This window comes from Stylophora pistillata, chromosome 4 (assembly GCF_964205215.1).
Source record: "Stylophora pistillata chromosome 4, jaStyPist1.2, whole genome shotgun sequence".
Lineage (NCBI taxonomy): Eukaryota > Metazoa > Cnidaria > Anthozoa > Scleractinia > Pocilloporidae > Stylophora > Stylophora pistillata.
This window is the reverse complement of record NC_142522.1, coordinates 38,303,235-38,414,495: the sequence shown is the minus strand read 5'-3', so window position 1 is coordinate 38,414,495 and position 111,261 is coordinate 38,303,235. Positions and strand designations below refer to the sequence as shown.

At 38.6% G+C, this 111,261-nt stretch overlaps 8 protein-coding genes and 3 pseudogenes across 10 annotated transcripts; 3 read left to right on the top strand and 8 right to left on the bottom strand.

Moving 5' to 3' along the window:
* Positions 1–5,493: 5,493 nt before the first annotated feature.
* LOC111325384 (poly [ADP-ribose] polymerase tankyrase) lies at positions 5,494–43,630 on the bottom strand. The gene is made up of 49 exons (XM_022929197.2): positions 42,756–43,630; positions 41,585–41,753; positions 41,039–41,363; positions 40,433–40,538; positions 40,143–40,321; positions 39,942–40,026; positions 39,511–39,657; positions 39,146–39,262; positions 37,670–37,747; positions 37,148–37,311; positions 36,128–36,377; positions 35,834–35,990; positions 35,307–35,515; positions 34,962–35,189; positions 34,821–34,865; positions 34,440–34,592; positions 31,355–31,504; positions 30,217–30,384; positions 29,569–29,718; positions 28,787–28,891; positions 28,221–28,253; positions 26,813–26,878; positions 26,216–26,444; positions 25,824–25,850; positions 25,307–25,485; positions 24,421–24,503; positions 24,090–24,205; positions 23,636–23,873; positions 22,920–23,097; positions 22,128–22,204; positions 21,455–21,547; positions 21,099–21,258; positions 20,558–20,713; positions 19,899–20,016; positions 16,695–16,794; positions 16,332–16,509; positions 15,524–15,706; positions 14,879–15,049; positions 14,088–14,281; positions 12,629–12,734; positions 12,117–12,286; positions 10,962–11,118; positions 10,709–10,836; positions 9,974–10,034; positions 9,649–9,826; positions 8,940–9,047; positions 8,162–8,364; positions 7,134–7,220; positions 5,494–7,000 (listed from the first exon to the last, which is right to left on the bottom strand). The coding sequence occupies exons 1-49, from the start codon at positions 43,338–43,340 to the stop codon at positions 6,716–6,718; spliced, it is 7,632 nt and encodes a 2,543-aa protein (XP_022784932.1). The 5' UTR covers positions 43,341–43,630; the 3' UTR covers positions 5,494–6,715.
* A 301-nt stretch (positions 43,631–43,931) lies between these two features.
* Positions 43,932–48,452, top strand: LOC111325385 (adenosine 5'-monophosphoramidase HINT1). The gene is made up of 5 exons (XM_022929199.2): positions 43,932–44,029; positions 45,062–45,166; positions 45,409–45,578; positions 47,521–47,553; positions 48,289–48,452. The coding sequence occupies exons 1-3, from the start codon at positions 43,952–43,954 to the stop codon at positions 45,571–45,573; spliced, it is 348 nt and encodes a 115-aa protein (XP_022784934.1). The 5' UTR covers positions 43,932–43,951; the 3' UTR covers positions 45,574–45,578; positions 47,521–47,553; positions 48,289–48,452.
* LOC148733633 (uncharacterized) lies at positions 45,585–47,415 on the top strand (annotated as a pseudogene).
* A 1,478-nt stretch (positions 48,453–49,930) lies between the features above and the next one.
* Positions 49,931–53,136, bottom strand: LOC111325324 (uncharacterized). Its single transcript, XM_022929132.2, has one exon. The coding sequence runs from the start codon at positions 53,051–53,053 to the stop codon at positions 51,875–51,877; it is 1,179 nt and encodes a 392-aa protein (XP_022784867.1). The 5' UTR covers positions 53,054–53,136; the 3' UTR covers positions 49,931–51,874.
* A 5,308-nt stretch (positions 53,137–58,444) lies between these two features.
* Positions 58,445–60,349, bottom strand: LOC148733632 (uncharacterized). The gene has a single exon (XM_088756449.1). The coding sequence runs from the start codon at positions 60,302–60,304 to the stop codon at positions 59,474–59,476; it is 831 nt and encodes a 276-aa protein (XP_088612575.1). The 5' UTR covers positions 60,305–60,349; the 3' UTR covers positions 58,445–59,473.
* A 1,143-nt stretch (positions 60,350–61,492) lies between these two features.
* LOC148733631 (uncharacterized) lies at positions 61,493–65,505 on the bottom strand (annotated as a pseudogene). The gene is made up of 5 exons (XR_015999832.1): positions 65,208–65,505; positions 64,392–64,500; positions 62,756–63,247; positions 62,512–62,542; positions 61,493–62,028 (listed from the first exon to the last, which is right to left on the bottom strand). The product of XR_015999832.1 is annotated as an uncharacterized LOC148733631 (transcript).
* Positions 65,506–72,461: 6,956 nt separating this feature from the next.
* Positions 72,462–85,606, top strand: LOC148733630 (uncharacterized). The gene is made up of 19 exons (XM_088756445.1): positions 72,462–72,670; positions 73,239–73,404; positions 74,031–74,209; positions 74,537–74,730; positions 75,356–75,469; positions 76,449–76,566; positions 77,059–77,230; positions 77,697–77,878; positions 79,129–79,322; positions 79,420–79,663; positions 80,423–80,627; positions 81,750–81,961; positions 82,537–82,721; positions 82,913–83,011; positions 83,918–84,127; positions 84,288–84,499; positions 84,643–84,683; positions 84,805–84,901; positions 85,032–85,606. Exons 1-19 carry the CDS (start codon positions 72,598–72,600, stop codon positions 85,210–85,212), a joined length of 3,078 nt encoding a protein of 1,025 aa, XP_088612571.1. The 5' UTR covers positions 72,462–72,597; the 3' UTR covers positions 85,213–85,606.
* Positions 85,607–85,969: 363 nt separating this feature from the next.
* On the bottom strand, positions 85,970–91,841 carry LOC111325380 (uncharacterized). 2 transcript variants are annotated; one of them, XM_088756447.1, is made up of 5 exons: positions 91,725–91,841; positions 88,647–88,752; positions 88,068–88,574; positions 87,498–87,528; positions 85,970–86,957 (listed from the first exon to the last, which is right to left on the bottom strand). In XM_088756447.1, the coding sequence occupies exons 2-5, from the start codon at positions 88,736–88,738 to the stop codon at positions 86,445–86,447; spliced, it is 1,143 nt and encodes a 380-aa protein (XP_088612573.1). In that variant the 5' UTR covers positions 88,739–88,752; positions 91,725–91,841; the 3' UTR covers positions 85,970–86,444. The 2 variants fall into 2 exon arrangements, with proteins under 2 accessions (XP_088612573.1, XP_022784929.1); XM_022929194.2 differs by having other exon boundaries at positions 85,971–86,957; positions 91,729–91,841.
* A 6,318-nt stretch (positions 91,842–98,159) lies between these two features.
* LOC111325315 (uncharacterized) lies at positions 98,160–103,149 on the bottom strand. Its single transcript, XM_022929122.2, has 3 exons — positions 102,899–103,149; positions 102,180–102,244; positions 98,160–101,027 (listed from the first exon to the last, which is right to left on the bottom strand). Exons 1-3 carry the CDS (start codon positions 103,001–103,003, stop codon positions 100,085–100,087), a joined length of 1,113 nt encoding a protein of 370 aa, XP_022784857.1. The 5' UTR covers positions 103,004–103,149; the 3' UTR covers positions 98,160–100,084.
* A 1,527-nt stretch (positions 103,150–104,676) lies between these two features.
* Positions 104,677–107,413, bottom strand: LOC111325359 (uncharacterized). The gene is made up of 2 exons (XM_022929169.2): positions 107,284–107,413; positions 104,677–106,458 (listed from the first exon to the last, which is right to left on the bottom strand). The coding sequence occupies exon 2, from the start codon at positions 106,443–106,445 to the stop codon at positions 105,534–105,536; it is 912 nt and encodes a 303-aa protein (XP_022784904.1). The 5' UTR covers positions 106,446–106,458; positions 107,284–107,413; the 3' UTR covers positions 104,677–105,533.
* A 457-nt stretch (positions 107,414–107,870) lies between these two features.
* On the bottom strand, positions 107,871–108,731 carry LOC148733629 (uncharacterized; annotated as a pseudogene).
* Between the last annotated feature and the right edge of the window lie 2,530 nt (positions 108,732–111,261).

Below are 111,261 nucleotides of genomic sequence, written 5' to 3'. Positions count from 1 at the left end.
TGTTACCAACTTACTTGCGGAAAGAACCTTTTCACACAGCACGCGCTCGAAATAACACTGACGTGGTAAGGGTAAAGTTCACTACTCCATGCATTGTGATTGGCAGTGAGCCACACGTAGGTTAAAGTTGATCTTGCGTCACAGAGAGGGTTTTGAATATTTACCCCTCGAACTTTAGCTCGGCGAACCACAGAAGGTCCCGCTTGGCATGAAAGAGGAACCATGGCGATTTTCCTAAAGGACCTTTTGGTGGAACCTGTCTCTACAGATTGGCTGAAATTTGCTGTCATTTCAAATTCACTCTGTATGTTGTGAATTTGGTAGGACAAATCCCGGGAGCTAAGATTTTACAAGAAAATATACTCCTAAAAGAGGCATCAGAAGATTGAGGTTAGTCGCGAGATTAGCAAAGACGACCAAAGACAGATGTCCAAGGATTTTGTTTTTCAACAAACACGCATTTTAACTGACGATCTTCCTCTTTCAGGCTTGAACAGGAAAAGAAATGTCTTCGGTTCCAATCAGTACAGCCTACGTCGAGCGAATGCGTACAAGTGCAGCGAAGGATGGTAACAAAAGGGGATCTTTAAAACAAGGAAAAGTTGCCGCAACGGAAGATAGTCGTGGCGCGACGGAGCCTTACTTCAATCATTATCCTGTGGATGCGCAAATGAAGTGGGAAGCCACAAAGATATTGTTTTCGTTTATGTCATGAACAGGGCTTGGATGTGACTACGGATCGAAAGGTAGCTTTCATATAAAAACATTCTGACGATCTCTGAAGAGGACCGGACCACTTAAATATGAATGTGGCGAGAAAAAAACATCGGATCAATTACTTTATTTTTATTTCAAAAACTGAAAATATGGTGTCTTAGGCAATACAAGGGCGAAAGAATGAGGAACTAAATTTGTGAACTTAACTGTTACCACAAGGGACAACTCAAAATTTCGTTCGTCTTAATCCAATTTTATCGCGGCTTGTAAACATGTATTGGTCACGAAATGGGAAAGATTTGCATTCGTTAATTACCGCGATCTTCGGCTGGGAGTCTTCGGCAGTGATATTAACCCAAATTTCTCGCAGTTTGTAAACATTTATTGATCACAGAATGGGAAAGATTTGAATCCCCTGCTTAATTTGTGTCTGCGAAATATTGGTCAGGGTGTTCGTGTTGGGATCCTTAAGAATTTGAATAAAATTTCTCGGTCTGTGTAACAGAGTTTTCCGGTTTTTCTTTTACATATAATCATGTGGGAGAGGCGAGTCACGAACGCAATTTTTTGTCGAAAGGAGAGTCAAACAGAAATGAATGTTATCTTTGCAAAAACGTAATTGTCTTAAGAAGACTGCTTTGTACACATATTCAGATATCACGCATGGTTTTTTACTCTTCATCAAGGTTAGAATTTTTGTTGTATGGTAGAAAACGAAAAAAAAAGCGATGAACGAAAACGAAAAAAAAAGCGATTAAGAATACGTTCCGTTTTAAAGAGAGGCTCACCAGTAGCTAAGGAAAATTTGTTACACGCAGTTAGGTTTATATACGATAGGAACCGCATTTTCTCCCAAACTAGAAATGGGTGAATATTTTCGTCGAATGTTTTAACTGATCCACCATCCAAAACGAAATTTTATAAGCTGTAGTTATTGAATAAACCGTAGTTAATATATATCGTGTTTTTACATTTTGATTGCACATTTATTTCGTGTAATATTTGTGCGGTTATGACCTTTTTCTTTCGGAGTATTTTTTTTTTTTTGTAGGTAGCAATCTTTCTCTCTTAAAATAAACCAAGTTGCGTCAGGTTATGATGTTATTTTGTTTGAATCCGTGATCCCTCATTTATCCAGTGACCCATATGATACCATAAGAGGAAATCTGCTGGCAGTGGGGTTGCTTGTTTGGTGCGCTGAATGAAAGTTACTCGTTAAAACACGACCATAAAACAGAATTGCTAATTTGAATTAATAAAGCAAAGAATCTTTCAATCTTAGTGCAAAAAGTATTTGTCACTCCAGTTTCGTTACCTGTAGAATTTGACAGCAATTCACATGCAAATTTTTTAAGCAGTTTTCATTTACGTTTCTTGCAAGCATTCTGTTTCCCTGTGGTTTGTTTTTGAGACGCAAATCTTGATTACTAACGATCTATTTTTCTAATGGGTAAAGACAGTGTAGTTCTTGTGACAAAAACTATCCAAATGTTTCCAGTAACGTATATTGGAAGCGAAAGTCTTTTTTACAAAACTCAGTTTTGTGTACACAGGTTTAATTTCAAAGGAAACTACAAAGGAAACTGAACAAACAAGGAGGAGCCCAGCCGGACTCGTACCCAGGTGTATCTCTACTTAAACAATATAGTGTTTTTGTCGAGGAACTATCGGCTGATAGTTGCCCCGCGGAAATTTGATGTTCTTAAAACAAATATTTTCCCGAGAAGCGAAGCTTCGAGGGCAAATATGTTAGTTTTAAGAACATCAAATTTTCGCAGGGCAACTATCAGACCGATAGTTCCGAGACATAAATACTCTATTGTTTTAATTGTTCACCACTGAATTTTCTTCCGCGCCTACAGCTTGTCACAAATGTCAGTAATTCACAACCGTACATTGGCTAAATAATACGTTATACCTGTCAGAATTGAGAAGTCACTGTTTTTCCGATCTGCCTAACCTCGCGGCCGTCAAACTATTCAAAACTTTTCACGGATGAGTACTATCATAGTCGGGCACTATCCATCCGGGTATTTTCCGTGGGCGGGCACTATGGGCTGATAGTGTCTCTCCACGAATGAACACTATCGCGTCACGTGATCGATTTAAACCAATAAGAACCGGAGAAAATTTAATGGTGAACTATAATTATCAAATAGATCAGGTGCTTGTGATTCGCGTGATAGTTAATGAGCCCTCATAATCTATCACGCATAGAAATCGAGAGTGAATATAATCGTCCAACTGTTTAATGGTCATTCAAAACTCAACAACAGAACAAGCTCACGTTTTTAATCTATTTTTTATTTTTACCAGCATACAAGGTTAGGCTACTCATTGTCTATCGCGGAACTGACAACGAATAGCGTGGACCAACACTCAGGGTCTTAAAATAACTGAGGAGAATGTGCTACCTTTCTATAACATCAAGAAATGGATAGAAATTCTAGTCTTCTCGGATAAGGACGAATAAACTGGAGGTCCCGTCTCCTGCATCTCTTAATTAGTTGATTTGGTTAGGCAGGGGACGTTAAAGAACACACTCACGAGATTACTGTGATGTGGTCAGGCCTGTTTACTGGGAATTGGGGGGAGGGGGCGTCTGTTAGAATCGCCTTTATTTGATTGTAAACTGCTTAGCAGTCTGGTAAAGTCCCCCGCACAGTGTTGTAAAGCGCCACTGGAGCTCAGGATATGAGCGCTATATAATATAAAGTTATTATTATTATTATTATTATTATTATTATTATTGTCATTATTGCCTTAGTTTGCCTTCGAGGATCGCAGGTGAAGCGCCGCGCTGCGTATGACTATAATAATTGTGACGTTGAAATCGCAGCTGCCGAGGGAGCCATTGACATTGTTTAATGATTTTTAGCAGCCTTGTATATAGGGTTCTAGGTTTGCCATTCACCTTTCTCTTTTCTGTATAGTTTTAGATATGCTTTTACTTATCAGATTATTAGACTTTGAATCTGTTCAGATTTGACTCCGTTATTTACAGTTTTCCAGACGCTTTGACAAAAAAAAAGGAGTAGATGTGAGCCGAAAGTGAGTTATTTCGGATCGTTTTTGACGCTGTTAATATTTTGTATTGTAGAGGATTTTATGGAAATTATTGCTAAATAAAACTAGTAGTTAGCAGTAAAAAAAAATCGTTATTGTCATCATTATTAGTAGCAGTATTATTATTATCAGATTGCAGCATTTGGACGTTAGTTAATTGTGCTTATTTCAAATAATGACGAGGGGAAGCCCGCGAGAAGTGCGCGGGGGGGTTGGGGGGGGGGGAGATCGGAAGGGGGAAAAGCAAGAACTATCCCCTCTCACGTACGCTGGTCTGTCGATTGAGACACACGCCAGAGATTAAGGGTGCAGCACCAGTCTCCGGCCGATATGGGAAAAAAGGAAAAAGAATAAATAAAAAAAATAAACCGACAGTCTGAGGCACACCCAATTTGCTTATAGACAGGCGGGTAGTTGCACAAATGCCTTACTCGCTATCCAGCACTAGACATACAAGTATTTAGACAGAAGTGACTGTAGCGCAGAGCGAGTTTTTACCATGGACTTCAGAAAGGCTTTCGATTTTGTAAACCATGCTATTTTGTCTGCCAAACTGAAACAGCTACCTCTAAATCCGTACATTATCAATTGGTATCATAGTTTCCTCTATGCAAGACAACGACGTGTTGTTAGTTATAATTTTTTAGGACAGTGGAATTCTGTCAATAGAGGAACCACACAAGGTAGTGTAAGCGGACCGCATCTTTTTAATATCTGTTTTGAATGATTTGGAGATTTTTTTAATGGTTGCCCTGTGCTTTTTAAATATGCCGATGAATTCACTATTCTTTCGCCTATCACTAGGAATAGTGACCCGTCTGCCGACCTAGTAGGACAGTTCTTACCATGGTGTAAAGACAATAGAATGGTCTGCAACCCTTGCAATTGTAAAGAGCTGGTTGTTAGAAAGCAAAATCACAATGTACTCTACTCTCCAATTAATAATACTCCCCAACGTGATAGCTTCGTTTTACAAGGAGTAACTTTACAGAGTGACGGAAAATTTTATGAGGATGTAAGAACCGTAAGCTTGTCAAAGCAAACAAGTGTCTACACGTCCTACGAACATTGAGAAAGGAACAGTACTCTCAAGCAGAGATTGATCATCTTTTTATATCCATTGTTTTGCCTAATTTTAGCTATGCGCTTTCAGTCTATGGGGCATCTGAGTCCGATCTTTCGGTTGTACAAAATTTTTTAGACCGATGTCAGAAACATCGTTCTATCTCATTTCCAGTTTTTATCAAGAACCTTTTAAACAAACAAGACCGAAAAATTTTGACGAAATTAAAATCAACGGATTGCCACCCCCTGAAAGACATCATTCCTGTCCAGAAGACATATGTACACAATCTTAGGAAAAAAGGCTGCGCACGCCCGAAAACCAGTACACAGCGCTTTATGAACACCTTTGTAAACAGGTTGATATTTAAGCTCTATTTATTGTAATGACATACTTTTTAATTCATAATGTGTATGTAGATTTCTATTGTAGTTTATCCGGATTCATTGTAACATAAGATATGTAGTTTTATCTTCTGATGGAATAAAGGCTTTATTATTATTATTATTATTATTATTATTAGACCAAGGTTTAACAGGAATTGCGAGATCGAACTAACTTAGAAAAGCATAGCTTCTCGTTGCGAATTGCCATCAAACAAGACTAGGAATTAATAAGCACGTGTAACCCAACAGAATCAAAGAGCACAAGGTTAAAGCACTTTATTTTTCGTATTATCATTCCATCTTCCCTAAGATTTTGTTCCTTGGCTATGGTTGTATATGGATTTAAGACACATAATTATCCTATATGAATAAGTTTAAAAATAAGTGTAAAATATTCAAAGATTGAAAAAAAAAAAAAAAAATGATAATAATAATAGGGCCAAAACATAAAAGAGATTCTGACTCAAATAAATTGGCAAAATTACTACCCGGTTATAAATCTTATGGGCGGATTGATTAACTAAAAATGTCGTCCCCAAAGAGACAACATCGTGGGAAAACCAATATTACTTAATAATTATTGTGCTTTGCCTTAATGAACAATCAAAATCTTCTTAAATATTACTTTTAGATCACCTGCATTATTGATCACGGAGATCAAACGCTGATTTTGCTCAGCTTGTAAGTTTTCCAAAATTGTTCAGATTCAAATAACCCTAACTAAAACTTAACTACCACACTGTTGTGATTCACGACCACCAACTAAATTTAACAATTATTAATGAACAACCTAAGTATAAAGAGAAGTCATAAAAACTACGAGACTATACGTTGAGTTCTGTTTTCCTTAATGGGCTCGATGACTACTGACCAGAAATTAAAATTTTAAAAAGGGGATGCTTTGAATGACTGTTTAACTTCATCTCGAGGGGGCATAAATCGATCAAATATAAATCTGTGTCAAAGCACTGTTATAAAAGTAGCACAATGACACAAGAACTGCTTGGTTTAGGATAAAGTGTTGTTGAAACTTAACGATTAATTAGCAATGTAGAGATTATTTCCGGAAGAGCACTAACTTTAACAGTCGTTTCAACAAGCAAAGAGAGAAGACGGACTTTAAAATTGAAGCAAATAAATCGCCAAATACTTTATGAGATACTTGAAGAATGAAGCTAAAAGTGACCCTGAACCGAAAAAAAGAGCTTAAGTTATAACTTTCAGAGAGGAAAGCAACTTGCTCAACTTAAGAAACTCTTTACGGTGGCCAGTTTACTTTATCAACTCAGTTGATCAAACCAAATTACTGCGTAACTTGTAATGGCTCCTATTAAGGCAGTACCACAGGTTCTTGTGAAACTTATCCCCCCCCCCCCCCGCCACCCCTTTATTCATTTAAGGTTACCCCATTGCTCCTCTCGCCCTGGAAATATGTGTCATGTAACTAGGTGCGGTTTCGTCCAAGAAAAAGACACTCTTGGATTTAAAATCGATATGATTGATAACTCCGTCGTGTAGTCTTCAGCTGCACTATGTAACGAATCAAGACTTGGGACTCCTTGTACACGACATACTCGCTATGGCTATTGTAAACTTCACTGTTCTGCGTGATACGCACTCCTGCAGGGACAACAGCGCCGTATGGAGTGGTGACATCTTCACTTGGATCCGGGACCTCACTGCTGGTCAATAACACGCTGTCAAATCCCTCGGGAGCACTCTCGTAATAATCACGATCGTCTACGCTTTTCACGTTACCAAGAGCAACCTGATGAAACCGATGTAGATTCGGTTTGTAAGGAAAATGTCTCTTTTCAGTAAAAATTAATATCTAAATAATGTCATGATCTCTTGTTTCCATTTTTTAAATGCACGGTCCCTTCGAAGTCTGACAAACTCACCTCACAAAGAAAGACAAATGCAGCACCATCTCTTCTACGACTAACATAACCCATGCTCTTATCCAGACTGTCAGATGTGTAGATTCCCTGCAGCAAAAGGTAACACGATCAATATTAGTTTTGGCAAAAATAGCATCAAGTCAGTTAATCCGACTGCTTGGTTCTCGTTTACTTTGCTTGTAACTTGTCACCAAAGCTCGCACCATTCCCTCAACCAGTCTGATGCAAAACTGAATCTCACTGCGTCTTTCCTGCGCCTAACCCTTTAAATCAGATTCTTAATAGTCCATTTTACAATTGCAGTTTTGCTGACAAGCCTTTAAACAGGAGTAGGGGTTAGGGTGACCTTGTTATGATACACACGTTGCTATTTTTCAAATGTAAATTTATCTGTTAACATGTTAACTAGATACTGGTCTCTATCACAACAAGGTCACCTTTAGCCTCACCTCAAATCCAAGACTTGGAAACTAAGAACACATCTGTAAAATGACCTATTCTCTCCTTTAGCTGCTTTACAATTCCTTGCAAATTAGTGACAAGAATTTGGTGTTAAATCAAGATAACGACTTCTACCTGATAAATTTGAATATTCTCACTACCTGTCTGCTGGTTAATGTACGGATAATATCGGAAGAAGTTCCATGTTAGTCACTTTTGGGAAGCCCCTGTTTAGTTCACGTTCTTGTGATGCTTACGTCGTTCTGATTGATATTGCTTTGGTTCTGGTTTACGACTTAATTGAACAGCGCACTACCTCCCTTTTTATACTTTGTAATTCCGTCACACATAAAAGACAAGGAAATAACTTTTGAAGTCAAACGAGTTTCAAAGGTGTTTCTTTTAAGGGGTCACTCATTTCGGGATTTTCAGACAGTTGTGAAATTATACTGCAACCTTTGGAGGACCGAACTCAAAGTCAGTCCATGCAGTGCTTATTCAGCTGTAAAATGAGTGAATTAACATCGTCGTGCGTAACAACCCATTTTTTAAAGTATAACTCTTTTAAATGGTCCTCAATAACAAACCTTTCCTAAGGACCACCCTGAGCGGGAAGCCTCCGGTGGAGCAATTCTGAGGCCTTGTTTTAGGATCCCTATCATGTTGACTGTATTGGTTCCATGCCATAGTAGCCGGTGGTTACCAGGCACTCCACAGGATTCAAATCGCTCTGCCTCTCCAGAACGAGAGACCCTGAAAATACCGTCAACTTCAAAGCTTTGACATCCACCTGAATTCAAAACAAACTTTGTTTACTAATCAGGCATTTAGCCCCTCAGGAAGTCAACTTCGGTATGTTAGTCCGCAACTTTGTAAGTCCACCAATAGGTCCGCAACTCCGTTCGTCCGTCAGTCAGTTGGTTCAAGTCAGACGCTTAGGCAAGCAAACAGTCGTTCGGCGAGTCTGTCCGACAGTCAATGCACTTCGGCCAATAAAGTCATCGGGTCGTCAGATAGCCCCAACTGTCAGTCAGTCAGTCACAAGGAAAATTTCTGTTATAAACTGATTTGACAGTATAAATTGGCCACTACAAAGAGTTTATAAAGCGGACGTTTTGAGCGTTAGCCCTTCGTCAGGGCCAGTTTATATTATCAACTCAGTTGTGAAACCAAATTGTTATGTAATACCCCCCGCCCCAACACAGTTTCTTCAGAAACTTACCCCCCCCCCTTCATTCGTTAGTCAGTCAGTTAGTGTTAGTCATAAAACCAACTGGCCATTCAGCGAATTAGATGGTCCATCGATCTGAAAGTAAAGGAACCTGAAGGAAACCCACTTAAAAAATAATTAATACTGTAACTTACGTGAGTTATGTATGTACTCCAGTATCAGCTGACATTCATCAGAAGTTGGATCCAACAATTCTATGTGACATCCAAGGGATTTGTACACGTAATCCAACGGATTTATCTCTGAATGAATAAAGCGAAGCATTTCCATCTACTCAGTTCAATTTTATAGAAAAAAACCGTAACGCTCCTTCCAAATAGGAAGTCTTGCTACGAAACGAACTTAAAAAGTTGTTTAGCCTCATATAACACTCCTGTTATTTGGAAGGAAAGAGCAGCGACATAATTAAATATTCAGATACTTTACTTCCAAGTAATCGGCTACTTAAAGTGGCTAAGCTATTTCACTATGGCTAATTGACGACATTCAATTCGATACAACCAGTACGGTGACCTGGTGTAATATTAACTAGTAACATATAGTCTTGAAAATCTAGAAAAGTTAGAGAACGCACGAAACCGTGACCATTTTCATTAACTCGCTGGCCTCTTCGAGTGACTTGCATCTTATTTCTCTTTTCAATATCACCCCCGGAATCAAATATTAAAGTCAAGGGAAGAAAAGAAATGATGACCAACAAAAGACAGACGCTCTTGGTTGTTAAACAAATTCTCCTGGCCAGCACCTTAGGAAATGTATAGAGAACAGTATAGAGAATATGCATACTGATGTTAGGGTGGAAAGAGTTACGAATGCCAAAGTGCCTGCCAAACCCCGTCATACCTTTAGTCCTATATTGTGCACCTAACAAGATCTTACTGGCAAGAGCCAGTTCAGTCAAATTGTACAGGGCAGTCAGGTGTGTCTCGATGTCGGAAGCGTGATTCAACGGTTTTATCCTTTCATATGTATACCTTGCCATAGGCATCAACATGTAATATGTGCTACTGAGCTCGGCAACCTGAGAATAGAGAGGAAAAGTTTATGTTAAGGCATGGAGGAAGTGACTATCGAACAAAATGCCTATCCATTTCCCAACTGAATGATCCAGCTGTCCTGTACTGATGTATGGTAAACACTTTTAGAATTTAAGGTAAGGACAATGTACCTTTTCAAACTTCTCTTCTGTTCCTACCAGATTATATCTATCGATGGTGTCCACAATAGCTCTGTAAAGAGAAAAAGAGGAAAAACACGTTCTACACATAAGTCGCCGAGGAAGCAAGGAAGTCGTCACGAGTTTCATGTTATAGAACATAAAATAAATCCTCCTCGCTATCTTCTAGACATTTGTTATGATGTTCGTGGAGGGAAGTTGATTTTTAATCAGGATTTCGATAAAAGCCGGTCAGCGGTCTACCGCCGCCTATAAGACCTGTCACCGTCGTCTGTTGAGCCTGCGAGCAGTTTCACGTGTGTGGGTTTCACCTCACGGCCTATTTAACCGGGCACGGCCCCTTATAACACCATCAGCAGCCGCTTATGGAAAAAATAACTTAAACCTCTGGTTAAATCCAAACAACATTTGATCACAGATGTTATCTTCCAACTTTCCAAATTCCAATTCAATCTGGAAACAGTGGACAAGAGGAGCCAACCAGTAGAATGCCCATTGCTAAATTATTTATTTACTATTTATTATCTATTGTTTATTTATTTATTTATAACTTGTGTGCTTAACAAAGTGCCCTATTGTGGGGAGATAATACACACTGTTCACTTTTGTGACTAAAACGGTGTTAAGGTACCTTGCTTACACCAACGATTACAATTGCTTTCTATTTTTTCAATAAATTCTGCAATCTACATATTTATGCCCATGCACTGCTGTTTAGTTACTTACTTAATTTCTGTCAGTATTCCACGAGCCTTCTCGATAGTTTCGTTGGAGAGTCTTCCAAATGGCATGTAGTCAAGATCGAGTCGAAATGAACCGTAATCCACTGAGGACTTGAGCAATTCAAAATCGGTCTGAAAGAAAAGGAAAGTATTACTGAAAGTTAAATATTGCAGTTTATCATGATCTTCATGCGTTATTTGACATTTTTTAACATCTACACTGTAAGTGATTCAACAGAGGTATATCAGCAACTTACAATGTTCTTCAGCAACGACTGCAGCTCTTTACTCAGGCGCGATGCAGGACAACTGGTCAGCTCAAATGGCTTTAGAACCTCGCTTACTTGCTGTCGTTTGTTCTCTGGATTCTTTTCCGGCAACACCAGGGCATACTTCTTGGGTTTTTTCTGAAATCTGTGGAAAGAGTCACAAAACCCATAACCTTTTTTTTTTTTATTTTTTATTTTTTTATTTTTTTTTTATATTCACGCCTCAATTGAACTAAACACTGCCTTAAATTCAACCAAAAGGAAGGAAGGAAAAAGGAAGGAAGGAAAAAGAAAAGAAAAATTGAAACAAGGAAACAAAAAAAAAAAAACAGCAACACGAAATATAAAAGCCGGGGAAGTATCATGTATCTGCTTTTGAAAAGGGCACTTAACCATCCTTCATCCGCTCAGCTTTTCTGTCGGCACACAAATGAACAGAAAAATTAACGAAGGAGAATCATGGCGTATAAAATTTGTTGTCTTCCGAGACCAGCAAACATTGTTGACGACAATGATAGTTGTTTATGAGAAAGACTTAGTGGTCAATTGCAGTAACTTTCTCTGTAAAGCTAACTACTTGCAGCGAAAGAGAAGAGGACTGTAGAATACTAAGCCGGTGTCGCATTAAAGACAAGTACATCCGGGAGCTTGGAGAGTAAAGAGCAAGTATGTATGTATGTATGTATTTACAATATTTAGACAGGCCAGCCCGGTTCAGCTTAAAGCTGGTTTAAATGGGGGCCTGTACATCCCACTATCCCACCCCAGGGGAGGACATCCATCACACAGTAATCTCGTGTGTGGGAAATTAACGTCTCCTACCCCCAACCCTGCAGGAGACGGGACCTCCATTTATTCGTCCCTATCCGAGAGGACTAGAATATCTAACCATTTCTTGATGTTATAGAAAGGTAGCAACTTCTTCACAATTATTTTAAGACCTTGAGCGTTGGTCCGGTCGGGGCTTGAATCCTCGACCTCCCGCACAACAGTCCAGCGCACTATCCATTGGGCTAACTGGGCGGCGGGGAAGCAAGTGAGACTGTAGTGCGTGCGTTTGCATTGAAGCTCCTGTTTTTTTTGTTTTTTTTTTCATTGAAGCTCCTGTTTTTTCGTGACTTAAAATTCAACAAATCGCCTTACTCGTCTTTGTTTTCCCACTCATTTCCAGTCTTACTCTTGAAAATCTTCTTAAACTCGGCCGTAGCCATGCTCGCATCATTATAAGGGGTCCTCTGATGTTGACCATTGTCTCCAACACGGCCCCAGCGATTAAATAATACCCACAGCTCCTTGGCTTTGTGGTAGATGATCTGAAATCAGTAATGAACATTTCGTGATTAATATATATTAACTGACTGAGTAGGAGGACTGCACTAGAGAGGAAAATATTTGGCTCGATGTCATGACGTACGCACTGAGCGCAGCAACCGAAACCCAAATATCAACCTCTTCATATTTCTTCCTTCCCACGGGCATTTTACATACCCTGGGGCAATCTGCAAGGCCGTGTACCGGGTGTTATGCGCTCATGCATCTTGCAATTCGTCTTAGTCAATGAAGAAATAACTATTCATTTATGACGAAAATGCAAGCATCCAAGACTGGCGAAGAAACACCCATGCTTATTATAAAAATCGAAATGACTGCCTGACCTGCATCTTGTAGAAGTTATTTAATCCAAACATTCCGTACTTGACGTCTACTTTGGACATGAGGATGTCATAGGGAACATTTGTATCAGGGTCGACATAAACTTTCCTGAAAAACAAAATTATACTTAGCAAATGCATTCTCTGTCACATGTATGCCTTGGCTACCGACTACAAATTTTCTGTTTCTAATTACGAAGGGAAAAAGAATTTTGTGGGCAAGAAAGGTTTAACGCGTTCGACGCTGTTGAGTATCGAAAAATCTACGCGAGGACAAAGTTTAAAGTATTAGAATTCAACCTTACCAGATAGACAATTTTGTTTTACATTTTCTCGATTAAATCTTTAGCTTCGTTTGTTTTCAAGCTTTCTGCTAACCAGGTGTAACATTGCCGCTAAATCTCAGCATTATTTTGATCTAACTCTTTAACTCCCAGAAGTGACTCTATAGAGAATACTCAAACTTATCAGGTCGAAGTTGTTAACTTGATCTAACACCAATGTTCGTTACTAATGTACCAGGAAATGTGTAAGAGCTTGAGGGGACATTGCCCGCATCTGTACAGCCGGTGCCGTACACTTCTCCGCATCAGCCGGTGCTTAGCTTGAGGGGAGAATTAACAATCAGCCGATCTTGGGAGTTAAACGAACATTTTAACGTAACACCTGGGTTCTAAAGGGTACGATTGAGCTAACCGCCTCCCTGTTAGCTCAATGGATAGAGCGCTGGACTGTTGAGCGGGAGGTCGAGGGTTCGAGCCCCGGCCGGACCAACACTCAAGGTCTTAAAATAATTGAGAAGAATATGCTACCTTTCTATAACATCAAAGAAATGGTTAGATATTCTAGTCTTCTCGGATAGGAACGAATAAATGGAGGTCCCGTCTCCTGCAGGGTTAGGGGTAGGAGACGTTAATTTCCCACGCACGAGATTACTGTGTGGTGGATGTCCTCCCCTGGGGTGGGATAGAGGGGTTTAATGGGCCCGCGGTAATTGGCGTAAACTGTCGCGGTGTCCCTGCTGTCGGCGAAGTTAAATAAATAATGCAGTAAATGGTTTGAACCCAGGGGTAACATGTGAAGGTGTAGTCTGATCGTCCGGGTGAGTCTAGTCCTGAGAAGGACTGTTGTCGGTGGTAGTGACTGACGTTTCGACAACCTGTGCGGAAGTCATCATCAGAGTCAAGTGAATGATGATGACTTCCGCACAGGTTGTCGAAACGTCAGTCACTACCACCGACAACAGTCCTTCTCAGGACTAGACTCACCCGGACGATCAGACTACACCTCCACTTAAATAAATAAATTAAAATTCTCTCACTAAACGATATCGTGTTCCGAATCAAACCCAACTGGAGAAAGTGGGGAAGAAAAATTTTCACTTTGTTTTATCACTGGTCCCACAATTGGGTTCAAATTTGAGAAATAAGGGAGTTTTAAAATATCATCGTATATTTCTTACCCGGCGCCCTCCATTCTGAAAGCTGGGTCTACACCGACTTCATCGTCATCGTCAGCAGGTTTATCCTGTTTTTTGGCTTCTTGGAGCATTTTTGCTGCATCATCTTTCGGGTCCGGTGTTGGACCTTCCCACAAATCATCGCTGGAAGTGACAAAACTAAATCCCGAGTCAAGATCCATTGGCTCTTCTGTGTCCTGTTCATGTAAAGGAGACTGGTCATTCGTTAAAGCCGGGGGGGGGGGGGAAGGGGAATGAGTGATTTGGTTGTGTTACCATAAAATATTCCTGATCCCCCCATGGCTCTGTCTCCTATGACCCCCCTCATTGGCAGTTCATTGGAAGAAAATTACCCATAATCCCCCTTAATACTCTGTTGACGTCGACTGATTGTCTCTCCGTTTCCCCGACAAAATCATGATTGGTCCAGAAGTGAGGAGTTAAGTTAAAAATTTACGTGTTTTTGCCTGCCAGATAGTTACAGCCAGGTCTAGAACTTACAGAATAAAATATGTTGTTAAGAAAGCTTGTGTCAGCATTACGTGGCGCGCTCTGTAACCGTCACGTTTGATCCGGTGCTAGAGTGGACAGTGAGGAGGGGTGCGGGGTGGGGGGGGTGTCCTTTTGCTCACTCTAACTTCCTTGTTCTTACCAGTGTTATTAATAAGAGGACAGTTAAATTAAGCAAAATTAACCACAAAAAAAAAAAATAATAATAAAACAAAACAAAAAAAAAAAAGCAAAAACAAAACAAAACAAAAAAGAAAAAAAAAAGATATGGGGTGAAATCTTACTTTACACGCCTCCTCTTCTGGAAGAAGTTCTTCCAATACTTTTCTCATAACCCCAGACCTCTGTTGTTTAGCGTAATACAAAGGTGTATGACCCTCAGAGTCTCTGAGCGCAAGAGGTGCGTCAAAGCCGGCCAGAAATCTCACCAAATCAACATTTTCTGCCGATCCATACTACCAATAAAAAGAAAAGTCGCAAGTTAATATTCACTAGTGATTTTTGATAAAACCTCCCCTACTGCTCTGGCTTACCTGTTACAAACACAAAATTACCAAAACTACACTCACTGAAAAAATATGTTCTGAAGAAAAAAGTCAAACAAACACAAACCAACACACAGACCGACATACTGATGGACAGACACACACACAGATGGACAAGAAACAGACAGACGGACAGGCAGATGGACAAGACACAGACAGACACACCTACAGGCAGGCAGACAGACACAAACAGACAGATGGACAAGACGGATAGACAGACCTGCAGGCAGGCAGACAGACACAGAAAAACAGATAGATGGACAAGACACGGACAGACCTACAGGCAGGCGGCGAGCAGCTGGACAAATAGACCGGGAACTAAGGGATGAAGCGGGCAGGCAGTCAGGCTGCCAAAGAGAGGTTGGAAACAAGATTATGCATTACCTTTCTGTTGTTGACACAATGATGTAGAACTGACTTCCCGTCTTCATCTTGTAACGCGAGATCAACATCAGTTGTCTCTTTTGTCGCCCAAATAGACCTGTCATCTGTGCCAAAAATCAGCACTTTCACCATGTCAACTGTGTTGTTACGGATAGCTTCCATGACTGCTGTGCGACCATTGTGCTGAAGTAGAAACAATGGGGTGAATAAGTCTTGTCAGTCAATTAACTGTAAAACATGTAAAACGCTTTCAAAACCTATACGACCTTTCATGGCATCGTTTCTCGCTTTCATTTATGCTGCTTGGTGTTGACACACAATCAGTAAAACATAAGCTCTGAGAAAGAAATGAATTTTATTCCGGGGGAATGATTATTTCGCACGAAGACCAATCGAACTTTAGTTTCAGTACAAATAAATTTCAACAAGTTTCTCGAATTGTTGTTCAATCATCAACGAACTGTCGTTCTCAAAATGACAGGGGTGTGCATGAAGACGAATCGAACTTTTGTTTCAGTATAAACAAATTTCAACAATTTCCTCGAATTTTTGTTCAAACATCAATGGACTGTCGTTCTCAAAATGGCGAAATTCCGTGATAGTTAGAATTCACGCGCATCTTCACGAGGTTGGCTCGTAAATTCTAGGAGAAGTTCATCACGTTTCGCTTAAGTTAAATCCTGCATTGTTTTCTACACAACAGCGTCCTTTTCACATATTGTTCAACAATAGAAAAGTCGGTGTCCACAGTTGCTCACATTGTTCTGTATTTGTTAACGGAAAAGGAACAAAACATGAAAGACATTACCTTAGGAAAATTTACGGAAGCTCCATGTCTCAGCAGATCGACAACAACTTTCTCACTGAGTGACACTGCAGCCTCTATCAGAGGAGTTGTAGTGTCGCTGCTTTCTTCGCTGTTATCCCTCACTTTATAACACACATCCAAATTCGTTACGTGACACGTTGACGGGCTCACAAAGAACCTTGGAAAGATAATAAGATTCACAAAATTTTCTATAAAGCTGCTGACCATGCAAATTACAGAATTTTACTCCTCATTAAGCCAAGCCCATAGTTAAAAGTACTCGATCTCCTCTTGGTTGTTTTCTCAGTAAGTATACTTTCTTCCTGTGTTTAGACTGATATTCTATATTTTGAAAGAACTTACTCAATAAGTGTTATGATTCCAGTGTCTGTTTTGGAGAACACGGCAGCAAATGGAGTCACGCCATCTTTGTCCGCTACATCCACGGAAGAAGGAGATTGTTCTAAAGTATATTAAAGCAACAACGGAAACCGTTATGAACACAAGTATTGCAGAAGTTCTTTATTTGGAGGCGGAGTTTAAGGAACTATTTGAAAGGTAAAAGTTACAAGGGCTACACGCCAAAATTATCAACAATGTCAAATGCTGACATCTCTGTCAAACGTAATCTCGCTGCAACGGGTTGACAAAGATAGATAGTTGAAACGATCTAAGAAAAACTGAATTGAGTTGTTGCATTTTTAAGAAAAGAAGAGTGAGAGAAAAAAAATGGGTAATAGGTATGTCGAAAGCTTCGTTATCAAGCGAGAGCATGTGTAGAACAGACAGGTTTGGACAAAACACTCTCATCTAAGGATCGACTGATTTCTATTAAGTAAAGCTCATCAAATAATGCCCATTAGAGCAATTTTTGAATGAGCGTCGAAAGTAATCCAGGCTTGCTTTGATTCTGCTTATTTCGCCCTGTGATTGGTCCGGAAAACTAGCGACACTTTCTCAACCAATCAGAAGCAGGACTGGAACCAATGGTTTTCCCGCGCTATATACGTGGTTTGGTTATTCATACTTTGAGATGTCATTTGCTCTTGAAGGTATTTTCCTTTCCAGTCCGGGTCATAACAATTTCTGGATACTTGATGACGTCACCAATATGGGTGTCGTAGTGGGACCTCGAGAAAACCCATTCATTACTTTATTCGAGCCCTAGCGACTTTGCTCCCTAGCCATGTCCCATGAAACCTTGCAAAATTACAGAAGACAAGCAATTGCACACACTGAGCAAAGAAATGATGGCGCTCGCGATGACGAGACAGAAAAATTCAGATGAAAAGTCGAGTGGAGGTGCTTGTTGCGAAGCGTTCGATTGAGGAATAACCTCTCTTTAGTTGAGGTTTTCAGGTATATAACATTTTTTTGTTTTGATTCCTGAAAAAAATATTTTTAAAAACTAGAATAAATTTTCTTCCAATTTGTCAAAATTCCAATCGAGTGCACGAGGTTTTTGTTCGAGTGCACGGATGTTGAAAGTCTGTTAGTGTGCAAACTAAAAGGTGGATTCCCTTTGTTCAGATCCATCGGAGTATCGCGTAAACCATACATTTTAACCATACGTTGTAGCCGGGCAATTTAGAGTAAAAAGACAATTATTTATCGGATCTTGTGTCGACTGTTATTATACGTTATAAGAAGGAGGGAAGGTCTCCTTCTTATAACGTACAGTAACAGTCGACGCAAAACCCACCAAATCGCTCAAATTTGCCATTTAGAGCCACAGAAACGACAATACACAGCAAGTGCTCGAGGTAGGTTTACATTTATTTTGAGCTTTAACTCAGACATTTCATGATATAAGTTTAAGACTCTTCAATATTCTCCCATACGTTCCTTTATGTTTCGAATAAACAACTCGTCGCTTCTCTGGGCTCCCTGTGGATTGACAAGGACACATCGAAACCAGTCGCTAGACATTTTAATTTACCTAACCATTCTAAGCAACACATGGCAATCTGCGGTCTTTCCTTACACTTAGGTAGCACGGAAAGCCGGAAAACTCTTGAACAAGAGCTCATCTCTCAAACCGGCAATCTAAATCCCACAGGTATCAACGAACGCTTTTCATTCCACTAATTTATTCGTGTTTTTCTCGTTGCCATGTTCCCACCAATCACGTAGCTCCTTTTTCTGCCTTTAAAAACACACACAATTCGCTTCGACGAAGGGCTAACGCTGGAAACGTCAGCTTTTATAATCGTAACGGTGGCCAATTTGTTAGCTCAATTGGTAGAGCGCTGCACTAGTATCGCAGAGGTCAGTGGTTCGAATTCCGTACAGGCCTGATTTTTTTTCAGGTCTGATTTTCGCTATTGCTTAAATAGCGCTATCTACTGCGAGGATCGTGCATCATATGTATCTAATACCGCAGTACAAAATATATGAACTTCATATATTTCATTGTATCTCATTTATCACTTTCACGGGTTTATTACAAATCAACTCAACGGCCTGCTCCCAGTTGGCTTGTTAGCTCAATTGATAGAGCGCTGCACTAGTATCGCAGAGGTCAGTAGTTCGAATCCCGTACAGGCCTGATTTTTTTCAGGTCTGATTTTCGCTATTGCTTAAATAGCGCTATCTACTGCGAGGATCGTGCATCATATGTTACTATTTCAACTTTCTTGATATATTCAAATTATTTCGTTACCCCCACCGACGCAGCCCCAAACAATTTCTTTATAAGCTTTTATTCACAGAGTAAGTTACTGTTTTCTTGCCTTATTGTTACTGTTTTTTAAAGGCTTGTTGGAATGAAAATTGATACATACCTATTTAAAAATCGGAGAGAACCAGGATATTGTCTTTTCCTCGAACAATACTGCAGAGAAATGAAAATATCCCGAGTCCGCGATCTTACATCTCTCGCCCCTATTATTATCAGTGCGCGTTATTTCGTTCAATCTTATGTAATTGGTTTTCTTGTAACCTAAAATAGGGAAATCATTGGAGAACCCACAGTAACATCAAGGCTGGCGGAAGAGCTTTTATTCTTGCGACGCGCTGGGTGGAAGGACCACAGCGTTACAAAGAATTTGCGCTGGAAAGAATCCGCTGTGCTCTTCCAGAATGCGAGGATAAATGAATCGTTTTGATGATATCTTATGTCCAGTCCTTAATAGCGAGTTTTTTTTCCGGCTTGCTACCACATTGCAACATGGCCTCCTCAAAAAAAAAAGAAAACTTCAGCTTCTTCTTGTTTCTAGTACCTCTCGGCCAAATTTGCTTTGTTTTGGTTTTGATCTCACTCGAAACCGATATCCAGAAATTGTTATGGCCCGAACTGCTTTCTTCTGATTGGCCGTTGTGACAGCTTTGGTTTTGCTTTACGATACCCACTCGAAAAAGCACCCTTTCTAGTCAACGGGAGTTCAACACACACGCAAAGCTTAGCTTTTTTATTCATAGGAAACCGCTGTGTTCAAAATATATTTTCTATCCCTTTAACCTCGATTCCTGTTAATTTTAACAAAATTCAAACATCTTCTAGGGTTGTTGCCCTGGTTTCCTTGCAAAAACCACAACAGATATGCAAAACACACAAAACAACCATACCCCATAAAAACCTGCAGAAGGCCAAGTTGTGATTACATGCCGCGTAATGCAAAGGTGTAACGCCCTGAGAATCAACAGCTCCAGCAGGGACTCCCCTCTGAACAAGGTAATTGGCTATCTGGAGGAAAACAGAACACCGACTGTGTCAGCTGTTATCAGTCATTGAAGTTATACGATTGAAATTCAATAAATATCAAACACATTGACCAGAATGAAGTGTTTACAAAGAGCAATTTCTCCTAATACAGTAATCAAACGACTGTCATGCTTTCAGATTGCAATGAGACACTAGCGCTCGGCTTTCCCCAAAAATCAATATCTCATGAACTACCCCATCATGCATTGCTTCAAAAATTCTTATGACCACGGATCAGTGTAACAGTTACAAATTCTAATAGCTGTTCTCTCTCTCTTATCCAACTGGAAAAAGTTTTCTGTTAGCGAATAAAATAAAACAAAGTAGGTTGAAGGAAATGAATATGAAGAGATCATAAGAAAAATAAGATATGGGTGGCACTCTCTATCTGCCTTATGGGTCATGAGCTAGACAGATTGTAGGAACAAAATTAAAGTTTCTTGAATGTTCTATCTAAAACTAACCGCCAAGAACAATCATGTTCTTGAAAATTTAGACGACGTATACAATTTTGTCTAAATACCTCTTCCACCACCTGTGTCCACAGTTTTGCAGAATGAATAGCCAACAAATGCAGCAGGTTGCGACCCTTCTTGTCAAGTTTCTGTAGAGAGGCATCTTTTCTTTGCTTTCTAAGCAGTGTCCATGCAAGGTCCAGCTTGTTGGATTCCATTGTTGCCTGAAAAGAAAACCCACCACGATGCAACAATTAAACTAAGAATCAAACCAGAGTTTGCGAATAAGAGGTAAAAGGCTGCACTGAAGAGCGCCAAGCAGTCACGTGCTGGGCAGTAGATGCTTTTGACAGTGACTTTTTTTGTATACGTTTTCTCCTGCACATTGCATGAAACATTTGAAGCACATTAAGTACAATTGCCTCCATTTGGCGTTAAAGTATGCACGTTAGCCTCTAGAAACACAACTTTCGCGGACAAAAACTTTTTCGCGCTGAATAGGGGCTACCGCATATATAATACCAAAAAGTTATCCCAGTCTTCACAATTTTTTTTTTCCGAACAAAACTTTAAATTTCTCCGTAATGATTTGTTCATATGTGTTATCACCTGTATAGCTTCTACAAAGTCCAAACCAGCCACTTCCAGCATCAAGTAAGCGATTCCCTGCCAGTTGTTGTCTACGACAACACGAAAAGCTGTCCTTATGTCAGGTTTGGGTTCCTTTAGGTCAACAACATTTTCCCATACCCACTTACACTTTTCCTTTCTGAAAACAAAATCAAATCAACAAAAAATTGGAAAGGATTTCTTCTATGAAAAGTCAAGAGAATTATGCCGATTACATCATCGTGCACAATACCCTTGTTCTCAGGAAAGTAACTTGCATCGGAGAAGAAAAGAGATCTGTAGTATTAGCAGCGAAAGATCAACTGCAACTTCACCGGATCAGATAAATTACTCACTCCTTTTCATAGTCAGTCCAATCCTGAGGAGTAAGAGGCTTAATAACAGAACAGGAGGCTGGTGCGTTACTTTGCATAAACATCATGGCACAGCTAAAAGAGAGAAGAAGGTCTCGAAGGAATGAGCGTTCAAGCCATTAAGTACTGACAAATACAAAGTACAGCACATTCTTTGTTTTCTCTCATAACAAAGCGTTCGAGTCTTACAGCGATTATCGTTCAAGGCACTCACTCAGAGTGGCAGGGCCATCTTGTGTGTCACTGCATCATTACCCTGTACCAGCTCTTTAAAGTCTCATCTGTCATGCGTAACGTATTTTCTCAATTAAACGCCCTGGCGTTTATTAAAGTTGAGTCATTTTGACTCGGCTCTTTTCGAGGCTGGCGTTTTTTTTTTCGAGGGTGACGGCTTTTTTTTTTGAGGCCGGCGTTTAGCTGGAGTCCGGGTTCACTCAAGAAAACATGACTTCCTTCCCCACTCATTAGTTTCTCTAATTTTTACCATCTAGCCAACCATGTTCAAGTTGCTACTCATTTACAAAGTCAAAACGAAACTACAACATCCCGTACAGCACTACAAACAATGTCGCACCGAACTGAAAGAACAGATTCCGTTTACGCCAAACTTTACTCATCACAATCGATTACTCAGAAAGTTAAGCAGTTACATTACCCATCGTGACTCTCGCGCAAAGCTAGCGACAAAGGCGTGTTGCCGTCGTTGTCTTTGATCTCCAAAGATGCTCCTTTCTACGAAAAACAAATGGCAATCGATGATACAATACAACCCACCCTGTAATATTTTACAAAAAATAGATCTGAGTTAACAATCAGAAAGACTTTTCAGCTTTTCTTTTCTTTGCTCGGTCGGCCGGGAGCAAACGAAAGAAGAAAACCCACGAATCAGTGAAAAATGAGCGAGAAAACCAACCGGTCAAAGGGTCTTCTTATTGGAAGCTATAACGGGTTTATGCAATTTGAAAAATTTTCTCTGTAATTCGCGTCATTCTTCTTAGTTTTTGGCGCAATGTTCGTATTTTTTTTTATTTCTATCCAACTAAACTAATAATTCATAGTTTCCCTAGCACTGGAGGTATGTCTGCAAGTCGAAGAATAACGCAACAAAAAATTATGACGTTAGCTCTAAATTGTATTGCGTAGTTTGTTGTGTAATTTGAACTAATAATTATATTAATAAAACTGATAATAAACTAATAATTCATAGTTTTCCCTTGAACGTTTATTCAAAATGTATTCTCCGAACCTAGCTTCTACAGATTTATGTCAAAGGGATGTTATATTTCAGTATTACGTTCTAAAGGTTACAATTTGTGAACACAAACTAAACGGTCTTCTTGTCTCCAAATGCTCCCCCTCCCTCCCCCCCCAGCACATAATAATGTTACTTTCTTTTCGAAAAATACTTAATTGTAGTCCTTCCAAATTTCAAGGGGATTTTGTTTACCTGAATTAGATTTAATGAGCAAATCGTGGCACCCCTGAGTGCTGCCCTGTGCAGCGGAGTCTGTCCAAACTTGTCACGATGATTCACTTGCGCCTTGACATCCTTTCCCTGTTCAGCCATCGCTTCACACAGCAAGCTCACGATAGATATTGGATCAGACATACTATAATCAGTGTGCCTGTGAAAACAAAAAAACAGATAAAATTAATACTCTCATACAGAATGGTTTCATGTTTCAAAGCAGCTTTACTTCAATGGTTAACAAAGGGTATTACCAACGGCACACCATTTTGAAACTATGAAAAGTTTGGTGTTGGAAAGTGAACAATATTGAACTATTGGGGGATAGACTCATAGATGACTTAACGGTTAACAACATTTTGTTCTGTAACATAAAAAAAAACAAACAAACAAACATACAAACAAACAATAAACATAACATAAAAAACAAAAGACCCTTGGGTAGGTCTTGATAAAGTTTACCAATAAAACCAAACAATCATCCCGTCTTGGTAAAGTTAATAAAGTTCACAAAATTCAAGTCTGTTTTGGGGAGAAGGGGCAGGGAAAGAGGGGAGGGAAAGGGGAAGGGAAGAGGGGAAGGGGAGAGGGAAAGGGAGGTTCGATTTCAGTACTATCGTGTTAGTATCTCAGACTCTTGACCTCTATTGCAGGTTGGAACAAGCGTATAACCCTTTATTAACTGGCCAGCTGACCTCTTTCCCATTTTTACAAAACCATAATAAAGAGGAATCCTTTCGTGTAAATCCAGCGCTACTGTGTTTGCTCCGTGCTTGATCAGCAAATCCTCCACTTCGGTGAGTGTCTCAAAGCCTCCAGTGGTGCAGTTAACCGAGTAATGAAGAGGAGTGCGCTTCTTAGGGTCCGTGGTATTCACATCAGCGCCAGCTTCGAGCAAAGCTTCACAAAGCTTTAAAGGCGTGGAATTGGTGTCTGTGGCGAGAAATGAGATCGAACAACAAGACAATCGTTCGCAATAGCACGTTTTATAGAAGGATTCAATGTGACTGAAAATTCATATTTGGTTTCCTTTTCTAGTCTTTATGCCTAAATTTTTTAAATTCATTTTCATATTCATCATTGCAAAAATTATTGATTGATAGATTGATTAATTACCTGTCTAAAAGAAGCAAAAACAGATGTACTCACCAGGTTGGTTGGTGACTGCCCATGACAAAGCAGTACGTCCAGAATCATCAGCGATATTAGGATCTGCTTTAGCATCTAACAAGGCTTGAAGGATGACAAGAGAAACGTTTGCTGGCCTAAAAAATGGAAACGTCATCACACATCACGCAAACCAACACTAATCATGACTCCTATAATAAGCTGACATCTAGCTAGGCAACTTTTTCATGATTTTTTCGGATGCTTTAAATCGATGAATGTGTTAGGAGTCATTATTCTTGTTCATAAAGAAAAGGAATTTCTACACCAAGACCCATTTATAACACACATGACAGAACACCATTGTTTTTACCGTGCAGCCAGAATCAGAGCGGTTGAACGTCCATCTTCTTTTACATTCAGCGATTTTATGTTTACATCAGCACCATACTCGATCTGGATTAAAGATGGAAAAATATCATCATCAATGGGGCAACCTTCCTACGTGGACAAATACACGATACACTTAAATACACGTTAAGATGTAATAATAATAATAATAATAATAATAATAATAATAATAATAATAAATCTAATTGTTACACGACTCGGGCAGTCAGAGGGCCAATAACTAAAATCAACCAATCAAAATGCTCTATTGCCGGTCAATATTCTCTAAGTATTGGACCGGGCACTGTCCCGAATGACACCGCTATTGTGTCCCTTTGAACTTCAGTCATATAATAAATCTCTTATTAACCAAGCTTGCTCGGGACCGTACTCGGTCTTTTTTTGTACGGACCTCGCTGCGCTCGGTCCGTACTCTCAAGACCTCGGGCCGATATTCTCCCAGTACGGCCCTCGCGCTTGGTTAATAAGATATATATAAACTCTAAATTAAATCAATTCAAATGATGATGGTTTTTGAGGAGAGGGGAAAACCGGAGTACCCGGAGAAAAACCTCTCGGAGCAGAGTAGAGAACCAGCAAACTCAATCCACTTATGACGCGGGGTCCGGGAATCGAACCCGGGACACATTGGTGGAAGGCTAGCGCTCTCACCACTACGCCAACCCTGCTCCCTACATGACAGCTGTTTCCCCGCCTGAACATGTATCGTTGTTGTCATGCGTACTGGAGCCCGTCATATTTATGGAGCACAGAGGATATTCTATTTTGTTAACCAGTTACTAGTGGGACGCGAGACGGAAGAGAGAGGGAGAAAGTGGATAATTCAAGGTCTACATTCAAAAGTATACCATAAGTTTAGCAGCTCCAGTATTTCCCCACTTCACTGCTAAATGAAGAGGCGTGCGCCCATGACAGTCAAAGGAGTTGATGAGCGACTTGTCTTCTTTCACGTATCCAAGAATTAACTCCAGAAATGAATAGAAATTCCAGCTTTCATAAACGAGAAAGTGAAGGCACGAGAAGAGTCCTGAAAACAGAGAGATTATGTCACCTCATTACGTACGTGACCATTTTTTTAAAGAAGCTAGTTGCGGTTTCGACCTCTCCTAAAATACCCTAATAATTCCTCGAAATTCCTATCAGTTTTCTTCATCTATGAACACCCAGCTTTCATTTTGGTCTACCCTTCCCATCCAAGACTTTATTCCGTATTAATAGACTAACAGCGTCATTCAAGATGAAGGTAACTTTGCAATTGTCACACAAAAAAGACTTAAATACTTCTTTACTTAAATTCTTGTTGAAGTAATTTGAGTTTGAGGTCGTTCAATACAATACATTTTCATTGGGTGAAATATTACCAACCTGTTACACCGTAATCTTCAGCAGCGTCTTTTACCGTAAAAAAAAAAAAAATCGAAATTATGAATTAATGAAATCAAAATAAATAAAACTGAGATCTGAGAAAATCGAGATTGAAGAAGCTGGTAAAATTCGGCGCTTAATTTTGAGCCTACGGATTCATGTGCAAAGTGAAATATTTCAAACATTTTTGAAATATTCATTCGTTAGTAGGTCCTCTAGGTGCTGCAAAAAATAACTACATGTGAAGGAGATATGGTCTATCCCACCCCTGACAACCTTGAAACGAACAAAAAGAGTTTGTGATTAAAACATTTACTTTGACGCATCATAAAAATCTGTTAATACGCATATTGAAACCAATTTGAAGTGGCCAAAATCGTTATGTAATGTACCATTAGGACTGACGTCTTTTGCACCATCCGAAGCAATGTGATTTTCATCAATGTCATCTTCATCGTGATCAGTATCATCACTGGATTCAACACTGTTATCACTGTCGGTCATAATCGGCGTATTACAGTTGCTGACATCATCGCTCCACGAGCTAGGCTTTCTTTTCGAGCCCACTTTTTTACCTTCTTCCTTTTTCAAACCAAATGTTTCAGGATTCCTTAGCCGTACCTACGAAAAAAAAAAACAGCCCATAGTGACAGAGTGAGTTTCAAATGGGTGTCGTAGAACCAGAATGTGAGTGATAATTAGCAACAAATCATAACAAAAAAAAAATACCACAAGGATCCGACGAGAACTTGACTTAAATATACCGTTCACGTGATCAGTCGCAAGCGTTGCAAAAATAGAAGGGAGCAACTTGCCAGTCATGTACGGTACCTGTTCGTCTGAGAGCATGACGCGAGAATTCTTAGAGCAATCACAGACTGCAACAAGTTTTATAGGCATTTCTCTTAAGTCAAGCTAAGTCTCACACACGGTAAAATTACGTCAAAAAAAAAAAAAAAAAAAAAAGGTTAATGTCCATGTTCACTTACATCTAGGGCTTTGTTTATCTTCTCAACTCTTGCCTTAACGTTGCAGCCAAACTTGTCAATCAGAGTCTGTTTATCAAGATGAACAAAACAATTTCAGAGAAATATGTGCAATCCAACATACATCGCACACTCGTGGCTGTGGTGGTCGTCACCAGAGATACTTTGTATAGAAGGAAAAAAAAATTAAAATATTCTCATTATTCAGCAAGAGTGTTTTTCACCCGCGGGAAAAGACTGGGCCTTGAGAACTGAGAGTTCTGCAAGGGATCTGACACTGATTACTAGTACCAGACCTCGGCAAACCTCTCCTCCTACTCCTCTTAAATCTTCTCGCAGGCGGAGAAACCTGCGTCCTGCTGCGCTAACATAATGAGGGCCTGGTTTACGCCCACTGTACGAGAGCTCAGCAGACTTTGAAGTTTCGAAACGAGGCTAACGGGTCACACAGGTAAAACTTTCAAGTAAAATCGAAGCAAACGGCTACGTTTGGAGGCATTTTTATTCATTTTCTTAAGGATACAGCATGTTCTCGTCATGGTTAGACATTGTATTGCGTACGGGTGCAGTCTATTCAGTGAATCGGCAACTGACGAGATCCACAAGATTAGGATCGAAACCGCGGTCTTGCCAAACACGTTCAACTATCAAACTAGAGGCGAACAAAACGCACATAAAAAACCTCTCAAATAAAGAACTTACAAACGAGCAGATTAATTTACTGGCAAAAGGGCTTAAATTCATTCCAACACCCGCTACAAAACAAAAACAGATCAGACAACAACTATCGTGTGACTTTGATCAGTTCGCAAGGAGAATGCGTCCGATTTACGTATTCCGATGGGAGGACAAAAAAACCCATCCCTGCCACGTTAAATCTACATGGATACCACCAATACAAAAATCAGTAGCCCTTGAAAGCTATTTAGAGGAGGTTAAAAGTGACTTTTCAGAAATAGAAATTACAAAGCCAAAAGATAATTTTCTTCCGGCAGAACGCAAGGCGCTGAGGGCCTTGAAACGTGACTCTGAGTTAAACCTCAAAAAGGCCGACAAAGGAACAACAACCGTAGTCATGAACAAACACGAAAAAAATTTGCCGTTCCTTTCCGAAATGACAGCCATTCTTTCAATCTTCCTTTCGTGATGCTAGGACAATTACCACTAAGAAATTTAACCTTTTCCTCGGCAGAAAAAAACGCAGATTCCAGAGTTATATGGTCAGACATGGAGTGTTTCTGGTGTTTCTCGAGAAACGTTGACCCGATAGCCTCGTCCTGAAACTGTAACTCCGCGCACCCTTTGCATTGCAAACACAAATGCGATAAGGGCTATTGAAAAAGCAAACCAAATATAAACAACCCCAAGTAATGTTAATGAATTCTTGATAAGGACCAACAGTTACATGTACCTTGAGGAACTCCTTGACAAATTCAATTCCTTCCTGCGGGGAAAAAGGAATAAAAAGGTAAATAAAACAGTGCAAGGCTCGCTAAAAGTATACAATAATCTCATTTGTCCCTATAAAGCATCATTGTAAAAGTACCCCACGAACTAGTAAAATATACAATTTCTTTTAAATACCTCAAAATTTTTTTATTATATAATAAGCATAGTACGCATCGTCTGATTGGTCAATTCTATTTCTAAGCGGATACTTTATCAGGTTAGAGAGCCCACACATAACTAGTTTTTGTCATAAAAGTAAAAAAACGCATTTTTTTCCGGGCTCTATAACGTGACAAAGCCGGCCACTTGGGACGTTGTGAGAACACGAGAAAGCTTTCCTCGTGTTTTCCCAACATCCTGCGTGGCTTTATCACGAAATCGAGTCCGGAAAATGGTGTTATGTAGTGATAATATGCAACGTAATTGTTTTACTTTTTCCGTTTTATCGCAAGATAATTATATTAATCAAGAAAAGGGTTCCACGTAAATGTACGGCAGATCCCCTATAGGCATCGGTGTATTTATTACCTTGCTAGGGGGAGATGAAGCTACAGTCTCACAGGCTTGAAGGACAGGCGTGAAGCCATTGTTGTCAACTGCATTTGCCATCTGGTCAAGATTTTCTGGACGGGTCTGAGTACGAATTGATGATTAAGTCAAAATATTCACTGATGCAATTAGAGGCAACAAAAACTACCATAGTCTAAGGCACTAGATATAAAATTAGTAGACAATCGCATCATACTAGTTTTGGTACCTGTGAAAACCCTCTGCGTTGTTAATTTTTACTTTTTCCAAAATAGTAAAACTTCCCAGAATCCTCGGTCAAAACATTCTGAGTGATCTCATCTCATTTTTTCGTTGGTTAGGCTGACTCTACTTATTAGAAACTTTGACTCTCGGCACAAATAGCCAAGATCCGCTTAAACAGTCAAACCTCGATTGCCTGGACTAATAATTTGACCTCGACTTGCTTCTCTGGTCTCATTTTTCAACAGGAATATTAGTAAATTACGTTCGAGATCCGTGACGACTCTTTTTTTTTTTAATCAAACAAAGAAAACGTGATAAAACTCTCGTTGGAATTGAATTTGTTCGACTTTTCGAAGCTGTTGAATATCCTTGGAAGTGTTTAACATAGCTGGAAAGACAAAACAGTGTTGACGCTATTCAACTAATGCAGCTTCAAAGAATGGTGAAATTGGTGACGCGCACACGGTTCAGCATTTTAAGGTTATTTAATTCTTTGAATAACATTGATAGATCTTCTCCTTTTCTCGTGAAATAAACAACTTCTACAGTCTCAATACCTTTCTAAGGATTATCTTCATGTAAGTCCTCAGATCATTCTCGCTGCATATGGAGGCTAACATGTGCAGTATGTTTCTCCCAGTCCTCGTAAGTCCTATGCTGGGATCTGCCTCATGATCCAGAAGCATCGAAAACTGGTCCATATGTGACTGGAATAAATGGAGTGAACTAGCTAAAGACTTTTCATGTCTTGTCAGAGTAAAAAAAGGCATTAAAATGCACACTATACCCTTTCTGAAAAGGGTCACTGGAAATTCCAAGAAAAGGAAGAGGAGAGTAAGAAATTAGTTGAATCCAAATATGAAGTACCCAAAAGATGACGGCAGAGAGAAGGAAGAGGACTCAAACCAATGCGGACGAAAGTGAGGCATTCATTTCTTCTGAACAAACACAGTTAGATTCTCTCAGCGCAGAACAAACCCTCTTTATTCACAGAAAAGAACAAAAGAACAACAGGATTGGCTCGCCACACACAAAATGGTTGGCTGCCTTCATTGCACGTAAAAATGCTCCCATCACCAAGTTACGATTACGGAAATTAATTATTTTTTTAATTTTGGAAATATTCCTATGAACCCAAACCAAAAGACTAACAGAGCAAACAAGGAAAGTAAATGTTGTTTGGCACAACATAATGAAATATGTACCTTTGACAGTGCAACCATAAGGGGTGTCAGACCATCTGATCTGATGCAATTTACTTCTGCACCTCCAGCAATTAATTTCTCCATCATTTCATTGCTTGCTCTCATGACTAATGATTTAAAATGCTTCTGAAGCTGTTCTCGCTGTTCCCAATTGTTTCCAGATAAAGTCTAAGGAAGACAACAGAATAGAAAGAGATCAAAAACAGTTTTTTTCTTCGGTGGGGGGGGGGTTGGGGGCAGGGGCAGGGGCAGAGGGCATAGGCACTCAAGGATCCCAGTAGCTTTGCCCTTAAGCATGAGGCAACTAGGAGGATGACTACTCTCTCCCCCAGTCCATTGCAAGGTTACCTCCCCCATAATTCACCAGGGCCCTGGGATTTTGCCATGACCCATTTATACTCCTGGGTTGAGATAGCCTGGGTTGAGATAGGCACTATGAGTGAAGTTTTTTCCTGTAAGTGACACAAATCAAAACTAAAAAGTTTATACTTTTATATCACTAAATTAAACCTAGTATTTAGAAGTATATTAACTGCTACATGCAATTTGATAAGCTTATTTCTAAATGTTTAATTGAAGTAAGGTTAATAGGCCTTTTGCAGCTAAGCCATCACGTGACCTACTTTTCATGAAATTATGGGCTATAACTTAGCCAAATTCAGAAATGGAAAAAGCGATTCGAAAATAACAAAATGGCCAAGTTTGAGGCCTCCATTATTCAAAAATGGGATTTGATGACACTCTGAGTTTTTTAATAAATAAGAAGGTTTATATGGAAAAAGTTGCTGGAGAGCAAGGCCATGCTCTCCACCAACATTTTCCATACAAATCCTCTAAATTTTCCGAAAGTTCAAACCGCTGTAAAAACAGTGCTCTGTAATTCCCGGGGCCCAAACTTGGTCGTTTTGGTATTTTAGATCTCTGGTATTCTTCAAGTTGTATCCCATAATATATATCTAAAATTGATCACGTGACTCCAGCTGCAAAAGGCCTATTATAGTGAAAAGTTAACTTTTTAATAAACAACAACTTGCACTATCAGCTTAGTGCATGCCAACATGCTCCACAACAAAATTTCAAATGACGTGAGCTCCAAAAACCATACCCTCATTTGTATTATTATAAAAGCTACACTTACAACTGTAGCATCTGGGTACAGCTCTGATAGGTCGATATCATCAGCCTTTTCTGCTTGTAAATGCAGCACTTGGGAACCGTTCACGTTAGTTTTTCCTGCTGAACCATCAGCTCCCAATTCTAACAATGTCTCGATCAGAGGAAAATTATTCTGTAGAAAAAAAAGAAAAACCAAATGTACTCTTTAAGGGCTGGTAAATAAAAGGACTTACATCTTTGGTGAGACTTCTTGTAAACAGTCGGCTGACTGTTGGCCGTTTGTCGGCCAGCTGTTGGTCGCCTGTCAGCCGACTGTTGGTCATCAGTCGACCGTTTGTCAGTTGACTGTCGGCCGTTTGTCGGTCGACTGTCGGCCGTCTGTCGGTCGACTGTTGGCTAACAGTCGGCCGACAGGTTTTTTCGGGTAGCTGTTATTGAATTTTACCCATAACTAACCCTTTCACTCCCAGGGTCAAAACATCAATTCTCTCCACTGTCTCTCACTTAACAGATGAACTGTATGGGGACTGCACACGAACTGGTTGAGCGGAGTCTCGGCGATACAACGTTTAAAATGCATGTTCGATTGAACTTTCAAGCAATGTGATGTGCGATAACTGGCGGCGGTTACGCTACCCTTTAGAGCAGGATTGCCCCAAAACTTAGGGTGGCTTTTCGCTTGCTACACTGGTGGCAGCGGTGTTTAACTGAGTCAAAATCCAAATTCCAGTGGACTCAAGAATGTGACGCAGCATTCAAGCAGTTGCGTGAACGGTTAACAACTTCTCCATAGTTACCGCACCCGAAATTTGATGACTCCTTCAGACTCGACTGTGATGCATCGAAATATGCCATTGGAGTTGTGTTGTCACAGGGGGACTGGAATGAGGAATGCGTGTTTGCTTATGCATGTAAATCTCTTAATGCCTCACAGCAAAACTGGGTGACCTATGACAGAGAGTGGTGGGCAATCGTTTGGAGTATACGCCATTTTCATCCTTATTTGGCGGGTAGACATTTGACAGTGGTGACTGATCACAAGCCCTTAGTTGGCAGCAGAAACATTGATCCAGGAAGTGACCCCACCAGTCGGAGAGCGAGATGGGCTATTGAATTATCTACTTATGACTTTGTCATTGTGCACCGTGATGATTTGGAGCATATGAACGCTGATGCATTGAGCCGTGTACCAGCAGAAACAGTGAACAACGTCCGAGATGACGCGATGGAGGACCTAAGGATCCAACAGCAGGCTGACGTTGACATTTCTCAACTGAGGGGGCGGATTGACCAGGGAAGGAAACCCAGAGCATCTTCTCTGAAGAGCGGAGGACGTGAATTGCGCAAATTGTATGATCAGTATGGCCGTTGCAGTTTGCGGGATGGGGTAGTTTACCGGAGATGGAAGCCTACAAACAAAGTTAAATGGCAGTGGCAAGCAGTCCTTCCAAAGATGATGCGTGAAAATGCCATTTACTCGTTACATGATGAGTCTGGTCACTTTTGTCAGACGAAAACTCTGAACAAGGTGAAAGATCGATATTTCTGGCCAGGAATGTCCACAGACGTGAAAGATTGGTGCACGAAATGTGCGAAGTGTCAACGGAAACGCGATGCAGTGCCGAATGTGAGAGCCCCACTTAAACCTATTATCACGACTAGACCATGTGAGCTCGCCACTATAGACTTGGTAGTATACTCAGTGTCAAGCGATGGGAACAGGTATGCCCTAGTGGTGATTGACAACTTCACAAAATACTTGGAACTGTTTGCGCTTAACGAAGGAACTGCAGCGGCTATTGCGGACAAGCTGGCACACGAGTATATTCCCAGGCTTGGAGCCCCGGAACAGCTTCATAGTGATCAGGGGACAAATTTGAATTCCAAAATAGTGATTGATGTGTGTGACATTCTTCAAACGTGTAAAACACGGACGACACCATTCCACCCGCAGTTGGACGGAGCGACTGAGCGAGTAATTAGAACGGTTAACGTGATGCTCTCCAAAGTGGTGAGTGAGAATCAGAAAGACTGGGACGAGAAACTTCCTGGCGTCATGATGGCCAACAACTCGGCAGTTCACGAGAGCACCGGTTTTACCCCATATTTTCTCGAGCATGGACCAGTTGATCTTGTAGCAACACCAGTTCCGGAACCTGGATACTCGCAGACCGCGTTTGGGAAGAAGTTGAGAACGACATTAGAAAATGCATTTCACTTGGCTCGTGAGAGTTTGGATACTGCCCGCCAAAGACAGAAAGTGGGCTATGACTAAAGGGCTAGAGAGAAAGAATACCGTGTTGGCGACCTGGTGTGGTGGTATGATCGCCCGACAAGAAAGGGGCGATGCCAAAAATTTAACTGTCCGTGGGTGGGGCCTTGGAAAACCGTGAAGCAAGTGGGAGATGTTGCGTACAGGATCCAGTACTGTGGAGCAAAAGCTGTAAGAACCCGCAGAAGAGTAGTACATCACAACCAAATTAAACTGTGCACAATTCCACCGGCCAATGTAGAAGGGAGGCGCAATGAGAAGGATCCACAAGGAAATCAAGATCCAGTTCTGGTAATGCCAAATCTAGTTGTTGTTGATGAATCTCGTGGGGATAGTAGTGGCTGTAGGAGATGATTGAGAGCCTCGACGCAGATACAACGGCTGGACCGTTGGCAGGTACAGTGGGGGAGCCGGAGGTCGAGGATCATGAAAATCCAGGAGCAGAGGACGAAACAGAGGAGGCGGCAAGTTCGGACTCTGTTGGATGACTCCCGGAGACTGCAGATGGAAATGGTACCACCGGAAGTCGCGTCCAACGGATAACGCAGAGTGGTGGACAGTCGCGAATGCGACAATGTCCTGACTTTGAATATTATTGATTGATTAGTTTTTTTAAAGAGAAACTGTAGTCCAGCATTAGGAGGGGGGGGGGGGGAAGAGTGTGACAAATGAATCGTAGGCGGACTGGACACGAACTGGTCGAGCGGAGTTTCGGCGATAAAACGTTTAAAATGCATGTTCGATTAAGGTGGCTTTTCGCTTGCTACGCATATTCCACTTAATTTTTGCTTCGGAAATTTGGTGCTAATTAATTCAAATAGAAACTTGCACAAACCTGGAGGACAGCAACCATAATCGGTGTTTGACCTTCTTTGTTGAGAGCATTTAAGTCTGCTCCAGCTGATACAAAGAGCTTGGCAAGCTTACATGACACATCAGCAAGATTTGTCTTCAGCAGTGGAGGTTTGGAATATCTCAGTTCTCTATCCTGTTGAGTAAAATACACAAAAGTTGAAAAGCGTTGGTCAAATTTGGTAATTAACATAGTAATCAACTCATTCTACTTGTTACTCTACAGTGTGGTGATTAATACAGTATTTTAATAGTGAACATATACTGTGCCACTATTTTGAGCCATAGAGAAAAAACTCATAGCATTAATGAACAATTTCCCTTGATGATAATCAAGAACAAACTGCTAAAGAATCATACTCACCCAAGGTTGACTGTGAAAAATGGAGCTAGCAGCCAAATAATGAAGCTGTATAAATAAGAGTAAAAGAGATCATTTTTAGTTCCTATCACGTTTACAAATGAGAACACAATGCTGGCGCACTGAAACACTTAAGAAACCTACTGGTGTGCACTGTTCAATATCTGCTTTGTTGACATCAGCTCCTTTCTTCTCCACCAGAAATGTAACCATCTGCAATAAGGTCTCGTTTAGAGTTGAGCAGCTGAGCTTTTGACAGAGTAATGTTCGTCCACAGTCATCGGGAAAATTTACATCGACATTTTCTAGACTGAGAAGATAATCAGCACAAGGGATTTGATCCTTCATGAGTGCTATGGCCAAAGGAGTGACCTGAAAAAAAAAATTCACAAGATATTAGAGAAAAATTTCTGGACACTATGAGGTGCAGGGATTGAAAAGAAAGTTATACTCATGTTAATCTGGAAGCTGCAAAGTACAAGTACATGCCTTCCACTGGTTGGCTGCATTTGGATCCCCTCCTGCTTGTATCAGCATCTTTAAGCAATGTAGCCAGCCATAAGCTGCTGCATAGTGTACTGGAGTATTTCCAGATGTGTCTACAGCACACGGATCAACACCAAGCCTCAGGAGATATGCTGCAATAGGGGAGTGGCCATTCTTTGCAGCATACATAAGGGGTGTCTTCTTCCACTTCCCTGTTTTAAATAATTATAAATCTGTCTATTGATGACATCAAAATATGAACCATCATCTCATTGTTGATGAATTTCTCACCCAAACTGGGGCACAATTTTCACACAAAATGGGAGTAGAAAGAACTGTTTTCCCAATTTAAAAGTTTGAGTACTGTTTCTATCTAAAAGGCTCTGGAGAGAGGATTGGGTGAGGTCATACTCAAATGTACACCATACAGTGCATGCAACCACAGTGTAGACTGCTCTACTACTGTCTATCACTGGACTATGAAAACAACTTCATTGTTTGAAATCAAAGCCATTGTCATGTTTTGCTACCTCTTTTATCAGGAGAAGCTTTTAGCTTAATGAGTTCTTTTACAACATCTAGATGCCCTCTAGCAGCAGCCAGCATCAATGGCGACATGTTTCCTCTTGCCGAGCCAGTCTGAAGGTCAACATTACCACCTGCAGCAACAAGCAGCTTGATGATGCCCTGTATCATTATGTAAAAATTAATGCCTTAGTTAATTTACTCAATGATGAAACATTATAATACCTCTGATGGGCTGACTTGCCGTAACACTGACCAGTAAGCACTAAGGAGTGACCTCAGTTGCCAGAAGCACTTACCAAATGCCCATTTTTAGCGGCATAGTGGATTGCAGCCATACTGGGTTTGTTCTTAATATCAATTGCAATCCTGGGTGTTGAGACTTCTCTAGATTCATCATCATCATCATCATCATCATCATCATCATCATCACCATCATCCTGATTGTCACTTGCTAGAAGCTCTTTGACATTCTCCTCTCGTCCATGTTTACAAGCAATCATTAAAGGTGTCATACCTCTTGGTCCAGGATCATTTGGATCAGCCCCTCTAGAAGATTTTTTAAAAAAAAATTTTTTGAACTTGGTAGATGTTTTACTATGATCTAACATTTAACATGAAAGATGGCTGAAAACATCCACCACAAGGTAATATATATATATATATTTTAATTTAGTCAATAAAAAGACTACCAGTATGTTTTTTAAGAAGGTCCCTGATACTCTATGAACATCCATGCGTAATTCACATCACAGTCCACCAAAACTGATGGTAATGACCTCACATAATCCTTTGATCTCTAAGAATGACTAACATCTAATTTCTTCTTACAATATCACTCCCAAATCACACATTAAGATCACAGGAAAAAAAAAAGAAATGATTATCTGACTGAAAGAAGCTCTGACTTATTTGTTAAAAAAAATTCTCCATGGGTCAACCCCATAGGAGGTATATAGTCAGAAAAGTATGAATAATTATGCAAACAAATGTTAGAGTGTACAGAGTTAATTAACAATTATTCCACAAGCGCGCATTGGATATGAGATGATAGATAGCCAATGAGGCGCATAGCGCCGAGTTGGCTATAATCATCTCATATCCAACAAGCGCGGGTGGAATAATTGTTTTATTTAAAAAAAGGCCCCCAAGATATTAGGTTAATATTCTCGACTTTATTTTGAAGGAAGAAACCAGATGTTACGATGTACAGATATTAGATTATGGTATATTGGCTTATATACCATAATGGCTAAGCCAATACAAAGTCTTGAATTGCATTATCCAATGATCCAGTTTTTAATAATTAACGTTATTACCTTCCTAATAACACCTTCAGAGGACCAGGACCTTCACATGCTGCTGCATAATGCACTGGTTTGAAGCCATCTTTGTCAGGAACACTGTACTCTGGTACTGAGTTTAACAAAGCTTTGAGGTACTCTCCATTTGGATTAATGCAGGCTGCATGAATTGGCAAGATCTGAAAAAATAGACAGTGTAACCTTTAACCTTCTTCAAAAAAATATTGGTCCTGGCCAACAATTATTAACCAAAATCAAATACTTTTATTAATGATGATCCTTGATATAACAACTTTACTATTGTGTCTTCTCTTGTGAACTCCCAGATCTAGAAGTGATTAACTTGTAAATTCTCTCCACAATAAACATACATTATCCAGCAAACAGGTAATGAGAATACTCATAGTTACCAGGTAGAAGTTGTTTTGTTGATCTAACACTAATTTCTCATAACTAATGCACAAGGACATGTGTATCAGCTGGAAGGGAGTATAGAAAAATCAGATCTTGGGTGTTAAAAGGTTAAGATGTACTTACAACTTTATTTTCCGTGGGCTTTTTCTTTACAGACTGGCTTCTAAACTTGGACAACTCTTGATTATCATTCAAAAGAACCTGAGAGAAAACAATGTTTGATGCCATGATTTCAACTGCATGAGTTAATTAAATAACAACTTATATCAAATTAAGATGTTATTAGGAATAACTCTCTTTGTCTCAAAAAAAAAACATTTCCATTTTACAGATACTAGCCATCCAGACTAAAATGTTAAAAATGAGTGTGTCATGCTGTTAAGTATGTGGATGGCTAGTATCTGTAAAATGGAAATGTTTTTTTTTTGAGACAAAGAAACTAACTCTCTTCTGCACTGAATTAACTGAAAACTACATTCATCTTAACCAATCAGAATTGAGAAATTTTTTCATGTATATTATTATTATAATAATTTATATTACATTTCTATTGTGCAAACATCATTATAACATACGCTGTAACTTGTAAATCCATGTAATCAAATTCAATAGCGCGAGTGTGCTTCAATTTTCCATTGTGCACGCTGTTGACATCAGCAAACAAAATTAATGCCTCACGAAAAAATTTTTTTCTCGCAAGTGAATTCAGCATTTTTCATTAAAAAAACGGGAAAAACTTCCACAAGAAAGTTAAACTAGACATGGCAACAAGCGAACAAGCCGATGAAGATCTGCCTACTTTTTCTCTGGGAATTGATTTTTTAACTCCCGATAAAGAACCCAGAGAAAGGGAAAACAAAACAATCACCGGTTTCATGTTGTTTCGGAACTCTAACTTCATTTCCACGCATGAATGCACCTGTCAGTTTTTGACCAATCTGAGACAAGATCATTGAAGCATGATGAAATACTTTTCCAAAACAAAATAAACAATGCATTGAAGCACAGGAGAGGGAATTTCTGCCCTTTATACATAAACTACAGTGTTGAAAATGTTATAAAACAATTGGTTCATACATCAGCTGGGCGTTCATGGAGATATGAAGCACTTGGGAAGTTTGGAGAGCACTCAAGAAGCTAGAGTTGCTCTCGACTACACCTCAAGCAACTCTTACACATCTTTCATGCTCTCCAAACTTCCTGCATGCCCCATTATCTCGATGAACACACCCTGATGAATGAACCAATTGTTAAATATAAAAATTCTCATTTGTGCTTTACAATATGGTAATACATCTATTTACAAGTTAAAAATACTATAATTTATATAAATGAAAGATACTTTAAATGAAAATTACAATAATACAGAAAATAAATTGATAATCAAGTCTAAAAATTACAATGAGTGATTTCAACTTTCATACTAAGAATGGCTCCTTAAATAAGTGAGTCTTTAGTTTCTTTTTAAATTAATAAAAGATTGACACAATTTTTTTCAATTTTTGAGCCAATGCGTTTCATATAAAACAATTACTAAATTAAAATCAAATAAGTAAGCACTTGCTTGATAACAGATGATTATCAAAAGTGACATCTTACCTCTTTATGCAAAAAGTTGAAACCAAATCCAAATTTGTCCACACCCTTATCAACAAAATAGCCTGCAACTTTTCTGTTTCCACTCCTGATGGCAATCCAGACACAGTCAATACCTTCCTTGATTATGAAATTCAGATAACAAAAGAAGTGTCATTTATTATAATTGTTGCTTCTTGATCAATGTACTACTTAATACTTTCACTTTAAAACACCCCACCTCCAGATACATGTAGCTTTTTCCTCCAGCTGAGACAATTTTTGAGTTCCAGCTTAATTTTCATTGAATAATATTAATATACCATTGAAGCAGAGATGCCAACCTTTAAAGATCTAAAATCGAGAGATTTTTCTCTAGTGTATTATACCTGTTCTGCCTCATGGAGGGTTGTTTTTTCCAATGAACACATTTCACTTATAAGCACTTTAACCGTCTCCAGTGGAACTTCTTTTTTGAAGCAGAAGTTAAAAAGTTCAGACAGATCGTGGCCCCTTTTCCTAAATTTAGTCTCATCCTGTAAAAAGTAAAATTATTTTATAGATCAATTGAATTGATCGATCAAAGGAAAACTAGTGAAGAATTGGATAGTGTAGCTGATGGAAAATACTTGCACTTGTCAACGTAATCTACATCAAGACTGTATTTTTCAGTCTTTTTTCTTTTATTCTACAACATGTTCCTGACAAGAATATGCTGGCCAAAGTAGAGGTGTAAAAGTAATATTCAGCTGTCCTAATTGACCAAGTATGGCATTTGCATGTCTCTCAAAATTTTGCTTCACAAACAAATGTAACTTACTTCAAGAAAAGCATTGTTGCCTTGTCTGGATCCTCTGCTGGAATGTAGATCCCTTACTGCATGACCAAAGGTGTAAAAGTTGTATCTGTGCAAGATTAGATTAAATGTAACTTGCAGAATTATAAACTACTGTGAGCTGAAAAACACACTGAGGACACATTCCTTGAAGCTATAGGTAACACCAAAATGTTTCCAACTTACGTTCCAGTATCCATGCGGTTCAAAGACACTGTAGGTTTGTTTTTGCGTGGCACATATGACTCTGTTGTAGCTAGACTTTTCAAATCTGTCAGCAAGAGTTTCAATGCCTCATGGTTTTGGTTTAAAAGTGCATAATGTATTGCACCCAACTGAACTTCGGGACTTCTTGGCCAATGAACCTGCCAGAAACAAAAAAAAAATTTAAATAAATAAACCATGGCCACATCATTCATTAGAAATAATGTGTAGTATGTAAAAATGTTCATTCTTTTAGATATGACTGTACATACTGAGTAAACATTTTCTCGGTCATCAATAACTTCTTTCAACATCTTCATGTCATTCAGCAAGACCGCTCTGGTTGCCCATTTGACAGGCATCAGGGAAATATCATCTCTACAAATGAAACAACAATCACAGTGAGACTGGATTTAATGAGATTACTGTAAATAGACAATGGGGGTATTACATAATTATTAATTATTATTAATTATATAAAAAAAAAAGCTGTTCATACTCCTGGTACTTACCAGTTATGAGGTGAAACTTTCATGTTTGTACTCACCTGGTACTTTAGTTTACACCATACAGTTAACAACACTAAATGTACATGCTATTCAAATTAACCAATCATTAATTATCAATGCATTCATAACTAATAATTGAATCAATGTCAGTGGTGAGCAACTGCACACCCACCCCTCCCCTAACTCAACATTAACCCTACCTTGTTATCAGTTGACTGCTGTTTGCATAGGAGAAGGGTAGGTGTGCAGTTGCTCACATTCAGACATCATTCCTTCTTGTCTTCAGGGAGAAGAACCTCATATCACTGTGCCTTGAGAGAATTTATGTACACGAGCAAAAGACAGTTAAGAAAATTCTTATCAACAAACCTTGTTTCAAATGTTGGATCTTTCTCAAGCAGTTCAATATCTTCATTAGGAATCAAAACTCCAGCACGCCTTGGTTTTTCTTTTTTCTCTGCAACATCTTTCTTCTTCTTTTCCTTCTTTGGCTTAGACTGGGCAGATTTCCTTTTCTTCCCTGGACTCTTTTTGGGTGTGGGTGCGGTCTTTTTCTGCCCTCTCCTCCCTTTCTTTGGAGGGGTAGGGGTTGAGGCAGCCTTGGACCCCCGCCGAGTCCTTTTTGCAGGAGGTTCATCCTCATCTGGCTCATCTTCTTCCTCATCAACTGCATCTTCCTCACCACTCACAGATTCTACATTATAACCACATAAACTATTCATAACCCGAGAATATCTAGCATTCTGTAATGAAAATAACTAGAAGCTTCCTCCCCCCCTTCTTGAGCATGCCACTCTGGCATTTGCCTTTAAGTTAGCAATATCTATTCAGTGTGTGTTGTGAAGGATTGCTGCATCAGCTTTCATTCAAGCGTAATTATTGTTTCATTTTTATTATTATTATGTTTTATAGCACCTTCTTCAGGCATGTCCTCTTCTCCATGTTCAGCAGCCAGAGATTCTCTCAACAGTTTCTTGGTTTGTTTTATGTGCTGCTTGGAGACTGCAAACTTTTCTGGTTCAAACTCTGACATTGCCACACGAGTGATAACTGAATCCATATGACATACATCGTCAAAAGAAACCTGCAAATTAGATTCCACAAATAAATCCAGTGACTGTGCAGTAAAGTATAGTTAAATCTATCTAGAGAAAAATCACACAATGAGTCTTCTTCAACTTTACACGTCACCCAAATTTTGGTCAAAAACTCAGCAGAAAGTTTCTTTACATACAAAAAATCTAGCCACAATAAAATGAAACAAATGATGTTTTAACCTGGTCATGATCATTATACAGTACAGGACTGTCGTCTAGCAGTGCCCGGTGGCCCCTGGCACCTTACTTTTGCTCTTGGGCAACTTGGGAATCTTTTATTTTTTATAAAAAGTATATGATGGGCACCCTGGATTGCACAGTTTGAGAGCACTGGGCTCCCTTCACTTTTTGTTAGAGCACAGCCTTGCAGTATATGTAAAGAAATTATCCTTAGAACTGAACTTTAATTTAAGAAATTGTAGTAAAAGAAGAGGCCACTTTGCCTGACCTTTCCCAACATGCAGCTTTATAATAGCTGTATTCAAAATCTGTTTGTTGAACTCTATTCCATCACAATCATAACTTGTTGGATGAAAGCTTTTTTTTTAGGTTTTATTGAATAATGCCAATTTTAAAAGCCCGCTGATTAAAGATTCTGACCGAAAATTGACGAAACCGAGAAAAAAACAAACAAACTTCCGAGCTATTTAAAACCTCATCAACGAAAGTGGGTGTGTCAGAGTCACGCAATACTAAATGGTCACACCACACAAAGCTGTAAACTTTGGGTATTTAAACTTCGTGTGCTTGGCATCTTTTGCAGAAAATTGTGAGAATTTTCCAATCACTGTCCGTTTAAACGATACGCACTTATATTCACCAACTGGTAAAGCACGCTTCGTGATACAAATCGAGGTAAGTTCATTAATTTTGATGAGAAATCAGTAATTGGCGTCACCTTCCTTAATGTCAGTTTCAGGATGAACACTATAATCAAAACATTCGCAAACTTCTCTCAAAAAATCACGAAAACATTTCTCCAGTCTCACCTCGTACACATTGTCATCCACTCTATTGAACCACGCAACGTTGAAGTTCGACGCGCTCTCAGGAACATCTTCTAGCACGCGGCAAACGTAGAAATCATTGTCCTCTCCTCGAACGGTTAGAAAGTCACCCGCATAAAACTCAAACTCCTCTGTCAGATCAATCATCGGCAGAGCTTTTCCTCTTTTCCGTATTGACATTAACCGGCGGGAGAGACGAATAGGAGGGTCCTCTTCAGCCGCACGTGCTTGTCCTTCGCGGACAAACATGGAAAAGGTTTTCTTGTTCAAAGGCGGTGAAAAGGAAACTGCAAGCGGCTCATTTTCGTCCTCACTGGAAACTGGAACATCCGTATCACCTCCGTCCTCGTCTACGTCGCCTTTATTCTCGGGTAAAACTTCGTCGTCCTCTATGTTTGATTCACCAGGCGCAGGAATATCTTCGGTCTCTCGCGCGTCATCTAGCTCTTCAGTACCCTGATCGATCTCAGACGGCGGACGACTTGTAGATTCACAAGTTTCCCTTTCTTGCTCAACCAGGATGGCTAGAGAAGATTGCCGTTTCAGTAGACGATTTCGTAGAGACATTTTAAGCCTTCTCTACTGTCTTTAAACAACAACTTCAACTGTATAAAAATCACAATTTAAACAAGGGCAAACCGAGCAGCTATATATGGGTGAGCTGACCAAGACTGATTCCTTCGTTCAGTGCTGTTCTATTTTTATAACAAATCTAGCGAAGAAAAATCTGTTGTCAGCTGTTTTTGGACAGTAAACAAAAAAGCGTGGGTTGAAGTCCCGGGCAAGCCTGATCCCCCAAATTAAAGGTGCAAAGAGAGTTTTCCGCTTTCCTTTTGATTGCCCAGCACGCAAGCAACTCAGAAGCCCTGGTTCTAGCTTTTTGGTTGCCGTGACACCATCAGCTGACAAAAGAAGTGTCACGACAGGACTAAGTAACGCTATTTACACAGGACGTATTTGTCACTCTAATCGCATTTTTCTTTCCTTATAAGCTGTGTTGAAAAAATCTATATATCTTAAATACAGATAATTAACCTTTTAGCAAGGGCATTTCATCTTTTTCCTTTCCTTATTTCTCAGTTCGCTTTGGGCTGTTTGTGACAACAACCAACCACGCCTCCCTGAAGATTGGATGAGCAGCAATTTGCAAGGAACTATGGGTGTGACGATATAGCACAATGGCGGAAGGGGGCAGCATCTTCTCCAAAATAATTCGGAGAGAGATTCCGTCCGAATTTCTCCACGAAGATGATCAGGTAATAGTAATAATAATTGTTATAATTTAGATCCAGGGCACAAATTTAAGTTTAAAAAAACGTGCGAATAAGTGATTATTTGAGGCCACTGTTAAAAAGAGAATTCTTTGACTCCGCCACGTTCCGCAACATATTGATTTTTTTAATTAAATATTGTTAGTTTAGGTACGATGCTGTAGTTACTCTAATAATAGAACTGTTTTAGAAGATACATTATAACCAAGAATAGACATGTCTGAGGAACAGAGTCGAGGAACGATCCATCTCGAAAGAAATTCGCACGTGAACTACAATGCATGAAAAGTTGATCAAAGTGAAAGTGAATTCCGCAATGAGGTTACACTCTTCAAATCTTGAATTTTCCTGGCAGTGTTCAAGAAGCTACATAAGGGTTATTAGCCTAAGCTTTTTTTAAATTTTTTTTTAAGCTTTAGTCGTCGTTTTCCACATACCAAGTTGATTTTTTTTTTTGCTGTAATCAGCTGTACGTCGCTCTTCATAGTCTTTGCATTCCCAAACAAATGATTATATATTTAACCCTTTAACTACCAGAGGCGATTAAAACATAACATCTCTCTGTAATATCCATACATTATCCAGAAAATAGGTAATAAGAATACTCAAACTTATCAGATCGAGGTTATCTTTATCCAACACTAAAATGTGTTCAGCTAGATGGGAGAATTAATGTTCAGTCAGATCTTGGAAGGTAAAGGGTTAATGGATCATGCAGCTGAAAGTCAAAAATATGCAGTGCTTTCAATAAGACCTGGGACCCGCTGGAACTCTGGCAGGTATTCTGATGTGAGTCGCCAGGTATATTTCACTGTGCTCAAGTCACAGTCGCCACGCTCAAGCTGCACTCAAGTCACTCTCCAGCGGGTGCTGTACCAAGGTAACCACCTATTTCAAATCTTATTGAAAGCACTGAATATGACTTAGCTTCTTTGTGTTTTTGATACATTATTATGCCTTTTTTTTTTTCATTAATGATAATTTTTCTATTTTCATTTACTTTTGTGTTGTTATTAGTGTGTTGCTATTAAGGACATCAATCCTCAGGCACCTGTGCACTTCCTTGTAATTCCAAAGAAGCCAATACCTCAACTGTCTAAAGTAGAAGACTCTGATGAACAGGTAAGACAAGGAACAATCTGGCTTAATGGCCATCCATCTTATAATACAATCCTCCAAGCTGACCTGTTTTCGTCCCAGCGGAGAATTGTTGGTCCTGCAGAAATCTGTCAGTGACATTTTTATCACTGAAAGTTGACTCTTTTAAATTCTGAGTGCGATACATGTTTGCCTCAATATTACATTTAAATCAATTCATGATTTCATTTTCATTATAACTTTTTAATCTTCTGAATTTCTTGTAGTTGCTTGGCCATCTCCTGGTGGTTGCCAAAAAAGTTGCAGCTGAACAGAATTTGGCCAAAGGCTTTCGTGTTGTAATCAATGATGGGAAAGATGGAGGTCAAGAGGTCTTTCACATTCACATCCATGTTTTGGGTGGACGCCAGATGAAATGGCCCCCAGGCTAGTCCAGGTTACTAATTTTACACCTTTTTTAAATCATAAGGTCTGCAGGCAAAGTGGCCCCTGTTGGTTTCTACTTTCTACTTTCTTTAACCAATTGTAATTAATAATAATTCCCCCCCATCCCCCCAAGAATGGGATGCCGTTCTATCAATACCTTTATCATTTTTTGGCATATATAACTTGTCCAGCTTTCTCAAACCAAAATGAATTTCTCTTTAATCTGCTCAATACTTTTACTGTTACCAGTAGTTATTTTATATTCAGTAACTCACCATCTGGGTTTCCCCTCCCCCCTGCCAACTTAATTGTCACAGGGCATTACAGGATCCTTTAGATCTCTTAGGTCTAGCTTTTGTCTTTCTTCAGCAAAGTTTCATTTCATTGTTAAACCTATCTTTGAAGTGAATTTATCAATGAAAGTAACTAAGAAATGTCTTTCTTTTCCTAATTTTATATCATTTATTTGGTCATTTTCCTCATTCTTTATTAATTATTACTGCTAGTCAATAATTTTATCAAACTCTTAGGAAAGCCATCATTAAAAATGAAATTAGAAAAAATGTTATTCCAAAAGGAGTGCAAAGTAGCCTTCAGGGCCACGTTGTTCAAAGGTGGGTTAAGGCATTACCTAATGTTAGTGAGAAATTTGATTTCATGTCTAAAAGCTTTAAAAGAAAATTCAGTTTGAATCTTTTTGCCTGCAGTTTAATGATTCAGTTGGATGTAAAAAGAATAGGGAAAATTTTCCTAAAAAAGCCTTTGAGCAGAGTAATAAAGAAACCTGAATTAAAATTTAACCATGGTTGAGTGCTAATCAGCCTTTGCACAACTGGGCCCAGATCTTTGGAGTACAGAGGTTAATAGCTTATAAGTACCCAGTTTCCTGGCTTCCATGGCTGTTGCTCAGGGATATGGGCATGAACTAATATGGAGTAGTGCACATGAACAAGGAATCATTAGTAGAAAGGAATGGAAAGGGCTTTGTCCTTATGCTTGCTGAGTGTAATATGCTTCAGATACCACAGTTTGTGTATATGGCCAACAAGAGACTTCATATTTACTAATGAGTCAGTTTTTACAGTGGGCAGGCCAAAATAGAATGACTTCAAATTCTACTAAATGTAAAGAGCTTATTATGTATAAAAAAAGGTCACACTGCTTAGGCCTACAAAAGTATTTTTGGCATACCTCAGACTAGTACATTAACCATTCTAGGCCTCAAATTTCAGCCGAACTGCAAATTCAGTACTCAGCTAAAAGAAAAGTTAGGTAAAGCTAATAAATGTTTATACGTTTTCTGAGATGCCTCTGCAAAAAAGGTTGTAGCCAAGTAGAAGTCGATGTTTTATTTAATTCCATTGTCCTACCTAATATTACTTATGCTCTATCTGTGAATGGGGCGTCTGAGTCAGAGCTAACTATAGCCCAGCAGTTTTTAGATCGTTGTTTTAAACTTAGTTACATATCTAAGAAATTAGTGATAGGTGACTTACTTAATGTGCAAGATCACAAAATTTGTAGCAAGGTTTCTACTATCCTTAGCCACCCTCTTAGAGCCTACTTCCCTTAAACCAAGATTATGAGATATAATTTAAGAATTAAATCCCCTGTAATGCCCGCCATTCGTACGAACCATTTTAAGAATACATTTTTTAATAGAATTGTTTTTAAGTACAATGTAGCTTTGTAAAAGTGTACTTCTTGTATTTGATTTTTGTATTTGTCTCTACGTATATATTTATCTTATTTAGAGATACACCTAAGCTCATTTACACCCTTTTTTAATGTAACATAAGATATGTAATTTTATCTTTTGAACAATAAAGACACTATTATTATTATTATTATTATTATTATTATTATTATTGTTATTATTATTATTATTTACTTGGCATGTTTACATGTTATTTTGATGGACTTCCTGATGAAAAGTTATTTTACAATTGCAGATGAGGTTGCCTGCCCCAGACTATGAGCCGAGGGTCTGTAAATCATTAATTTCCATAATTAAGTGAAGTCTTAAGGCAATGGAATCAAGTGGTCTAGAACAGTTTCTGCAAATCCCCTGTTTTGGTGGCAAGAAATAAATGTATTTGTGCACAACCCTCGCAGTAAAGCGCACTATTTAAGCAATAGTGAAGTTCAGACTTGAAAAAATTCAGGCCTCTATGGGATTCGAACCACTGACCTCTGCGATACTAGTGCAGTTCTGCTGCACTAGTACTGCAGTTCAGATATATGAATTTCATATATTCGTTGTCAAGAAATAAATGATTGTACTTTCTTGCTTAAATGCCAGACCCATATTAAAATGCTGGCCTTGCAAAAAAACACTGGTTTAAAACTGAAGATTTTTAAGTAAAGGCTAAGTGTGTTTAATTAAGATAATACGATATGTTTAATCCACATGAAATGGATACCAGTTCATTTCTGGTGCCTCTCAGCTTTTTATTAGTTGTCTTTCTGTCAGTTTACCCATTTGAACACTTTGGTGTGGACTGGGTGGGACTATCACCCAGACCTCTTTGGTGTGGATTGGGTAGGGCTAGTACCCAGACCTCTCGATCCAGCATGTAGCCCGTTAACTACCCCTATCATATCTCCCATTTTACTTATTCCAGGTGTTAAATCAATGCTGGAATCCTTGATCATTAGAATCCTTGCCGTTTTCTTGGGAAAACGATGTATTAGTTTAATTTTCTTCCTTTTCTCTTTAGTCTTAGATAGCACTAGCAACCAACGACTCCTGACGAAGTAGAACATAGGCTGAGAGGGTTTTTGCAAGTTACAAGACTTTTGTGAGAGACTGGTTCAAAATTTTTTCATTTGTATTGTCCCTCAAATAAAAACGGCAAGAAAATAAACTAAAATTTTGCCATAACCTTCGGAAACCGTCTTGTTGATTTCTTAAAACATTAGGGACTTTAAGAAACCGCGACGGCGACGCCAAGGAAGATTTCGATTAAAAAATTAATTTCTACTCTTGGTCAGGATTTAAAAAATGGCTGCGGGAGCTTACTGTCTCATACAGCGCCACAGCTCAACTTCAGTATGGCGTATAAAGTAGCCGTTGAGTTCCAAATGGGAATTAACATAATTTGCCGTCGCGGTTCCGGTTCGCAGGCGACGCAAATTTTGGCGATTTCACGTTGTTGTTTTGCATAGGACGGCTAAGAAATGTACAAAGTTTCAGAACGCACGTGCTGAGCTATTGTTCTGCCAATTAGAACTCTTGTTTTTCTACGTCCTTGTTGCCGTCGCCGTCGTGGTTTCTTTAGGTCCCTATTTTATTTGGAAGGATGGAGTGGTCTCCAAATGGCGCACGAGTGTCCTACGGAGAGATACCACTCCAGATAGATAGCCCAGCAAGTAGTAACTTACAAGAGTGAATGCTGAGGCCAGAAACAAGACTAAGAAGATAAAAAAGTGATTTTAAGCCAAAATCAATGTCACTTAATCAGGTAGCCATTAAGATTTCAGAATGTTGGTTAAACATTGGAAAAAGCAGTGAACCTTCATTTCCTGCATCAAACCTTACCGTTGTACAAACCATTCCGCACTGAGGGAAAAGTTCTGTAAGGTCAACAAAGGATTGGTGGTTTCGGGCTCGATTACTTGATCACCAGCCGCCGTTCGGGGAATGAACCTGTACGCGCACCCTACACCTCCCCCCCACTCCACTCTCTCCGACGCTCTTTTAATTTACAGTGTATGAGGTAGGCGTTACTTGGAAAAAAAAGTAAAATAAAATAAATAGCACGCGATGACCCCGTAAGGTACTTTGGGTAGTTTCCAGGGTGGAGGGAGGTTTCTCCAGAGAGGTGGCCTGGTGAGGAGCAACATACCAGAATGACCAAACCAATGGCGGATGTAGGGGAAGGGAACGCCCCCTCCCCTTATTTTTGAGTAAAAACAAAAACGCGGAGGGAAGAAAAGTCGGCAGCTAAACACACACAAGCTAAAAGCTTCCCCTCCCCCCCCTCCTCCTTAGCCCAAGGTCTAAATGGTCATCGTGCGTGGACTGCAATTTAAGGAGTTACAGAAAAGAAACCTGGAAAAAAAATCAGACTTCGACGGGATTCGAACCCGTGACTCCCCACCTAGATACTAGTAGTGCGCTACTACCGACTGAACAATGAAGCCACTCTCTGGAGCGAGGCGGATTGTAGGATATTCATATTTCCCGTAAAGGGGAATCTGATCGCAACCTAGACTGAGTAACGCAAGAAGTAGAACCGATAGGGAAAACGTAAGGGATTATAGTCTACTTGTAAAAGCACCGAGATTCCCGCATTTCACCCATACTAGATAATTCGTTTGAACTTTCAAAGAACTTTGAATAGTTGATCAAAAACATGATTCCCTGAACCAACGATCGTTTATTTAGTTTAACAGAACCAAAGTTAAAAGTTGTGTTAAATCTCATTCCTGTGTTAAAAAGGGAAAAGAAAACATACACACACATACACGTACCCATAAACGACACTACTCTTTGGGTTAATTTGGAACTTTTCATTGTTGATGGGGAATTATACATATCCCCGATCTAAGACATTTTCTATAGAACCTACCACCTAATTGAATCCATCTATCATCCATTGTATATCGATGAAACAGACCAAAACTAACAGTAAAACATGAACTAGTTGTTAGATTGGGACATAAGTAATGGAACAGGACTGAATGGAGTCCGATTCGGTCGGTAATCAAGCGGGTGATGAACAAAACCTGTTAATTACGAGTACGAATAGAGACAGAATTGGACGAAACGAACTTCCTGAATCCAGTTATTCAAATCTATGGCAAAATTTGAGAAACAAACTAGCCTTTAGTTAGACGTTATAACCCTGTGAACATGGTGCCTAGTAAAATTGGAAAACAATCGTTGACTGACACCAATGTCCAAGTTCTCAGTGTGCCTATCTATATCGAACTTACGGCGAGGCTCAGTTCAAAAGTCAAAAGATCAACTATACTCAGAGAAAAATATAGAACAAATATTCCTAGTTAAAAGTGAATAGAACAATTCCATGTCCTGACATCATTAAAGATTTAAACGTAGACAACATCATGTTCCAGTAGTTTATCAATATTTACAATAATATAGTGTGAACAACTTTGACGGTGTTGCCCTTTTCCTATATTTTTTTTTCTGCTTTTCTCAAACGAAAAGAAGTTGGTTCGCCAATTTTCATTCTGATGTAAGGTTAAACAAATCTGGTAATTTTTTTGGAATTCTGTCGCAAATCGAACCCACGAAATGATAGCATACACAGCGAGGCCGGTTAGGTGTTGGCAGGCTAAAAGGGCACACTTCTTTCTAGAAAAATTAGCAAGTTAATATTCCCATACATATTTTCGGGAGTTTGCTGCTGATTACAACCTAGCTCTAAAAATTAATTGAAGCGGATACCTTTTTGGCTTTATTTGAAACAGAAATGAGTAGAGGCAAATGACGAAATTTCGTGCGCTTAATTGCCGAGGTGGTCCAACGTTTGGATTTCATGACGTAGAAAGAATACAAATCCTACCAACTCTCAAAAGTTTTAACTGAAACAAGTTAATTAACGTCTTTCAAGTTTCCAGTATTACGGAAAACTATTTGTTGAAAAAAGAGGCATTGGTTCTTAATTTTTTAATCATATCTCAAGCGACATTCAAATGGACAGCAGAGAAAGTTGCCTTGTGATAGTGACACAAAAAAGAACAAAACAAAACAAAACAAAATTGTGATCTGCTCCTTTCCGTGACAAATAGCACAACAGAAGTACGGAAGGCGTTGAATAGGATATTGAACAAATCACGATTTATAGATATTCATTTTTGTCGCGTGTCACGGCAAAAAGTGCTTGCATTCTTTTCTGACAGCAAAATTTCTGTCCGGAATGAGACAAAAGTAGTCTTCCAACTGAAATCTGTGGATATGTCAAACATTTTTAGCCACTCATTATCTTATCAACAGAAGAACACTTTTACCCAAAGCGTTAAAAGTTGTATATTTATCAACTTTTTAGAATACAGCAAATTCTTCAGCTCAGACATGCAATATGGTCTTAACTCCAGATGAAATAATGTTCAATCAATATTCCTGACAAGTAAAACGATTTGTTTCCGAGCAAGATCAATCTTACTTAACACAGTGATTTGCATCGTGGCCTATTTCTAAACAATATAACATGTTACAAGCGAATGAATTTGATTTCTCAAAAACGCATAACTTTTTCGTTACTCTTTTTTTCCCTTTTTATTTTCTTTTATTAGTCGTTTTGCAAAAGGAGGACATTACGGAGTGTATTAAAGGTCTCATACCATTGATTCGTTGCTGATGAATTGGTAGTAAAGATCGCGAACTTCGTCAGGTGTGTTAGCAAAAATAGAGAAGTTCGACTTGCAACCGTTTTCGTCGTCAGCGGCATTCAAAACTACGATGAGTCCCTTTCCTCTAGCGTTGATTACGTTTGCTTTCGCAATGACTTCTCTTGGTAACAGCTCGTGCTTGTGGTAAGAAAAAATTGCTGAATGCTTCCGACCGAAATCCATGGCCATGTACCTGGCTAGCAACAAATGAGTCGTGTCGTCGCCGATTCTTGGGTTCAAATCGACCAAGTACTTTCCCTGATCAGTGATAATAACTTCAAACGTGACCAGGCCAAAGTAGCCACGCTTTTGGAGGTAGTTCTTAATCGGAACGGTAAATTCTTCGTAGACGAGCTTCTCATATTCGTCGTGTTTGTTCCAGTCCACTACCGCACCGGTCCAGCCATAGCCTTCAAATCCACCTACTGTGGTTCCCACCCAGTATAAATCACCTGATTTGTGCAGGTAAAACTGAAAGCTTGGCACTTCTTTGATACGAGGGATGACCTCTTGATACAATACGTCCCCATCCCAACCACAATCTTCTCTGATGTTCCTCAAAGTAGCGGCCAGTTCAAGCTGGTTCTTTACAAGCCTATTTCCCCGCCCTCCGCTGCTCATATCAATTTTCAGCAAGCAGGGAAAAGTTAGGTGATTTTCATCCATGTGTCTCGGAGTGGGTGCCTTGATATCCTGCAGGGAACTCTTGAGTTGAAGTTCGTACAGAATGTCCGGATGTATAAAGTGTTTGTCTTCAGGGATGGCTTCTAGCGCGGCTCTTGTCACGATCGGAACGTCATCTTGTAATCCTTCATCCGGCGATTTTACGATCGCGGTAGGATAAGCGGGGAGCCATAGTTTCCAGTGCTGCTTCAAAAATAATTCGGGTCCGCGCTCCATCAAGACCGGAATTTCATTGCCGGCAGCAGCAAGGTGATAACAGGGCGATACAAGCCGGCGAAATGTTGATGAAGATGTTGGATAGTCGAAAATTCTGTATTTGATCGAGTTGAAGAATCTGTATTCTTCTATATAAGAAGACGGTTTCTGTGGAAGAAAATAGGCCTCTTTCAGGTCTTTCTTTATCAGACTTCCAATTGTGATCGCGTTTATCGACGAAGACATCGCTTTACGTTGTGTTGCTTGTCTGAAGGTGTCGAAGGCTTCTGGAGGAACAGGTCTGCCGAATACTCTTAATGAATAATGAAGGAAATCGTGAGTATATAAGTAAAGCATTAAGATTATAGACAAATATTGATGTAGTTGAAAGTCCAGTAGCATGCACTTAATATAAGTGATCGCGTGCATGGGAAAATAAACTAAAACTTAATAAGTTTTAACGTAATATATGTTTATATTCTTTATCTATCGTATTTTAGCCTTTGAGAGACTTGACGTCGCTGTTTTATGTTAGGAACCGCGGACTCGTTCAGGAATATTTTTTCTGCTATTCATCAAGGTTGTCCTAGCCCGAGGAGCAAGTGGACTTCGCACAGTCACATGTGTGTATAAGCTTGGCTTGGACTGTCTAGTAGTAAAAGCTTTTATACGCACGTTTTTTAACAACGACACCATTCATCCACTGAAGAGAAGATTGAAGAGATTGCCAATTTTAAAAAAACTTGCAAAACATATTTTTATCAATGAATCGAAACCTGATATAATGCTCCCCAAATCCCCAATTATAATTATAGCCATTGTTGTTAAGAACGATATTTTGATATTTTACATATTTTACAAGGCAGGACAGAATATTCATTTAATTTTCGTTATGTTTAAATGCTATGTGCCGTATTTATCAACAATTACAATTATAAACTAGCTGTTCTCTGCAGTAAGAAATCCAGTTGCGTCAGTTTGCAGCACAATAAAAGTTTGTTTGTTGTTTTTTTATATATATTTGCAAAATGGGTTCTTTTCTCGGCTTCCTAAAAAGTAAATCTAAGGGGAACTGGAAGTGCAATATAATATGAGTAGGACCATGACAAAGTAGAATATTGATAAAAATCGGTGAGAGTTCAGGAAAGATCTCTTTGATCAATATGGTTATGACGTCATGACTGTGCATGTGAATCACAATAGCGTGGTGGCTTTTACGGCTTACGGTTAAAACGGTAGCCATTTAATAACGGCTAACGGTTACTAGTTCTATTGTTGTCCTAAGAAATTTCATCTACGTTAAACTGGTGGTTAAAATTTTTCAATTTTAATGTGCAACGGCTAATTTCTTTGGCCAATGGAGCTCTCGTGACTAGTAAAAAAATTTTAAAGTACATGATGTCCTCTTGATGAGTAAGAAAAAAAATTCGATGCTAACATCAAGCAATCGAGATTTGGAATAAATTTAAAAAACTTGAACTACGTTAACTTTCAGTTATGGCGCATTTTATCATTTTGATTGTTGTCATTACCTTCAAAAATCTGTTCTTCTTTTTAACTAAAAAGAAAACCTTTTATTTGATCCGAAGCGTTTACTTTTCGCCTGCCTCAAAGATCAAGTGCACACACTCTCGTGAGAAAAATCGTTGATTGGAAAAGGACTGGTAAATAAAACTTATTACGTGAATTTACCCTGGCAATAATCGTCCTTTCAAAATCTCCCGTACAAAAAATTTAGTTTTCCAGTCTAGACATTTTGTTTTGTGGTATAGACTTCATGACGATGAGAAATCTGCTCAAAAAGCGAGATTGCGAGACTTGTACAATTTCATAAAAGTTTTAAACATAATATTGACAACCCAAGTTCAACTCACACAATGACTTATCGATATTTTATTTATTGATGTAAATAAAATATCCCGCCCGAAAGAGATATTTATTTAGCAACTCATCCAACACATTGTGAATAAACAAAACACTGATCAAAGGGCCCGATGACATTTCGTTGAAGCTATAGGTCAATGTATTTCAGTATAGCTCCACTAATATTCTGACAAATTCGCTGTAACATGATTGGCAACCCCATTCGCTATTTATTCCGTGATATTCATTGATTTGTGGTGAGTGAAGTTCGCAGCCTGGCAGAGTACGTTTGTAAATAAAATAAAATGAAATAAAATCCTGAGCCTGTCTTGTTTTTCAGGTTTGAATGACCAACGGATTTAAACAAAAGCGATTGAATATTTTGTTCTCATTTTCTATGAGCGATATTTTATTCTGGCTTCGTCCTCATCAGCTGTCACGCGAAAGAAATCCCGAGGCCATGATTTATTTGTTAGATAGAGTCACACTAAAGTGTGGAAATTAAGCCCGTGCGACCCAAAAAACTATATGTTTCCTTATGGGTACACGTCCAAAGAGTGCGTCTTAAGTTGATGAAAAATATAAAGTTAGATTTAAATACTGCTTTCAAATATTGCACAATCTAAAACACAGAAAAAAGAGAGCGCCTTTATTCTTAATTCTCATGTTATTCAGTGGAACTATATCTTTATCTAGAGGAAATAATTGCGGTAAAAGTCAATGCCACGGGCTACCTCTAAAATAGTTAAATAGATAACACTGAACGGGGGACTCCGTCTTGCTATAAAGGCCAGTTCCATATATAATTAAGTCTATTTTGGATCAAAAATCGATCAAGTAGATGTTAGACTAGGTCGTCCAGGCAAGTGTAGTCCTTGAAAAACACCGGTGCAAGATTCAGTGGCTTGGTGATATTCCGACAACTTAAACGAAGTCATGAACAGCGTTAAGTTGCCCTTTTGACTCTGATTATTTGCATCTCTCGCAATATCACGCAACACACATGATGTCATTAATTATACCAGCAACCCGGATAAGAATTAAGCAAATATCATACATGTATACGATGAAAGTGAAATATTGAGTGGAAAATGACGCAAAAACTTATAGAATGCACGTTTGTATTGCACTCCCTCGAGAAAGACCAATAGCAAGGTAAACTTAAGTCCCTCTTAAGTTCCTCTTAAGTCCCGTCTTGGTCGTTAGACCAAACACCATCGCCATTTGACCTTTCTAATGTGTCAAATAGGAGGTCTAGTTTGACTTGGCTCAAACACTCAGAAGTAGCACAACAGGTAAAATTGATTTCGTATTATTTACTCGATATAACACTGGCAAATGATCGAAGACCAGATGCTGGACCCGCGCGAACAGTGAGGTCTGAGTTGCCCTTTTAACTCTGATTATTTGCACCTCTCGCAATATCACGCAACACGCATGATGTCATTAATTATACCAGCAACCCAGATAAGAATTAAGCAAATATCGTACATGTATACGATGAAAATGAAATATTGAGTGGAAAATATATCTAACTCGGGTGACGCAAAAACTTATAGGCGGAATGCACGTTTAATATTAATATTGCACCCCCTCGAGAAGAGCTAATAGCAAGGTAAACTTAAGTCCCCCTGATGTAACCTTCGTTAGACCAAAGACTATCGCCCTTTCACCTTTCCAATATGTCAAATAGGAGATCTAGTTTGACTTAGCTCAAATACTCAGAAGTAGCACAACAGGTAAAATTTATTTCGTATTATTTACTCAATATAACACTGGCAAATGACTCCCTATGCCGCAATCGAGAACATCACATCATCTGATGAAGACCTTAATATAGAGACGGATGATGAGCCCGCGCACACAGTAAGGTCTGACATCAAAGTGATTTTGAAGCGTTAAATAAACGTCACCTACGCGTTTGATTTGACAGTGGGTGTACGATTGCTACAGACACATTATTCAGTTTCCTCGAGTTCGGTTTTAAGTGAAGACTTAGCTGCTTGCTTCGAAAAACATAAATTATACGCAGTTCTCTAAGGCCTTCTATAGCTAACCTGAAGTATAGTGTAAAACTAACATTCAAAATTTAATAAACCCTCAGGCTTCTTTATAAAAGGTAAGGAGAGTTGTAGTCTCGTTTACACACTTAATGCTTCTTGAACGGTGAAATTAAATGAGCAAGCGCGAATAAACTTGAGTGATGTTTCGAGAGTGAGTTTTAAAGGAAAAAAGCATATTTTTCTGTCTCTGAAATGCTTTTGTATGTTTTTTTTTTTTCTAAAGTGTTCGAGCCCTAAACTGAACAAGTCAGAGTAGACGTAACGACCTAAACTGTGAAGTCAGCGCGACCCTTTGTTTAGTGGCAATCAATTGCCTCGCCCTCCCGAACCCAGTTTTTGTCTTCAAACCTCTTGAGTTACATTAACGCCATAGAATATCACCCTTACGCAAAAGTTCCTGCACCAAAAAAAAATTATAGCCTATAAACTCAACATATGCCGAAAGCGATTTAAACCATCCGATAAACATGTCCCAGAGGATAACTTACAACAGCGCCTTTGTCTTGAAACGAAGGAGGGGGTATCTTCAAATAAGTTTCCTTCGATTGTTTGTAAACTGCTGATGCAGTCCGGCCAAAGTCCCCCGAAAAGTGTTGTGATGCGCATTTGATCATATCCACATGTTAATTTGCGCAATATAAATATATAATTATTATTATTATTATAATACCGCAGTTCGAAATATATCAACTTCATATATTCATTGTATCTGATTTATCATCACTGGTTTATTACGAATCAACTTGACGGCCTGCTCTCAGTTGGCTTGTTAGCTCCAGGGGCGGATACAGGGGGGGTGGATAGGGTGGATATCCACCCCCCCATTTTTCAGTAAAAAAAAATTCGAAATGTCACTTTATTTGAAATAGAAAATAAAGAAAGAAAGAAAAATTAGCTCTCGCTCATGTCTGGTTGTTGTTACGCCACGTTTCGTCGTCTGCCGCCACTTTTCGCGCTAAAGTTCGCAAGGAAGCCATTTGACAACGCCTAGTGAGGCGAAGTAAGATTCTGATTGGCTCATTATTGCGAAATTTGTCTGCCATCCACCCCCCCTTTTGAAATCCTGGATCCGCCCCTGAGCTCAATTGGTAGAGCGCTGCACTAGTATCGCAAAGGTCAGTGGTTCGAATCCCGTACAGGCCTGAATTTTTTCATTCGCTCCGACGAAGGGCTAACGCTCGAAACGTCAGCTTTTGTAATCATTACGGTGGCCAATTTACCATTTCAACTTTGTTGATATATCCAAATTATTTGATTTTTTTCAGCTCTGATTTTCGCTATTGCATAAATAGCGCTCTCTACTGCGAGGATCGTGCATCATACGTATCTAATACCGCAGTTCAAAATATATGAACTTCATATATTCATTGTATATAATTATTTAACATATCAGTAGAAATTAACAGAAAAGTGAAGATAAGCCGTAATAATAATATAATTGATAATCGAGCTCGATAATTACAAGTCGAGAACGGTTTCCCGGGAACAAAAATTGATCCATTACCAAAAAAGCTTTCAAAACTTTTCAACACTTACGGGTCTTTGGGTGCAAACATCGGCGCGGGCCTCCTTTATTGCCTTATCGCAGATTGGTGAAAGGATTAAAGAAAGAGATAACAAGTTCATCTAAAGGTTAATAAATTGAACTAAATGGATTAGATTGGGTACACTGTGGATTGAAAGGAAGGCTTAGGATAAAATGTAGGTTACAAAGTCTATTATTCTTAAATCAGAGGGAGACAGATGGTTCTTCGTGTTGTCTCTTAGAAAAAAGGTCAATTACAAATTCACGTTCCAAAGGGTGGCAAACTGGGATTTATGAAAGGAAAGTTTCAACGCCCCCCCTGTAAAATTTTGCTTGCAGTTAGTTACTCAGGGGAGATGCACAAAAATAACAGAATTCTTGTTGCCAAAAACGACGGCTTGTTCGCGGCCTGGGACCTCATTTTCATACAAAACCATTGCCAAAAGGTGTAAAATGATTATTTCTCGATCTCAAGGTCACTACAGCATTACAAATAGATACTTCTACCATACATGGTTACATTATTCTTCTATACTACATGTAAAATGATAAGAGGGTTTGAAAATTTTCCTTTTCCAAGATGTTTGTTTCTTTCAGAGACTAGCTCTTAAAGACAACGGTGGCTAGTCTCTATATCGATGGAAAGTGTTTCAGTTTCCTGAAAGGTTTCCGGTATCAGCTATAAAAATCCAACATACTAGGTTTCCAGTATTATTTTAAAAGAATGAAATATACTTTTTGATTGAAAATCAGTCCTCACACAAACATTTATAATGATTTGTGGATGAACCCACGATCGTTGCAATCAGTGACACCCTTCTGTCTCTCTCTCGGGTGTTCCACACCCGAGCATGGAGTGTAATTTGTATCATACGCGATCTCTAAGAGCAACAGTGCAAAATCATAAATGAGGAAACCTTAGGTAAGAGAAATGAATGCAAGGCTAAAGAAATGTTAATATTGAGGATGGACTTTCATCAAAATTTGAACAATACCCAACATTTTGCCAAGGATAAACCGAGATCATAAAATCAGTTTTTTGCGCTGTTTAGTATCTAATTTCTCTGTGATGTTAACTTTGAAAAGTTGGCTTTGAATTAAGCAATAATTTGATCTTTGTCTTTGTTCTTCTCTCCCCTGATTAGCCATCTGCCCGGAAATGTGATGATATTGTAAAGAGCAATTGCATTTTTGTCGCTCTTAAGGTGAAAGAGTTCAGTAAGAATCGTTTATAGCAAGCTGATTCATTATCTGGTTTGATAAGTCAACAGTAATCAGAGGTGGCTCGATTGGTAATCCATTGAATGTTCTAAATTGTCGCTTGCTCTCGTCGCTCACACCTTTCCTCCTTTGTTTCTTGATGACTGTTCCTAGAACTCCCCGCGAATTTTCACAGTCTTTACTTCTAGATCCAGGTACTTGCAGTAAACTAGATTTACCTCGGCCAGTTAATTGCCCTTCACTGTCGCTATTATGAGACATATCTTGCAACGATTCTGCTCGAATACCATTAGTAGGATTAACATAATATTCTGAATTAGAGTTAAAGTTATGCAGACGGTTAAATAACTCTCTACCTGTCGACATGGCAAATGCAGGACTTTGTCTGATTTGAAGGATGGAGTCTCCCGATAAAGATGCAAATCTCTCATTTTCTGAAGCACAAAGGGCACTGATCACTTCTGCGTCATTCTCTTTGCGTCTGGTTGTTTTGATACAAAGCGTACAGTATCTGGGACCCATAATTTCGCAGAATTTTCGTCCGTTTAATTTGTCATATAAGCAGTAGTAGCATGTTTCCGAAATGGAAAAGTCGCTGAACGAAGACGGCGAAAAGGCGACTGTGGCTGCCATGGAAGGAAGAACACGGGCTTCATTCAGTTCCCAAACCCGGCCCAGCAAACCACCAGTAGTATGTGGTCTTTGGTGTTCTATTCTATCTGTAGACTGATTGCGTTGCAAAGATGACTTTCTTGCTTTCTTTTTCCATTTTTTAGGCGTCTTCCTCGCACACAGGTGAAGATCATGTCGTATCAGTTCACTCATATCAGTCAGATTTGTGAGATTAGTGTCTTCGTTTTGTTCGTGGACGAGATGAGTTGTTTGCAAACGTTTTGTAAGTGAGACCAGGTTAAAATCACGTATAACTAAATAAACTGATTATTTTGCTAAGGAGTCATTTTTGCTTTTTACAACAACCGTTCTAAGTGCAGCTGTGAAGTTTGAAATACTGAGATCTTTATTGTTTACTTTTTTTTCCAAAGATATGCTTTAGTTGTGTTGCAATCAATTAGAAGCTAAGTGCCAATATCACCTCACACACTGTTTGGCCAAACCTAAACAATGTGGACTTAAAAGTGGACAAAGACATATAATCCTCTCTTATCTTTAGGCCCACTTGGTAAATATATCCAATATTCCCTTGCGTAATGGAGTTAAGACGCCAGTTGAGGCAGAAAGACCACAATTCAAACACTTCAGTTTGTTTATTATTCACAACGCTAACATCATGTGTGAATTTTAAACGCCAACAAGCAGTTCCTTCGATTTTTTCATTTCCTTCTCTACTGAACAAAGTCATTGGTCACAAAATTCTAACTGCTCACGTCCTTAGTGACGCGAAAGCATGCAACGATATTACTGGCACAAATTGATTACAGGTTTTCCCAAAATTATCGTGGTTCACCCACAAGAGGTTGCCTTCTTATTTATGAAAGGTTTTAACTAACGTCGTTTCCACGAGCAAAAGTTTCTGGGCAATTTGGAGCATTTGTGCAGCTTGTGCAAGATTATCGCTTGCAAATGTTAGAGGGCACCTGAAAGAAACCAGTGAGCAAATAGATGTAAAGAGATCATGTGAATGAAAAGGGTTTTTTTCTTCTATAATATGGGGTCTGGAAATGCGTCAGGTATTATCGCACAGTTAGCCGAATATAATCCATATCTTATACTTTCTCAAGCTTTCCTCCTAACGCAGATGTTGAGAGGTGCCACCGAAGGTTAATACAACGTTCGTTTCATCTGAATATTACCAGATCTGCTTTATTACAACAAATACTCATGTAAACTACGATTTATACTGCGTGGTACAAGTAAAGCAAAAGTTAAATAAGTCAGAACTATTTCCAAACACATGGTACATATTGATAGAATTTGCCACGAACACCGAGAAATGAAGTTTCTAAAATAGCTAACTGACGAGAAGAACACGAGAAAATAAAAAACACTCACGCGTCGCATTATAAAGATGATAATTTATTTAGTTGAAACTCAACTCTTAAATGCAATGCATAGAACCGAATGCAATATTCTCTACGACAAGTTTTTTTCGGCTTCAGAGAAATCTGCCGTCTTGGTGTCAGATGAACCATCTTTGCCTTTGATGACGTAAGTGGGTGTTTTCACCGTGTAAACAGTACCATCGCTGTTTCTACACTCGCCAACAACCTGAAACACCGATAATTCGTCTCCTGGCTTTACACCGATGGATATTTCGCTGGTCACTTGCTGAAATTCCGTCCTGGAAGTGGACAAGCTCCAGTTATGTTCCAACGTTCCTGATGCGCCAATCTTTGCGTCAAAAAGTTTCATCACGTTAAATCCGACTTCTCCTGACACAGTTGCACTTGTACTACCGCCTCTAGATGAAGATTTGGAAGAAGACATTCCTTTAGTTATGATGACCTTCTTACGTTCTTATGTTTGTTGATGACCTTCTTAGTAGCTTTTTCAGAGGGATGATTGTTTATCACTTTTTGCAAGAAGACAAGCTGTGGAAAAACAGTTATACATTAATTTGCATATTTGTTGCATAGCCTTTGGTGCTTCTCCCTTGCCTGGCCACTTATTTTTGTCCCACGATCACCATACTCAAAGATCACTAGAAAAAACTAAATGACGCAAATACCGGAAAGAGGACAAACTCCAATTTCCGTAACATTTTGTGCATGTTTTGGTAACGCTTTTTTTTTCCTAGAAAAAGGTGCGGAAGAGTTGTGTTCGCGGTAGACTCGCAGACCTGCTTTGACCATCGGCCAGATTTCTCTTCCGATAGTTCCGAGTTTTAATCTTTCTCGATCAAGTTTGTAAATGCTGAGCCAAATTGTCTGATTCCTGTCCTGTGGGAAAGAAACTACTTGACCTTGTTACATTTGATTTTGATTGACTGACCATCTTCTGTTTCGAGGATCATTCTTGCCTCTGAGCAAAGAAGACAGACCATACTAACTGACATAATAGAAACCTTAGCATACCTTTTCTTCTGGTTCACAATCTAAGGCGCATCTTTATATGAGGAAAAAGAAAAAATAGGGATGAATTGAGTCAAAGATAAAAGTTTATGGACTTAACTGTCAGGGACTGGCGTCTAAATGTAGTTATTTATACGATGCTTATGGAACCCAAAACGTCAGCAGATTGATGGAACAGCCATTGATGAAAAATCAAAGAATACAGCTGTGTGAAACCACTGATAAAAACTTTAAAAAAAAAACTTACACTGCTGTGTAGGGTGATTTGACGTCTAATTCCAGATCCAATCTCCTGTGCAAACCTTGGACAGTGCAGCTGTCAGCTTCAGTCTGATCTTTTCCGCAGGAATTAAAGCAGTGACAGTACTTAATAACCTTTTTGGTTTCATCCTCAATTGCACCACCGACGCAGGGGCTGAACTTGTCGTACAGTTTACGAGCTTTCTCGTACCTGTTGGCCTATGAATCAAAACTGAAACCTTTGCTACCACATTCGTCCTTCAGCTCTTCACGTTTCCTACTGTTCATCCCGTCACAGGATCTTCCGTCAGCGAGATCAAATTGGCATGAGCCGGCGATGCAATTTCCCCAAGAAAGAGCAGCGCCTCTGCAATCACTTTTTGTTCCACACTTAAGCTTACTCCCCCACGAGTCGGCTGCTATCCAGCAGAAAGGACTAAAGCCAGCTCCAGGAGCCGACCGGCAAGAGCCTGTCATGGCACAGTTTCCCTCAAAGCACCTGGAATTACAATCATTTCATCAAAAGTCTACTCTGGAGGAGAAAAAAAAGTACAATCACCATTTGCGATGACGATTTCAGCTCGAAACACTAACTTACTAACAGCTAAAGTACGTAAAATATCTTGATGTTTAACTTGGTAGTTTATATGACTGTGGATATATTAAAATCATATATGTGAACTGCGAATTAAGGAGGGAATATGGAGGCAATTTTTGCATTAATGAACAATACTTAAGTGCAATCCCCTTAAGGTGGCTGAACACAGTTTTCGCGCGCGCTTTTGATGATGCAATTCAGCACGCGCACAAGGATTGCAAAAAAAACAAACATGCCGTCAACACAGCGGTCATTTCATTTACTCAACACGTACCCGCATTATCTGTGCTATTTTTCTCGATAGTTGGCGCAGTGTATAGAGGGTTTTAATCTTTTATTACAAAGATATGTAAGAACCTAGCAATTCTCAGCTTTTGCCGAAAGAAACCAGTTAAATGCAGCGCATGCGTAGTAAGTAAAAAAATTGCGATTGAATGGAAAATTGCCGTTTCTCGGAAATATGCCTATTTCTTGAGAACCACTCATTAGAATTTCACGAAATTTGGCACAAAAATACTTTAGGATATAAGTAACTGGATTATAAAAAAAAAATGATTTTAAACAAAGGAAATTCTAGAAAATCGAGTGAACCTTCAACAAGGGATAATCAAATATCTGTTAAATTGTTAGCAAAATGGTGTTAACTCGTGAGTATCGTTACATGCCCGCTACATGCAAATTATAAAGAAAATCTAATGACTAGATTTTGTACAAAGAAACAAAACCAATTTTAATTGCCTATTTATATCTATTCATGTCACCATGGAAACGGCACATACGTCAGCTTGACTATTGAAAAGACAAAGTTTGTGTTGTTAACTTGCTTGCTGCCAATTTTGGTGACCTAGAGATCAAGGGTTTTAGAGAAAATGGTGAAAGAAACAAAGGTGTCAAAAACTGTATTCAGCCACCTTAAACGCCAATGAGTCTTCTTAACAAACTTCGTTGTACGCTTTATGAAACAACTCTAATATATTTTCTGCTTTGCATTCTGATCTTACTGTTGGCCAAATAGCTTTTGGTAATGAGACTGAAAGGAACTTACTCATAAGACTTTGAACTGACCACGTTGCAAGACAGCAACACCTGGATACCCAGGAGGAAAACGTGTCCAGTTTTGATGAGCTCAACCATTCTGGTACTATTTTCAGTCGCTAGTAAAACAATAGGCATATAGGATTAAATGAAACAAATCGTTATATAAGGGATTTTTGAAAATTATGGATTGCAAACAATTCGTAAAGGACTTTGGCTTCAAACCTCAAAGTTCAGTAGGGCTGAGTATTGCACAAGTGCCACTATTAGGTTACGTGTTCAAATCATACAAATTATTTTGAAGTCATCTTTTATTTTTCAGTCTTCCATTGACAACATTTCCCAAATTATACAAACATCAAGCACGACGGGATTCATTTTAAAACTTAATTTCATTAATACCTTGGGTCACTTCTTTCTTATTTAGAAATGCAGTTTTTCAGCTTCTATAGAAAAAACTTCAAGTTTCGCCAATAATGCGCCGAAAGACAATTATCTTCCTCTAGACTTATGCTTTCTTTTATTCATTTTCATAGTCGAGCTTTGGCGCGTGTAATGCCGTATTTTTCAAAAAGAGTTTGGAAATAAAAAAAGAAGCTCACTCATAATTGTAGACAAATGGAATTATTTAGCAGTCCAACAAAAAAAATGGGCGACCAAAAAAAAAAAGAAAAAAGTAATAATAAAAATGGGCAAAAAAAAAAAAAAAAAAAGAAGTCTATAAAATTAGTGACAAAAGAATAATTAGAGTCTATTGATCTTATCTGCTTGACAGAAATGAGATAGGAGGCAACACGAGGTTTAAACTAACTGGTAATTCACTCACCCTTTCTTGATGCCCAGATGATAGGGAGAAAATCTTCACCAGCACTGTCCTCTATTCTCTGTGGGTTCGCTTGTTTAGTTCAAAAGGCGAGTGCTGGCACGTTTCTTTTAAGACTTACGACGTACACCTATAGTTTAAGGGTCATAAAACTTATGGAATGAAATACGGGTAGCCACTTGAAATAATAAAATTGAAGACATAATTTGTAATTACTTTGAGAAATGATGCATATAAAACAAGAAAATTTCAACTCTGAAATCTTAAGCCAAGAACGAATACATGAAGGTGGCTACTTGAAATTTACGGGGTTTTTTTTAATTATCAGCCGGGAGACTTCTTTTGAACTGTCGTGGTTGTAAGATCCCATACCAATCCTTTCCTTTGACAAATAATAATTGTTATGTTACGTTATGTTACCTCGACGAGAAGATGAATCAGTTCTTTTTCTTTCTATCCCCTTACAAAGTTAAGTACTCCTATGAAGCTGAATGTAATAGCGTGAGGGCTTCCTTGGTACCCCCTTCCCCACGTTAACTTTCCCCCAATCCCCCTTTCCCCTGGGCTGTGGATAAATTTTTTTAGAATTTATGCTCTGTCGCTTACTCGGAATTTGGAGACTTCTACATATTTTTTTTTGTTCTTTCTTCACATCATTTGTTATGGTAAAAGTTTCTCCTTGGCATTCGCACATCTGTTTAATTTGATAAAGATACGTTGTATTTGATCGAGGAAAGCCAGAAGCAACTAGCTAAGAGATCAGGTTACTCGTTTTTTCACATTCATCAAAGTTATTGACTGTGGACGATAAACAATAACTTACGAATGGCAAATTATCTTTGTGAGGCTTTATTAGAAATGAATACAAACTTTAAATCTTTTTTCTTGTCCTAGCGAAAGTCTTCTTGTCTCCAAAGAGAAAGGCGGTTAAGACTTGGAAGGTCATGTATAAAATTTGCTGACGAACGAGCGCGAGGAGTGCTATTCGCAGGTGATTTCTCAGTTCTCACAAGGCAATATTTTTCCAGTTGTCCATCTGTTGTCTCTGTTTACTCTCTTCTAAGAACCCCGTTTGACTTCTTAAGCATCATTAGCTCTAGCTACACGCGTCAGCATTTCGTAATTTCATGCGAACCTAGCTTCTACTAAACAGATACTAGACACCTTTACTTCCTTACTTTATTTCTTTTTCTTAACTTATTACGATCATGAAGACTATCCAAGATGCCGGACATGTAGCGCATGAATCCCTTACAAGCGCCGTGAACTTTGGATGGAAAAGGTTTTTCCATAATAATTAAAATGACATTTTTATTACTTTGGGAAATGATGCATACAGAATGAAAGGATTCCAACTAAAACTTTGAAAGTTTAAACCAAGAACAAAATTACATAATACGCCACTTGATTTGCTTATTACAAACAAGTTTCTTCTGTCATCTCCTAGTGCTAAGTCATTTATTATTTTCTGGTCAAGGTTTGCACACATTTTCTTCTGGATAAATTGAACAGAAGAGAAAATGTGCCCTGCTAAAGTGACCAGAAAAATTCTAGATAATATAAGGGATGTTTTTTAGCTTGGTAAAGAAATTGTGGAAAAATTTTTTTCTTCTTGTCACGAGGTGGCAAGTCCTAGGGAGGATTCGAACCCCAGACCTTCTGATTCCGCACTCCAATGCTCTACCAATTAGCTACAGAGAATCTCTAATCTTAAATTCTCTATTCCTAAATTCTTTGGATATGAGCCCCTGTAAGTGCTTTTTTGCATCTTTTTCTGCAGCTTGCTTAACTCATAGCCTTTGGGCACAATGAGAAAAGCACAGAAAAAGCTTCACTGGTAGAAGCAATAGTACATCTGTATTAAGGGGAGTTAGCTTCAATTCTTTAGAAACGTGACATAAAAACTTTGACATAAGTTTAGGGTTACGCTCACAACAAGCCAATGTCGACTGTAGTGAGAATACTGTTATGAAAGAATTTCAAGAAGTGACCAGTGGTATATCCAGAGAGGTCAGTTTTATTGGATTAAGAAGTATTTGGGCTTCATTCAGGATTCGTACAGTTTTATTTTCAAAGGAAATAAAGACGGCATATCCAAATCTCAAGAACTCTGAATTTCTTGTTGAAAAAAAAGGAAACTTTAATTTTTCCTAGAGTAAATGAACAGTGTAAATGATAATAATAAATCGAAGAAGCTAAGTTTCGTCAGAGAAAATAGAATAAATAATTGTGCGGTGGAAGCGGCAAAGTTTATTCGTTGAACAATCATCTTGCAGTTTCCGTCTTTAAGATATATAGCCCTTCTATATGATATATGAAGCGTTTTACATTAGAAAGTACAAGCCTACTCTCAATTTCCAGGAAGATTGTAGTGAATTTGCAGACCTTTTATCTTAGTATTTCATTTTCTAGACCATTCTTTAACGCTCTTAGAGGTCCTTTGTTTAGAAACGGTCCACCATAAGAGCCTTATGTTCCATTCACAGTTTGTAGAGTTCTCTATGTTTTCATCTTTTCATCAGACCACAAACGAGATGCTCGAATATGAGATACAGAGAAATTCAAATTAAAAGGTTTGACAATAAAAGTTTAAAAATAAAAATAGATAAATGGAGCATGGCCTATGCATATGCAGAATACTGTCTTAACTTCAAGCCTAAGGCTTCTCCAAACCTTCGCAGGTTAACTTTGACCGAAGCTTTTCTCCTTTTTCGATCAAATTCAGGTCAATTACTTTCACTTAGATTTCTCAAAAAATAAATTTGAAATCCTGAGACGTAAGCGAGTTATTGAGAAAAGGCTTTTCGTTAAAAAATTTCACCAACTATTAGGTTGTCATAATCTCCCGAACGACCTTTCGTGGTAATCAGCTTCGCTGGGATCCGCCGTAAAATCCTATTACCTTTAGTAAAACAGCCGCCTTTGTCAACCTTCGCCTTTTAGTGTTGCAGTTTTTGAATGTAGATGAGTCAAACTCTGCCATAAAAAGTGAATAAAAAAGGAGAAAAATTCCTAAACTAAAACCAAGTAAAGCCAGGACCATTGACTGAAGCGCAAAATTTGTAAATGCTCTGATTACAAAGGACAACATAATAATAAAGATGATAATAATAATGATAATAAAAATGATTATTATAACAGTAATTTTAAGTCTCTTGACAAAGGAAATGTAAAGTCTTCAAAAGTTCAACGCAAAAGAGTAAGAAAAATTTACTATGAAAATAAAGGACAATATTTTGCTGAGGGTCCAGAGCCAAACACAGGTTTGTGGTTTGCCCAAAATCATACGTGTAAAGTCTGAGTGATCAGTATCAATTATGTATAACACCACAGCACGCCTTATGAATACTTTCTGCTTTCTTCACACCATGCGGATAGGTCGAAAATAGACATCTTAGTTGGTAAATATGCAAACTTATTCAATCAACATGTAAATACTTCCCGTTGAAGTCTGTTGCTGTCGATCGAAATGAAAAGGTGATTATTTTACTTTGTGCATTGCTGCTCATTAGTTTCTCACAAGAAAAAAAAATATATAAATTATATATTTGTCGGTGGTGCGTTAAAAGGTTTGTTCGCCTCAGCCAAAAAAATTTGTCGGGACACACCATCCGCATTTGTAAAGTGTTGCTTAGGCCCTAACTGAGGAAAAAGTGACGTGGAAGCTACCACTGGCCCGCTTGTTGTGAACATCAGGGATTCTACGATATTATTGGCTGGCGGCTCACAGCGTGAGCCTGGTCATGTCACAATCCTCTGAGAAGGCATGAGATGATTTTAAATCACCACATATCCCCTCTTCAAACGAGTTAATAGGTTTTGCAGAATTTAGTGATAGAATTCCCTGAAATTTGGTTCGAACGTTGATTGAATGAGAAAGAACAAGAGACCGGCGGTGTCCTTTTTAAAATCAAATACTTTCTAGCTCGCGGTGGCCTCCGAAAGTTACTCATGCGAATTTTTCAACTCTCGAGTTTTATGTTATTTGCATCTCAAAGACACAAAGATCAAAATAGTGAATAAAGTTTAAATATCCTTGGTAAGAAGATAACTAACGTAACTACTTTTGAATACTTAGCCCTAGTGTTCGATAACTTTATGACCTGGAAGGCTCATACGGACTATGTCCGTAAAAAATTAGCTATTAGAGTCAGCATTTTGAGCCGTATTAGAGGTTGCTCAACAAAAAAAGCAGCAGTTCTTGTATACAATACGGTTATTCTCTCGATTTTTGATTATTATGACGTAGCTTGGAGCAGTTTACTCCAACAAGACCAAGATAGATTACAGCGCTTCCAGAATGGATCTGCTCACATCATTGAGCGTTGCGCTGGTTTTTACTTTAATTGAGACACTCCTATCATAAGACAATTTTGCTTTTTCTCTGTCTCCATTCATTAGTCCCGGATTACTTTTTGTCTCATTTTACCAGATTTAGTAATGTACATAACTACAACACCAGAAACAGCTATAGGTTATCTTTACCGAAGGTAAAACGCAATTTTGGAAAAAGCTGTTTTATTTGTAGCGGTGCTAAACTATTTAATGACCTTCCTTCAAGCCTCGTGACCTCTGGCAATCTGCAAACCTTCTCTCGATTGGCTAGGAATTTCTTTTTTAATTAAGTAGCGGTATAACGTTTTAGGATTATAAAGCAGCATTAGTATTATGGACTTTATTTAGTAATATAATTTTATATTACATTATTTAAATATTTTGGGTCAGGGTTAGGAAAAGGCAGTGTATATATATATATATATATATATATATATATATGTGTATATATATATGTATAAATATATATATATATATATATATAGTTAATATTTGTATCTGTATTTTGAATGTCATATAGTTGTATTTTTTCAGGGCCCCTCTGGATAACAGCCCTTGAGCTGAATGGGCTACCCTGTTTAAATAAAGTTTTCTTACTTACTTGCTTACTTTGACAGATCTATTGAGAGAAAACAATGGGAAGACGGGGAAATGCTGACACGTTCAGGGAGATTAATTTTTTGTGATCGACACTGTACCAATTCATCAAAGAGCTCGTATGATACCAGCTTAAGTCGACAAAGTGGCGCTCGATCATTTCTTATTGTTCACCGGCTTCCTTCGCTGTAGAAGAGCAAAAATCGAAATAGCTATAAACTCAACGACTTCTGTATTTAGTAACGTTTTCATTGATGTATTACTTTGTGCTAGTTTCTTAAAGGCACCCACCAAGGTTTGGACTAGTCAAAGTAAATTGACTCCAGCTGGTTACAAGCTGTCACTCGTTTCTGTTTCTTCATAGGTCAAGGAACAGGAAGATTCACAGTTATCAATCGCAGCTGTCTCGTCCCCGTTATCTTGGGTCACGTAAAAATTATATTCATTAATTTTTTTTTATATGTTCCTGAGTGTTTTTTGTTTGTCCAAAAGTTTGTGACGTGCAATGTAGCGAAGAAGTGTTTTTCGATCCAGTGCTTGCCACACATTATATGTTTGCCACACATTATAGAAGGTAATTGAGATTTCTTTAACAAATAGAGAAGCTTTAACTGTGCTCTTTTTTTGTTGTAAAGCACGTAAGAGGCGGCTAGAACACTAAGAAGCGGCTAGAGGACGTAAGAAGCGGCTAGAGCACGTAAGAAGCGGCTAGAGCACGTAAGAAGCGGCTAGGGCACGGAAGAAGCGGCTAGAGCACGAAAGAAGCGCCTAGAGCACGGAAGAAGCGGTTAGAGCACGTAAGAGACGAGGGGAGAAGCACAAGGCATGCTCCGTTGTTTCTTCTCACTTCTTCAGCCGACTACACAGGAACATGAAGATTTCACGGAATGACAGCGCCGTAAACTCAGCTGCTGCGACTGATGTGGCCTTCCACTTAACGCATTGGAAAGGATATCAGAGCAGGTTCTTAGTTGCTCACTCGAAGGGTGGCCAATGAAATTTCTGAGGTTTGCTTCACTGCGATAACCGGAGATCGCTATGATGAGCTAGCTGCGATGGAAATCAGCCTGATAGCAGTCGCTCTGACATGATTTGTATGAATTTCAACAGTTTTGCCAGTTTTGTAATGTTCTTCATCATTCCTGTTTTATTCGATTTTATTTTTTTGAAAAAGAAGCTAGATATATACTGTACGAGTGTTAGCTGTGTCTGATTTTTATTACAGTAGGAATCTTACAATTCAACTGAGCGTGAAACCTTCTAACTCAGACAATCCATTTCGTTTTCTCTTTGAAGATTTTCGTCTCTGCGCACGCTACAATAACGTCAATTATGATGCTTGGCATGTATATATACAAATAATAATAATTTATGATAATTCAATTGCGTAAATTAACATGCGCATTACAATGTTTTGCATTACAATGTTTTGCATTACAATGTTTTGCTTGCAGCAGTCTACAATTTTTGTGAAGACTAATTCTTAATAACAGATGCACTCAATTTCAGTAAACAGGGCAGACCACAACACCGGGAGCTACGTTCGCCACTCTTTGCGATAAGTGTGCGGGCTCTTCACCGTCCCCTGCTAACCAGTACAGAAAAGATGCAGGAGACAGGGCCTACCGTTTTTCGTCCTTATCCATTTGCAGATATCATAACAAAGGCAGCACATTCTCCTCAGTTATTTTAAGACCCTGAGTGTTGGTCTGGTCTGGGGCTCGAACCCTCGACCTCCCGCACGACAGTCCGACGCTCTGCCAATTGACCCAACCAGGCGACGGTTGTTTGGTTCTTCAGTTGTTACCTGCCGGCTCGCTTGCTCCGAAATTTCACTTTCAATTAACTAAGAAAAAGCTAGAGAAAAGTACAGGAAATGGTCGGATGGCATGACAGCTTCAGTTCAGCTCTGTTTCCTTTAACCCATGACAGCGCGCGTCATATTCAAACTTTATTATAATGCAGATTTGGTTTTCTTCCATAACGGATTTGGCGACGGCCATAAGTAACTAGTGCAATGTATTCATTCATCGAATAAATCCGGTTTACTCCCAATTTTAAGCTTTTATTTTTCAATTCCTTGAATTAGTATGCAACTAGCGAGGGCATAGCCGTGCTTTGAGTAGTATTTGCGATAAAGCCAGTGCCTGCTAGCACAGCTGACTTTACAGTCATTACAGATGCCTCAATATCTGGTCTTTGTGGAAAACCCCTTCAGTCCTACTCCTCTCTATTTTACAAACTATTGATCTTCCATCAAGATGTTGGTAAACTCATTGTGTTATATTCTGAATGATTTAAGTTCCTTTCAGGTCGGTCTGTAGGATATTTTCAGCAAACAAGCCAACAATATATTTAAATCTAAAATCAACAGACATTTTTTCGAAATATCTCATGGTCAGTTTTTTATTCTGTTTCTGATATTTAGGGATACTGCTTTAACACAAGATAACAAAGTAGGATGAGAAGTCTCTTCTTATTGTTCGTTTTCCATATCTGGAATGTGACAGATGGCAGTGATGCTGCTGCACAGGGTAACCACATAACTACGCCATTCCGGTATTGAAATTTGAGGGTCTCAATAGGTTGATGGCTTTTACGCCCTGTTACAGTTAACGGTTAATTTGTCTCCCTTGCGATTAAAGGAAAATTTTTGGCAGTTAGCTTATTTTGTAACAATATTTTTACGTCCAACGGTTAACCTTATCATGATTGAGACCCTCAATTTTATAAAGACACTGAGTATGGTATTTTGTAAAAGGTAAATTATTAGAATAACAATGACAATGGCAGAGGACTAGAACAGCGATAGCGTGAATGACAAAATTAATAGCCATAGCAGTAAGAATGCTTGCATGGCAATGGCGTAAATGTTTCCCAGAAAGTCGCCATCAAAGTTAAAATCGAAAGTTGCGTAACTGTAATACGTACTCGTCGCTTCCCTTTATATAAAGAGGCCTTAACGCGATTGGGATCCTAATAACTTCTGCCGTTTCAGCCTGTTCATTAGACGAAATTATTCATTGTTTGATCATTGGGCTCTGAATCACGGATATATCTAAATATTATTTAACAAGTGTTTGTTTGTCATTTCGTTTCCAGACTGTGGTTCGGTGGTGAATGACACTTTGAAAAGTCCAAATTATCCTGAAGGCTATCCACACAATATGGATTGTGAATTTATAGTTCCTATTCCATCCGGCTTTAGAATGAAAATCACATTTGAATACATGAATTTGCCCAATCTAAAGAATTGGTATGAGTGCAAGTAAGTGAAGAATGACTGTTTTTAATAAGTGTTGGATCAACTTGCATAATGTGAACAACGAGCATCGTTTGAGATGAATTATGAGTTCATTTACTTCCCTTCCAATCCTTCAATCAGGCACTTGGGAAAATAATGAAAAAGTTTATAACAAACTGATGAAAGCAAAAAGGTTCAATTTAGGTCGTTTACCGTTTTTCGGAAGTACCTCACTTCATCACCTTAACACCAATCTATAACAATGATAATAATAATAACTTTCATTTCTATAGCGCTCTTATCCTATGTTCAAGGCGCTTTACAACACTGTGCGGGGGACTTTACCAGACTGCCAGTGGCAGTTTACAATCAACAAAGGCAATTTTTTTTTTTTTTTTTTTTTTACTTTTTACAGATGCCCCCTCCCCATCCATCCCTCTTTGTTGAGTATGTCAGCAACATTGGCTATCAGCCCTTCGGGCGCTGATTGTTCTTTTTCGAAATTATCGATTACGGACTCTTAAGATGAACAAGTGAAGCAGGCTATCAAATGTGACTTGCAGTCCCGAACTATTATTTTTAGTGCATTAATATACGTAATTTTCAAACTTTAATATTTTTATTATTTTTGTTTTACTTCTCTTCCAAAGGGATGATTATTTGACGGTCCTCGCTGACGACAGATACTATGGAAAATACTGCGGTGCAACGACAGGCGAGACCATTTTGGTAAATGGAAACTACACGGTGATAAATTTTCACGCTGGGAGTGGTTTTTACAGGAAAGACAGAGGATTCGTGATACAATTCGAGGCTGTTGATCCACCAGGTAACCTATCTAATTTTTCAGTTTTCCAGAATGTATTTCAGTTGAGAAAGAAAGTAAGCGACTATCTTCAAATATCGCGCTCAATAGAAACGATAACTCGCGTAAAGCTCAACAATAGATTGTAGCTGTGAGAAAAATAGCCTTGCGATATGTCGCCGCTACGTCCCACGTTTAAATATCGTCGATAAATCGCGATAAACCGCAATTATGGTTTGCATTACGTTTGCAAAGTACCTTAAGTTACTGTTGTTTCGGAGCGATTCATAGTTGGTGACGATCCCGCCAAGGACTAAACAATGGCTAACTTGGCCTGTTTCACTATTTTAGTTCAACCAAGTATCTGTCCAACCGGTTGGTATTATCAATATGGATCATCTTGTTACAAATTCAGCTCTGAGTCCCTCACTTGGAATGACGCTGTGACACGCTGTCAAAGTCTTGGAGGCTACTTGGTGAAGATCGATAATGCCAACGAGCAGTCTTTTGTTACGGAGAAAATCAAAGAAATGCGGCTTATAGAGGTTCGTGACGAGGAGAGGAATGGCAACTCGATAACCTCGTTCCAAACCACTCCCTAAACACTTCAAATCTTCCTAATTATTCTATGCAACGCATGGTGGTCTACGGCTTTCCCCTACAGCTAGGCAGTTCTGAAAGCTGTAAAACTCTAAAAAAAGAATTTATCTTTCAATGAAATCGAACGGGTATTAACGAACGCTTTTCATTCTACGGATCTATTCTTGTATTTTTCGCGTTTCTTCATATAAACCACACACAACCCACAATTCTTCAATTTGCTATGACAACAACCAAATTGTCCGATTCACTCAGTCAACTCAGTTGATACAACCAAATGATCTCTTACACAGCTTCGTACAAAACGAGACGATAGTAACATGGTACTCAATGATGATAAGTTGTGTACTGTCACATAACATTGGGAAAATAATCAGGAACTAAGTCAGCTTTTGTGAATGCAATTAGAAAAAAAAAAAGAGCTCTGCAGGTCATTTTTTGTAGTTGTCATCCAAAGCAGATGATAAACATAATTCTCAGAACGAATGAGGTAAAAATTCCATAAGTCTAAAACGTGGGTTTTTTTTCATGTATTGCTATGACTTTTTATTTACGATCTCTTACTTTTAGGCACCTTGGATTGGGCTGCACGATCCTGATAACAATAACAATTTCAGATGGGTGTATGATGATACTCTTGCCAGTTACACCAACTGGAATAAATACCAACCTAGTAATCCAGCGGTATGATACGTTTATTCTACCATTCTTATCACATAACTGTTTAGTTTGAGAGAAAACTTACAGTCATAACATAAAACCTTCCTAAAGAATCACCACCCTCCTCAAAAAAAAAAGGGGCGGATTGAAAGGTTACCTGGGATGAGTCAGTTAGTTCTGAAGTATACGCGTCCTGATACTGCACAATCTTGGCATGCGTCCAGTGAAACTAAGGGTTCGACGAAAAGAAAACGTGCACGCCAGATACGATTCACCCCGTTGATAAACCACTCTTGAGATGTGTCCAAAAAATACAAGGAAACGTATTCCTTATCTAAGCCGGCAGCACAAAACCCGGAGGGTAAACTAATCTAGCTACACGAATAATCAAAAAGAAAAATCACCTATTGTAATGATATTTTACAGGGAGTTGGAAAACGAAAATTACAAAAAATGCGAAAAAAGAAAGTGGTCAAGAGTAAGACTGACCGACCAACCTTGAATGACTTAATTTCCCCTTGAAAAACCTCGTCAATATTCCATCAGAATAATAACTCCTGGCTAATTCGTTGCCATGCCACTCAACAACTCATAAATTACATGTTTTGGTCCGCATACTGGGCCTTTTTTTTTCAATTGCGTCTTTTAAAGCTTAAGATCTAGCTGTACTTCAAACCCTTTGGTTCATGTGGAAGTTTAAACTCTAAAAATTTCCTTATATCTTTCACTCGTCAATTGTTAAAATCACAAATAAGCATAATGTTAAAACTCGATTTACAAACCGATCTACCTAACATCTTCCTAAAATTTGAAAACCATGGAAAGTTCAATATTCTTTATAATGGACCTATATTGTGGAATGAAATTCAGAGATAAAAATTAAATTATAATTTCATCCTCATTTTAAAAAAAAATGAGCTTTTCTACCGTCAAGTTATTTGTAATTGTAAGGGTATAGGACGAGTTAAGTAGTTGTTTTTGTCTTGTTGTTGCGGGAAAACAGGAGGACTGTACCACAGCTTATGGGGTTTGGTACGACATGTATGATGCGCCCTTCCCTGCGGGGAAATGGAATGACTTACGGTGTAGTGTCAGGACTTACTTCATTTGCGAGAAAAATGGTAAGTTCAATTGCTGGCTGTTTTTATCATCGTTTTTACTTGACGTCACGACCAAGTTGATTACCACAACAACAGAATTACGGCCATGTTAGTGCCAAATTCTAACTTGTACATGTTAGACTAAGACCACTGTCTTAGTTTGCTGATATTCCTGTCTTCACCTAAGTTTTACTCATTTCTTTAGCTGTAGGAGCTGTGATTATGATTTAATTGTCTATATATTATTTGTCAGAAATCCCCTTAAATTGCCTTCCAAATGGGAATCCGTTGATGATCCCAATGAAATAAGGAAAGTAGTAGGTCAGATCTACCCCTTACCAGCTCGCTTGATAGTCATATATTCACGGCCCTGCGATCTTCTGCTGTATGGTAACCTTAGTTTCCTCAGTTATGAAGAAGCAAAATGTTCTTAATTACTGTCCTTTGACGAATCATTGATAATTAATCACTCTAAATGAGTTGTTGTTGATGTTGCTGTTTTTTTTTTTTCAGCCGATTGCGGTTCGGTGGTGAATAACACTTTGAAAAGTCCAAATTATCCTAAACGCTATCCACACAATATGAAGTGCAGTTATTCAGTACCTATTCCACCTGGCAGGAGAATGAAAATCAACTTTCAATACTTTAAGTTGCCTGATCCCGTTACTGATAAGTTTCAGTGCTTGTAAGTAATGATCGATTATCAACACATATGAGTACGAGGGGGAGAGATTGGGGTGGAAAAATTAATATCCGACTCCTCCCCTCCCTCACCTTTTTAAATCTGAAAAGAGAATATTGTCTTTTCGATGGTTATAACCAGAACTGACTAATAAAACTGTATAGTTTTTTCCGGGGGGTGTACATTCAAATCTATGACCGTCCTGTGATAACAGTGCAACGTACTGTTTTGCTTTCAATCGTTTGAAATCTTAATTTTGTAGGAGAAACCGGCGGTTTTATGCTTTACAACGAATTTTTGTTAAAAAAGGTGCTATCGATGATGTTTTTGTTTCACATCATTTATCGCTGCTTGCCTCGAATCATTTCCAACATGCCTCTATTCTAACTTTGTCTCGCATTGTTACCATTATTTTGTGAATATATTCACGTCATTTCTGGAGTTACTGTTGCTTAATTTTTTTTTCAAGAGACGACTTTCTGATGGTTCATAACGAACAAGACCAATATCTTGGAAGTTATTGTGGTTCAGCATTTGGAGAAACCATTTTTGTGACTGGAAATAAAGTGATCTTAAAGTTCCAATCTCTGGGTAGTTTTGACAGCAATGACAGAGGATTCTTACTACATTTTGAGGCTGCTGATCCACCTGGTAAGACAAGATAGTAGCAGCAGAACTGAATACAGGGGGAAACTGTGGGGCTGCTTCAGTGGGGGGGGGGGGAGGGGGGAATCATAAAATTATTTGGTTTTATTTACTGACTGAGCTGATGATGTGAATTGACCATCGTGACAAGATTTTAAAACTGCCGTTTCGAGAGTTAGCCCTCGTCAGATTCCCCGTGACGAAGAGCTAATGCCCGAAAATTTAGCTTTAGAATTTCGTTAGGGTGGCCGATACACACATTCAGTAGACGAGATGGTTAACTCTGCAGGAGGCGGTCAGTTGAAAAGTGAAATATGAAGAATGGTGATTCATGACACACGGCGCATACGGAGATAGAGGCTGTCTACATTATTCACCTCTCTGCTTAACCGAGCTTGATCAGTAACTGGAGACCAGAATAAAACAAACAAAACAAAGCAAAAAAACAAAGGAGGTCCACTTTTTCATCCCCGACCTTTACCGCTTTCCGCTCGTTCCGTTAACAGAAAGCCTGGGAAGGGCTAAGATAGGTACCACATGAATTTGTGAATGATCTCTTTCATGCAGAGCTAAGTGAAATCACTTACTCGTGTTGTGTCACCTAAGAGATTCAACTGTTCGTGGCCTTCTATGAACGCTGTGTTGAACTTTTGAGCGACCTACCACAAAAACCTAAAATTAATCCCACCCCCACCCTCCCCCCTAAAAAAAATAATCGGGGAATGATGATGACGATCATCATTAATCTTTATTTATACACGAAATCGTGTCATTTTACATGATCTTTCTAGGAATCGTGTTTGAACTAAACTTAAAATACTCTTAGGAACTATTGACTATAACATTAAAAACACAAAAATTACATCATGAATAATAAGGAACTATTAGCCATAACGTTAAAAATTCAAAAACTTACATTGTTGGTAATAAAAGTTACAATGGTGTATCAGAAAAATCTTTCTCATGAAATGAAGTTTTAAAAACATTTAAACTAGGCAGTTTTCTATTGAGTTTACTCTCGTGTAAATTAGCGACATTAAGGAGAACAACATAAAGTCCTTCAAACATACTTACGATTAAACAGATGAAAATTATCATAAATAGTCTAAGTGCCCTGTGATGTAATCTGCAGAACGTCAAATGTTACTTTTGATCCCAAGATCTCGTGAGACTGAGCCAGTTCGACTCGCGACATCAGCCTCGTGATGTAAATAGTTGGTAGAAGCCATTAATTTGTGAGTTTCGTTTTCTTTTAGTTCAACCAAGTAGCTGTCCAACCGGTTGGTATTATCAATATAGATCATCTTGCTACAAATTTAGCTCTGAGATTGTTTCTTGGTATGAAGCAGTGAGGCGATGTAAAACTCTTGGAGGACACTTGGTAAAAGTAGATGATGCAGATGAACAAAGTTTCATAACAGATACAATTAACGTCAGTCGACAAATGCAGGTCTGTATATCAATTAAAAAAAATAAAAAAAAGTAATGATGAGACATAAACATTTTTTATTTGTTGCTGTGATGGTATATTCTTTTTCTGTCCACAGGCACTTTGGATTGGACTTCATGATCTTGATAATGAAAATGACTTTACATGGGAGCATGATAATACACCTGCCAAGTTCTCTAACTGGAAAAACGGTGAACCTGATAAATCTGGTAGCGGGGAAGACTGCGTAGCAGTCTCTGGCATTCTCTTTCACATGTACAGTGAACTATACCCTCCTGGTCGATGGAATGATATGAAGTGTGACGAGAGTGCGCCTTACATCTGCGAGAAAAATAGAAAGTGTAAGTAAGCCCACCCAAAAATCGATTTTCTCCCAGTGCGTTTTGAAATTTCAGCATGCATTCAATGATAACCAAACGTTAATCTGTGCTAAATTTTCAAAGGTCTTATGACTGAGTTGTGCAAAAAAGAAGGGAAGGACTTTCGTTCGCGAAAAATACACAAAATAAAACTGGTTCGGACTCAATATCCTTCTTTTACATTAGGTCGAGTCGTCAATGCTCATTTTCTCTCAAAAGTGTCTTTGTGGCATCTTGCCTTGAAGTTGACATTGTGCATAGACATTGCGCTCCCTCCAACACACAGGGAATAAATGCAAATTGAATATCTTGAAGAAAAGAGAGCAAGTCGTTTATACTTTCGATATAGATATTGTGATGTATTTGGCCAGCCGGGTTGTCTTGGACGCATGCGCATTGAAAGGCAGCCTGACTGGGAGAGCCGCCATGGTTTAATAAACTTGGTTTGTTGTGTTGTTCTTTTAATCTGGCTTAATCCGTCTTTTTTAAAAAACATCGTCGATCCCTCGATATTTAACGTATATGGCTGATAAATGAAACCAGGTATACCAAAAACCCTGTATACTCTGCCTCAAAGACAAGGTTTCAAATAATTGAGATTACTGTTGGTACTTCAAGTGACAAATATGATTTGTTTCTGTATTTTAAATTATTGAAGAAAAATCAGGCCTCGGGTGGAGAATTTTATTTGAAATATCTACCAACTATGATTTTGTGATAAAATTTTTATTCGTTATTTAGATTTGAATTTGAATTCAACGACAGTTCCATTACCAGTCAACACGACCAGAATTCCTACCATTGTCGCCAAAACGCAGGGAAACGAAACCAGCTCTTTAACCCTTATTTACAGCTTGGCTGGTGCTATATTTGTTGCGATACTCTTGCTGTGCTGTATTCTGGGCTTTCGGTACTTCAAAATGAAAAGACAAAATAGGATAGAAAGGTAAGGTTAAAATATAGTTAACAAGCCCAATTCAATCAAGCTATATGCATATTTCTGTAAGCTTCCTCTTCATGTTGTAAGATGTATATAAAAACAAATAGCCGAAAGAACGATCGCTTGGTCGAGTGAGATTATCATCAATATCTTTATACGAATGACGATTGCTTTTTATATGCAAGCTAAAACAAACATTCTGCCACTCTTTAGCCTTGTCTATCTTATTCTGCTATTGTATACCGTAAGTTACGGATCGAGTTTTTTCCACTCGGATTTTAAAATGGCTCGCGCAATTTGCGTTAGGGCAAGAAAATCCGAGTGGAAAAACGAGGTTCTGAAATTTAAAGTACAGACCGAAAAAAAAAACCAGATACACGAGAAATTTTATTTTAGTATATACTAAAACAGTGGATAGCGTTGAAGGCGCGCGCTCTGATTGGCTAGTCAATTTCCGAATATCCTTTGCTATTACCTCCGAGCAACTCTGGAAAAAATGGCGTCCCGGTTTGCATTCGTGACAAGCGAAGAAATCACTCAAATTAACGACGGTAGTGTATATTATCTCACTGTTTTAGTATATACTAGAACAACTATTCACCTCAGTGTCGGTGGTTAGCGGTGGATATTTACCGAGCCGCGAAGCGGCTCGGTAAATATCCACCACCAACCACCTCCACTTCGGTGAATAGTTGTTAAATATCCCTGGATTGAAATAGTAGGGGAATTTTCGATTCAAATAAAATATTCGTGGAAATCAGAGGACTGTGGAGTGAAATAAGACCCGCCAAATTGACGAATTACAGTGTACGTTCTAACTGAGAGGCATAATGATTGAATTGTAACGGAATTATTAAATATTCGTCCCCGTTTACCAATGGTAAAATCACTAGAGTATTCCAAACCAGAAAAAAGAGAACGCTGTATGACCATCAATAGATACCCGCCATGTTGGATAGAACTAGTTTACTGAAATAACACTTGATATAGTGTAGGTTTGCACCGCGTGCGGAGGATACTACAAACGTCTTGTCTAAAAGATGAGAAAGTTATCAGCTTATCAGGTCAGGTTACGAGCCGTTTAAGTTTAACATCTTATCACTAAATCCAAATTTTTTTTGTGTATAGACATGTTCGTCCTTTCCGTGAGATAATCTCTCTTGACAAGTGGGAAATTCTTCCCAATCAAGTACATTATGAGGAAGAATTGGGACGAGGAGCGTTTGGTGTGGTTTACAAAGCGACTCTTACCAGAAGAGCTGGAATAGAAGTGTTTGAAACAAGAGAGAGACTAGAGCCAGAAAAACAATCTCAAGTCGTTGCGGTAAAAGTATTGCAGGGTAAGTAGAAATAGCGGATAAATACTGTGCAAAGTGTAATTCGTAGTCGCCAAGAAAAGGACTGCTGTATCAGGGAACCAAAAGTTGACTAGTAGATCTTGTAAAGTTTCCATTTAACATGTTAAGTTTAAAGAGTCTATGCCACGACTCGCACACGCAGTGTAGTAATTGAGGAACTAAGGAATCCAAAGTTCTGTCGGCAGCTATTCCCGTCGTGTTTCACTATTTATATTCAGTTATTCAATCTTAGGATGTTTTACGAAAGCCAAAAAGCCTAAAATTGGCCTCACAAACGCTGAAGGCATTACTACTATCCATCCATAGGTGAATTAAGGCTGATAGTTTCAGAAGAAACTGTTTGGGGCTGCGTCGGTGGGGGTAACAAAATAATTTGGATATATCAACAAAGTTGAAATGGTAAATTGGCGACCGTAACGATTACAGACGCTGACGTTTCGAGCGTTAGCCCTTCGTCGGAGCGAATGGGCTAACGCTCGAAACGTCAGCTTTTGTAATCGTTACAGTGGCCAATTTACCATTTAAACTTTGTTGATATATCCAAATTACATCCATAGGTGACCCAAGCGATGAACAGAGAGAAGCTTTCCGGCATGAGATATTACAAATGAAGGTGTTAGGTTCACACCAGAATGTCGTGTCTTTGGTTGGATGTTGCACTCTGCAGGAAACCAAGTTTCTGGTGATAGAGTACGTTCCGTATGGTGACCTGTTACAATGGTTACGGCAAAAGAGGCGATCGGTAAGAGGAAGGAGATTTGCTTGAGCAAGGCTAATCCTTTGTTATTTCGGTGCCAATGGAAAAAGAAGAGGTTTTATTATCGGCTATGTAGTACGTGTTGGTAGATTTTGAATAAAAGAAATAACAACTCTATCTTCTACGCCGAGTCTGTACTTATGTATCTGATAAAAATCATGCTCATTACACTTCAGGTCATTAAAAATCAAGCCCTCGGAGGAAAGAAGACGGAAAAGTTTTATGAAGATAGATACACTTCCAGTGATGAGTCGAAGAGATGCGAACCTGCTAAAGTAGGTATTTTGTTACAAGTTACTTGTCTATTAAATTTTGGCAGTTTCGTTTCTAGGAAGGGTTTTGCGAGGTGAGTCGCGGTAATTGAGCGTATCTATAATGGATTAGCACAATGGAGTAAAATCTCCCATTCTGACTAGCTAACGAAGCGAGATATTTTACGCGGAATTGTGAGTTAAAAGCAAGGCTAAGTGATTCTGTATCGTAGCTCTTGTTTCGCGCTCAGGACAAAAACAAACAATATTATTGCTGTTGTCTTTATTTCTTTTTTATTCAATTATGCGATTAAATGAAAACCCATTACCTGACTCGTGAATTCCGCGTTAAATTGTACTTGAAAACCAATACCGCACTCATCGCTTTGTGATTCGTAGGAAATCGGTTTTTGCGTACAATTTAACGTGGAATTCCCCCGTCAGGCATTGAATTTTCCAGTATCCATTATTCCGTCCGTGGAATTGAAATTTGGAATTGATGCTTAATATTACACAGAGATACTGAAGAAAATGATTATTCCTCTAATGTTACCCCCCTCCCCCTCTTCCCCCTCCCCCCCTCAGAAAAAGAAAGGGACAAAATGAGGAATTATTTTACTTGAGAGGGAAGCAAGGCTTCTTAATGAACAGGCCCTTCAGGAAAACTACTTTACCTCCACAAGTACGGTTGGGAAAGGAACATTAAGGCAGCTGATATAACTCGGTAACTCGACGCAATTTCAGCCGCTTTGCATGGACTAGGAGTGAACAGTTAATACCTTTTACTGCTTTTATGTTTCAATATAAAGTAGGCCCGATATCAAGCATTTATGGCTTATCTCCTTTCGAAGTAGGACATAGGAAGCCATCTCACCACGAACCTAAATCTATCACTGAACATTAATATTTATCCTTTTATTTATCACTCAGAAAAATTTTGACAGGGATATGAAACAAGAAAATATCGAATTAATGTCGATGCCATCCGGTTCAGGTTTCCATAACCACGGTGCTGTTATTTCGCTGTCCACGGTGAATTTTGATGAGAGAAACCCTAGTGGCGTAAATGATGACATCAGTGTCGATGGTTTCTCTACTCAACAGCTGTTTTCGTTTGCTTGGCAAGTAGCAAAAGGAATGGTAAATGGATAAATGAAATCAGAAGTGACTGTGGGCTTACATTCGAGATAACCTTACGCAGACAAATGCAACCCTCACCTGAAGGTCATTCTTGACATTATTTTATATTGTTTACAGTTACACCTATCTCAGCATTTTTTCTTCTATTCTTTTTTTCCAGAATCACCTTGCCGAAAATAATTTCGTTCATCGTGACCTTGCTGCTCGTAATATCCTTGTTGGTCGTGACGGACGAGTGAAGGTGTCAGACTTTGGGTTGATGCGCCAAGTGTACGAAGACGTCTACAGCATAAAGAAAACCAAAAAGCTCCCAGTTAAATGGATGGCACCGGAGAGCATCTTTGAGGGTGTTTTCACTATCAAGAGTGATGTGTAAGTAGACTGGAGTTGTTACAGAGTGTGGTGTTTCTGTTTCAGCAAATTGTCTCTTTTCTTTGTTTACTACTTGTTTTTCAGTCTTGCTCAGAGATGGCGCAAGTACCAATTTAATGATTTATGTTTAAAATTTCTCGCAGTTGGTCTTATGGAATTTTTCTCTGGGAAATGGCTACCATGGGTAGGTTAAAAAAGCTATACTCGACAGAGTATGTATTTTTTTTTCTCATTATCGTTCTCCATGTTGTTTAAGTTCTTTGTTTGTCACTGCATTCAAGTTTTTTTCTTCTGTTGCAATGAAGGCGGTGCCCCATACCCTACGTTTACCAATAAAGAGCTCTGTAAACTTCTAAAGAATGGCTATCGCATGGAAAAACCTGATATGTGCTGCGATGAAGTGTGAGTAAAATTTTACTTTCTGATGTTTCCATCGTGCTTGTTTTTACTCCCATTGCTAACAACTTTGCTTTTTTTATTGTCTTTCACCCAAGCATATAAGTAAAAAAGTATTTCATTTTCATACTGAAAGATACGAACTAATGACGTCATGCTGGGAGGAGGATCCAACAACTCGCCCCAGTTTTTCGGGATTCATTGACAAACTAGAGGCTTTAATGACGAGGGATGTAACATACTGTGATCTGTCAAATTGCGATGAATCAAGTCCATACTATAACATACAGGACACAGAAGACGAAGGCAGCGGATGAGATATCTAAACAAGGGTTGACGCTCGGTCATCATCAGTTTTAGAAGATGTCACTACCTCCCGGTTTCTTATCCGTATCAAGAAATGGGCCATTGTTGTGCGTTAAATTCGACTTCACATTGTTAAACATGGAATTAAGTATTTCGCGGAATGAGTTAATTTATATTTATGTTTACGTCATTCATCGCTGTAATGTAAAGTTTAGAGAAAGGATCAGTCTTCATTTATTAGCTGTTACATTACAAAAGTTGGATTGCCGTTACTATAGTTGATTCTGGGAGACATGAAGCATCATGAGTGTCGCAATTTGTTTGAAAGCTACTGAAACTAGTATTAATAGTATTGTGTTTATCTCTATAAAGAAAAAAGTAAATTAAAGATGGTAAGTTGCAGAACATATCTCCGATGGGTCATTTTTGAGCTCATTTTTAATCAATGAAATGTTGACGAATGTCATTTGTATGCAAGTTAAGGAAAACAATTCGATATAGACATGTTAACATCAAGGCAAATATCCCACTCCGTCGGATTTCATTCTCCTTTCTGCTGCTTAGAATGACTGGGAGACAAATGATCTCGCGTTCGGTTGAAAGGGATGGGTTCGGGAAGGAGCGCGGGCTCCGGTTCCCGAACAGCGGCTGTAATCGAGCCTACGACTCGGGTGGAAACTGAAGAACGCCAGACTTTCACAGCAGATCAGTTGATGTTCGTAAAAAACGCTTGCGAACTTTGGGTGTCATGCTGAGAAAGTATTCCAAAATTGTTTTTTCTCAAAATATACTCGTGCGGGAAATTTTATTTTCCTACTTAATAGTAGGCTACAATGAACTTGTGTAAACATTTTCCTCACGATAGGGATTTTCTATACCACATTATGTGCTACGGTTTGAAAAATGTTAATTTAATTAACAAAATTTTGATGTTGGTTGTAATAACTTGATAGTTTTGACTGCACTTTTCGTTTCGCTCATGAACAGGCCGGAACACTATCGCTATGTGAGGGCTTGTACATGTGGACTATCCCTGCCTAAACGGATGATGATCGTTGAAAAGTTTCACCAAAAAAAAAGTCTTGAGGACAAGCTGTTAAAATAATACACTGTGTGCTATCTCCTTTTTTTTTTAATGTAAAGTCATTGCAAATGGTATATTTCAATGCGACTTTTCGTTTTATTGCCCCATTGCAAGTACAATGGCTGGAAAATTATCAATATTTTTACTGTGTACCAAATGTTAGTGTTCTTTGGAGGAATGACCCCTACTGGTTTCGGTAGACCTGTCTTTTCCCCAGAGAGTCTTCAATGAATGTTTGTGGCTGTTTAACAAATGTTGCTGTTCTTCAGAGGAATGATCCCTTCTGGTTTCTGTAGAACCGTCTTTTCCCTTTATCCTATAAGTGGGAGTCTTCATGGTGAACACAGTGCCATCACTGTTTTTACATTCGCCAACAACCTGGTAAACTGAGACTTCATCACCTGGCTCAACGGGTATGGATATTTCACTGGTCACTTGCTGAAATTCTGTCCTTGTGGAACCCGTATTCCAGTTGTGACCTGTTGTATGTGATACGCCAAACTTAGCTGAGAAGACGTTCATTACTTGGAACCCGATCTCGCCTGACACGGTTGTGCTGCTGCTTCCACCGGTGGATGAAGTCTTGGAAGATGACATTCCTTTGGTGATGATCACCTTCTTGGTAGCAGTTTGAGTTGAGTGCTCATTTATCACTTTCTGCAAGAACTCCAGCTTTAAAAAAAGCAGAAGCAGATTTCATAATAGATATCTAGAAGCTTGTAGTGGGTTATTTTCGCGCAACCTAATAGTAAACAAACTTGACTCGAGAACAAGAGATCCGGATTCAAAACACAGTGAGTAGCCACTAACTGTTTATAGAAATTGAGAATTTGTGGTCACCAAGATACGTTGGACTGGCTCTCCGTCTAGGAAACCTCATGCAATAAAAACCGGAAAAGACCTGGCAGAGAGGGGGTGTAATGCTTGTAGATTTTTCATTGAGTTACTATCATTCAATAAAAGACTCCTCTCCGCCCTCCCCCCCCCCCCCAAAAAAAGTCGGAAGATGAAGAGAAATAGGAGAGGCCTCCTTCTCTCGTCTTAGCTCGCGTGAATCTCTTTCAGGAAATGATTGGGAACAAACTCATAGAGTAGCTAGGCACTCCAACACAAAGACAGGTGAACGGTTGAGAACAAAAGGGAAATAAACAGTTCAGCAAAAAAGAAAAAAAAAAAGACAAAAACAACAAAAACAAATCTTCTTTTTTATACCTTTTCTTCCGGATCGCAATCGATGGCGCATCTTTATCACAACGAAAAAGATAATTTAGAGTAAAGTTGTAAAAATTTGTATAAATGTTTCTATATATTCTAGTAATTTAGATGCAAATAAATAAAAAGATAATTAAATCAGTAACTGAAGGGGTTGATAGGTGAAAGGATGGAAAGATGGATGTGTAATGAGTTATTTAATTGAACTAATCATTTGGAGCTAAATCTTAGCCACATGAAGAACTCCTTGTCTTGGTCAAAAGCATAACCCGAATCTACAAAGGTGATTTTTATATTTAGGTACTTCGTTCTATGCCGTAAAGATAAATAAAAATGGTCCAAACAGGTGATAATTAAATAAACTGACCGACCGTTGGATCCATATCAGTTTCTAAAACTGGTCATTTAACCCATCCCTAACCCAACACTAACCCTAACTTGTTAGCAGTCGACTGTTGTTGGGTTGAGGGGAGGGGTGGGTGCGCAGTTTAATTTTTACCTGAAAATCAATTGATAAATAATCAATAAAAAAGGTTAAATAAATTTAGCGACGAAAACTGCAAAACTTACACTGCTTTGAAAGGGTCATTCACATCCATTTCAAGATCCAACCTCCTATCCAATCCCTGGACTGTGCAGGTTTCCTTCTCTGTCTGATCGTTTCCACATTTGTTATAGCAGTGACAGTACTTGATGACCTTTTTGGCCTCCTCTTCTATGATGTCGCCAACGCAAGGCTCGAACTTTGATTTTAATTTCCGAACCGTGTTGTACCTTCTCGCCCAAGATTCAAAACTATAACCTTGACTATTGCACTCTCTCTTCAGTTCAGCAAGTTTTCGAGATCTGATTGACTCACACGTTTTACCATAGCTTCTCGTGGGGCTGGGAGCGCGATTAGCAAAACAAGAGAAAGCTTTGCAATTACCCCAAGATCTAGCTGCCTCTCGACAATCCTCCTTCCGACCACATCGCATGTAATTTCCTGCTGAGTCGGCTGCTATCCAACAGTAATTAGATCTTCCAGATCCGCTTGAGCTTCGGCAATCCTCCATGGCACATTTACCTTCCATGCAGCTGAAGATGAAATAAACACTTATATATGTTAAAGTATTTTCATCGAGGGCGACGCACCATGTAATCACCTACCCATAGCTCCTGTAAGCCCCGACCCAGACACCAGACAACAACAACTGGATAACGAGGCTGAGGATGTGTCCAATAATGATCTTATTATCCATTGCAATTGGCAGACCTAGATGATCAAAAAGACAAATGCAGATAACATTGGAACCTAGACATGTGGCTATCCACAACCAGCTCCCAACCATATGAAATATTATTGTAAATCATTTCTTATGAAAGAGACAAAACGGAAAATCACTGGACTAGCCGTGAGGGAAAGAAGAGACTGTGTCACGATTTTTGTCGGTGATTATCAAACAGACGACATCGGTAGGTGGAGGGATACTGAAAGTATTATGCCGGAAGAAAAAATGATGCGTCGATTAATTCAAAGCTTCAACATCGTCTGCTCTCAAGAATTCTAACTTTTGAAGATTCGTTCCAGCTCCCTTGGCCAAAATCATGTTCAAATGCCCCGCCCAGGTGTTAGATCTTAGTGGTTCTCAGTGGGGCTAACTGTTAACCGGAAAACGGCAAAAACTAGCCGTTAGGCGTAAAATTGACAAATTTTAGCCGTGAATCCTAAAAATAATGTAACAGTAAAAAAATTAGCATTAGCCGTATAAAATGGCCAAAATACTTAGTAACATCGCTTGCTTGAACTGTGTTGGGAAATATTGGCCATCGGTCATTATTGTACGGAGTTCGCTGCCCGTTCCGTACTGCCCCGATTTTGGGCCAATTATCCTCAGTACGGCCCTCGTACTTGGTTAGTAGAAAGTTATTCTTTGTGGAAACTGCTCATTTGTCCTCTTTTGCACAGCCTCTGTAATTAATAAGGCTGACACATGAAGTCTCTGTAAGCAAACCACAAATTTTAAGACAATCCGGAACAACGAGCCGCGCCATTTTGGAAATTTGACTAGTTCGGCGCTTTGCAACATTTTGGAAATCTTCCTCGAAATGATAACTTTTATCAACGAAAATGAATTTAAGGCACGACATTGGCTGAAATAGTATCGACTGAGGTATCAAAAGAATTACCTTTTTCTCGAGTTAGTTGTTTTAATCTGCGAACAGTTTCCAGCCCTACCAATTTCCGTGAGTTTTGTAACTAAAACTCTCAATTTGGGAATAATGTTATTAACTCAGCTGAGATTCTTTGCTTGTTGTAGTGATTTCAAATGGCACATCGTTTATCTTACATTTATCCTCGGGTCTATTTCACCCTATCAATTTCATTCTGTTTCGATTTCCATCTCAATAATTGGTATTCTTCACTATTTCAATCATTTTGTACTTTGCCTCTATTTCGCCTTTGCTCGGACTTTTGATCCTTTCCCTAATATTTTTTCTATAGCTATTTATTGTTTCCTGTTCAGCATATTGGCTCTTCTAGGTATTCCCCCGCTGCGAAGTCAACAAGTTTCGCAGCAGTTATGTTGCAGCAGCCACGTTTCTTTTAAGACTTACGACATACACCTATGATTTAAGATTCATAAAACTTACGACATGAAAATACGAATAGCCACTTGAAATAATAAAATTGAAGACATAATTTGTGATTACTTTGAGAAATGATGCATATGAAACAAGAAAAGTTTAACTTTGAAAGCTTTAGCCATGAACAAATATACGCAGGTGGCTACTTGAAATTTACTCATCCAGAGATCTAGTTCACCCTATCTATTTCATTCTGTTTCCAGCTCCGTAGTTGTTATTCTTCTTCTATTTCAATCATTTTGTACTTTGCCACTGTTTCGCCTTTGCTCGGACTTTGATCCTTTCCCTAATATTTTTGCTATTAGCTATTTGTTGTTTCGTGTTCAGCCTATTGGCTCTTCTTGGTATTCCCCGCTGCGAAGTTGACAAGTTTCACAGCAATGACTAACTAATAAGAAAAGTTATCATATAAAAAATTTGTTAAAAATGCTGTTCATGGATATTCGTGGCCGTAAAATTACAAGATGGGAACAAGATTAAAATAATTTCAGCCCTGCGTGACAAATGCTTGAGCGTGTCACATCTACACACGAATTGCTTCCCGTCTTCGACGTCTTGGGCAAAAACATTTGACCTGCCGTTATGAATGATTGAATTGTCCTCTTTCAAGTACACAATTAAGCTGAAGTTTACCCTAGAACTTTCTCAAGACTTATAGCTGTTTGAATACGCAAAGAAAAACAGACGCCCTCTGCAAGCTGACGGAATCTGTTATTGTAAACAATTTCGCCATGGAAAATAGATGGGAACTTGAAACGAGAGCAGAGGTAAAAACCAATCGGCTGTTGTTAGCTACGCAAGGCTAGCTCACTGTATTGATATCCTGATCGAACACGGTGCTAACTTCTAAAGTGTGCTTAGAATTGCGGATATAACCACCGGCTGCCTAAATATAATTAGATTACGTGGTGATGTAAATGACGGTGTTGCCATTTTCACAAAGTTTTGGCTGATTTTTCCGTACGGAAATGAAGAGCCCTAAACTAATTCTCATATCCTCGAAAACAACACCATTTCCACTTATCATGAGCTTAACCTGAACCGATTCTGAGTTACACCGCATGTGGAAAACGATAATTGAAGATTTGCTGCGATATGGAATATTTTGGATTTTGAAAATTTTGCAATTTTTAAAAGCGTTCCGTGATGTCAAAATTAAATGAAATGGTCCCGTTTTATACTTAAGCCATACATCAATCCCTCATAAATAAATTGGTCAAATCCATACGAGCTTGCTTTTTTGTGGTTTTCACGAGCAAAGTTCATTTGCTTCTACTCAAGGCACTGATTTCTGCCATTCTGCGGCTACCATCGCTTGTTTCAGTTTTCGTGCATTTTTTAGGACAAAGAAGCAAGTCTGGGAAAAAATAACCTTACCACGTTTCTAAGTTCACTATAAGGTATCGCTGGGAAAAATATGAAGGTTTTCGATTTTTCGATCATGTACCAAATTTTTCGATTTTCAATCGGTCAATTCAAACATTCGCTCTTACTGGTCTATTGATCTTATCTTTGACCATGCAAAAGAGGCCCAATAATTAATGCTTGGCAGAAATGAGATAGGAGGCAACACGAGGTTCAAACTAATTGGTAATTCACCCACTCTTTCTTGATGTCCAGATGATTAGGAGAAAATCTTCACCAGTGCTGTCCTCTATTTTCTTGTTAGTTCGCTTGTTTAGTTTAAAAGGCGAGTACTGCCACGTTTCCTTTAAGACCTACGACATACACCTATAATTTAAGGATCACAAAACTTATGGAATGAAAATACGGGTAGCCACTTGAAATAATAAAATTGAAGACGTAATTTGTAATTACCTTGAGAAATGATGCATATAAAAATATAAGCAGGAAAATTTGAAATCTGAAATCTTGAGCCATGAATGAATATACAGAGATGGCTACTTGAAATTTACGGCATTTTTTCAATTATCAGCCGGGAGACTTCTTTTGAAGTGTCGTGGTTGTAAGATCTCCTACCAATCCTTTCTTTTGACAAATATGTTATGTTACGTTATGTTACCTCAACGAGAACATGAATCGGTTCTTTTTCTTTCTATTTCCTGACAAGTTACTCCTATAAAGCTGACTGTAATAGACCGAGGGCTTCCTTGGTACCCCCTTCCCAAGTTAACTTCCCCCCGATTTCCCTCTCGCTTTGACCGTAGATAAATATTTTAGAATTTATGCCCTATAGCTTACCCGGAATTTGGCAAACTTCTACATTATTTTTTTTTCCTTTCTTCACATTATTTTTTATGGTAAAAGTTTCTCCTTGGCATTCTCACATCTGGTTAATTTGATAAAGATAAGTTGTATTTGATCGAGGAAAGCCAGAAGCAACATGGCTAAGTGATCAGGTCATTCGTTATTTCACATTCATCAAAGTTATTGACGATGGACGATAAACAATAACTTACGAATGGCAAATCGTCTTTGTGAGGCTTTATCAGAAATCAATACAAACTCTAAATCGTTTTTCTTGTCCGAGCGAAATTCTTCTTGTCTCCAAAGAGAAAGGCGGTTAAGACTTGGGAGGTCATGTATAAAATTTGCTGACGAAGTAGAGCGCGAGGAGTGCTATTCGCAGGTAATTTCTCAGTTCTCACAAGGCAATATTTTTCCAGCTGTTCATCTGTGTTTACTCTCTTCTAAGAACTCCGTTTGATTTCTTAAGCATCATTAGCTCTACACGCGTCAGCTTTCCGTAATTTCATGCGAACCTAGCTTCTACTAAACAGATATGACACACCTCTATTTCCTTAATTTATTTCTTTTTCTTATTACAGTAATGAAGACTATCCAAGATGCGGGACATGTAGCACATGAATCCCTTACAAGCGTTGTGAACTTTGGATGGAAAAGGCTTTTCCATAATAACTGAAATGACATTTTTTATTAGTTTGGGAAATGATGCATGCTTAATGAAAGGATTATAATTAAAACTTTGAAAGTTTGAACTAAGAACAAAAACTACATAATACGCCACTTGATTGCTTATTACAAATAAGTTTCTTCTGTCATCTCCTAGTGCTAAATCACTTATTATTTTCTGATCAAGGTTTGCACACAGTTTCTTGTGGATAAATTGAACAGAAGAGAAATTTTGCCCTGCTAAACTGACCTGAAAAGTTCTAGATAGGGCAAGGGAGAATTTTTAGCTTGGTAAAGAAATTGTGGAAAATCTTTTTTCCTTCTTGTCACGAGGTGGCAAGTCCTCGGGAGGATTCGAACCCCAGACCTTTGGATTCCGCATTCCAGTGCTCTACCATTTAGCTACAGAGAATCCGTTTCGCGTGATATTTCTCTATATATTCTTAAATTCTGTATTCCTAAATTCTTTGGATATGAGCTTCTGTAACTGCTTTTTCGCACTTTTTTCAGCAGCTTGCTTGAGTCTTAGCCTTTAGGCACGATGAGAGAAGGACACTAAAAGCTTCACTGGTAGAAGCAATAGTACATCTGTATTAAGAGGAGTTGGCTTCAATTCTTGAGAAACGTGACATGAAAACTTTGACATAAGTATAGGGTTACGCGCACAACAAGCCAATGACTGTAATGAGGATACTGTTATGGAGGAATTTCAAGAAGTGACCAGTGGGATATCCAGAGAGGTCAGTTTTATTGGATTAAGAAGTATTTGGGCCACATTGAGTTTTCGTGCACTTTTATCTTCAAAGCGGGAAATAAAGACGGCCTATCCAAATCTCAAGAAATCTGAATTTCTTGTCGAGAAAAAGAAAACTTTAATTTGTCCTAGAGAAAATGAACAGTGGGCTTAACATACACCGAATGCAAATATGGCGTCCAAATTGAATTGCCATTGTTGTGGACTCACTAAACTCGTCTTCACGTGGAAACACAAAACGATCATGACACCTGTGGGAGGCTAGTGAGTCCAGAACAATGGAAATTTAGATTGGACGTATATTCGCATTCGCTGTATGGTGTAAATAATAATAATACATCGAGGAAAATAAGTTTCGTCAGAGAAAAGAAAAGAAAAAAAATGTGCAGTGGAAGCGGCAGAGTCAAGTTAATCGTTGAACAATCCTCTTACAGTTTCCGTCTTTAAGATACATAACCCTTCTATATGATATATGAAGCGTTCTACATCAGAAAGTACAAGACCTTCTATTTTAGTATCTCATTTTCTACACCATTCTTTAACGCTCTTAGAGGTCCTTTGTTTAGAAGCGGTCCATTATTCGAGCCTTATGCTCCATTCATAGTTTATTTCTAAAGCTTTCTTACATAGTCACATCCTTTGGACATTTCAGCACACACTCTCTTTGCATATATGTAGTGCGCCCGGAATATATCCTTATTCCTGATGATGCCGTTGATATCGGCGAAAGCTTGGATTTTAAATTTTACTTTTACCTTTTTAAGCAGTTTAAAGCCTCATTCGAACAGTTGGTAGAGTTCTCTACGTTTTTATCTTTTCATCAGACCACAAACAAGAAATTAAAATTAAAAGTTTGGATATATCCAAATTATTTCGTTACTCCCACCGACGCAGCCCCAAACAGTTTCTTTCGAAACTATCAGCCTTTAAAATTAAAAGCTTTGACAATAGAAGATAAAGAAAAAAAAATAGATAAATCGAGCAGGGCCTACACATATGCAGACTACTGTCTTAACTTCAAGCCAAAGGCTTCTCCAAACCTTCGCAGGTCAACTTTGGCCGAAAATTTTCTACTTTTTCGATCAAATTCAAGTCAATTACTTCAACTCAGATTTCTCGAAAAATAAATTTGAAATCCTGAGACGCAAGCGAGTTATTGAGAAAAGGTTTTTCGTAAAAAAATCTCACCAACTGTTTGGTAATCAGCTTCGCTAGGATCCGCCGTAAGATCCTCTTACCTTTCGTAAAACACCCGCCTTTGTCAACCTTTAAGTGCAGCAGTTTTGGAATGCAGATGAGTCAATCTCTAGTCATAAAAAAAGTGATTAAAAAAGGAGAAGTCCCAAACTAAAACCAAGTAACGCCAGGACCATGGACTTAAGCGAAAATTTTGTAAATGCTCTGATTACAAAGGAAAATATTGTGCCGAGGGTCTAGAGTCAAACATAGGTTTGTGGTTTGCCCATAACCGTACGTGTAAAGTCTGAGTGACATCAATCATGCATAACACCACAGCACGCCTTGCCAATAATTTCTGCTTTCTTCAAACCATGCGGATAGGTCGAAAATAGACATCTTAGTTGGTAAATATGCAAACTTATTCAACCAACATTTAAAACTTCGCGTTGAAGTCTGCTATTGTCAATCGAAATGAAAAAGTGATTATTTTAGTTTGTGCATTGCTGCTCATTAGTTTCTCACCAAAAAAAAAAACAAAACAAAAAGTATTTGTCGATGGTGGGTTTGAGAGTTTGTCCGCTTCGGCCAAAAAATTTGTCGCGACAAACTATCCGCATTTGTGAAGTGTTGCTTAGACCTTTACTAAGGAAAAAGTGACCTTGAAGCTACTACTTTCCCGCTCGGTGTGAACATTAGGGGTTCTACGATATTATTGACTGGCGGCTCACAGCGTGAGCCTGGTCTTGTCATTATCTTCTGACAAGGAAGGAGATGGTTTTAAATCCCTAAATGTCTCCTCTTCTAATGAGTTAATAGGTTTTGACTCATCCTCGGTGTAAAAATCTGTGAGGCTCACGAGTGACGTAAAACAAAGACAACAAAACATTATAAACAATAGGGTACAGCAAAACAATACCTCATGAAACAAAGAAAACCTCGTCAGGTTTTAACACCGAGGATGACCCTAGGTTTTGCAGAACTCAGTGATAGAATTCCCTGAAATTTGGTTCAAACGTTGACTGAATGAGAAAGAACAAGAGAGGGGCAGTGTCCTTTTTGAAATCAAGTACTTTCTAGCTCGTGGCGGCCTCCGAAAGTACGCACGCGAATTTTTCAACTCTCAAATTTGACAGATCTATTGAAAGAAAACGATAGGAAGGCGGGGAAAAGCTGACACTGAGATTAATTTTTTTGTGACTGACACTGTGCCATTTCATCTAAGATCTCGTTTGATACCAGCTTAATTCGACAAAATGGCGATCGATCATTTCTCATTGTTTACTGGCTTCGCCGTAGAGAAGCAAAAGTCGAAATAGCTAAGAACTCAATGACTTCTGCATTTAACAACGTTTTCATCGATGTATTAGTTTGTGGTAGTTTCTTAAAGGCAGCCGCCAAGGTTTAGAATAGTCAAAGTAAACTGACTCCAGCTGGTTACAAGCTGTCACTCATTTCTGTTTCCTCATAGGTCAAGGGACAGGAAGATTCACAATTATTAATCACAGCTGTCTCGTCCCTTATCTCGTTATCTTGGATAACAATTGTAATCATTATCAATTTTTATATGTTACAGTAATATTTCATATGGTTAGGAGCTAGTTGTGGATAGCCACATATATAGATTCCAATGTTATCTTCATTTGTCTTTTTGAGCATCTAGTTCTCCCAATGGACAATAAGATCATTATTGGTTTTCATTTGAGTTCTCAGTTGTTTGCTGTGGAATTATCTGGGTTTTTTTTCTGATTGGCCGTCGAATTTCACGTCAAACTTGGTTTTACGACCGTTAAGCGGAAATAATTAACAACTATGATAAAGACAAGGACACGAAATGCAAGGATATATGTTGTAGTCCAATTTTATCCTTGGTTCAAATTTTATTTTCGTTTGTTTCAAACTCATTATTATACATTAACATGACCGAAAACAAAGGAAAATAAAATTTGAACCAAGTATAAAATTGAACTACAGCATATACTTCTGAAAATTCGTACTTAATAATTGATTAAAAAACAGTTAAAGGACACGCTAAGTCAGTCTCTTTCTTTTCTTATAAATACACATGTAAGCCACTGCTGAGCTTTTCAAACTTCTTTTCGCAATAACCAGAACTAAAAATATCGTTAGTATCCGAGATTGATCATGGATGTGGGGTAGAAATGAGTCTTTTTAGACAAGAACCTTCAACCTGTTAAACAATTTCTATTGCTCTTTTCAAAAATAACTACCTTCTATAAAACTTAAACCACCTCATAACTATAAGCAACATATTAAAAATTAAGTTTTTGAAGAAGATAGAACGAAATCATTCACGCTATGTATGTAGCTACTAGTTTGTTGATCTTCTGCTTGTGAGAAAGTCCACTTGACCCCAAATGACGACTCTCGTTTAATCTACGCAATGTACCATAGAGCACTTCTAAATAATTGAACACTTTAGAAAGTGAGATGCACCAATCATTTACAAGTGCGATAGAGCGTGGAGAAGACATTTCTTGTGACCTATTCAAATCCTGGATCCGTCCCTTGCATGGGAAATGACAAGAGAATAAGATATAACCTTTATTTTGAATACATCAGTGTGTATCTTCGGTTTAAAAAAAAAGGAGGAAGGAGTAAGCTTTGCACTCTTTTTCAAAGAACATGCTTTGTAATTCTGCTGCCATTGATTACTATTTGAATGTTTCAATCCCTTTTTCTGAGCTTCGCGGAAAACCTTTCCACTCTGCAATTTTTCCACAGCATTTTTACTTTTTGTTTCTTTAACTGCTTAACTTGAAAAGACCATGGTTACTTTTTAACCTAGTTGTCATTGCTTTACCGCTTTGGCAGCGAACAATTCACCAAAAGATTCTTACAAAAACATACGAGTCAAATGAAAAATAATCTTCAAAATCCGAATAAAAGATATTGGGAGACCTCGATCCGTCAGGTACTGTCTGAACGGAGGCGTTTTCCCTTTTTTTCGCCTGTCAAGGTACTCATTTCTCAATCTTTATAAATAAGGAAAGCCAATCTTGTAACAAGTTTGCACAGCAGGTATTAGCACATGGAAGTAATAATTTGTTTTATCAATTTCGAAGAGATATTGCCTTCTAATCTCCTATCCCATCCTCTATTTTTTTCACGCTCTTCTATTCGCTCTTAACGAGCGACGACAATCGACGATCAAGTTGTGTTCTGGGTTGCTTAATTAAAAAATATCCGCAATTAAGAAACCATTATACTAAAATAACCAATGTTTATGACACTTTTTGGATCAATATTCTGTCTCCTGTTACTCTTAAACTTGCCAATGATACAGTTATGTTTAAGGATAATCTTTGTTATAATAAGTTCAGTTGCTTTCTTGTAGATTGGTACAACCTCGGACAAAACCTGTTGAGACACATTACAAAAATACCTATTTTTTGCACTCACCCTGACAAAAATGCTTACCGTCGCAAATTCAAAGATTGTTTCCCCCCTCCCTTACTGCACCGTTGTTCTCGGTAACACAAGAAAGGCATGCTTGAGCTGTTAAGCCCCAACAACATTGTACCAGGGGTGGGGAGGGGGGCAAGTTTGTTCCTTTTGGAAACGATTGTTGCATGGCGGGAAATTAAAAATTGCATTGAAATGTCTCAACAGTTTTGTCCGGGGTTGTAGGTATAAAAGCATGCTTACATTAGAACAGCACTATATTTTAGCAAATATTTCTTTGCTTTAGCTTATGAGTAGAAAATTACAGCCAGATGAAATTAATATGTAATTATCAAATTTACAAGCAGTCGTATGAAAAAGATAGTCAGAACTAATGAATTTGAATATATGGAAAACGTGCATGTGTACAGCGGCTTTCTCTGAAATGTACGTAAGAAAGCAATCCTCGCAGTAATAAACCCTGCTTATATAGTAGTGGAAATAAGGCCTGAAAAAAATTCACGCCCGTACGGGATTTGAACCCATGACCTCTGCGATACCGGTGTCAAGGAGACATTGCGACTTAAAATGCGAAATGTTTTAGCTTGGCCATCAACATTTCGGCTTTTACGACTGACTACATCTCGATAACAAGGCTTAACTGTCGTCTTACAACATGAACAGATCTCAAATTCAATATTTGTGGATTTCTGAAAAAAATCATTTATTTGAACTGCTGTGAGAGAATTGAATATGAGAGCGATCTTTGCAGTAATGAACACTACATTTAAGCAGTGGTAAAAATAAGGTCTGAAAAAAATTCAGGCTTGTACGGGATTTAAAGTCATGACCCCTGCGATACCGGTGTAGTGCTCTATTAACTGAGCTAACAAGTTGCAAGTTAAGCCAACTGGGAGCTGGTCATCATGTTACTTCGTAATAAGCCCTTGACGTGATTACTACGATGAACACTCTCATAATCATTTCTCTAACCACACTTCACAAACATGATTTTTGTTTATTCACAAACATTGATTCATCACTCCTATTTAGATCTCAGAATTTAAAATGATTGGGAGACTGAGCACTTATAACAAGAACTGTCACTCCATCAGCTTGGTTTTCTACTATTTTTAAAAGTAATTATATCACACTAAATACCGAAAGATACATACAAGTGGAATAAATGGCCTTACTTTTATTACTACTGCTTCTATTATAACTACCACTCGTGCTCAAATTACTGCTTCCAGTACTGCGAGCGCTCGTATTCAACGGTTGGAAAAGTTTCTGATAATTAATTTGATCTTCAGTGGCCTCGGTCTAATTTTATCTGATCTGCAGTGCACCGTAAAGAGGTATTTCGATGTTGCCCCTTGTGCTGAAAGACTGCAGGTTCGTTGTCTTTGATTTCCAGAATAAGATGATTTATGGCCAGCTACATTTGAAAAGAGGACCGTCATCGGTTGCTCTCGATTCATGATGTCTTAAAGTTTAAATCGTTATCCTCTGCAGTCAAGTGGAAAATAAGCGACGTATTGTTTATCGGCTGGGCAAGTTGTTGGTATTTTACGGTAAGAACTCTAACTTACAGACTGAAGCTAACGGCAATGATATGTAGCAACATGTCACTTTCATATTGGTTTCCCCAGTAATCAAATGCTATTACAGTATTATTGCTAAAAGGTAGAGCTACAGAACCCATTGCTTCTTCGGACTGCTGAAGAGAAAGCTATTGATGATTTTCAGCCTAGATGCCACTGTCTAAAACAATGTCTTGTCTCTCAGGGCCTCTAATTTTCCCTATAATGTTCTTGTCATCACGAAGAATTTTTGTCCACGCAAGTTCAGTTCCTTTTTTGTAAAACGGCAAAAAAAGAAAACTACTAATACAGTTTATAAACGTGCCTCCCTTCCGCCAATAGCTATCCTTCACTCCAGCGATCAAATATAAGATTACAGTTAGGTATATTATTGTAATAATCAAATATACAAGCAATCGAAAGCAGAAGACAATCAGGGCCCCCTTAAATATTAAGTGCACTTGCCTAGGTGCCATATGGCGGACTTTCGTTACGTTCAGAGCTCCAAGAGTCATTGTCACAAAGAATGCATTCAGGGAGAACGTAAAGTCAACCGCTATCATAGCTCTAAATTTGTAAACGGATGCGACAAGTGAGGAACTTGCGCTCTCAATAACATTTCCTGTAACATAGAGCACAAATATAAATATTAAGGTCCAGAATCTTGGCAAACGAATAAGATTTTTTATCAGAGGGCACAAGCCGGTGAAATGCGGAGATTTGAAAACTGCTCCGAGAAAGATCCAACAGTTCACTGTGTCTAAACAATTTAGGGCCATTATCAATGTGGAGTAAGTCTTTGTTCCACCTAAGTAGAGCACAAGCTGTATTTCAAATATGTGAGAGGGATTTTTGGTGCTTGATGATACATTTGCGGCTGTTAAGCTTGCCGATGTGAAAACGGGCGATATTTTTTTTCCAAAATAATAAATGAAAGCGAAAGTAACCACTACTTCAGCCAGTAAAAGGAGTAAATACATAATTATGGAAGTCATCCAGCCAAAGGTGGACTTGGAGCACGGGCACTTTCGTTTCCGGTTTGGTTCAATCTGAGGTAACATCATGGATTCAGAGATCATATCATCTGTCCCATCCATGTTTCTTGGGAATCTAGATGAGGATGGATACATTAATTGGAAAATTTTTAAAGACTAAAAACTACAGACAACCCTGACTGAAATGCGGCATGTTAATCTCAAACGCTGCATATCCAATATGCACCAATGATAGATATATCCAATATCCACCATGATAGACAGACAAAACTCGAATACCAATTAACCGAGATACGCCTTGGCCAAAATATGTCAATTTTGTCACCGGAAAATTTAGTGATTTTCCCTGTGGATGTTTAAGCATATTTATTCGTTGTTTTCGGAATTTTAGCGTTCATAGTTCATGCGAGTTTCTTTTATTGCGATGTGTTAAAAAGATAAAGAGCCACAAGTAAATTTTGAACGGTCGAGTTAAATTGTGCAGCTACATCTCGGTACTTTTCTTGTTAAATTCTAATGAAATTCCAGGTAAATATAAGTGTTAATGGTCTTTCTGGCAAAATTAGTTCCCATGGTAGTTGGTAGCTGAGTTTAAACTCATAATTTTTAATTCTTTTCATTCAATAGTTTCCACACCAACCTTGCACAGATAAGCAGAAACTTTAAATTACTTTTACACCCTTATTTTCTGAGCTGCGCTACTGCAATTAAGATAGGTATATTTTCTATACTAGAGCTGTGAATTCTCACCTAAGTTCCTATTTTTAATAGCATCGAGTTTATTGCATTCGTCCTTTTAATTTGAATTTCTTTTCGTCGTAGAAACAGATGTTAATTTCATTTAACTTCAAAGAGATCTTCACCGCTTCTTTCGCTATGCTATTCAAATATGGTCGATTTGGATAACAATAGCGCTTCAGAACAGTTAGTTGATAAGCGTCTACCCTCTACAGTCTCGATGATTACAAACTTGAGTACGCTAGAGGTCATGTCGCTTGTTGGCCTGACCTAAATCATAGTTTATTGTGGAACCAAACGCTGTCTCATCATTGACGTCCGTGTACGCTCGCTCAAAGTAGATCTCCGTGTACCAGGAAATCGTGACGAGTTTCCGTTCTTGGGCTGCCGAGTCGCTCTACAAAGCTAGTCCCCCCACCCCGTTACTGTTGTGCCGTCCACAAAGGTTCAGGTTCAGTTTTTCTAGTTTGGGGGCGAAAACCTATCGTCACAACTTTAGTACGACACGGAAATGTCACTTGGCACTTACCCAAATCTAATCGCTGAGCAGCAAAAATAAACCCAAATCGGCTTTGTCAATATGTTCGGAAGGTTCTATGACACGAAAAAATTAACAAAGAAATCAAGGGCTAAATGAAATGATAATACTAAATTCAAAATTTGGTTATTAATTTACCGATTTTACATTTTGTTTATCCCTTTCCTCAACGATATTAGCTCGACATCACTCCAATCTTAACCTCGAGACACGGTTCTACCGTCCAAATACACCGAGGGTTTCATTCTGAGATAATATTACGGTACTTTTGAGGTTTTCAACACAACTGAATTCCTCGTCAGACCTCCATAGATATATTCTGTCTCTTGGCCTGGAGATAAACTGAGCTGTTTACTTTGCCTTTGGACATGCTCATGTCACGAAACTTCACTTCCCTTCGTTTCCGTTCTTGGTTTAACCCTTTATTACGGCGCTAAGCCACGTCAAGAAAATGAAACAAAACTACTGTTTCGTATTGATTTTCCCGTAAATTACTCTTATTCGTGAGACTATCGCAAGAACGAAATAGAGCCGTACCAATCGGAGATATCGGTTGCAGTTTGGTTGAACTGGGGCTCGATTAAGGCATTCGTAATCTGAATAATTAATATAACCGCACTTTACCATTTAGAGCGTGTGTAAATTAAAACCTTTAGAGCAGGGAATTTAAAGATTTAGAACCAAGAAGCACTTTAAAGAAAACCACTTACCAAGTCGCCTTTGCTCGTCCTGAGCTTTAGAAAATCAAAGCGAAAGTAAATCCAATCCGGGACTTCCCGCAAAATAATTCGAGCAAATATAGTACTTTGGATCATCAACTAAATATAAAGTAAAGGTACCCCTGCCACATTGTTTTGAGGAAACTTAAGCGGAACTTGAAAGTTCAATTTCTTTTTTCCCAGAGATGTTGGATAAGCATAGAACAGGCAGAAAAGGTAAACTCTCTCTTGATTGCATTATTTATTCTTGGTCACGCAAATGTAATAGATAAAAGATTACATTATTTTTCTTTGTCACGCACCTGCAATAGATAAAAAAGAGAAATGCCAAAACATTCGCTCGCTTAAGCTGATATAAAGCAGTAACTAGCCTGTGCCTTTCGCTGAACAGGGTTCACTTTTAGTTTTGTGTGTCAAGTCTGATTTTTTTTTTATTTCTTATTTTGTTTTTTTCAGTCTGCAGTTCCTCGCGGTAACAGCTGCAATCGAGTGTTTACATAAAATCAAAGGCAGCTGCATGTTTTAAGGGGTTAATTCTGTAAAAACAGCAGATGGCGCAATCCCCGGTTGCATTTGGATCATACTAGTCACCTAGTTAGTTCTCTCGGCTCTCTCGGTGGAAAATGAGAGCAGCGGGTCCAAAAGTAGGTAATGTTTATAATAAACACTTTCACTTCAGCAAGCACAAAAGAAAGTAGCTAACTAATAAGAAAAAGCGATTAACGATCAACAGCGTTGACGATTTGACGAATTAACCTCTTACATCTGCGGGTTTGTCTCTCGTGGGAGACTGGTGCCTAACTGAAAGTCCGCAGACGTATAACTTGCGCTTATAACCTTTCAGCGAGCTCCTAACCTGGCTCCGACAGTGGGCCATTTTACAGTTATGGGCTTAGTTGCCAAGCTTTTGATTTGGAGTGAGGCTGAAGGTGACCTTGCTGTGATAGAGACCAGTATCTAGTTGGCATGATAACAAACTGTGATTTACATTTGAAAGGCAGCAAGGTTTGTATCATAACAAGCTCACCCTTAGCCTCACTCCTGTTCAAAGGCTTGGCAACCAAGCACGCAACTGTAAAATGGACTATTAAATATGTTCAGTGAACTCATCTTATAAGTATGCGACCCGTAAAGCGATAGCGGAAGAAAACTCGGTTTTCCTGAGAGCTTAAAACTAATGAGATAAACAAAACTAACAAAAAATTCGAGAGAAAAATGATCACAGTCATGTTTTGAACAATGAAAACTACTTTGTTCGCAACCAACAAATATCAACTACGATGAAATATGCACTCAAGGGAAGACTAAGCAAGAAATAACTTTTAACTTTAGGAACTACAAAAAAGGATCAGATCGTCAAGTTATACGTGTTTTTCATGCTAAAGTAGACAATTCACTAACAGGTATTTATTAAAACGTAATTGTTCGTTATTAGAAATGACTGAACGGGAAAGGTTGACTGAGTAGATAACTGTACCAACAACTGTCCCAACAACTGTCCCCGTCGGCGGATAATCCATGTAATGTGCTCCTCTCCCCTTCCCCCCCCCCCCCGCCTTCTGGGTGAGAACCTAAATATTCTGTTGTCAACAGGTATTCATTAAAATGGTGCTACTCGTAATTAGAGATGACGGTACAAGAAAGGCCGACTGAGTAGAAGACTGTCACCACAACTTCCCCCAACGATAATCAATCTAATATGCTCCTCTCCCCTCCCCTCCCTCCCCATCGAGAGGAATGGATACGAACAAGTAACACAAACAAAAAAATAAACAAATTGTTAAGCATTTTATTTACACTTACTTTACAGTACGCGGTGGATACGTTGCGTGAGAGGAAACTACTTTTTTCGGAACTCTCTTCAACTATTAAAAAAATATTTGAAACATAAACAACACCTGACTAGAGGCAAAAGGAACAGCCAAAAACAGGGTCCGTTGATGGTCCATGGTCGACGCCCTATGCTCCCAGCAGGAGTGGGGATGGCCTAATCTAATCTATTGCCAAATTAAGCAGTTTATCCAAATAATTTATCACCACTCTCAATAGAGAAAAAATTGACCTTAGACCCAAGACTCTTGAGCGGCCGCTTCCTGTTTTTACGTCAAAGGCGCAGGCAAAAAGAATCGAACTTGGAAATCATGGTAGAAAACGCTCATTTTAGAGTACTGAGCGGATATTTTTGGAGTTGAAACACTTTTAGATTGGGAGATTGATCACTCATAACAAGAAATATAACTCTTTCCGCTTGGTTTTCTAATACTTTTGAAAGTAATTATATCACACTATACTAATATCCATAGATACATGCAATCATCGATTGCTCTCGGTTAATGATTTATGACAGTTTTAATTGTTATCCTTTGGCAGTTTCTATTGCCGCCGAGTAGTTTCGACTTGATTTATCGCAATTTGTTTATGGAAAGTTAGCGATGCACTGTCTATCTACTAGCCAAGTTGTTGGTATTTTAAGACATGAACTCCCCACTTGCAGTAGCTTACAGATATGTAAGTGGTTTGCTTAGTAATCAAATGTTATGACAGTATTATTGCTAAAGGTAGAGCTACAGAACCCATTACTTCTTCGGACTGCTGAAGAGAAAGTCATTGATAATTTTCAAACAGCCTAGATTCCGCTATCTAAACCACTGTCTTGTCTCTCAGGGCCTCTAATTTTTCCTATAATAAACTTGTCATCACGAAATATTTTTGTCCACACAAGTTCAGTTCCTTTCTTGTAAAATGGCAGGAAAAGAAAAGTACTTACACAGTTTATAAACGTGCCTCCCTTTCGCCAATAGCTATCCTTCACTCCAGCAATCAAATAGAAGACTACAGTTAAGTATAGTATTGTAGTAATCAGACATACAAGCAATCGAAAGCAGAAGACAATCAGGGCCCCCTTAAATATTAAGTGCACTTGTCCCGGTGCCATCTGGCGGACTTTCATTTCGTTAAGAGCTCCAAGAATCATTGTCACAAAGAATGCATCCAGGGAGAACGTAAAGCAAACTGCTACCATAGTTCTAAATTTGTAAACGGGTGTGACGAGTGAGGAACTTGCGCTGTCAATAACATTTCCCATGACAACGAGCACGAATACAAACATTAAGGTCCAAAATCTCGGCAAACGAATAAGATTTTTTATCAGAGGGCACAAGCCGGTGAAATGCGGAGATTTGAAAACTGCTCCGAGAAAGATCCAACAGCTCACTGTGTCCAAACAATTCAGGGCCATTATCAATGTGGAGTAAGTTTCTGTCATACCTAAGTAGCGCACAAGATGTATTGGAAATATGTGAGAGGTATTTTTGGTGCTAGATGTTATGTTCGTGGCTGTTAACCTCTTCGAGGTGAAAACGGGCGATATTGTTTTTCCAAAATGATAAATGAAAGCGAAAATAACCACTACTTCAGACAGTAACAGCAATAAATACATAATGATGGAAATCATCCGGCTGAAGGTGGACTTGCAAAAAGCGCACTTTCGTTGACGGTTTGATATCATTAAAGTCATTTCATTTGTCTCCTGATCCATGGTGCTTGGGAATCTAGGTAAGAACGGATAAATTCATCTTTACAGATTGAAACTACAGATAATTCTGACAGAAATGTGGTAAACACTGCATATCAAGTAGATCATTATAGAGACAAATCTCCCCGAAAGAGATCCGCCAGGACCAAAATTTGTCAATACGAATACTTCACTGAAATATATATCACTTGGCACTTACACAAATCTAATTGCTCTGCAAAAAAAAACTTAAATCTGCTTGGTCAATATGTTCGGGAAGTACTATGTCACGACAAAAAGTAAAAAGAAATCAAGAGGTGAATAAATGCAAAGATAGTAATAAATTCAAAATTTGGCTAGTAATTTGACAATTTTACATTTAGTCTATCTCTTTCTACGACGATATCAGCTCGACATCACTCCTATCTTAGCTTCGAGACATGCTTACACCGTTTCCTCACAAAACTTCACTCTGTTTCGTTTCCTTTCTTGATTTCATAGTGCCGCTGAATCACGTCAAGAAAGTGAAACAAAGCTACAGCAGCTGTCTAGTGTTGATTTTCCCGTAAATTACTCTCATTCATGAGACTATGGTAAGGGCGAAATAGAGCAATACCAATCGGAGATATTATTCCTTCCGCTTTGGTTGTGTAGATTGCAGTTTGGTTGAACTGCGGCTCGATTAAGGCATTCGTAATCTGAGTACTATCTATCGCTGCACTTTACCATTTAGAACTGCGGCTTGATTAACGCATAAGTAATCTGAGAACTTTACCACTTATTACGGGTTTAAATAAAAATCTTGATATGCAGAAAATTTAAACATTTAGAACCAAGAAGCGTTTAAAAGAGAACCACTTACCACGTCGCCTTTGCTATTCCCGAGCTTTAGAGAATCAAAGCGAAACTGGAGCCAATCCGGGACTTCCTCCAAAATAATTTGAGTAAATATAGTACATTAGATCATCAATTGAATATAAAGTGAAGGTGCACCATGCCACTTTGCTTTAAGGAAATTTAAGCTGAACTTGAACGTCAGATTTTTTTTTTCTAGAAAGTTGGACAACAACCGAAGCATAGAACAGGCAGAAAAAGTGAAGTCTCTCTCGATTGCATTTTTTTTTTTTTTGTCACGCAACTGCAACAGATAAAATGAGAAATGCCAAACCATTGGCTCTTTAGCTTAAGCCGATAGAAAGCTGTAACTAGCCTGTGTCTTTCGCTGAACATGCTTCACTTTTGGTTTTGTATCAAAACTGATTATCTTTTTGACTTGTTACCGCAAAGAACTGCAGACTAAAAAAGCAAAACCAAAAACAAAACAAAAGCTGCAAATAAATGTTTACATAAACTTACAGGCGGCTGCAAGTTTTAGGGGTTAATCTTGTAAAAACAAAAGATGCTCATAGCGCAATCTCTGGTTGTATTTGGACCGTATTAGTCACTGGGTTATTTCTCTCCGCTCTCTCGTTCGAAGATGGGAGCAATCAAATATAAGATTACAGTTAAGTATGGTATTGTATGAATCAAATATACAAGCAATCGAAAGCAAAAGACGATCAGGGCCCCCTTAAATATTAACTGCCCTTTCTTCGGTGCCATATGGCGGACTTTTGTTACGTTCAGAGCTCCAAGAATCATTATCACAAAGAACGCATCCAGGGAGAACGTAAAGCAAACCGCCATCATAGCTCTAAATTTGTAAACAGATGTGACGAGTGAGGAACTTGCGCTCTCAATAACATCCCTTGAGACAAAAACCGAAAATACAAATATTAAAGTCCAAAATCTTGGCGGGAAACGAATAAGATTTTTTATCAGGAGGCACAAGCCGGTAAAATGCGGAGATTTGAAAACTACTCGAAGAAAGATTCAACAGCTCACTGTGTCAAAACAATTTAGGGCCATTATCAATCTGGAGTAAGTTTCTGTCATGCCTAAGTAACGCACAAGATGTATTGAAAATATGTGATAGGTATGTTTCGTGGTGGGATGGGTGGGTAACAGGACCCCGTTGATACCAGTGTTTACTACACTGAAGGGGCTATCCTGTATAAATAAAGATGTCTACTCTACTCTTGATGATATATTTGTGGCTGTTAACCTCTCCGAAGTGAAAACAGGCGATATGGTTTTTCAAAGATAATAAATGAAATTGAAAATAACAACTACTTCAGCCAGTAAAAGCAGTAAATACATAATCATGAAAATCATCCAGCCGGAGATGAACTTGGACCAAGTGTTCTTTCGTTGAAAGTTTGGTTCCAACTCTTTTGATATCATTGCAGTCATCTCATTTGTATTATCCATGGTGCCTGGGAATCTAGGTGAGGACGGAAAAATTTATCTTAACATCTTTAGAAACTGAAAACTATAGACAATCTCTGAAATCTTGCATGTTAATCCCAAACGCTGCATAACTAATAGACCATGATAGAGACGAAACTCCAATAAAAAAAGGGGATACGGAATGACCAAAATATGTCAATTTGAATAAATAACAAGAATATCACTCGGCACTTGCCCAAATCTAATTGCTATGCAGTAAGAATAAACCCAAATCAGCTTTTCGGGAAGTGCTACGTCACGGAAAAAAGAACAAAGAAATGAAGAGGTGAATAAATGAAAAGGTAGCACTAAATTCATAATTTCTGTGCAGTAAGAATAACTCCAATTTAGCTCGGTCAATATGTTCAGGAAGATCTATGTCACGACAAAAAGAAAAAAGAAATCAAGAGGTCAATAAATGTAACGATAGTACTCACTAAATTCACAATTTCGCTATTAATTTGACAATTTTACATTTTGTAAAATGTAAAATGTAAAATGTCTTTCCACGACGAAATTAGCTCGACGTCAGTCCAATCTTAACTTCGAGACACGCTTCTACCGTTCAAATACGCTGAAAGTTCTTTTTGAGAGAATATTACGGTACTTTGAGGTTTTCAACCCGACTGAATTACTCGTCGAAGCTTCATCGATGTAAACTGTTTGTTGGCCTGGAAAAAATAAGTGCTTGCTTTGCCTTTGTACATGCTAATGTCACGAAACTTCATTCCGCTTCATTTTCGTTCTTGATCCCTGATCATAGCGCCGCTGAGCCACGTCTAGAAAATGAAACAAAACTAGTTTTCCGCATTGATTTTCCCGTAAATTATTCTGACTTGTTCATATAGCTATGGTGAGAGAAATTTTGAACAGTATCAATCGGAGATATCATTCCTTCCGCTTTGGTTGTCAAGATTGCAGTTTTGATGAAGTGCGGCTTGAGCAACACATAAGTGATCTGAGAACTTTACCACTTATTACGGGTTCAAATTAAAAACCTTGATATTCAGAAAATTTAAACATTTAGAACCAAGAAGCGTTTAAAAGAGAACCACTTACCACGTCGCTTTTGCTCGTCCTGAGCTTTATAGTCAGGGAGCAGGAACCGAAAAATGGGAGTTTCGTTCAACCATCGCCACAGAAAATATTTGACACCCGATTCTTGTAGAGAAAGACCTCATGACCAAAGTTAAATTGTGGAGCACGTTTCGAGTTAAGGGAATGTTTTCTTGCCCAGCTCACGGATCAGCATGGAAATGAGGCTACACACTCGAACGCAGTTTACATCGCTAGTTGACCTATTTCTTCTTAAAAATCAACGATTTCAAACGCATAATCTAAATTTCGTTCAATATACATCTGCTTTATTTGTAAGTGGTAAAATATGTCACGTGATTAGTCACGTGATTTTAAACGTGACCAGTAACAAAGTGCGACTATTAGAAACAAACGATCGTTCACCGTTGTTTTGAAGAACAACCTCGCAAAAACGAAATATGTATCCCTTCTCTATTAAATTAACTTTCTTTTGCTCTTGCTATCGTCCTAGCAAAACCTTTGGGAATTAAAACGGTTCACTGTATATCATTTTTTATCAGTTTAGATCTAGCACGCAAACGAGGCTAGTCCCTTGGAGGCAAACAAAATATTATATGTAAATAAAAAATGACGCTGCTACTCGTTCCTGTTTTAATCTATTCGCCACAATTTAGGTTTTAAACAAGAATAACACTAATAATCACAATGAGTTTTATATATATATATATATATTTTTCATTCCATTCAGATATTTTTCGGTTTTGAAGAAGACGTTAAAACCTAAAGAGTGTACTTTTCATCAGTTATTGATAGGGAATAGAGAATTAGGTCTTGTAATTAAGAAGAAGTACAATGGTTTAGAAAATCAAAGCAAAACTGAAGCCAATCCGGGACCTCCCTCAAAATAATTCGAGCAATACGTTAGATCATTGACTAAACATAACGAGAAGGTGCACCTTTCAACTTTGTTTTGAGGAAATTTAGGCTGAAATAGAGAGTTAAATTGCTTATTTTTTTAAGAGAGTTGGTCAACAGTCGGAGCACAGAACAGACAGAAAAGATAAATTATCTCTTGATTGTATTAATTTTTCCTTGTCACGCGACTGCCAAAACTTTGCCTTTTTAACTTAAACCTTTCGCTCAACAAGCCTTTTTTTTTGGTTTTGTGCTTCTAGTCACTACAGGTGACTTCTCAAAGGTCACAATAACCTGGCTCCGACAATTAAATAAGTTCAGCGAATTAGTCTTCTAAGTGAGCGAGCTGTGAAGCGATGGCGGAAAAAAGTCGGTTTGTCTGAGAGCTTAAAACTAAAGAAATAAACAGAGCTAATAAAAAATTCCAAGGAAAAAGGATCGATTTCATGTTTTGAACGGGTGAAAATCATTTTATTCATAAACAACAAACATCAACTACCTTGAAATATGCACTCGAGGTAAACTAGGCAAGAAATAATTTTTAACTTTAAAAATTATA

Coding starts and splice junctions, on each gene's coding strand:
- LOC111325315 (XM_022929122.2), bottom strand. CDS start 103,003: ATGATCCAAAGTACTATATTTGCTCGAATTATTTTGCGGGAAGTCCCG. Junction 102,245..102,898: donor GGACGAGCAAAGGCGACTTG/GTAAGTGGTTTT, acceptor TTCGTGTCATAG/AACCTTCCGAACATATTGAC. Junction 101,028..102,179: donor TGCTCAGCGATTAGATTTGG/GTAAGTGCCAAG, acceptor ATCCTCATCTAG/ATTCCCAAGAAACATGGATG.
- LOC111325324 (XM_022929132.2), bottom strand. CDS start 53,053: ATGTCTTCGTCGATAAACGCGATCACAATTGGAAGTCTGATAAAGAAA.
- LOC148733630 (XM_088756445.1), top strand. CDS start 72,598: ATGAGAAGTCTCTTCTTATTGTTCGTTTTCCATATCTGGAATGTGACA. Junction 74,731..75,355: donor AAGAAATGCGGCTTATAGAG/GTTCGTGACGAG, acceptor TCTTACTTTTAG/GCACCTTGGATTGGGCTGCA. Junction 79,323..79,419: donor ACGTCAGTCGACAAATGCAG/GTCTGTATATCA, acceptor TTCTGTCCACAG/GCACTTTGGATTGGACTTCA.
- LOC111325384 (XM_022929197.2), bottom strand. CDS start 43,340: ATGTCTCTACGAAATCGTCTACTGAAACGGCAATCTTCTCTAGCCATC. Junction 41,364..41,584: donor AGAGGACATGCCTGAAGAAG/GTGCTATAAAAC, acceptor GTTATAATGTAG/AATCTGTGAGTGGTGAGGAA. Junction 24,206..24,420: donor GCTCTGATTCTGGCTGCACG/GTAAAAACAATG, acceptor TCCATTTTTTAG/GCCAGCAAACGTTTCTCTTG.
- LOC111325359 (XM_022929169.2), bottom strand. CDS start 106,445: ATGGATCAGGAGACAAATGAAATGACTTTAATGATATCAAACCGTCAA.
- LOC111325385 (XM_022929199.2), top strand. CDS start 43,952: ATGGCGGAAGGGGGCAGCATCTTCTCCAAAATAATTCGGAGAGAGATT. Junction 44,030..45,061: donor TTCTCCACGAAGATGATCAG/GTAATAGTAATA, acceptor TGTTGTTATTAG/TGTGTTGCTATTAAGGACAT. Junction 45,167..45,408: donor TAGAAGACTCTGATGAACAG/GTAAGACAAGGA, acceptor AATTTCTTGTAG/TTGCTTGGCCATCTCCTGGT.
- LOC111325380 (XM_088756447.1), bottom strand. CDS start 88,738: ATGGATAATAAGATCATTATTGGACACATCCTCAGCCTCGTTATCCAG. Junction 87,529..88,067: donor AATGACCCTTTCAAAGCAGT/GTAAGTTTTGCA, acceptor GTTGTGATAAAG/ATGCGCCATCGATTGCGATC. Junction 86,958..87,497: donor ATTGCGATCCGGAAGAAAAG/GTATAAAAAAGA, acceptor CTTTTTTTAAAG/CTGGAGTTCTTGCAGAAAGT.
- LOC148733632 (XM_088756449.1), bottom strand. CDS start 60,304: ATGAGTGAACTGATACGACATGATCTTCACCTGTGTGCGAGGAAGACG.